This window comes from Stegostoma tigrinum, chromosome 13 (genome assembly GCF_030684315.1).
Source record: "Stegostoma tigrinum isolate sSteTig4 chromosome 13, sSteTig4.hap1, whole genome shotgun sequence".
Taxonomy (NCBI): Eukaryota; Metazoa; Chordata; class Chondrichthyes; order Orectolobiformes; family Stegostomatidae; genus Stegostoma; species Stegostoma tigrinum.
The window spans coordinates 30,186,413-30,302,166 of NC_081366.1; the positions used below are offsets into that span (position 1 = coordinate 30,186,413).

The window sequence follows — 115,754 nt, forward strand, 5'->3', positions numbered from 1 at the left end:
GGTTTCCGTTGGGGAATGTTCGGATTAACGTCTTCAGCATGTAGTCATCTATACACTAACTAATGATGTTTGTAATGATAGTGGCGTACTCGTTTCATATGGCTGCTGAGTTCTTCAATATGGACCAATCCACTGACTCTAAGCAGTCTCGTAGAAGCCCCTCTGTTTCCTCACACCAACGCTGCAACTTCCTGTACTGCATCTTCATGCTTCAATTTCTCCTTGTTAAATACATGCAATACCACAATATGGATGACATTAAAATGATGAAAGATAGTGTGCCTTCATGCAATCAATCATTCTACAACCTCTGGCCCGACTTCAGCTGAAAATACATCTTGCCTGCCACCCTCCACCTCCACTGCCAACCCTCCCCAATTGCAGTACCACAGGAAATCAACTAATGTTATTGTAAATTCTTAAGTGTAAGGATTATGCTGTAGTTGCATAGAGTATATTTCCTCTTTCAGTTAACCTGGCCAAGCTGAAACCTATACCTTATGACATTTTATTGGATAAACATTAAGGAGCCATCATGCAATCTGTAGTTAACACTGCACTTTGGCTGATATATTCTGTTGTTTTCATTAAAATTGGTTAATAATGCTGACATACAGAATCCTTCCTTCAGTAGAATGATGAGACATCAGTTGTTTATCACTGATACATGCAATGATCTCTCAGCACAATGAGGTCTTTAAACCCTATTGTTCTGATGAGCAGAGTGACATTTAATTTATCTCTGAGCTCTCCAGAAAAAAAAGATTGTAAAAACTGTGTGGGCTGATATGCTGTGTAACTGCAGCCCCGGATTCAATTCTGGACTCCTGTGCATAAGGAATACACTTTTCTTTCTATTGAAGATAATGTTTGACTATAGTTAAGAAATGAGCACATTCTTCAGAATTCAGCCTTAGTTTAAACTGCCCTCAGTCAGGGGTTACAATGTGAGTGGGCATTGCAAGTCAACAGGCTTCCTTCGCGACATGCTCCGATATTGTCTGGTCTTTCAAACAGATGACCAGGATGCTGCAAGGAGGAAGCCGACTCTCAGTTTAAATATGTGGCTCCATTACCTGAACCACTGTAGGGGTGGAGTGTGTGGATTTGTATCAGTTCAGGCAAAGACTTTCAGAGTTCGATTCATGCCAACAAGAGACTTAAAAGGTAAATTTTACATTTATTTTTGTACAGGGTGAAGGAGTACTCTTCTGAAATGCACAAGAAAGTCTTAGGCCTCCATTTTACTGGGCTCTCCCCTCCTCCCTATCATTGCAAGACATCCAATCCTCGCCCAGCCTCAGATTGTGCCATGTCCCTGAAGTAACTGTTTTGGGACCAGTCCTACAAGTCCGCCACTGGGGCCTTGAGCCACTTGTGCATGCTCCCACCAGTTATGCAGGCTGTTGAACCTAAGTGTTGCAAATGAAGCTAGGTTCATAAACGCAGGACAGGCAATAAGAGCCTGAAGTGAAGTGCCGTGATGAGGCCAGCCCAGTGACCTAAACCTAGAAGTGGAAAATATATCCAATGTAAAGACCAGTGGTGGTAGGAGGTTACTATCAATGGGATTGGAGGCACATGTAGGCACTGAACTGCAGAACAGTAAAGCCAACCAGAAGATGAAGAAAGCATAAGGGAAAGCCCACTGCTGAATGCACTATTAGCTATAGGAAAGAACCAATCAGCCAAGTCGGTAAAGTATGACAGAAATAAAAATTATTTACAGGGATAGGAAGAAATGAGCACTCAGAAGATACACCGATGGCAAGCATTCAAATGCACAAAGGCAGCGTCCACATCTTGGAGGAACTGCACCCACAGAAACACAACCTGGCCAATTTCATGTAGAGTCATGAACGTAAAGTGAGAGAACTGGGGAAGGCTGCAATTACTCCACAGAAAATTCAACATCGTTGAATAGGTTAGAAACAGGAAAGGAGAGGCCACCCTGTTTGGAGTGTCTCCGAGAAGTTCCAGAGATGTAGAGGAAAGGATTGCAAAGATGATTCCGGATGGGAGCGAAAGTAACAGGGTTGTTGTTATGGGGGGACTTTAGATTTCCAAATATTGACTGGAAAGGCTATAGTTCGAGTACTTTAGATGGGTCAGTTCTTGTCCAATGTGCGCAGGAGGGTTTCCTGACACAGTATGTAGATAGGCCAACAAGAGGCAAGGCCACATTAGATTTGGTACTGGGTAATGAACCAGGCCAAGTGTTAGATTTGGAGGTAGGTGAGCATTTCGGTGACAGTAATCACAATTCAGTCACATTTACTTTAGCGATGGAGAGGGATAGGTATATAACTGCAGGGCAGGAGTTATAGCTGGGGGAAAGGCAAATATGAGGCGATTAGGCAAGAGTTAGGATGCATAGGATGGGGAAGGAAACTGCAGGGCTGGCCACAATTGAAATGTGGAGCTTGTTCACGGAATAGCTACTGAGTGATCTTGATAGGTATGTACCTGTCAGGCAGGAAGGAAGTGGTCAAGCAAGGGAACCATGTCAACAGGAAGAAGGAGGCTTATGTAAAGATGAGGCGTGATGGCTCAGTTAGGGCGCTTGAGAGTTACAAGTTAGCCAGGAAGGATCTAAAGAGAGAGCTAAGAAGAGCCAGGACGGGACATGAGAAGTCTTTGGCAGGTAGAATCAAGAAAAACCCTAAAGCTTTCTATAGGTATGTCAGGAACAAAAAAATTACTAGAGTAAGAATAGGGCCAGTCAAGGACAGTAGTGGGAAGTTGTGCGTGGAGTCCGAAGAGATAGGAGAGGTGCTAAGTGAATACGTTTTCAAGGAGAATACTGAGATACAGGCTATTAGACTAGATGAGATTGAGGTTCATAAGGAGGAGGTGTTAGCAATTCTGGGAAGTGTGAAAATAGATAAGTCCCCTGGGCTGGATGGGATTTATCCTAGGATTCTCTGGGAAGCTAGGAGGAGATTGCAGAGCCTTTGACTTTGATCTTTATATTGTCATTGTCCACAGGAATAGTGCCAGAAGACTGAAGAATAGCAAATGTTGTCCCCTTGTTCAACAAGGGGAGTAGAGACAAGCCTGGTAACTATAGACCAGTGAGCCTTACTTCAGTTGTGGGTAAAGTGTTGGAAAGGATTGAAAGAGATAGGATTTATAATCATCTAGAAAGGAATAATTTGATTAGAGATAGTCAACACGATTTTGTGAAGGGTAGGTCGTGCCTCACAAACCTTATTGAGTTCTTTGAGAAGGTGACCAAACAGGTGGATGAAGGTAAAGCGGTTGATGTGATGTATATGGATTTCAGTCAAACGTTTGATAACGTTCCCCACAGTAGGCTATTGCAGAAAATACGGAGGCTGGAGATTGAGGGTGATTTAGCGGTTTGGATCAGAAATTGGCTAGCTGTAAGAAGACAGAGGGTGGTGGTCAATGGGAAATGTTCATCCCGGAGTTCAGTTACTACTAGTGTACCTCAAGGACCTATTTTGAGGTCCCTGCTGTTTGTCATTTCTATAAATGACCTGGATGAGGGCGTAGAAGGATGGGTTATTAAATTTGCGGATGACACTACAGTTGGTGGAGTTGTGGATAGAGCGAAAGGATGTTGCAGGTTACAGAGGGACATAGATAAGCTGCAGAGCTGGGCTGAGAGGTGGCAAATGGAGTTTAATGCGGAAAAGTGCGAAGTGATTCACTTTGGAAGGAGTAACAGGAATACAGAGTACTGGGTTAATGTTAAGATTCTTGGTAGTATGGATGAGCAGAGAGATCTCTGTGTCCGCGTGCATAGATCCCTGCACTTGCCACCCAGGTTGATAGGGTTGTTAAGAAGGCGTAAGGTGTGTTAGGTTTTATTGGTAGAGGGATTGAGTTTTGGAGCCATGAGGTCATGTTGCAGCTATACAAAACTCTGGTGCGGCTGCACATGGAGTATTGCGTACAGTTCTGGTTGCCACATTATAGGAAGGATGTGGAAGCATTGGAAAGGTTGCAGAGGAGATTTACCAGGATGTTGCCTGGTATGGAGAGAAGGTCTTATGAGGAAAGGCTGAGGGACTTGAGGCTGTTTTTGTTAGAGAAAAGAAGGTTAAGAGGCGACTTAATAGAGACATACAAGATGAACAGAGGATTAGATACGGTGGGCAGTGAGAGCCTTTTTCCTCGGATGATGATGGCTAGCATGAGGAGACATAGATTTAAATTGAGGGGTGATAGATATAGGACAGAAGTCAGAGGTAAGTTCTTTACTCAGAGAGTAGTCAGGGCGTGGAATGCCCTGCCTGCAACAGTAGTAGACTCACCAACTTTAAGGGCATTTAAATGATCATTGGACAAATATATGAATGATAATGGAATAGTGTAGGTTAAATGGGCTTTGGATTGGTTTCACAGGTTGGCTCAACACTGAGGGCCGAAGGGCCTGTACTGCGCTCCAATGTTTTATGTTCTATCGACCATAGCAATCCACAGGAATCTTAGCAGTTAAGTACCATAAAATAGCAGAATGAATATTTTCCACAGGATTTGACAGAATGATAGCAAGAATTTGATTTCCTTGTCAGAAGTGACTTGCAGGATGAAATTGGTATGCAGTGATCAAAGTAAACAGCAGAGAATTTAGTTGTAAATTAGGTGCTGAATCATACACGTTGATCTTTTTGAATGCTAGCTACAGTGAACCCAGGAATCCATAGATCATTGTGTATTAAAAATTGGGGCTTGAGAATCTGAGTAAGAAACCAAATGAGAGCTATGCTTCACTACAATGGGAAAGAGATTATTGGGACCTGGTATAAAAATCCTAATCATTATGATTCTTTGTTAAATGGAGCTACTTCTATACTTCTAGATGTCCTTTGGTTTGCGAACACCAGATTCTCGTCCAGCAGTGTAAGATGGTAGGTTAGAAAGTTAATTCGTCTTGAAACAGGAGATGGAAAAGAAGGTACTAAAAATGGTGATGGCCAAGAACCACAGAGCATTCAGATAGTGGTTTGTTTTTTTCAGAATACAGTTGCAGAGAAGGAAACCAGCATTCATTTACTTAATATTAAACTTTAGACCTTCCTGTACTTTCAAATTCAGGCGGCACTGTTTCTAAAATCCCAGCTGTTTGTTTTGAGGAGTATCAGTCCTTTCTTCAAGAAGTTAAAGATGTAAAATTGTTTACTTACTGCACAGAACCTGCCCAGGAAATGCAGCAAAAGCAAATATTGTCACAGTTGACTGAAGAAGTTCTTCCCAGAGTATGTAGCCAGATCACTGCTGGGAAGCAAAGAAGTTATCATGTGCTATATCGGTCACTTTAAAAACTCCTACAGCAAGGAGAAATGATACAGAATCTGAGATAGCCAGAATATGAAGTTAGAAAGTGTTATTTAATCAGATATGAAAAAGAAGTTTCAGATCTTCCACAAAGGCTTACAACAATGAGCAAAGAACAGCAAGATGAATTTGATACTGTCTACGAAAAACTTCAAACCTCACAAAAGGTAGTTTTGACAACTGCAAGCAACTGGTGAAAGAAACGAAAAGTGTGTGCGTATGCGTGTACATGTGTGTGTATGGCCTACTTGGGCATTTGCCAAGGTCCAACAGAAGGAACAGAAAGGGAAAATGGACAGTGTAGGTTTACACTTAATCACAAAGTATGTATTACAGCCAGGAGCTGCTAACCTGTGAATGGTATGAGTGAGTAATATAATCACATATATTCGCTTGAACATGATTGAATAACATAGTCATGTGCACTCCCTTGGACAGTCAGTTACACAACCAGGTTTGGGTAGAGAAAGAAGTTAAAAAGTTGGAAGCACTTTAATTATATTATTTGTAGAAATAGTTGGAAGCTTCCTTTCTACAAGAGTAGTATAAAGCCTTTGTTCTTGTGATGAAGATTTGATTTGTGTACTTTTTTTGGCGCATACATCTCCCATGCATGGAGAAACTTACAAAAAGGAAACTGAGCATCATCTCATCCAAAAGAGAATAAAGGCTAGAATTCACCTGCAACAGAAACATTATGAGAGGTAAGTACTAAATGACCTTAAATGTCATTATTAGGTGCTGTATGATATGGTGGATGTGTTTTACTGCAGTGATTGTTGGTAGGACTCTATCCTGCAAAGATAATTTGACCATTACATTTTCAGCATTGTGTAAGCATTGAAATGCATTACAACAGGTTTCTCTTTTGGAGTGTGTATAATAATGCATTCACAATTGATAAACAAAACAGTGCTTGAGAAGTGTAGTATCATGATCTGAAGTGATTTGTATGCCCATATCTTGAAGATGAAAGAAATTGTTTGATAGCTTTTACTGAATAAAAATAATGCCACTTGCTCATGGTCTGCTTGGGCAGACAGGATGTCTGGTATAGCTTAGAGAAAAAAAAACAGCCATCTGTTTCCAATATACTGACTTTTTTGGTGTTGTTCTGGCATCTGTGTCTAATATGAATGTTTGGCTGAATTTCACATACTTTACCCAGCCTTTTAGTGTTGTGTTGAAGAACATTAGAGCTTCTTTTCACCATGATGTGCTATTATTGTGCATTTTCCAAGTAACACTCGTGAAATTAAAATCAGTAGCTAGTCCAGCCAAAACAGAATGTTCTTTTAACAAGGGCAGTTTGGATTTCAGTCGCAAATTAACTTAATCTCATATTAGTGCCTGTCCATGAATTTGTATACCCTAGTGTGGGGACCTGCCTATTCATATCATCCTTAGTAGTAGCTGGATATTCAAGTCATTGTATTGTGTAGGAAGTGAAAAATTTGCACACTGCCAGTATCAAACAAAGAGAAGTAAATTAATCATGCAAAACAAACCTGTTGGTGTTTATACCCCTACACATGTTTCCTCCACTATCTTTTGGAACATTACATCCTAAAGAATTGCCTAATAAAAAGGAAGATCATTTTAATTTAAATCACTTAGCAATAAACTCTCAGGATTGAATGGAGTGTCAATTTTACACAACTCAATATTATTCTTCACTGGTTTCAATAGGTAGTAAAATCAGGTGTGGAATAAATCGAACAGTGCACCCAATCCTCTTTCCCAATGGGTGGGTTAGGTTAAGATTTCCACTAATTAGTCTAAATGTTACAATTATTTTTTCCCTGTATCTTAATCTCTGGCCTTGTTTTCCGATTTATTGGAAATCACCCCTCTCTTTGTTTGAAAGGCTATTGTGCTGTATTTTTGTCCAAATGTGAAAGGTGCAAGTAATGCTATCAATGATTATTGTACAAGGTGGCAAAGGTGATATCGGCTGCATCCTGTCATCCTCCCATATACGCACATCTTTCAGTATTGTCAGTTCGTGTGATTTGACCAGCTAGTTCTGAGATTCGACAGTTATTTATAATTTATAAGATGTGGAAATCGTTCTGTACCTTCCAGCCCCTTCACTTCCACTTGATGGCCAGTTGACATGAGCTCTGGAAAATGGAGATCTCCCTTTCCTGCCTTAATCATCTTTGCCTTCTTTTTATTTCCATTCAGTTCTTGCTCTATCTGCGCAGCTTGCTCGCCAACACCAGAGTCCTCATTTGGAGCCTAAAGCAAAGAAAAACACAAATCTGCATCGCTGTTGGTGAGATCTGCCACAAACTCCAAGTACCGCTACGATTTGATTATACTTCTTCCAGCTCTAACCAGAATTTTTGTCTCCATTGAAATAAAAAGTAGCTTTAAAACTGTCAAAACCGTCCTTTAATGGTGGCCATCCCACAATTTCATTTGTTTCTGTTGCTTTTTCCAACTGAATCTTCTAATCCCTTTTTATATTCAAGGCAGAAAGCTGGCAACCTGCTCCCAGACCTTTACTCATGAAGCTAAGAAACCAGGCACAAGCGAGCAGGATACTTTCTCTGTAGGAAGATAGTAGGTTTCAGCTTAGATTATTCATGCAATAATGGGACTGAGAATGGGAACTCACCAATATTGGTGATAAACAATATGAAATTATAACCCAGTATTCTGTCATATTCTTGGCACCACATTTACTATCTCAATAACAAAGTTTTTCTCACACAATTAGTGGATCAAACAAGTTTAAAAAGTTGAATTCTATCACCATCTCAGTAGATAAATGCAATTTGTGACATTGATTCCTAATCTTTGCTGAGTTAGCTGATTGCTACAACAGGATTGCAACAATTGAGCTCAAAGGACTGGAATAGAAAAGAAACAGACGTGGCTCTCTCTTCTATTTGCTGTCCAATGACTCATACTGGAACGAGTGTGTGGAAAACAGACAAAGACAGGGTGATCTCTAAGTTGGATGGCATACCAAGAATTTCTATCACTCTCACAAATGAAGAATAACCATTTTGACTGGATATCAGTGATGTCTTACATTTGTGGAATTGAACACAAGGTAAGTGATTACCTTCAGAAGAAAAGAATGAAATATGAAAAAAAAGTAGCCATAGGTGAAAACTGGAAGGAAAAGAATCTTGGTGTTTTGAGGTAACTAGTATTTATTGAATCTATTAAAATCCTAGGTCATACTGAGACCAGCTCCTGCCATGACAAAATAAACATGCTCTTGAAATAATTTATTTCTTCACCTTCCATGTATGCAACAGCATGTAGAAATCTGACTCCTTGCTCTTTGAGATTCTGTGTACAGTAATCTTTCTATTTAAGGATAAGAATTCATGTGTGATATTACTATGCAATTGCATGGTATAATAGATTAGTTATAAAGTAATTTTAATCTAGAGTCCAGTGGGAGGTACAGCTGAAGGTCATTCAGTGAAGAAAACTGATTTTGAGTTTTAGTCATAATTCAAGTACGAGAATAGATTCTAATTAGATTAGATTCCCTACAGTGTGGAAACAGGCCCTTCGGCCCAACAAGTCCACACTGCCTCTTGAAGCATCCCACCTGACCCACACACCCCTGAACACTACGGGCAATTTAGCATGGCCGATCCACCTAGCCTGCACATCTTTGGATTGTGGGAGGAAACCGGATCACGCGGAGGAAACCCACGTAGACACGGGGAGAATGTGCAAACTCCACACAGACAGTTACCCGAGGCTGGAATCGAACCCAGGTCCCTGGCACTGTGAGGCTGCAGTGCTAACCACTGAGCCACTAATGATCTTGAGTCCAATGTCTATTACTTCCATTGACTCATGAAGTTGCACTGTCTCAGTGAAGCTTCTTTGTGCTCTTGTTTCTTATTAAATTATTGAATGTTTTTGTATTACTGACCTGAAATTAATTATAGATGATTAATGCATGAAAAATTATGGTTCCTTGTCTTTGTAACATCAAAACTATAAATTGTCAGGGATAATTTCCTTCTTCTCCAGGCAGCATCTTTGATTACTTTGGGGCCATTGAACCACAGCTTGTGCTGTGACAGGAAGCAGGCCCTGAGACTATCTCTGCTGTTCATGGATGAAACCTGCGTTGTTGGGATTATTGTGAATCACATGCTAAGTACCTAGACAACTGAGTTAATTACTGTCTCAGCAATAGTTATTGTGGATTATAATGATAGGTCAGGAAGTTGAAAATTTCATTCAATTATCTTTGTAGGTCAAGGAAATAATTCAGAACTGATAGTTCTTCACCTTTATTTGGTACACAGATAAGTTGCATATTGTACAAAAGCAATTTCCTCATGTCCTTAGGTTCCTAAAAAAAGGAATTAGGAATATGGCCAAAGTAGTATATAAATGTCTAACTAGTAATTAATTTCAAATTAATTTCAATAGGCCTGATAAGCATCAGTCACATTTAAGTAATAAAAATTGCTTATTTTCATATAGTATCTAGTTTGAAAACATACCTACACTTATGAGGTATTTGTCATCCTTCCACAAGTACAATGAATGAGGTGCATATGGACTCAAACTTACCAAAAAGAAGTGACAACAGATGCCTTTGACTGCATGCAATACCAAGAAATGCTTGCAATACTAAGGTTAATGACTATGAAAGACAAAGCATAATAATAGTAGGAATCATGCTTTACATTGAGCAAGATAGTGAAGGCCAATCAGCAACATCCTGGGGTACTTCTGTAGAAGTTCTTTGGGAAAGCATCTTTAGCCGAACTCTTTTTTGCTCCTCCATCAATGGCCTTTCTTCCATCATTAGTTCAGGAGTCAGAAAGTTTGCTAATACTTGCACAAACATTCAGCACCATTCATGATTCTTCAGATCCTAAAGAAAGTTTGTATCTATATACAGCAACATTCAGTTCTAGGCTGATAATCACCAAGCAATATTTTTGCCAAATAAGTTTCAGGCAACAAGCATGTCCAGCAGGAAAAAATCTGACAATCTGCACTTGATGCTTAGTTGCATTACCATTGGTCGATTACTCTCCCCCCAATCATTCCCCTGGGTTTACCTTTGACCAAACTGAGATGGACCAACCATATAAATACTATAGCTTAAAGGACAGGTCAGAAGCTGAGAATTCTGTATGAGGAAATCACACCTATCAACAATCTACAAGACAAGACAGGAGCGTTATAGGATAATTTACACTTCCCTGGATGTGGACAGATCCAACAACACTCAGGAGTACATCATCATCCAGGATAACGTGGATGGCTTGTTTAGAACCCTATCAACAGCCTTAATATTCATACTCTTCATCCACAATGAAATACAGCAGAACTGAACCAACTACAAGATGTACTGCAACAACTTCCCAAGGCTCCTTGGACAACACTGTCCAACCCTGCAACTATATATAAGGACAAAGGCAACAGGTGCATGGGAACAATGTCACATCCAGATTTGTCTCCACACCACATGCCATCTTGTCTTGGAACTATATTATAATTCCCTTTCTGATGCTGGGTCAAAATCCTCTCTTTAACAGCACTCTGGATCCACCTATATTATGTGAATTGTGGCAATTCAAGGAGGCAGCTCACCACCACCTTCCCAAAGGCAGTCAGGAATACGCAATAAATACTGACTTAGCCAGCAACAGCCATATCCTATAAAAAAAACTAGGTTGGACTTAAACAATGTAAAAATGAATAATAATTCAAAAGATTTTTAAGCATGAAGGGAGATGGTAAATACTAAAGATATACCAATCATTAAAATGGTGAAAACAAGGATAAAAAACGAGATAGCAAGGTGTACAGCTGAATGAACACAGCAGGCCAAGCAGCATCAGAGGAGCAGGAAGGCTGATGATTTGGATCTGGAATTGTCTTCAGAAATGGGGGTGGAGAAGGGGACTGAGAGAGAGGGGAGGTGATAATGGAAGGTGGATAAAGGAGCAGATAGGTGGAGAGAAGACGGACAGGTCAAGGAGGCGGGGATGGAGCCAGTAAAGCTGAGTGTAGGAAGGGAGTTGGGATGGGTGTTGGTCAGTTGGGAGGGAGAGGCGGGTAGGTGGGAGGGAAGATGGACAGGTCAAGGAGGTGGGGATGAGGCTAGTAAGTAAGAAATGGGGATGTGGGTTGGTCAGTGAGGTGGGAGGAGCAGATAGGTGGGAGAAAAGATGGACAGGTCAAGGAGGCGGGAATGAGCTGGGCTGGTCTTGGGATGAGATCGGGGTGGAGAGATTTTGAAGCTTGTGAAGTCCATATTGAGACCAATGGGCTGCAGTGTTTCAAGAAACGAGATTCTGATTAACTCGCACTTGTCGCTTTCAATACTGGCAGCATGCACATTTCCTGGTGCTAGCCGTGTGTGAACTATGGTCATGCGCAGCCAACACAAAGGTTTGCAAAAGGTATTGGGGTAAGCGAATTTGTGGAGTTGTGATGTTAAAGCCACAATCAGATCAGTCATGATCTTGTTGAATGGCGGAGTAGGACAAGGGAACAAATGACCCACCCTTGCTTCCAGTTTGTACATTCATAACAATGATGTTAAGCAGCTCCACACCTCAGCAAGGGATCAAAAGTGTGAGGGGCTAACACCAGTTATTGAAGCAAGAGCTGAAAATCAATGTATAACTAATTCTGAAATGGGAAAGACAGAAGTATGGCACAGGAGAAAGCAGGCTCCAAGCTTTTCCAACATCGCACTGGAGCACATAATCAATGGCGTGCAGAGGAGGAGATCCTTTTGATCCAGACAGGTCCAAGTTGTCCTCCAGTGAAGGTCTTAGAAAGCAACAGAAACAGTTAACTGGGGGTCAGTGTCAGGAGTAAAGACCTGGATGTAGTGTCACAAAAAAATTTATAGCGTCACATGTGTGGTCAAGGGCATTTCAAATGCCATATTCTGCCAACTTGATGGCTAGCCTCAGACATTGCTGAATCTGCCACTGCATCACTGAATTTTCAACAATCTCTATCGATCACAGACACATATGTTCATATAATGACTCATAGCTCACATTAATAGTTTCACCTCACCCTCAGACACTTAGTATTTCTACCCACATCTCCCAGCATGTACACACTGCCAGCTATTCATGACAGCTATATTATCCAAGCAGATTGTATCACATGATACACTGGCAGATCTGCCAATCTTTGAAGGACAAGGTGTAGGTGCTGACTGATGAGAAACAGGAGCAGCTGTCTGTCCTCAGCTTCACAGGAGGTGGTGGATGAGATTACTGGAGCAGCCATTGCTGAGGCCATAGCCAGGAGCAGGGCTGAAAGCATTGAAGATTTTATTACTTCCTCACATACTTGGTTTGAATCTGCATCTCTTGCTTCCCTCTGCTCACCAAAACCCTCAGTGTGCATTTTTCCAGATACCCAACAACTGTAATCTGGCGTGTAGTGGTGCGAGAGTACCAGGTAGATAATGAAAGAAGACAGTGAAGATGAAGAAACACAGTCACTTGATTCAATACTCACAATCACCAACTCAGATGCTAACACTGCAAGTAATTTAGAGGCAGGCTTGGATGTGGTGTGTGTAAATAGTGAGTCCTTGACAAAAGTGGCTCACAGGGGACGAGAAGAGAAAGTACCTGCCTCCTATTCTGCCATTCCGTACACAAACTTTGCTGCAGAGGACACAGACAAGCACTTTGATGTGGCAGCCTAGAAAGGAAGGGGGATGGATATGTACAATTAAATGCCAGGTGCAATGGCAAACCTGCCAGAAAGCTTGAATACACTATCAGGGAGCTTATCCAACACCAATTTTGCACAGTATATATGTTGGGCTTGGAGCATTTCCCTCTCCCCATGGAAGTGGGAACCAGCTCAAATGCAACGTCAATCATGATGTAGCGTGTGTTCTGAGAAAGGGTCATGGACCTGAAATGTTAACTCTGTATTTTCCTTCACCGATGCTGCCAGACATGCTGAGCTTTTCCAGCAACTTTTGGTTTTGTTCCTGATTTACATCATCCACAGCTCTTTCAGTTTTTATTTGGTAAAAAAATCCACTGCCCTCTTTCAAGGAATGCCACTTCTCTCCCACCAGTGCCACACACCAGTGGCCTTGGTGTTTTCTATCAACGAGCCAGACTACTACAGCACATGCCAAGGCAGTGCAGTGTACAACTAAGCTTTCCAGGTCCAAATCTACTTGACTACGGGTGGCACAGTGACTAGCACTGCTGCCTCACAGCACAAGGGACCTGATTCGATTCCAGCCTTGGGCGACTGTCCAGGTGGAGTTTACATGTTCTCCCTCCCTGTGTCTGCGTGGATTTCTGTCAGAGCTCCAGTTTCCTCCCTCAATTCAAAGATGCACAGGCGAGGTGGGTTGACCATGCTAACTTGCCCAGTAGCGTCTAGGGATATGCAGGTGGGGGGTTAGCCACAGTAAAATGTAGCATTATGGGGATTGGGTGGGGGTACTGGGCCTCAATCTGGGTGGATCTTGTGCTCTTCAGATGATCAGTGTGGATTCGGTGGGCTGAATGGCCTCTTTCAACATCGTAGGGATTCTATCAGTACATCATCTGTTGAATTCTCCACTGAAAGTCAACAGACTCTTGTCATCCAAACTGTAAGAACACTAATACAGGCAAAAGCTCACAAAAGATGTGCTCTAAAGAAATGCACGAGAGATAAATCGATTTTTGCATGCTATATTAGATACTTAACACTTAAATTTGGTCTGGATTATACATTTTGCTGAGGTTTTAATTAGCAACCAATTTTCAACTACTCAAAGTAATCTAACCTCTCAAGTCCATCTAACTTCTCTTCTCCCCTGGCTCACTGTGAGCAATCCCTTCAGCCACACTTTCTTCACTATCTGGCTGGGCTCCATCCTCACCTATCTACTCAACACCACCAATCCCACCACCCCACCACCCCCACGGCAGCAGTCAGTATAAATACCACCGTTTTCTAGCTGCATCTATTTGTGAAGAATGGTCACTGGACTCGAAACATTAACTGCTTTCTCTCCACAGATGTTGCAAAATCTTCCGAGTTTTTCCAGCAATTTCTGTTTTTGTTTTAATTTTTGCATTGTAGCCAAGTGGATATGAAGATGGTCAGTGACAGACGGAGGGCAACATGTGGGTCTGTTGGTAGTTTGGGAATTAGAATTGTGTACGGTGGGATTGCCATTACATGAGAAAGAGGAACAGCTGTCTGCATTTGTTGCCTTTTCCTTTTCTGTCCCTCTCCTTCCTTTTCTTCCTGATCCTCTTTCTCCTGCTATTCCACTGCTCACCATGCAGCTTCTGCCAAGGACAATGCTTTCGTGACAGCCCAGTTAAACAGAATACAGCAGATCACCACGAATCTTGAAAGCAGCTTTGCTGATGGCTGCTGATTGCTGCTTCTGGCAGTGGAAGCATTGTCTCAGCATGTCTGCTCAGTTACATTTTATGCAGTTGCATGATTTTTTATCATGTGCTTACCACTCGCATTGCATGGCGAGCACACCCATGTCAAAGCCATGTTGTCAGGGCGCAGCATTTGTTGGACAGTTGCCATGGTGCCTTGAATGCAGCTGGCACAGTGAACTCCTGCAGAAGGAAGGTATTGTGTTTGCTGCCAGAATGCTGTAAACCAGTCATTGTGATGTACTGCGTGTAGTTGAGGGAGTGGAACCATTTGAGAAAGATCTCAGAGTTGACATTGGCATCCATAAAAGCAGTGTATCTGCTGCCAACGGCACAATGCAGCATGGGGAGACCAGCAATCCTCACAACGCCACATGCTTGCTTAGCCAGTGGCTCTCTGGTAAAAGAGAATGGTAAATAATCAGCTGTGTTTGCATACAGACGCTCAGTAACATTCACACAGCAAATTATAAGTTGGTCCAAATGTGTACTCAAATACCAAAACAGTTGGCAAGTTGTGTCGCAGGTGTGTAATACTTTAGTTAGGCCACGTTTGGAGTGCTATGTGCAGTACTGATCCCCACACTGTAGGAAGAATGTGGAGGCTTTAGAGAGGGTGCAAAAGGGGTTTACCAGGATGTTGCCTGGATTGGTGGATATTAGCTATAATGAGAATTTGGACAAGCTTTGATTCTTTTTGCTAGAGCATTGGAGGCTGAGGGGCTACCTGACAGAAGTATACAAAATTATGAGAGGCATGGATAGGATGGATAGTCAGAGTCTTTTCCCCAGGGTGTAAATGTCAAATACTAGGGGGAATGGGTTAAAGGTGAGAGGTGGAAAGTTTAAAGGAGACGTGTGAAGCAAGTTTTTTACACAAAGGGTGGTGGGTGCCGAGAACACACCACCAAGGTAGAAACAGATATAACTGCAATGTTTAAAAGACATTTGAACAGGTACATGAACTGGTGGACAACAGACAATTTGAAGCAAGTGCAGGTGGTGGGATTAGTTTAAAATGGCATCATTGCTGGCGCAGACATGATGGGCCAAAAGGCCTGTTCCTGTGCTGTTCTATGTTCAGTCCGTATCCGTATACAGCAAGACATGGACAAAATCCAGGCTGGGTTAATAAATGGCAACTGATATAAGCATCACACAAGTGCCAGTCAATGATTGCCTCAATAAGAGAGAATTTAACAATTGCCCCTTGAGATTCAATGGCTTTACCATTGCTGAATTCACTGTTACCAACATTGTGGGTGTTACCTTAACCAGAAAACAAACTGGAACAGCAACAAAAATATTGTGGCTACAGAGCCAAGGGATTCTGCAACAGCTAACTCACCTCTGAGTCCCCAATGTCTATCCACCATCCACAAAGCACAAATCACAAATCAGCAACGGTTTGGATTCATCTCCACTTCCCTTGTTAGGGGCAGCTCCATCAAAACTTGTTTGCAACTTATAATGTTTCTGATTTATTAGTTAAAAGCAATAGCCTACAGTAACTGGTGAGGGCAAATAAATTGGCTTTCTTCAGATTTTAGGTGGTTTTTTTACTTCAAAGACCTTCCTTTCTGGAGATCTGAAGGCTTATTGCTGTCTCATTTACACCCACAAACTGTTCATCTACCTGTGAATCAAGAACACTTGCTTCTACCCCTTCAACAGATCAATCTTAAAAAGAAAGGAGGCATGCCAACCACGCCATGCAGTCTTTTAAAAATGGAATTAGGTGTGAATCTGTCATCATGACCACATTTACACATCTACAATCTATACAGGGTCTAGTTGATTCATCCGGTTTAGGAACTAACACTGCCGATGAACTCCAGCTGCTTTGACTAGGTTCAATCATTGGTTTTCATTGTATTGATTCTCTGTTTCTATCTGAGCTTATTTTTCTGGGTTCAACTGATCAGAATGCTGTTTTATGGGTCTTGCTCTCCTTTATCCACATCATGCTTAGCTAATGTGGGACATGCAAGCATATCTCTACAGATTATTTTATTCTTCCTCAGTAATCATACAAAATCCTTCCATTGTCCTTCTTCAAAATATGAGAACACAGTGTCTAACAGTCTTGAGTATTTCTATGCTAACTGGTCAAATTGTAGGAGTTCACTTTGAGAACTATCTATGGCTCCTTTCAACTCTTATTTTCTGTGTCATTTCCCACCACTCCTACTTCCTCACATACTTGTCCCTCCTTATCCTCTTTCCTATGATACTTCACCTCCGACTTGAGATGTTCTAGTTACAGAATATTTATTACCTGATTTTTTGTTTGCATAAGTTTCAAAAGCTCTTCTGCCACTCTACATGCTCCTACGAGTGTGTCTTAAAAAACATGGACACATAATTCAACATTGAGGATTTGTCTTTGTCATTCAGAAACAACTCCTTAATCAATTTTAATGGATCTCCAATCTCAGGATCACAAATCAATTCAATTTGACTAAACCAGCAGGGGGATCTCGAGTAGAAACTACCATGAAATCCAACCCTTTGTCTGAATCCTGTGGGTAAACATGACTGTATATGTTAATCATGGTTTTGAGTGACTGATGGTATCTTCCCAAAGTTCCCTATGTTTGCAAATGAGATGCAGTTGACTTCGACTGTTTTATACTCAAACTGCTAATGATCTCCTGCAAAGCTTTAGAAGTGAAGTTAAAACCCTGATCAGATTGTATCTCAATTGACAGTCCATAAAATAAAATAAGTGCATTAACTTTCTCACTCCTACCTTAGATGTAATTGTCCTTAAAGCAATAATTTTTGGGAACAGGTTGTCATATCTATTATTGTAAGGATATCTGATGACCCGCTTTAATGTTTGGTAATATTCCTAGATAATTTACTAACACTCAACTAAGTGGTTCTTTGAAAGCTGGTGTAGGTAATCAGGGTGTTGGTTTCATTATGTGTTGAGGTTTTCATTCCACCTGACATGTATGACATGTTCTCCAGAACTGCATGACACCTTTATAAAGTCCTGGCCATGGCGTAGAACTGTTTACCAGTGCTTGTGTTTTCTATATTCCTACAGGCCTGCCATAGGTACAGTATGTGCTACTTGTAAAATCTCCTTGCATGTTTTGGACTGTACCATTATATTTTGAACAACCATCCATTCTTCATCTACAGGTCTGTGAGGATATGTCCATTTCTGTGAATATAGCCAACACTATGTAGCTTTCAACTTTGCTAAATCATTACCCAGAATTGACAGAACACCGGGTTAAAGTCCAAAAGGTTTATATGAAGCCACAAGCTATTGGAGCACTGCTCCTCTGTCAGATGAAATGGAGGGATGCACACAAGTACAGAATTTATAGGCGGAGAGATCAATTTATGTTACTGATCTTTGTCCAATGGAAGGGGGCATATTTTCTCTACTTATCCCCGATTAGCCCCTGAATCTCTTAGTGATGGGTTTGGATACTGCATTTGAGGAAAAAGGGTTATCTTCCCTTGACAGAAAAAAAATCTTTGTATCACTTGTCTACCCTATGTACTACTTTTGTATTCATAATTGTGTTTACCACCAGTTTCTCAGCTGTAGCTCAAGCAACACTTTAATTCATGGCTTTTTCTTTTGGAGTCTCATTGTAGAACTCATTCTGAGATCTATTAAATCTCATGGGTTTCCCTCATAACTTTTAGTATTCTGAACAAATGAGTCCCACCTCGTTACAATGGAGGCACTTCAGCTCTGATTTTCACCTCCACTGTACTGTCCCTTCTGACCTGAGGATGAGACCTTGGGAAGTTCCCAGCAATCTGTTCTTTACCTTGGCTACTTGCCTGCCTTTCTCTCTTCCATTTCCTATCTCTTCTGAAATTATGATGAGAGTGGCAGACAAAACGTTCAATTTTATGAACTGTCTCATAATTGTTGGCCATGTTTGCTGCCTGGTAGGGAACAGGTCTGTATACAGAGTGCCACCAAGATTTACAAATGACTACACCTACTAAACATGAAAACTGGTAGCTAATCTCTAGGTAATGCCACACAGTATCAGTCCAGAGTATTGCAGCTGAAGTGTTTTGGGGGGTCTCTTCCTCAGTCAATGTGATGGTTCCATTTGCAGTGAAATTTCTCTCAGTGGGACATATTCAGAGGTCAGCCAGCTGGAACTCATAGAATAAGAGTTGCCTCATCGGGGCTGTTAATCTGGTCTAATCAGAGAACTCTGTCTGATGTTTAAAAAATTGAGTGTCAAAAATACCACACTCTGATGCCTGACTCCAAATGAGGCAGTGCTAAAATCAAGGACTGTTCATGTATAAATAAAGGGTGACTTTGTGATGGGATATTGGCCTCCATGGAGTTATTTCACATACTACATGTAAATATAGCCCAAGGTTCTCTTCAAAATATTAGCGTAAACTAACAATGTTACTTGTATTTCATACTTAGTCATCTCAATTTATTTTACTGATCTTTCAAAAGATAAATTCCTGACTTGTGCTGCCGCGGACTTTCATGACAAATCAGTGTGAGTCACTACAGGTCATACTTGTCATCTGCTGGCATCTCCAAACTAATTAAAGTAGAGAGATCATGACAAGTTATCAAGGTAATGGTGTCAAAACAGAACAGCTACATGTAACCCCGCTATACTGTTTTATGTGTGTAAAATCTTCCTTACTGTTTTGTTTTGACATTATCACCTTGCTAATTTGTTGTGATCTCTCTACATTACTTTGTTTGCACAATTTTGGATTACTTGATACTTTGGCCAGACCCTCATCATGCAACTCTTATACTTATCATGTTGTTCCAGACATTTGGTTTGTCTCCAGCACCATCTTATATCTGATTTTCTGTAATTGTGTCTCAGTCTTAATTAATTGAATCATAGTTCATCGCTTCACTTGCTTTTCAGCTGTTGACACTTTACTCACACGGTTTGACACTTTTGATCACCTACAAAGATTTGTTATTTAACCTGTCAACACTCCACTCACACCATTTATACTCTCTTTTGACATTCTTAATCACCTAAATTATCCTCCAATGATCTCTCCACCTATAAATTCTGTACTTGTGTGCTTCGCTCCACTTCAACTGACAAAGGAACAGAGCTCAGAATGCTTGTGGTTGCATATAAACCTGTCAGACTATAACCTGGTGTCATGTGACTTCTGACTGTCCACCCCAGTCCAACACTGGCAGCTCCACATCATCATTTGGTATAGACACACTCTTCCGGCAGGAATCAGTAAAAAGCAATCAGGAGTGGGAATCTTAGTGAGCAGTATCCCAGAGAATTTGCCCTCTGAAATCAATTGTAGCACACTTGTCTTTATTGCAGCTGTGATTAACTAGGGTCATTCTATTTATGAGTGAAAAAAGTGGCCTGCTTCTGGTGCAGTGGTAATGTCCCTGGACGCAGGAGCCTCGGTTCAGGTCCCACCTGCTCCAGAGGTATGTAATAACATCTCTGAAAAGGTTGATTAGGAAAATAAGTTAAACGAAATGGAAATAAGCAAAAACAATGTTTGGAATTTTTAATCAATGCCTCCTTCCAAACTTCAAAGAGCAGTTTTTGGCTGAGTCTTTTGTATATATCTTTAATAACTCACTGGGGCCAAGGAAGAGGTCAACGTAAATCAAAATAATAAAAATTGGGATGTCAGTTCTGGATTAATTGGAGGCAAATGTAATTCCTCTCTTCAAGAAAGGAAATAGGGAAATGCCCGGCAATTACAGACCAGTAAGTCTCACGTCTGTTGTCTGCAAGGTGTTAGAAAGGATTCTGAGGGATAGGATTTATGACCATTTGGAAGAGCATGGCTTGATCAAATGCAGTCAACACGGCTTTGTGAGGGGCAGGTCATACCTCACAAACCTTATCGAGTTCTTTGAGGATGTGACTAGAAATGTTGATGAGGGTCGAGCTGTGGATGTGGTGTATATGGACTTCAGTAAGGCATTTGATAAAGTTTCCCATGGTAGGCTCATTCAGAAGGTCAGGAGAAATGGGATACAGGGGAACTTAGCTGTCTGGATTCAGAATTGGCTGGCCAACAGAAGACAGCGAGTGGTAGTAGAAGGAAAATATTCTGCCTGGAAGTCAGTGGTGAGTGGGGTTCCACAGGGCCCTGTCCTTGGGCCTCTAATGTTTGTAATTTTTATTAATGACTTGGATGAGGGGATTGAAGGATGGGTCAGCAAGTTTGCAGATGACACAAAGGTTGGAGGTGTCGTTGACAGTATAGAGGGCTGTTGTAGGCTGCAGCGGGACATTGACAGGATGCAGAGATGGGCTGAGAGGTGGCAGATGGAGTTCAACCTGGATAAATGCGAGGTGATGCATTTTGGAAGGTCGAATTTGAAAGCTGAGTACAGGATTAAGGATAGGATTCTTGGCAGTGTGGAGGAACAGAGGGATCTTAGTGTGCAGATACATAGATCCCTTAAAATGGCCACCCAAGTGGACAGGGTTGTTAAGAAAGCATATGGTGTTTTGGCTTTCATTAACAGGGGGATTGAGTTTAAGAGTCGTGAGATCTTGTTGCAGCTCTATAAAACTTTGGTTAGACCGCACTTGGAATACTGCGTCCAGTTCTGGTCGCCGTATTATAGGAAAGATGTGGATGCTTTGGAGAGGGTTCAGAGGAGGTTTACCAGGATGCTGCCTGGACTGGAGGGCTTATCTTATGAAGAGAGGTTGACTGAGCTCGGACTTTTTTCATTGGAGAAAAGGAGGAGGAGAGGGGACCTAATTGAGGTATACAAGATAATGAGAGGCATAGATAGAGTTGATAGCCAGAGACTATTTCCCAGGGCAAAAATGGCTAACACGAGGGGTCATAGTTTTAAGCTGCTTGGAGGAAAGTATAGAGGGGATGTCAGAGGCGGGTTCTTTACACAGAGAGTTGTGAGAGCATGGAATGCGTTGCCAGTAGCAGTTGTGGAAGCAAGGTCATTGGGGTCATTTAAGAGACTGCTGGTCATGCATATGGTCACAGTAATTTGAGGGTGCATACATGAGGTGCAATGGTCGGCATAACATCGTGGGCTGAAGGGCCTGTTGTGTGCTGTACTGTTCTATGTTCTATTCTCACTTTTGAGTTAAAATCCACTCAGTGCTTGAAACATAAATAAGTCCACATTAGCAACACTGAAAAAGGTTTGCAAAAGAGCTTCTCTTTCACCAGTTTTTTGAGAAATTCACCAGATACTTGATGATAGAAGAAAAATAAAGAAGGACATGTGTTACATTATATGTTTCATGACCACTAATTGTCTCAGAGAACTTTATGGCCAATAAAGAGGCAGCAAGAACTGCACATGGTGGAGTTAGAGTGAGTACATCGTAGAGCTGGAGGAACACAGCAGTTCAGGAAGCATCAAAGAAGCAGGCAAGTTGAAGTTTCGGGTTCACACCATTCATCAGGATGAAGAAGCTCTACAGTGTATTCATTATGGCCAGTAAAGTTTGACAAACATTTTAGAGTCTTTGAGAATGTAACAAGCAAGGTAATAATGGAGAACCAGTAGATGAGGCGCTACTATGAGAGGTAAGAGCTCATGGTGCTGGCGTAAAATATTAAAATTTGTAGAAGACCGGCTACCAAAAGGAAAGAGACAGTCAAGATAAAGGTATCATTTTCAGGTTGGAAAACTAACAAATAGGTGAGGACACTTTTTATTACTGAAGCTTCAGTTATTTTCAATCTGTATGAAAGGCTTGATGAATGGACCGAGAATGAGTGCAGTACAGTCAAACTTTCTGATGATATGAAGATGGGTTCAAAAGCATAGAACGAGGTGGATACAAAGTGCTTGCAGAAGAATGTGGATTGGTTTAGGGGGTGAGCTATAATTTGGAGAATGAAGTGTAATGTTGGAAAACATGAGGCTGTTCACTTTGATGGGAAAAATAGAAATGAAGAATATTGTCAAAGTGGAAAGAGATGGCAGAATGATACAGTAAAAAGGGAGCTGGGTGCTCTCATACATCAAGAGGTAGCATGTGGGTACAGCAAGTATATCAGAAAGCAAATGGAACGTGACCATTATTGCAAGGAGAATGGAGTATAAAAGTAAAGAAGTCTTGGTATATCATTGGGGGCATCAGCAATCCCTTTTAACAGGTATGATTGTCCACCTAGGAAATTCTATGGTCAAAGTATTGTTATAACTGCAAAAAGGATTGAAGAGTCTACACTAACAGTACTGCATACAGCTTTGGTCTCCTCATTTAAGGAAGGATATACATGCATTGGAGGCTAAAAAAAGGTTCACTTGTTTGATTCCTGGGATGAAGTGACCTTCTAATAGAATATATTGGGCCTGCATGTTTTGGAGTTTAGAGGAATGAGATATGATTTAATCAAGATAAGTAATATTTTGAAAAACCTGACAGTGAGGATGCTGAAAGGATATTTAATAAAGGAATATAAAACCAAGAGGCACTATTTCCAAATAAGAAGTCTCCCGTTTAAGATGGAGATGAGGACAAATTTCTTTCCCACCCCAGACAGCAGTTGTAGTAGAGAGATAATGGGAACTGCAGATGCTGGAGAATCTGAGATAACAAAGTGTAGAGCTGGATGAACACAGAAGCATCTCAGGAGCAGTTGTAGTAGGGTCACTGAATGTATTCAATCCTGAATGAGACAGATCTTCAAGGGAGTCAGGTGCTACGGTTGCAGGCAGGAAAGTAGAGTTGAAGGCACAATCAACTCAGCTGTGATTTTATTAATGATCTTATAAAATGGCTGAGCAATTAAACCCACAAGGGGCTTTCTCATGCTCTTATGTTCAGTGCCTTTGAAATGTAGCTACTGTTGTAATATAGAAAACACAGCACCCAGTTTGTATTCACAAACAATAATGTGATAATATGATGTTTTCCCAATGCTGATGAAGGCATTATTATTGCTCATAACGCCAGAGATAACATTTTGCTCTTCCTCGAAATCATATCATGGAATCTTTTACATTAATTTCTGTAGGCAGAATTGGTCGTAAAAACTCAGGTGGAAAAATAAGGAAGTCCCCATGGAAATACGCTCTCAAAGCGTTTCAAAGCCTAGTAACTCCAGAATCCTGACTGATATTTATCCTTCAACTAAAACCATTGAGGAGACTATTTCCTCATTTATCTTGGTGCTTCATAGCTGGAATCTTAATGTTTTCAAATTAGGTGTATTAGTAGATATTAGTAGATATCATCCAAACCTCTGCTATCCATGCTTTTGCACATAGCAAGGTTTAGTCACCTATCCATAGTTTATTGACCTAGCTTGGCTCCCAGTCAAGCAATGCCTTTATTTTAAAATTCTCATCCTTGTTTTCAACTATCTCCAATGCCTCACTCTTCCCCATGCTAATTTATGAATAAGGGAAAGAAATGGATGCAAATCCTGCACTCTGGATCCCTCGGGGTTGAGGATAAAGATCTCTGGGTTGAGAATAAATCTCGTAAGACCAAAGGCAGAAACCCAAGACTCTCAGTAGATGTAATCTTCAAACTGAATGGTAATAAACTAGTCAACCATGGGAACTGTTACAAAATAGGCATGGAACAAAAACATAATTGCTGGATAGGCTCGGCAGGACTGGCAGCATCTGTGGAGGAGAAAACAGAGTTAACATTTCGGGTCTGGTGACCCTTCCTCAGGAAGATACGATAGATATCTTCCTCAGAAAAATAATCATAGGCCTGCATAATGTGTGACTGTTTGACACGTACACAGCAGTTATACAGTATTGAAATGGAACTGTTTGTGATTGTGAAAGTGAGCATGTTGTGTGGAGTGGACACAGTAAACAGTCTGTCTAGATATCCATAAAGAAAGTGGATGATGGGTTTTCTCTAACAATTCAGATTTCTTTCTTCAAGGAAGCTGTGGTGTCACAATCTGGGACTGCAACCTAGACCATTCCCTGTAAGACACAACGCAAAACTATGTTTGCTGTTTCAGGCTTGCTGCCATTCCTGAAGTATAAAGTTCTTTTCATTGTCAGCATCAATTACATGATATTTATATTGAGAAACTCACCATTCCAGAAATTTAAGAAACCATTTTTAAATCATCAGAATGTCAGAGTTGGCTAATTTATGCACATTAAAAGAAAACAATTTAAGTCACATTTCTGAACAACAGAAGTTCAGAAATTGCTTGTTTAGCCCAACCTCTTAGCCTGACTAATGGTATTAAGTTGGATTTTTGAGGGCAGGAGGAGAGAGAACAAAAACATTTGAAGATGGGAAAAAGTCAAAAAAACTTCAATCTGGTGTTATGGTGATCATAATAGACACAATGCCAGAATAATACATGAAAGTAAAAGAAAGATTTTATATTGAACCCTGATCTTCACCTTGCAATCAAGTTGAAACAGTCAGTAGAGGAGAATCTATTCATGGAAAATTCCCCTCCTGGCCCACTCTGTTTGCTATCCCATGCCTTTGCTGGGCAAACCAAAGGTAGCATCAGCAAAGGTTGCAGGTGAGTATCCTGCCTAAATCTGTATGGTGAAAAGTTTCAAGATTCGCAGAATATTAACCCTTAAGAAGTACAAAGAAAATTACAATGATTACAGTGCGCTGTTATTATAAATATAAAACAAGGGGAAAGATAATATAGTTTTTATGATTCCAATGCCTTATTTAGAGTTATTGTCTCTTTTATATCAAGGACTATATTTACTTTGCTTATTTAGCAAACTAAAGCAGTAATGATTCTAAGGCAGGATACTGCATTATTTCAAAATATGTATTTCACCTAATTAGTTAATGGAGGAAATACGCTTTCACTTTTAAAACACATTCTTCATGAGTGAAAAGTTAACCATGCTTTCATAATGCGAGTGCACATTATCTAATCACTTACTGGAGCTACAAGTATTTCTGCTGCCTGGCTGCTACAAAAGCTTGCTTTCACCTTCGCCTTTTCTTGCATCCTAAAAACAAATTACAAATTTATATTCTCAGCAAAAAAGAAATATGTCTTTGACCTAATCCAGCCAAACAGGGGATAGGGTAACAGTGGCCTTTGTACATAGCAATGGGAGTCTAATTGTTATGATAAGTTAATACAAGCACATGAATTACGTGCAGTCATTTGGGCAACTTGGGACAGACAATAAAAGTTGGCCAGTGAAGCCCACATCCCACAAATGATTAAAACAAAAGACTATTCAGCCCCTTGAGCCTGCTAGACCATACAATAAAATCATGGCTGATCTGTTTGTGCTTTGAATTCCACATTTCCATCTACTTTCCAATAGCTTTTGATTCCTTTGCCTAACAAGTTTCTACTAACATCTGTCTTGAAAATATTCGATGCCTCTGTCTCCACAGCCTTCTGTGACAGAGTTCCAAAGTCACACAACCCTCAGAGTGAAAAGAAATTCTCCTCAGCTCTAACCTGCAAGGGTGACCTCTAATTTTAAAACTGTGGCCCCTGGTTCTGAACAGATCCACAAGAGGAAACATCTTTTCCATAACATTGTCATGACCATGGAGGATGTTGTATATTTAATCAAGTTACCTCTCAATCTTCTAACCTCCAGTGGATAAAAACCCTGTCTGACCAACATATCTCATAGGACAACCCATTCATTCCAGCTATCAACCTAGTAAACTTCCTCTGAACAACCTCCAATGCATTTTCATCCTTCCTTAAATAAGGAGACCAAGCCAACATAAATATTCAAGACTTGATCTCACCAATGCTTTGTATAATTCAATCATAACATCCTTACTCTTATGTTCAATTCCTTCTGCAATAAAAGACAGCAAACCATGTGTTGGACCTGCATACCAATGTTTTGAGAACCATGCACCAGAACAACTAAATCACTCTATACCCAGAATTCTGAAATCACTCATTTAAGTAATACTTTTTTTCATTCACCCTGTCAAAGTGAACAACTTCACATTTTTCCACATTATACTCCAACTGCCAGATTTTTACCCACTCATTCAAACTGCCCTTATCTGTCCGCAGGCTCCTTATGGCTCCTTCACAACATACTTTCCCACTCCCTTGGAACTCATCTGCAAATTTAGATACCTTGCCTTTGCTCCCCTCAGCCAAATCTTTGACGCAAATTGTAAGCATTTGGACCCCATGGGACTTCACTCATCACATCCTGTCAATCAGACAAGGACGCATTTATGTCTGTTTTGAGCCAGCCAGGCAGCCAATCTTCTATCCATACTATAGGGCACCTCTTACCTCATGAGCTTTTAATGCAATAACATTTGAGGTGGCAACTTACCAAATGCCTTCTGGAATTCCAAATATAGTATTTCTGCAGGTCCACCTTTATCCTGACTGTGTTACCCCTTCAAATAACTCATCCATATGTCAGCCAAATACTGGAGACTTGGGGGTTTATATCAATTTATGAGGTAAAAGTTTATTTAGAGGCCATTTTGAACAGAACTTGCAATCCCATTTCCACTGAGTAATTGCACAAAGTAGTCCATTTTTTGGAAGAGGCTGGGTTTAAACATCTAAATTCAAATGAAGGGATGATAATAAATGTCACAAAGAGAAATGTGACATTGATAAGTGGCTGTACTCACCAGTAGGTGAAACGGAAGTACATTTTCAGAATGTCTAAGCAATTATGTATCTATCATGGAGCCAAAGTGGAACAGTGATTTATTTTTCACCAATCCCCACAAACAAATATAAATTCAGACTCTAGACCTCTTTCTTAATTTTACAAATCTATGTTTTTAAAGTTGACACACAGACTGCTAGGTTTTACAAAGAATTATCTCGATGAACTCAATTGGATTGCAAACCATAAACAACTGAACTGTTTTTCAAAATGTTGTTGAGTTTGGTATCAGAAAATATTACAATGAGCAAGTGTGTTTTGTACAGCAATAAATATTACTTTAAACATTCCAGGGACTTTACGGGCGAATAGCTCTGTGGGGTGTTTGTGTTTTTTTTGCAAGGGAAATGGAATAGAAAATTGCAACTGTACAGAGTATTAGTGAGGCCACATTTAAAGTACTCTGTACGGTCTTGGCTACTTTGTTTGAAAAATGATATAGTTGGATTAGAGATAATGGGAACTGCAGATGCTGGAGAATCCAACATAATAAAGTGTGAAGCCGGATGAACACAGCAGGCCACGCAGCATCTCAGGAGCACAAAAGCTTGGCCTGCTGTGTTCATCCAGCTTCACACTTTAGTTGGATTAGAAACAGTTCAGAGAACATTCACTCCCAACGTGTACAGCTTATGAGACCATAATATATAGGAGCAGAAGTAAGCTATTCAGCCCGTCAAATCTGCTCCATCATTCAGTGAAACTATGGCTGATCCGATAGTTCTCAACTCCACTCTCCCTCCTTTATCCAATTATCCATGGTTCCTTTGCTAATTAAAAATCTGTCTAACTCAGCCTTGAATATACAAAGATACTAGATACTGCAAAGGCTACTGGCCCTGACAACGTTCGGGCAATAGTCATGAAGACCTGTGCTCCGGAACTTGCTTATCCCCTGGCCTAGCTGTTCCAGTACAGTTTAACACTGGTATCTACCTTGCAATGTGGAAAATTGCCCAAGTATGTCCTGTGCATAAAAAGCAGCACAAATCCAACCTGGCCGATTACCGCTCCATTAGTCTGCTCTCGATCGTCAGTAAAGTGATGAAAGGTGTCATCAACAGTGTAATCAAGCAGTGCCCTGCTCAACAATAACATGCTCAGTTAGGGCCAATTTGGATTCTGTCAGGGCCACTCAGTTTTTAACATAATTACAGCCTTAATTGAACAAGAACAAAATGCTGAATTCCAGGGGTGAAAGTGAGACTGACAGCCTTTGACATCAAGGCTGCATTCGGCTGAGTGTGGCATCAAGGAGCCCTAGCAAAACTGGAATCACTGAGTATCAGGGAACAAACTCTCCAGCCATTACAGTTATACCTGACACATAGGAAGATGGTCATGATTGTTGGCAGGCAGTCATCTCAGCTCCAGGATATGTCTGTAGGACTTCCTCGGAAACTGAATGAGGCTCAAACATCATCTGCTTCATATATATCCACCTTTCTAATATAAGGTCCAAACTGGAGATGTTTGCTGACGCTTGCACAATGCTAAACACTATTTGTGACTCCTCAGAAAGTGAAGCAGTCCATGTTCAAATGCAAGAAGATCTGGACAATATCCAGGCTTGGGCTGACAACTGGCAAGTATCATTCGCAACACATAAATGCTATGCTGTGATCATCACCAATAAGAGACAATCTAATCTCTGCCCCTTGATATTCAGTGGTGTTATCATCACTGAATGCTCCACTATCAACATTCTGGGGGCTACTGTTGACTAAAAGCTAAACTGGACTCATTACAGAAACACAGTCGATACGACAACAGGTCAGAGGCTAGGAATACTGAGGCACATAATCCACTTCCTGACTCCCAAAGCCTGTCCACTATCTACAAAGCACAAGTCGGGAGTGTGGTGGAATACTCCCCACTTGCCTTGGTGAATGCAGCTCCAACAACACTCAATGAGCTTGATGCCATCCAGGACAAAGCAGACTGCCTGATTGACCCTATATTCGTAAGCATGTACCATCTCCACCACCAACACTCAGTAGCAGCAGTGTGTACTATCTACAAGACGAACTGCAGAAATTCACCAAAGATCCTCGGACAGCACCTTCCAAACACACAACCACTTCTATCTAGAAGGACAAAGGCAGCAGACATATGGGACCACCACCACATTTAAGTTCTCCTCCAAGCTACTCACCATCCTGACTTGGAAATATATCGCTATTACTTCACTGTGATTGTGCCAATATCCTGGAATTCCCTCCGTAATGACAATGTGGGTCAACCCACGTCAGGTGGACTGCAGTGGTTCAAGAAGGCAGCTCACCATCACCCTCTCAAGGGCAATGAGGGACAGGCAATAAACGCTCGTCAGCCAACAACACCCATTTCCCACAAATGAATAAATAAAGATTAAAGAATAAAAATAATGGGCTAGCCACACCAGCTCTTTCTGGTGAAGAAGAATTCCATAGATTCACCTCAAAGAGCTGAAATTCCTTTCATCTCTGCCATAAATGTCTGACCCATTATTCTAAGGCTATCATCTCTGGCCCTGGACTCTCCCCATTGAGGTAACAGCTTCCCCACAATACATAATAGGGTTAAATTAAGACTTAGTTTATACTTAGATGACAGTGAAATGCTGACTAAACCAGTAAAAAAAGGGGCAAGCTCCAGGTAGTAATAAGAACAGTGATATGTTTCTGCAACATGTGCCTGCCATTGAAAAACAAATGGCAGAGTTTTATTTAAAAAAAACAACTGAAGATGTCAGAAATCTGAAATAAAAACAGAAATTGCTGGAGAAACTCAACAGGTCTGGCAGTATCTATGGAGACAAAGCACAGTGAACATTTTGGATCCAGTGACCCTTCTTCAGAACTGTTCTGTTTCTGGGCAGAATTTTATAGTCTGCCATTAGCAGATTTGCTGCTGGTGGTGATGGGGTGAGGGGGAAGGATTTAAAATTCCTTGTGTGGCCACCCTAATTGCCTCTCACCTACTCCAACCTCTCGACAGTTTTACAGTGGAATAGATGTGGCCTAGCCCATTCAGCTCCTCCTGCCCAGCCTTGTCCCAATAATGTCCTAATGTGGCAAATTATGGTTACTGAGAGGCTGTTTGCCACCCAGTCTTGGTTTTCAGCTTGGTGGGAGGGGCCCAGGGGCAAGGGGTAAACTTGGAAATTGATCTTGTTCAGGCCTCAGATGGAAGGTAGGCCAAAAAATGCTTCCTTTCAACACTGAGTGTTCTTCAACCAGACCTGCTAATGCTCCCTCTTTGACGTCACGTCCCCTAGCCTCGTCACCCACTTCCTCACTCCACCCTCTGCCCACTATTCTGTTACTCACCTCTGCTTCAGCTCTGAAAGGACCACACTTACTTTGTCCTGAATTCCCTGGAGTTAGATTCTGGGATTGCTTGCAAAGCCCAGCAAATCTACCCAAGCATCTGACACTTCAGGGAGTAGAAAGCTGTTGGCTAATCAGATTCCAGAAGGGGAACTCCATTGTCCTAAAACTCCTGGCCCCAGAAGCAAATGTTTTATTTATAGATATGGTAATAAAACATTATGCCACAAAGCATTGCCTAAGGATTTTGTCTGTCTGACTGTGAGTATGACTTTTTCTCAAACTATTAACTCAGTACTTCCTCTGTAAGGCACTCTCCATGGTCACAGTCAAAAAGGGACTATTTTATGTAGGTTTTATTGCACTTTGCTCCTTACCAGTATACTTAACGCGACCAAAGTAAAAACAACTGCAAGTCACTGGAAAACCTTGCCAAACTAACAGCTGTGGCTTCAACTAAGCAATGCAGAAAAGATTTTTAATATAGTCTCACAGAAGAATCTATCCATGGGCTAGTATATTATTAATGACCATACAAATATTTTAAATTATATTTCCTGAGTAATTACCTTGAGTTTGACATTGAAGTATCATTGGTGTCAGTACTGATATTTTTGCTGGAAACTGCTGAAGTAGTCATTCCACTATGCATGCCAATTGGAGGGATGCTGGCTGCTGTCGCAGAGTTTAGAGCTTCCTCACTATTGTTCAAATCCCTGACAGAAGTGACTGCTGAATTTGTTTTATTACAGTTAGTATTCTTCCCTTCCGTTCCTGTATGCTTCCCCTCAGTTCCTTCTGAAGAATTTCCCTGGATGGCTTCTTGAGGCATCAGAGAGGATTTCCATACAATTGGATTGTCCACTTTTTCGGCCTTTGTTGTTTCTGCTTTTACGCTCTTCCGTTGGTATTTCCTGCTTTTAGGCTCCTTGTCCTTTGTGACATCCTACATTAAAATAAATTTGTTCCGCATGTTTGTGAAATGTAAAATAATAAGCTAGGCACCACCAAATATTTTGGAGCTTTTTGAATTTATTTTATCCAGTTAAAAGCACAAGCCATTGGAACATATAAGTTTTTGCTTTCAAATATTGAAGCACTCAAGTGTCATAAAATAAATGGTGCCTATGTCATTTGTGAGTAAAAAAGTCTGACATCTTCTGTAAAGCAAAAGCAATTGACATTCTATTGCAGACACAAAGTAAAGGTTTAGATTGATACGAAGTGCATTCTTGTAGGAATGTATGTTATTTCTATTGCAATGAAGTACAAGGCCTTATTTTTCTGAAGCTGCCATGTTCCTGATCTGAGTTGTGGTGGGGCCGGATACTGAACAGAGATGCCACTTTGTGATGTTTCTTGATTTGACAGCTCAAATCCCATAATTGTTCTTAATTTAAGAATTCACAAAATGCCTATTAAAATATCAAGCCTACTCATTTAACTCGGTTTGAAATTACAAACTTTACGTGTAATGTTATGAAGTCACAGAGCACGGAAACAGACCCTTCAGTCCAAATCATCCGTGCCAACCAAACAATCCAATCTGAATGAGTCACATTTGCCAGCATTTAGCCAATATCCCTCTAAACCCGACCTATTCATATACCCACCCAGATGCCTTTTAAATGTCATAATTGTACTAGCTTCCACCACTTACTCTAGCAGCTCATTCCAGCCATGCACCATCCTCTGTGTGAAAAAAATTACCCCTCAGGTCCTTTTTAAATTTTTCACCTCTCACCTGAAACCAATGCTCCCACCCCAGGGAAAAGACCTTGGCTATTCACCCTCTTCCTGCCCCTTATGATTTTGTAAATCACCTTTCAGCTTTTAACACTCCAGTGAAAACAGCCCCAGCCCATTCAGCCTCTCCCGATAGCTCAAACCCTCCAGTCCCAGCAACAGCCTTGTAAATATTTTCCGCACCCTGCCAAGTTTAACAACATCCTTCCAATAGCATGGCAACCAGAATCGTATGTTGTATTCCAAAAGTGCCCTCAACAACGTCCTCTACAACTACAACATGACCTCCCAACTCCTACACTCAGTATCATGACCAATAAAGGCAAGCATGCTAAAGACCTTCCTCACCACCCTGTCTACATGAGACTCCTCTTTCAAGGAACTATACACCAGTGCCCCACGGTCTCTTTATCCAGCAACACTCCCCAGAGCCTTACCATTAAGGGTCTAAGTCCTGCCCTAGCTTGCCCTACCAAAATGCAACAGCTCACATCTATCTAAATTAAATTGCATTTGCCACTCCTTGGCCTATTGGCCCATCTGATCAAGGTCAACAGACAATAGGTGCTGGAGTAGGCCATTCGGCCCTTCAAGCCAGCACTACCATTCATTATGATCATGGCTGATCATCCACAATCAGTATCCTGTTCCTGCCTTATCCCCATAACCCTTGATTCCACTATCTTTAAGAGCTCTATCCATCTCTTTCTTGAAAGTATCCAGAGAGTTGGCTTCCACTGCCTTCTGGGGCAGAGCATTCCATATATCCACCATTCTCTGGGTGAAGAAGTTTTTCCTCAATTCTGTTCTAAATGGCCTATCCCTTATTTTTAAACTGTGTCCTCTGATTCTGGACACACCCATCAGCGGAAACATGCTTCCTGCCTCCAGAGTGTCCAATCCCTTAATAATCTTATACGTCTCAATCAGATCCCCTCTCATCCTTCTAAACTCAAGTGTATACAAGCCCAGTAGCTCCAATCTTTCAACATATGATAGTCCCGCCATTCTGGGAATTGACCTCGTGAACCTATGCTGCACTCCCTCAATAGCAAGTATGTCCTTCCTTAAATTGGGAGACCAAAACTGCACACAATACTCCAGGTGCGGTCTCAGCAAGACCCTGTACAGCTGCAGAAGGACCTCTTTGCTCCTATACTGGAGGTCCTGTTGTACCCTGAGACAACTATCTTCACTTCCCATGACACCATCTACTTTACTGTCTTCAGCAAACTTACTAATCATACCTGCTATATTCACTTCCAAATCATTTATGTAAATAACAAAATGCAGTGGACCCAGCACTGATCATTGTGGCACACCACCGGTCACAGGCTTCCAGTCCGAAAAGCACCCCTCCATGACCACTCTCTGTCTCCTTCCTTCAAGCCAATTTTGTATCCAATTAGCCAGCTCCCCTAGGTCCCATGTGATCTAACCATACTAGCCAGTCTACCGTGCAGAACTTTGTCGAACACTTTGCTGAGTCATATAGACAACGTCTACCACTCTGCCTTCATCAATCTTCTTTGTCAACTCCTCAAAAACACAATCAGGTTACTAAGACATGATTTCCCACAAAGACATGTTGACTGTCCCTAATCAGTCCTTGCCTTTCCACATGAATAAATCCTGTCCCTCAGAATCCCCTCCAACAACTTACCCATTATTGACAGTAAGACTCACTGATCTGTAGTACCCTTGTTTTTCCTTACAGCCTTACTTAAATAGGGGCGCCACATTAGCCAACCTCCAGTCTTCCAGCACCTCACCCATGGCTATCGATGATACAAGTATCTCAGCAAAGGGCCAAGGAATCTCTTTCCTAGCTTCCCACAAAGTTTTGAGAAGCACCTGATCAGGTCCTAGGATTTAGTGTCTCCTCTTCTGTAAAATAAACTCTTTCCAAGACGTCACTATTTATTTCCCCGCGCTTGCTAACTTCCATGTTCTGGTCCACAGTAAATACTGGTGCGAAATATTGCTTTCATGTCACAACTACTCCCTGCGGTTCTATACATAGACGGCCACACTGAACTTTAAGGGGCTTTATTTTCTCCCTAGTGACTCTTTTGCCTGAATGCATTTAGAATCACAGAATCCCCACAGTGTGGAAGAGCACCACTTGGCCCACTGAGTCCACACTGACCCTCCGAAGAGCATCCCACCCAGATCCACACCTCTACCTATCCCCATAATCTACTTCGCCTGCACATCCCTGCACACTACGGGCAATTAAGCATGGCCAATCCACCCAGCCTGCACATCTTTGGACTGTGAGAGGAAACCGAAAGACTTGGAAAAAACCTGCACAGTCACAGAGACAATGTGCAAACTGCACATAGACAGTCACCTGAAGGTGGGATTGAACCTGGATCCCTGACACTGTGAGACGGCAGTTGAGGCCAAAGCATTGGATGTTTTCAAGAACATGACAGTTCTTAGGACTAGAAAGATCAAAAGGTATCGGGAGAAAGTGGGAGTAGAGCTGGGTGATCAGCCACAATCATATTGAATAATCGAGCAGGCTCACAAGACTGAATAGCTGAGTCCTGCTCCTATTTTTCATGTTTCTATCTATATAATGTATATACCGTACTTTAAGATTTGAATTTCAGGAGCGTTGTGGGTTAGTTCTGTAAAAGTAATTTTTTTAAGATAGGTTGAGCAAATTTCCAATGACTTAATCAACAAAACTGTGGATGGATTAAGTAACCGCATTATCTATACAGATTACTTGGCTGTGTTCAGTCAAATCTAGGAAGAAAATCTTTGCTACTTGAATGAGCTGCTTGATCAGCTACAAAGAAGTAATTTTGAGAAAAATCTGCATAAAAGTGGATTGCCAAAGCAAAAGTCTTGGTGCACTGCAAGAGACAAGGTCAAAGAGCATGTAGAAAAGCAAAAAGAAGGACTGCTTTGGACTTTTGTGTGCCCAAGACAAAACTTGAAATTCTGTGATTATGTGGCTCGAGAGGATTTTATTGGAATCTTGGCACTTTATTGTTCCTTCAGTATCTTAGTTGAAGAGAGGCAAATATTTGAAGGATAAAAGAATTTCAAGGGTGTGTCGAAAATTTTAAAGCTGTGGTTAAAAACCACACTGGTTTTAGCACATCAAATTATGAAAAGTCATTCAAACTGCCCGTTGAGCAATATTGATACAGGTCAATGTATCTGTCAATGGGAATTGCCTCAAAAGGCTGGTTATTCTTCTCAACTTGTAAACGCAAGTCAATGCAAATTTTCAACTGTGAAGAATCAGACAATGAGTCTCATGTTAGCTGTATGGAAAATCAATGTTTGCATAAGTAACAGCTCTGCAGGAACTTACATAGATAATCTTTAGATTTTCTGGAGAGATTTTTGCCCAGAAACTGAAGACTATCTTATTAGAGAGTTTAATATTATAGCCATAAAAATTAGGATCATTTACATGGCTCCAAAGAACAATGTTTCAGTGGGCACTTTATCAAGATGGAAAGTAAGGGAAAATTATTTCCCTGGTCAAAATGGGTCTGCATGGAATAAAGTGATGAGCATCACTGTGCTTATTGTAATATGGTAATAGCGATAAGAGCAAACATTGATAGAAAATGAAAATACTTCAAGATAACCTTTTCATTGTTATCTTTGGGCGAGGTCCAACAAAACGTATATTATAATCAGGGATTTGAATTTCAAAATATAGGGGGAGAAGAACATGGTACAGGTCCTTTCTAAATCTTTCACCTCTCACCTTAAACAGTCACTGAGGACTTTGCTGGCAACAACTATGCAAGTCAATGCCTGCCAAGTTTGGGTTGTCTGAGCCGAAGCAGTAGGGAGTTTCTTTTTATATTCACATGTGGGCCATGGGTGCAGCTGGTCAGAATTTATTAGCCATCACTAGCTGCCTTGAAATTGTGGAGGCGAACTGTCTCTTGAACTGCTACAGTGCGTTTAGTGTAGGTATAACTATAATGCCATTAGGGAGCCAATTCCGGAAATTTGACTCAATGATACTGAAGAACAGTGAAATAAGCCAGATGGTGAGTAGTTTGGAGGAGATCTTGTAGGTGGTAATGTTCCCATGTATCTGCTGCTCTTATCCTTCTAGATAGAAGATTTCATGAATTTTGAAGGTGCTGTTTGAGGATCATTGGTGAATTTCTGCAGTGCATCTTTTAGGTGGTACACACTGCTGCTACAGAGTATCAGTGGTGAATGTTTGTCAATATGGTTCCAATCAAGCCAGCTGCTTTGTCCTGGATGGTGTCAAGCTTTGTGAGTGTTGTTGGAGCTGCAGCCATCTAGACAAATGAGATGTATTCCACTGCTCTCTGAATTCTACATGGTGGGCAGAATTTGGTGAACCAGGAGGTGAGTTATTCACTACTGTATTCCTAGCTTTTGAATCGTTCCATGAAATTACATTGCTAGAACAATTGAGTTTCTAGTCAATGATAGCCCCCCGGATAATGATAGTGTGGAATTAAGCGAGGTAGTGCCATTGAGTATCATGGGGTGATGGATAAATTATTTCTTATTGGAGACAATCATTATCTGGCATTTGTCACCAGTCACTTTGCAGGTCAATCAATGCTCTGTGTTACTAAGTTTTCTGGAGTTAGTTGGGCTTATTGCAGGCGTAATTCCATTGATATTTGGGAACTTCTAAGCTTGTATTATATTGCAGTTGAGCTTTTTGGACATAGGTAAATGGAATATAATCCTACATCCCAACAATGGGGTAGCAGTATCCAACTCTTCGCCCATTCAGTGCTTTTTAAAATAGTGTCAGTGAATATTCACCCTTTCAATGTGTTGGAATAATAATCTCATGAAGCAACCCCAAAATTCTCACCTTTCCATGCTTTTTAGCACCTTGTTTGACAGTTAACATTGCTTTTTCACATTCAATAATTTCTTTGCTGATGTTTTTACGTTTTCTGACTAAAAGTGGATTATCTTTCATATCCTTAAGAACTTGAGCTTGAATCTCTGGTATAAATCTGCAAAATACAACCAATTATTTCAAAGGATCCTGCAAACAAACCTCAGAGTTCTTGTGATTTATTATTACTATGATTGTCATTCAATCACAATAAACTTCCATAATGAACGCATCTATTTTTGGTGATTTCATTTCTTAAAAAATATTTATTGAGGAAACCAATAACCAGCCTCATTCACTGAAACAAAGTCACTGCTCTCCGCTAAACCTTTCCCTTGCCCCAACAGCTTTATTCTATAGTTTTGTGAAAGCAAACCCAACCTGTTCATTGTGAAGCATAACTACATCATTTTCAGTCACACACTAGTTACCGTATGCCCTATTCCTTCCTTTGTTATTTGTGCAATGCGGTCCACTTACTCAACAAAAGGACTGACTTTTCCTTGTAAAATTTCTTGTGGGATTTGAATTCAATAAATATCTGGAATTAAGAATCTAATGGTACCCATGAATCCATTGCCAATTGTCAGCAAAATCCCATCTGATTCTGTAATGTCCTCTAGAGAAGGAAACTGCCATCTTTTCCTGGTCTGGCCAACATGTGACTCCAGACCAACAGCAAAAGGATTGATTCTTAACTGCCGTCTGGGTAATTAGGGATAGGCAATAAATGTTGTTTAGTCAGCGACACCCTCATCCTGTGAATGAATAAAAAAGAAAAAATTGTTTTCATGCACTCTTTGCCTTTCTGATTTCCTCTTTAATGTCATCACTGTACTTTCCGTATTCCTCTAGGCTTCTAGGGTACTGGTCTTGAGTAACAGATGTAAGATTCCTTTTATTGTTTTATCTTACCTGCATGTCCTTCAACATCCAGGAAGCTTTGAATTTGGTAACTTTGCGCTTTTTTTGTCTAGGAACACATTTTCCTTGAACCTCCTCAATATGTTCTTTTTTAATCTTTCACTTAAACTAACTATTTACAGTCCACTTCTGATAAATGACATCTCAGCTTATTAAAATTGTCTTTGCCCCATTTGAGAACTTCTCCTCCTGGCCTACCTTTGTCATTTTTCTTCCATAACTACATATAATCTAAGCAAATTATGATATTTGTCACTTAAATGTTATCCCACTGAGAACCCTTACCCCATCCCACTTCATTCCATAAAACTAAATCCGAACTGTTACTTCTCTCGTTGCATTTTCCATAGGCCAACAAAAAGTAGTTTCCTGAAAACAATCTAGGAATTCTGCATTCACTATAATCTACACCGATTCTAGTCAATACTGGGGTCATTGCAGATCCACGACTATTGTTAATGGATTTGTTTTGTACTTATCAGAAATTTGCCTAATAATTTGTTTTACTATCACCTTCTGACTGTTTGGGAGTCTACAGTGTACTTTCACCAGCGTGACTGTCCTTTCTTTGTTTTTCATTTCAATCTACCTGGTATCATTTGATAATCCTTCTAACATATCATTCCTGCTCACAGCTGTGTGTCTGCAACTAATATTGTGATGCTCTTTTCTTTCTCACTCCTTTCTATCACATCTGAAAACCCTATAGCCAGGAATGCTGAACTGTATATCCTGTCCTCCTTTGAGCTAAGTTTCTGTAACAGCTGCAATATCACACTTTCAAGTGTTTTTCTACACATTCAGCACATTTGCCATTTCAACCAAACAATTTGCATTGTAATATATACCATTAATTAGCAATTCCTTTCTCACTTATTTTCTAGCTTTTATTTCCATTGTTTTCCACATGCTTTACTAATTTTCTGCGTTGAGTCTCAAACTTTTCTTCCCTCCCAACTGCATCTACACTCGGGTGCTTATCTCTTTGCAAAGTTAGTTTACATCCTCCTCAATAGCACAAGTGGACCCTGACATCCCTGCTGAAAGACAACTTTTTTGGTTTATACAGGTTCCATTTCTTCCAGAACCAGCCCCAACAGTCCTGAAATCCAAAACCCCCTGTGCAGACCCTGACATGAAGAAGCAACTTATATCACCATTTTAATAACACATAATATTAATCTGCAGCACAAACATACCAATACCAAGCTGAACAAATAAGCTACTGTCACATCTCTGTCATTTGACTTTGAGAAGTCATGTGAGAGAGTGAGCCTTTAGATAACTTACTCTTGGGATGATGCAGGCTAGGCCACACGTACTGAATCTTCAGACACTATGAGGAAGAACCAACGCTGATCAGATTGGTCAGCTGCTCACGAGGGTGGGACTTCCTCCCAAATGGGAGGCTTCTATTCTGGACCAATTCAAGCTGTTTCCAGCATGTTACCACAGTAGGGAATCCAACTTCTGAGCTGGCAGCTTAAGATCCACATTTATACTGAGTGGGTCAGTGGTTGAAGGAGAATAATCCGCCAGGTACAAATCAGCCTAACTGTGCATTATGTCTTACATGTCCATGAATGTATGAATCCTTATGCAATAAACTATGAGAAAAATAATCTGCAATGTTACAAATATCCAGTAAAAATCACTATTTCTCTGAATGAAAAAGTCCTCACTTCTCTGAGAATCCATCTGCTGTGAAATATTCAGCTTTCAGCAGCTCAGTGCATGACGATCTCTTGTCCGGGTCCATTTGTAAGCATTTCTGTGAAAGTATCATAAATCGATACATCTGTCAAGAAAAACCTGTAACTGTCTCTCAGTTACTGAGGGACCAAAAACCGAAATTGCAATAATCAAACCAGCCTAAGTAATTTAGTCTGGTACCCAAAATTAGTTGTAGTTAAATATCTAGGATTTCAAGTTTCTTAATCAGGAATCATCACAGAATTAATTTCAAAGATGATATCTTATTTCATATTGGAAGGAGAATCTCATTTTATGAGAGCTAAAAAAAGTGGATTTGCAAAGCTCCTCAATAGCTCCTGCAGTTATTCATTGGGTATAGCCCTAGCCTCCGTGTCTGAAGGTCATATATTCAAACCCACAAATTGGACACAACTACTTCAGCTACTCTAAAGGAATATTGAGGGAGTGCTGACCTGTCAGATGCGCCATCTTCTGGAGCTGTTATATGTTTTGAATGTCTTCGGGTTACAGGATATTTGAAATAATCACAATTTTGGCTCGGAAATCTAAGAGTTATTTGTCTTTCATTCAATTGTCATGCTGCAAGCTAGAAAAGAGTCCTTGGGCCAGTGTCACATTACGCACAACAGCTGATTCTCCAATGTAGATGGGAATGTTTTCCACTGGAACTGGTACACATACAACTGGTTCCTAGCTAATTAAATCCTTGCTCTTTAAAAACAGATGGGATGCTAACCTCATGTACACAAATAGGTAGGCATAAGAAATCATGTGACACTGTTTTGAAGAAGAATGGGTGGGTTATCCCTTGTGTCATGGCTAGTACCTATCCCTTAATCAACATCACAGAAATAAAGATGGTCTGATCATTGCCGTTTCACCATTTGTGGGTCCTTGCTGGACATAAATTGACAGCTGAATTTCTTACAATACAACAGTGACTACACTTAAAAAGTACTTCATTGGCTGTTGAGCCCATTTAGTACATTCTGAAGTTGTAGAAGATGTAATGCGTTAGTGTTTGATGATATTGCTATTGGAGGAGTAATCCAGAAACCCAGATAATGTTCTAGCAACCGGGGTTTGAATCCTACCATGGCAGATGATCGATTCAACAATAATCTGTAATTAAGTGCTTAATGATAACAGGAAATGGATTTTCATGGCATCAGGTCAAACATGGGCAAAGAAGCCTCCTATTGATAACCACATACCGCCTTCACTTGACTGATGACTCAGTATTCTTCTATGTTGAATGACACTTGAAGGAAACACTGAGGGTAACAAGATTGTGGAATACACTCTGGGTGAGGTACTTCAATGTCCATCACCAGGTTTGGCTTGACAGTATCAGTACTGATGAAGCTGGTCAAATCCTAACAGATATTGCTGATAGACTGGGGATACAGCAGATAGTGAGGGCATAAACAAGCGAGAAAATATATGTGACCTCATCCTCATCAATCTGCCTGAGGTGGATGCATCTGTCATGACAGCATTGGTAACAATAACCATTGCACTGTTCTTGTGGAGACAAACTCCCTTCCTCACATTGAGAAGACGTTACATTGTGTTGTGTGGCACTGTCACTGTGTTAAATAGGATAAGCTCCAAACAGAGTGCGTAACTCAAGATTTTGCGTGCATGAGATGCCATGGGCCAACATCAGCAGCAGAATCATACTCCAATACAATCTGCAACATAATAGCCCGGAATACTCCACTCTATCACTACCATCAAGCAGGGGTGTAAAGACTGCAGGAGGGCTAAGAACAGCATCAGGAATGCCTAAAAGTGAGCTATCACCTTGATGAAGCAACACAACAGCCGATGTGAATGTCAAACAGCATAAGTAGCAAGTGGCAGATAGAGTTAAACAATTTCACAATCAATGAATCAGATCAAAACTTCCCCCTAAAAACAGAAATTGCTGGAAAAGCTCAGCAGGATTCGCAGCACCTATGGACACACACTAGTTAACTTTCCGGTTGAGCTCTGAGGAAGGGTTTCTGGCCTTGAAATGTTACCTTGATTTCTCTCCATAGATGCTACCCGACCTGGTGAGCTTTTCTACTTTCAGTTCTGATTTACAGTACCTGCAGTTCTTTTAGTTTTTATACAGTTCAAAACAAATCAAAAAACTCTGTTGTTCTACCACATCCAATCATGAATGATGGTGAACAAATCAACAATTCATTGGAGAAGGAGGCTCCTGAAATAACATCACCCTCAATAATTGAAAAGCACAGCACATCAGCGCACAACAATATCTGACCAAAAAATACCAATAAAGCATACGGTAACCCTGCGACTAATGGGGTTCCACAGGGATTATTGATCAGACCGTAACTGTTTACAACATATATTACTGTCTTGGAGGAAGGAAGCAAATGTACTGTGGCCAAAGATTCAAATGGTACAAAAATAAATGGGACAGCGAGGATACAAACAGGTTACAGAGTGATATTGATTGGTTAAGTAAGTGGGCAAAAAGTTTGCAAATGGGTATAAAGTGGGAAAATGTTAAGTTTTCTCTTATTTATATATCCGGAAGTTCTATTACATATGGCCAAACATCTTTTCCCACGATTAAATCACCAATGATATTCTTCATTTGTTAAACACCATTAAAATACTCGTATCTCCAACTGTTCAACTTACACTCAGAGCTCATTAAGGGCAATGTAATAACACTAAAGGTGAAGAGGAGGTTCAAGAGAGAGGGGGAGGGTGCAACCAAAATGGACTTGGAAGGGGTTAAATTCCCTTTTTAAGAAAATCGAATAATCGCAGCGCACATGCCTCGAGTAACTGATAATAATTGACTCTCTCTCCATGTTACCTTTACCAGCACAGTCAACAAAGGATTACACCTTAACAGTCTTTTCTCTGGTGATTCAGGTCTTTGGACATCCGGTAGGCATACCCCAGCAAATGTAGGATTTTTGCTGAAAAGACTCTTGAGGCGTGGTGTTAAATTTCCTGAGTAAAATAAATAGCACAAATTGAATAACGCAGCTCAGACGTTAGTCAACTGCAACAAATGATACTGTACGACAGGGCACAAAAACAAAGTTGCTGGAAAAGCTCAGCAGGTCTGACAGCATCAGTAAAGGAAAGAACAGAGTTAGTGTTTTGGATCGTCAGGAATGTTCTGAGGAAGGGTCACCAGACCTGAAATGTTAACACTACTTTTTCCTCCACAGATGCTGCCAGACCTGGAGAGCTTTTCCAGCAACTTTGTTTTTGTTCCTGATTTGTAGCATCCACAGTTCTTTTGGTTTTTATTCTGTAAGAGAGAGCTTTGTATTTATCTGTATTGACATAGCACTTAAACATTATAATGCTATATTTTACTCCCTGTGGTTTGTAGCTCATGAACTAGGTTTTGCTGTAGAAATTACAGTCAGGTTAACAGTGCTCATTATTATTTAAAAGTCAGACATCCACTTCTGGTCATAGCACATACACAGCTAAAAATGGAAATCCAGACATTGCTGTCTGACATGTGATATTCCTCCAAAAGTATACCACAAATGTCACCTCTCCGTCAGATTCCCACCAAATATTTTAAATTGCGTGAAATTGCTGCATTTGCCTCATAGGGCTGAATCTTACACTCCTCTATTATATTTGAAAGTGGAGAGCATGTAAAATAAATTAGATCAGATAAGTTAAGGCAGCCCAACTGGCGTAAGGTCTTTGGAAGCTAATAGATCATTAACAGCCATTTAGAGGCACCAATCCACATCTACCACAAAAATTACAATCTGTAGAGAAATTGGGAAGTGGGACAGAGCAGCGGCTTTGACAGCACAATCTGCTTTGAGAAAGAAGGGATTTGCTTTCTTTAGGGGTACCCCTGTGCCCATCAGGGCCATGACTTATTTGCCCATTCCCACTATTTTCTTTCATCCAAACCGCATCCACCTCCCACCTTCCCACTACTCCCTTGCTGGCGTCTCCAACCATGCCCACACAAAATCCTCAAACTCAGCTGAACTCCAGGAGACAGCTTCGCTTTTTGATGAGGGCTGGTTGTAATCCCAACAGTGGGCACCTGTTGTTCCTGAGTATGGAAGGTCCCCTCTGCACTGATTAATGTCTCCCTGAGTGTTGTGCCTGTGGGTGGTGAGATTTCATGCCTGCAAGCTACTGATCAATCTTTAGGTAGGGGCTTGGATTACATATCCTCCAAAATCCATCCTACAAATACACTTGAAACCCAACAGACATAGTTGGGTCAGAGAAAGTAGGAGCTGCAGACGCTGGAGAATCTGAGATAACTAGGGGTAGAGCTGGATGAACACAGCAGGCCAAGCAGCATCAGAGGAGCAGGAAGGCTTCTGAAATAACTAGACATAGAGCTGGATGAACACAGCAGGCCAAGCAGCATTGTCATGCAAGCAGCATCAGATATAGTTGGGTATTGGCTACTCTACTGCAAGTATCTTTTAACAGTGCAGTAAGTCTTCTATCACTCCTGAACAACCTCACTGCCACTAGAAGTGAACACTTGAAAACTTCAAGTCTCATTTCTTCAGATTTTACTTAGACTACCCATCGTTAGATTAGAGATTTCAAAGATTTAAGAATGCAGATATTTAAGATAATGAAATTTAAATATATTTTAACATTTGCTTTCAATCTTTTTATCTTTCTAATCCTTTCTTTATTTTGCTTTCTTCACCTAATTTGACTTCACTTTGAATGCAAATTAACTGTTTCCACTTCTTGGTTCAGACTCTTGAGCTGATCATGAACAATTCTTTGATCTAATTGATTAAGGAACCACATCATTGTTTGCCTTACTGACATGGTGCACAATTGCTTTGAACAGGTCCCTGTGTTTGTTGGATTTCTAATTTACCATAATGCCATAAGTAAAAGTAACAGGATAGCCTACTCCATGATTCAATAGGATCATGTCCAATCAGACATTCCTCATATTCACTTACCTGTGTTTTCCCTGTGAACCTTGATTGCCCAAATAATCAAGAATTTTTCTATCTCAGCCTTAAATATACACAACGACTCTGTCCCAATAGGTGCCTGTGGTAATAGAAAATAAATTCCTCCCCATCTCAGTCTTAAATGTGCCTCCTTTTATTCTAAGACTTTGCCTTCTGGTCCTAGACTCTCCCATGACAGGAAATGTTCTCTCAGCATTTACTTTGTCAAGCCCCTAAAGAATCCGATATGTTTCAATGAGATCCCCTGTCATTCTTCTGAACTCCCAACTTGTTTAGCCTTTGTTCAGAAGATAATCCTTCTGTCCTAGGGATCATTCTCATGAGCCTTCTCTGAACTACCCCCAATGAAATTATATCTTTCCTTCAATAAACGGTTGAAAACTGCTCACAGTAGCCCAGACGTGGTCTCAACAGCACCTTGTTTCATTGCACTAAAATTTCCCTATTGTTATACTAAAATCCCCTTGAAACAAGGGCTGACATTTCATTAGCCTTCCTGAATACCTGCTGCATTTGTGTGCTAGCTTTCTGTGATGTGTATAAAGTGCCCCCCCACAACCGAGTTCCCTTGCATTATAGTTTTCTGCATTTTTCCTCCATTTTAATAATATTCTGTTCTTTTGTTCTCTCTTCCAAAATGAACAACTTCACACACTTTCTCACATTATAGTTCATTTGCCAAATTTTTGCCCACTTCCTTAACTTGTCAATATCCCTCTGTAAACCAAATAAAAACCGAAAGAACAGTGAATGCTGTAACTCAGAAACAGAAGCAGAAATTGCTGGAAAAGCTCAGCAGGTCTATCAGCATCAGTGAAAAGAAATCAGAATTTATATTTCAGGTTCAGTGACCTTTCCCCAGGACAGAGTTCCTGGACCTGAAACATTAACTCTGATTTCTCTTTACAGATGCTGCCAGACCTGCTGAGCTTTTTCAGCAACTTCTGTTTTCGTCTCTCTGTAAACTATTTACATCCTGCTTGGAACTTTTATAATGTGTACAAATTTGGCTACAGTACATTTGCTTCCTTCTTCCAAGTCACTAATATATTTGGTAAACAGTTGTGATCCCAGCACTGATCCTTGTGAAACACCACTGGTCACAGGTCACCAACCTGAAACTTTATCCCCACTCGTTGTTCCCTGCCTGTGAACCAATTCCCTATCCATACTGATACTCTATCATTGTCTCTTCACTTACAAATCAACCTTTGTGAGGTACCTTGTCAAAAGCCTTCTGAAAGCCCAAATAAAACACATTTATTGGTTCCCCTCTATCCACTTTAATTGAGGCTTCTTTAAAAAAACTAACAAATTAGTCAGACACGATTCCCTTTCTACGAAGTCATGCTGTTTTTGTTTTTGGTTAAGATTGTGATTTTGCTATTATTTCCTTAATAATTGATTCTAATATCTTTCCAACAATAGAAGTTAGGCCAATCAATTTGTCAGTACCTGCTTTTAACTTCCCACTCTTTGGAATAAGGTCCAGTTCCCCAATCCTCTGGCACTTCTTCAGAATCCAAAGATTTTTGGAAAATTACAACCAATGTATCCAGTCTTTGAAGTTACCTTCTTTTGAATCCTATGATGCAAATGATCAGGACCAGGGGACTTGTCCTTCTTTAGCCCATTAGTCTGTCTGTATCTACTTCTCCAGTGATGATGATGGTACTTAATTCATGTCTTGTACTCACCCCTTGTTCTCATTAAACATGAAAATAATAGGCTCAAGCAGCTGTTTAGAGTTTAAGAGAACTCTGTGCTGAATAGTTTTGATTGGCAGATTATTTGGTGTAGGTTAGAAATAAATACATTCCCATCTGTTTGTGTAGTTTTAATCAAGTAGTTTAATCTGCAATCAACCTGTTATCACATACTTCCATAGTCATTACACCCTAAGGTGAGACTTAAACCTGGAGCTTTCTGACTCAAGAGGTAGGGACACAAGACCCATCTTTTTCAATATTCGTCTTTGTTAACATTTCCCAAACACAACTACAATGTCACAAGTGCTTGACGAAATGGTGCTATTGAGGAAAATTCACTTAACAATTGAACTTTTTACAGGATGTTTGTAATATCAAGCATAACCATGCAAAGGAAAACTTTCTACATGGAAATGACCTTGCGGCCTGTAAAACATTACCTCCCCAAAAATCGAGAAACAGCCCAGAGAGGCTGAACAATTTGAACAACCTTAGCAAGGTTCTGCAAAGTTCATCTAGCTGATAAACAGTACAAGACCTAAAGGGGGCAGTACAAGCCATAAAAGTTGAAGTAGTGAAATAAAAACTAATAGAATGAAGGTACTGATTATTGCCCTTTCAAGCTAACAGACAATGAGGATGATGCCCAACTTAGTTGAAGAGCCTGAGGGAAATCACTTGGTTGTTGTAAGGAATTAACTTAAGCTATGTGAGTTGAAAGAAACAGAATTCCCAAAGCTAGTTTAGCCAAAGAAAAGATTAGGATTACAGAATGACCCTAAAGTGTTAACCATCGCTGACATACGGTTCAAACTAGTATCTGTGTTCACACAGTCCGGACGTTAACCACTGCTCTCAGTGTGGAAACACAGAAAACAGCTGTCAAAATAGGATCCCCTGAACTTGGGTTTAACCTTGACTTTATTAAAATAGTTCATGAGTTAAAAGCCAAAATTGAGGACTTGGAGGGAAAGGGGAATTCTCTGAACTGGGGGAATTATTGACCCCCACCCCAAAAAAAATCAAGAAACTGAGAACTAAGCAGTAACCATACTCGACAGGAATCCCAAAATTTCTTCCTGGAGCCTCAGCAGGATTATAACGATACCCTTGTAAAAGGGACTTTGACCCAGGCCCAGTGAGGGATCAAATTGCCGAGACAATCTAAAGGGTTTAAATCTGGCAAAAGAACAATAAATGTTTCTCAGTAAATAACAATGATTGACTTAATTTTGAACTTGCCTGGCACATTCTTTCCAAACCTGACTAAATAAAAATGCTGCAAATAGAGAGTTTAATAAAGTCCGAAGGCAAAAAGGAATGCAAAGTGTAATAAAAGCTGGGAAAAAGAGAAGGAAATACTTCCTGAAATAGCAGGTAACTAGAAGATACTCGGGAGCTACATTGCAACCACCATCTGCATGAGTGTAAAATAAAATTGTCTGCATTTCTCTATCTTTTGTTTCTACAAACAAATGAACATATATAGAGATAACACAGTGTAGAGCTGGAGGAACACAGCAGGCCAGGCAGCATCAGAGGAGCAGGAAAATTGACGTTTCGGTTCAGGATCCTTCTTCAGAAATGGGGAATGGGGGCTTAGAAATAAATAGAGGAAAGGTGTGGCTGGGAAAGGTAGGTGGAATGGTGATAAGTGAGTGCAGGTAGGCAGTGGTGGGGATTGGTTAGTGAGGGGGGAGGAGCTGATAGGTGGGAAAGAAGATAAGCAGGTTGTGTTAGGTCAAGGAGGCGGAGATGAGAGCGAGGGTTGGGCATGGGATGAGCCTCTGCTTGGTCTCACCACTTCGTAGAACACCTGCACTCTGTTCGCGACAAACGGCAACACCTTCCTGTCGCAAACCATTTCACCTCCTCCTCCCACTCCCTGAGTGACATGTCTATTCCAGGCCTCCTCCAGTGTCACAACGATGCCACCAGGAAACTGGAAGAGCAGCACCTCATTTTCCGTCTTGGGGGCCTGCTGCCCAATGGCCTAAATGTGGACTTTACCTGCTTCAAAATCTCCCAAACTCCAACCTCATCCCATGACCAGCACTTCCTCTCATCCCCACTTCCTTGACCTGACACAACCTGTCCATCTTCTCTCCCACCTATCCACTCACTGACCAATCCCCACCATTGCCTGCCTGCACATACCTATCACCAGGATAATAAAGTGAGAAGCTGGATGAACACAGCAGGCCAAGCAGCATCTCAGGAGCACAAAAGCTGACGTTTCGGGCCTAGACCCTGCTTGGTCTGCTGTGTTCATCCAGCTTCGCAATTTTGTGCTCCTGAGATGCTGCTTGGCCTGCTGTGTTCATCCAGCTTCACACTTTATTATCTTGGATTCTCCAGCATCTGCAGTTCCCATTATCTCTCACATACCTATCACCATCCCACTTACCTTCCGCAGCCCCACCCCTCCTCTTTCTATTTATTTCTGAGCTCGCTTCCCCCTCCCCCATTTCTGAAGAAGGGTCCCAACCCAAAACATCAGCTTTCCTGTTCCTCCGATGCCGCCAGGCCTGCTGTACTGCTCCAGCTCCACAATGTGTTATCTCTGACTCCAGCATCGGCAGTTCTTACTATCTTTGAGAACACATATAGATTTTATTTCTTTTCAGTAAAGCAGGGAGTACATGACCCAAGTAATTTAAAGAAGACCTGTGTCAAAGGCTACAATATTTTTCTTTCAAAAAACCTTGGAAAAGATCGTTCCAAAATATCTCCAGGCCAGACAGAATTGTAGTTGTCAGACTCAAACTCCACTCCAAAGATGGCAAAAGAGGATCCTCAAGATATGCGCAAATTAAAAGCAATCTTCACTCGGTGATATAGGGATTGTTTAAGGGATTGTTTGTCAAACAACAGAAATTTCTATGGGCAAGGCGCAAAGCAAGGGTTTTATAGTTATAGTACCTTGTTGCTCTTGTATTTGTGATTGACCTGGCTTGATTTAGGCAATCCTCGATGTAATAATGTTTCACTGTTTCCCAGGAGATAACAAAGCTTCACTGATGATTCATTGTGAGAATGAATATTAGGCACTGAATGTAACAAAAGCTAAGAACCGCAGGTGGGAAAAGGACTATCTTCAAACTGCAAATGCCTCAAACAAAACATGACTGAGCTTTTTGTGTAGGTCACATGGTAACATCAGATCTAGAATCATCTAGAAGACAGTTCTATCCAGTGGGTGAGGAGAGAAGGACATCTCAAAACAAGTGATGGTTTGTTGTAATTCGCCAGCTAAATTGCCATGCCTACACAACCAAAAGTCAGGAGTCTTCTCTCTCTCCTAAAATCTGTTGTTACATTGAGCTCATCTTACATGAAAACACCAACTATTCAACTACACAAGACATCGCAGCCGCTGGATCAGACTTGAAGGGTTAACCGTCATTTCAACAAGAGGAAACTCAAATGGCATTGCACGTCCCAATGGTATACTGTAGAGATTTACTGGAACTTTCTCGTTTGAGGTGTTCATCCTATCTATATTTGGTTTAGTCTTGGTATCTTGTTCGACATCAGGTGGAGCATTATGTGCAGCTTGGGGATCACATGATGTGAAGGATGTGAATGCATTGGAGAGAGTGTAGATGTGAGTTGTAAGAATGGTTGCAGGGATGAGAAACTTCAGTTACGAGCATTGAACAAGTTGAAACTGTCCTCCTTAGAAAGAGGAAGGGATCTGACAGAGGTTTTCAAAATCACGCTTGGGCTGGATAAAGTGGATACAGTGAAACTGTTTCTGCTTGTAAAAGGAATGAGGGTGAGGAAGCACAGATTTAAAGTGATTTGCAAAAGAAGCAAGGGTGATGTGAGAAAGAAAGTCCTTTTCACACAGCAGGTTAATTCGGGTTTGAAATGCACTGCCTGGAATTGTGGAGGAGGCAGGGCAAACTGAGACAATGGAGAGGGCATTGGATGATTATTTTGATAAAAATAATGCCCAAGGGTGTGGGGGAGAAAACTGGAGATTCCCAGAGATAATGATACTCATTTAAAGAGATGGAATGGGTACAATGGGACAATAGCCCGTTTCTGCACTGTTAAACTATATGATTCTGTAACTTTTAGTTAATAAATTTATCTCATTATTCTCCAGGGACCTTCAACAGAAGCATGTAATAAATTAGCCTTTAACTAGTTCAAACAAAAGTTTAACCGCTTGAATCATACAAATTAAAAAGAAGAACCCTATGAACATACACAGATGTTGACAACAACAAGTTCAGAGACTTGTGCTTGAACATGGCAGGGATTAACACAACAGTTGAAAAGTCCCTTCAGGAACAGGCTTTGTCAAATAAATTACACACAGTGATTGATAACAAGCTCTGCAACACCTCAAGTGTCCCTTCAGGAACAGGCTTTGTCAAATAAATTACACACAGTGATTGATAACAAGCTCTGCAACACCTCAAGTGTCCCTTCAGGAACAGGCTTTGTCAAATAAATTACACACAGTGATTGATAACATGCTCTGTAACACCTCAAGTGACCAGCCAAATTATAAGTCAACAACTGCCCCAGCATGGGCAGCCTATGTGGAAAATTAATCTCACTGGTTAGAGGCTATAGTCTGTATCAGCTGATCTTTGGAAGCAGTCCAAAAATACCAGTGATGTATGATCATTCCCCACTCTTGGAAGGGACTACAAATAGTTCCACCTTTTCTGCATACTTGGATGACCGAGATGCAGGGAGAAGAACATTCATCAAAGCTAGAATCATAGAGAAAATTTGGCATGCCTTATGATATTGTATTATGTTATGAGGGATAAAGTTTAATACTGGGCATTCTTTATGTTATAAAAGATAATAGCAGAAAGAATGTAAAGATTTACATTAATTGATAGGGAATGATAGTAATTCTCTAATGATGAGAGTTAAATTATTATAGTATTATCAACCTAGGTTATTCAGGATTGATTATTAACTTGCAGAATCTGAGCAACAACAGAAGATGAAGAAGCAAATGCAATTCACTTACTCATATGTTTGACAGTCATGAGGAACAGAGTACAGTGCATAATAGACTGGAGGAGGATAGACAAAGTGATAGATTGGGCTATTTCTCTCAAAGGATAATTACTCAGTGCCAGAGTGACAAATATTACTGCAGGGACTGTTACAGTTACAAATGCAGGTTTCGTTAAGGTTCAAACATATCAGCTTCATAGTTCTAAGACAGAATGATGTGTGGTTTGGAGGGGAAATTGCAGGTGGTGTTTTGATGCATACCCCATCAAAGGTGGTCGAGGTTGCAGGTTTGGAAGGAGTTATCAGAGAAGCTTTGGTGAGTTACTGCAGTGTACCTTTGGATGATATTGTGCATCAATGTCCTGAGTAGTATCGAACTTCTTGAGTATTATTGGAACTATAGCCAACTGGGCAAGTGCAGTATATTCCATTACATTTCTGACGTGTCTTGTACATGGTGGACAGGAACAAGGAGACAGGGGGTGTGTCATTTGCCACAGAATTCCTAGCCCCTCACCTACAATGTTCCCACAGTACTTATCTGATCACTGGTATACCCCAGGATGGTGATGATCAAGGATTCAGTGACGCCATTGAATATCAAGGGACGATGGTTAAATTCTCTTTTCTTGGAAATGGGTATATCCTGGTGCTTTTGAAGCGCAAATGTTACTTGCGAATTATTAGCTCGTATGGACACTGGCTGCTTAATTATCTGAGGTATTGCAAATGGTGTTGAATATAGTACAATCTTTACCACTGCTAAAACATCTAAAGATGGTTGGTCCCAGGACATTACTGTAAAGAATATTTGCCCTGATGTTTTGGGGCTGAGGAGGCTGACATGAAGCAATCACAAATATCTTCTTTTGTATTAGCTATGACACCATTCATTGGAGAGTTTTTAACCAAGATTCTCCTTGACTCTACTTCTATTTGGTCTTCTTGATGCCATCTTAAGTCAAGTGCTGCCTTATGTTAAGGATAGTCACTTTGGCCTCACCTTGGTCTTCAGTCCCTTTGTCCATGCTTGTGTCAAGGCTATAGTGAGGTCAGCAGCCAAATGTCCTTAGCAGAACTCAGACAGCGCCAGCAAGCAGAACTTTCCCTTGTAAGTGCTGCTTTTTAAACCTGTCAATAACCCCTTTGCTGACAATCAAGTGTCTATTCATCAGGCTGGAATTGGCTGGTTTCAATTTGCCACGCTTTTTATGTACAGGAAGTACAGGGGTAATCTTCCACAATGTTGGTTACATGCCAGCTTTGTAGGAATAACTTGGCTAGTGGTGGTTGATGGAGCAAGAGCAGAAATTCATAGAATCACAGAATGCCAATAGTGTGGAAGCAGGGCAGTCAGCCCATCAAGTCCACACAGACCCTCCAATGAGTATTCCACCCAACCACCTTATCTTTGTAACATTGCATTTCCCACAGCTAATCCATCTAGCCTGCACACCCCTGGACACAAAGGGCAATTCAGCATGGATAATCCACCTTTCCACCATGTGTTTGGACTGTGGACGAAATCCATGCAGACAACTGGAGAATGTACAGACTCAACATAGACAGTCGCCTGCGGTTGGAATTGAACCTGAGTCCCTGGCACCGTGAAACAGCAAAGCTAACCACTGTGCTACTGCGTCACTCAAGTCATCAGTACTATTGCTGGAATACACTCAGGGCCATCGCCTCTGCAATATCTAGCACCTCAGCTGTTCCATGATATCATGTGCAGTGAATTAAATTGGTCGAAGACTGGGACCTGTGATATTGGAGATCTCGGAAGGGAGCCTCAGGAGGACTTCCTGATAAGACATAGAAAGTCAGAGCAAGACCACTGACTTAGGATTTCAAAATTTTCGAGTTGATTCCTCCACCACAAGAAACATGACCTTGAAGATTTTCTTAACTCTTTTAGCCAGATATTCTCGGGAATGTAAGTCAATTGGTTTTGCAGAGTGAGAATTTGGGGAAAAAAATGGTTTTTGAAACCATTTACAGAAGAATTGAAACTCCACCCTTGTCTGCCTTTCAGAGAGACCACTCTCTCCGCGACTCCATTGTCCACTCCACACTCCCCTCCAACCCCACGACACCCGGCACTTTCCCCTGTAACCGCAGGAAGGCAAGCTACACTTACCCCCACACCTCCTCCCTCACCCCCATCCCAGGCCCCAAGATGACTTTCCACATCAAGCAGATGTTCACCTGCACATCCGCCAATGTGGTATACTGCATCCATTGTACCCGGTGTGGCTTCCTCTACATTGGGGAAACCAAGCGGAGGCTTGGGGACCGCTTTGCAGAACACCTCCGCTCGGTTCGCAATAAACAACTGCACCTCCCAGTTGCGAGCCATTTCAACTCCCCCTCCCATTCCTTAGGCGACATGTCCATCCTGGGCCTCCTACAGTGCCATAATGATGCCACCCGTAGGTTGCAGGAACAGCAACTCATATTCCGCTTGGGAACCCTGCAGCCCAATGGTATCAATGTGGATTTCACAAGCTTCAAAGTCTCCCCTCCCAGCACTGCATCCCAAAACCAGCCCAGCTCGACGCTGCCTCCCTAACCTGTTCGTCCTCTCACCTATCCCATCCTCCCACCTCAAGCTGCACCTCCACTTCCTACCTACTAACCTCATCAAAGGTGGTCGAGGTTGCAGGTTTGGAAGGAGTTATCAGAGAAGCTTTGGTGAGTTACTGCAGTGTACCTTTGGATGATATTGTGCATCAATGTCCTGAGTAGTATCGAACTTCTTGAAACTGGTGAAGTCCACATTGATATCCATATGGTATCCATATGGTATCAATGTGGACTTCACCAGTTTCAAAATCTCCCCTTCCCCTACTGCATCCCTAAACCAGCCCAGTTCATCCCCTCCCCCCACTGCACCACACAACCAGCCCAGCTCTTCCCCCCCACCCACTGCATTCCAAAACCAGTCCAACCTGTCTCTGCCTCCCTAACCGGTTCTTCCTCTCACCCATCCCTTCCTCCCACCCCAAGCCGCACCCCCAGCTACCTACTAACCTCATCCCACCTCCTTGACCTGTCCGTCTTCCCTGGACTGACCTATCCCCTCCCTACCTCCCCACTTACACCCTCTCCACCTATCTTCTTTACTCTCCATCTTCGGTCCGCCTCCCCCTCTCTCCCTATTTATTCCAGTTCCCTCCCCCCATCCCCCTCTCTGATGAAGGGTCTAGGCCCGAAACGTCAGCTTTTGTGCTCCTGAGATGCTGCTTGGCCTGCTGTGTTCATCCAGCCTCACATTTTATTACCATGTGAATGTGTTGTTGCTCTCCCTGCAGGGAAGGGATGTTCTTCTTTGAGTAAGAAAACCACAACCGAATGATAGTCCAGGTGTGGTCTCATTAACACCTTGTATAAACACAGTAAAATTTCTTTATTCTTCCATTTCAATCCATTACTTGTAGCTACTGTAGAGATACATTTTATTTCAATTACATCTCTGTACACTTCTATTTTAAAGCAGATTTGTTAAATTCATGCGAACAACTGGTACAATAGACCTTGAATAATGATTAAACCTTTGGACTTGTACTTACCCACTTGTGTTACTATCTTGTGGATCTGATCTAAGTCAGAGTTTCCTGGCAGGTACGGATTTCCTGTTGCCATTTCAATACTCATGCATCCAAATGCCCAAACATCTACAGGTCTTGTAAAGAAAATATGTATTAATGTTTTCAGAAATATTTATTGTTAGCGAGTTTTGAGAAGATTTGTAGCTCAGGTTGAGGTTCTGGATGTGAGTTTGCTCGCTGAGCTGGAAGGTTAGTTTTCAGACGTTTCGTCACCGTTCTAGGTAACATCATCAGTGAGCCTCCGACGAAGCGCTGGTGTTATGTCTCGCTTTCTATTTATCTGGGTAGGTTTCCTTGGGTTGGTGATGTCATTTCCTGTGTTGATGATGTCATTTCGGTTCTTTTTCTCAGGGGGTGGTAGATGGGCTCCAAATCAATGTGTTTGTTGTTGGAGTACCGGTTGGAATGCCATGCTTCTAGGAATTCTCGTGCGTGTCTCTGTTTGGCTTGTCCAAGGATGGATGTGTTGTCCCAATCAAAGTGGGGCATAACACCAGCGCTTTGTCGGAGGCTCACTGATGACGTTACCTAGAATGGTGCCGAAACGTCTGAAAACTAACCTTCCAGCTCAGTGAGCAAACTCACATCCAGAACCTCAACCTGAGCTACAAATCTTCTCAAAATGAACATCAACTAGCCACAAAACGACATGACCCACTATCACTCATATCCTTACATACAGATGAGGAAGGACACCACTTTGATTGGGACAACACATCCATCCTAGGACAAGCCAAACAGAGACACGCATGAGAGTTCCTAGAAGCATGGCATTCCAACCGGAACTCCATCAACAAACACACTGATTTTGAGCCAATCTACCATCCCCTGAGAAAAAAAACCAGAAATGACATCATCAACGCAGGAAATGACATCACCAACCCAAGGAAACCTAACCAGATAAATAGAAAGCGAGACATAACACCAGCGCTTCGTCGGAGGCTCACTGATGATGTTACCTAGAATGGTGATGAAACATCTGAAAACTAACCTTCCAGCTCAGCGAGCAAACTCACATCCATATTTATTGTGATTAGTTATCCCTTAGACATCATGCTTGAACATAAAGACTAAAGTGTCTAAGTGCTGTTTGTCAGGGGTAGCACATGTGCAAACTGTACTAAGGTGACAATTTCATAATGCTTTGATGCAGCTGTTCTTTTTTTGCAATTGTAATAATGCAGACTACAGTGATGCTTGGGAATGGTGATTAAACTGGTTAAGCAATCAGAAAAAGGTTTCTTCACAAAATCCTATGATCTTTAAAAAATGATGAGTGACCTCATGCATTTATCCATAACAGACCAAAAAAAATCTTAAAATAGAGTGCATTTCCTGCCAACAAGAATTTGTCTTCCAGTTGTCATGCTTTTGTAATGAGTTGTGTATCAGCTTATTTCCTTAAGTTCCTAGATAGTTCCCGAAGCAATCTTTTCGGACATATTATGACACACCTCTGGAGCAGATAGGACTTGAACCTGGGCCTCTTGGTCTTGGCGTATGGACACCACCATTGTGCAAAAAGTGCTCCTTTCCTTGGGTTCCCAGGTATTTGTTACTCAACCTGTCCAAGGACATTTTTACACAACTCTGGACCAGGTGGGGCTTGAGTCCATGCCTCCTAGCTCAGAAGTAGGGACAGTACCATTGCATCACACCCTTATGTTCACATTTATTTTACTAATTGTGATACAACATAAATATTTCCAATTAACTGGAAACAAAGCATGCTGGAAGTGACAGCAGGCTAGGCAGCATCCATGTAGAGAAAGCAAGCCAAAGTGTCAAGTCTAGATGACTCTTCATCAGAGCTGAAATGAAGTGTGGAGGGAGCAGCATTTATGCAATAGTTGGGAGATTGGTGATAGTGGAGTGCTGGGGGAATGTTGATAGTTCAGGTTAAGTGAATGGAATGTGAGAATGACAGGACAATGGTGCGTCCAAAATTTGATCATCTATTTTAAATTGACCTGTTCAGATGTGTTCTGACACACTTTGGGGGTATAGTGGGACTTGAACCCAAATCCTTTCAATGTCTGAAGTTCCCTTTTCTAAATATGTTTGATCCAAGCTGTTCAAAGATGTTATGACATGTCTCTGGTGTGAGTTGACCTCCTAGCTCAGAGGCAGGGGCACTACTACCATGCCACAACAACCATCTAAATTCCATTCAATTTTACCACAAACAGGAACAAATCGCTTGTGTTTTCCATTGATTAATTTATATGCAGAGCCAGTTAGGGGCACAGCAATTCCTTCAGCTCCCATTTTTCTAATCAATCTGTTCAGAGATGTTATTACACATTTCTGGAGCAGTTGGGACTTGAACTGGGGCTGCAAGAGGGCCCTTTCCTTCAGTTCCCATGTTCACACAACCAATTGTAAATACCTGTGTGAACTTGTCTAGCAGTGATTTCAAACTATCACCAGTGTTGACTCTTCAGAAGTTATTGTTTTGCTGTGATTGGTTTACTTGCCGAGCTGGGTCATTGTTCCGCGGACGTTTCATTACCCTGCTGGGTAACATCATTAGTGCAGCCTCCGGTGAAGCACTGTTGTGTTTTCCCACCTGGTATTTAAACTCTGGTGTCCACTGGGTTGGATTACCTCACTTCCGGTTTTCCTTTGTAGTGGAGTAGAAATAGGGTCTGGCTCTATATGTTTGTTGATGGCTTTCTGAGTGGAGAACCGGGCCCCTAAGAATTCCCATGCTTGTCTCTGCTCAGCCTGTCCTAGGATCCTGGTGTTGTGAGTATTGGTCATGTCTTTTTGTTGCTCGTTGGTGTTTGTGTATTCTTGTGGCTAATTTTCTTCCTGTCTATCCAATGTAATGCTTATCACAGTCTTTGCAAAGGAATTTTGTATCTAACGTTCGCTCTATCCATAGTGGGTAAGGGGTTTTTGGTTTCAGTTAGCAGTTGGCCTGGGGTTGATGTCAGTCTGTGTGCTACTCTGATTCCCAGTTGTTGTATAAGTCTTGTGGTCAGTTCAGATAAGCTCTTGATATATGGTAGCGTGATGAGTGTTTTGGGGCATGCAGTATCTTCCTGGTGTTGTTCGTGTAATAGACATTGTCTGGCCCAGTTTTTTTGGGTATCTGTTGTCCTTAAATACTTGGGAGAGGTACTCTTCTTCTTTTTGGTGTAGTTCTGTGTTGCTGCAGTGTGTTGTTGCTTGTTTAAATAGTGTTTTCAGGCAACTTTGTCTGTGGGTGTTAGAGTGGTTGCCGCTGAAATTCAGTGCTTGGTCATGTGTATGGCTTTCCTGTGTACCTTCATCAGGAATTCATCATTGGTAGAACACAGGACCAGCAGGCTAATTCCTGACACCTTAGAGTTATTGTTTTGCAGATACCAGCCCCTCAGCATCAGCATGTACTACAGATAAGATGGAGCTCCGAGCAAATCATCTCTAAAATACAAACAACGATGATCCACAGAAGTGGCAGTACATGTTATCAGGCTCAGGACTGAGATGACACACAGAAGATGTTGAAATCATTATGGAGTTTCTTTGGAGATTAATTACATTAAAGTTTATGAAGATAGGAAAATGTCACTGAGTAGATCCACCATATGTAGTTGAATGATAGGGTAGGTTCAATGAGCTGAATGTCTTAATACGGTTCCTATGTTCCTATAACCCATGTTTGCTTTTCCACTTTCCTGATATTAGCATGTGCAAGAAATTTGTGCAATTATCTTAGAAATTTCATTATTATGGTTAATAGCAGAATGTGAATACTGTTGCCTTTTATTAACCCCTGAAATGCAGCAACTGGCCTGCAAGTTTAGCCAACATAGAAATTTCAATAACTTTTACATGCAGAGGCATGTGAATGCTTTGATACGATTAACTGCATATTAGCATCCCTACCACCAGCATTGCTGTGAAATCCTGGCTGCCCTTTTTGTGAAAGGCTGTTGAATTATGGGATATGGCTTACAGGTCGACAGTTTCAGCTTTTACACAATACTGGCCTTCAGTTTGCAGTGAGTGTTGCCTTGGACCATAAGATGTAGGAGCAGAATTAGGCCATTCAGCCCATTAAGTGCAGTCTGCCATTCAATCATGGCTTATATGCTTCTCAACCCCATTCTCCTGTATTCTCCCCATAACCTTTGATCTCTTTGCTAATCAAGAACCCATCCAACTCTGTCTTAAGTACTCTCAATGACCTTGGCCCGCAATTCTTTGATGCAATGGACTCCACAGATCAATACACCCTCTGGCTGAAGAAATTCCTCCCCATCTCTCTTCCATTCCTTAAGTCTCAATGTGATTACCCTCTCATCCTTCTAAGCTCCATCAAGTACAGACCCCCAATCTTCAATCACCCCTCATATGACAAGTCCTTCATCCCCAGAATCATTCTTGTAAACCTTGTCTGGAAGCCCATCATTGCCAGCATGGGTGGCACAGTGGCTCAGTGGTTAGCTACTGCTGCCTCACAGCACCAAGGAACCAGGTTCAGTTCCAGTCTTAGGCGAATGTGTCTATGTGGAGTTTTCATGTTCTCCAAGTGTCTGTGTGGGTTTCCCCCCACAATCCAAAGATGTGCATGTTAGGTGAACTGGCCATGTGAAATTGCCCAACCTGTCTAGGGGTGTATAGGTTAGATGGATAGCCATGGGAATTGCAGAGTAACAGTGACGTGGTGTGTCTTGATGGGATAGTCTTCAGAGGGTCAGTGTGGACGTGATAGCCCAAATGGCCTGCTTCCGCACTGGAGGGATTCTATGAAATGATTCCTTCCTCAGGCACGGGGCCCAAAACGGCCCACAGTATTCCCAACGCAACATTTCAGTCAAAAGGCCTGAGTGAACTGTTTTACCATGTCTAAAACGATGCAAACATATCTGGACTCCTTTGTTTTTGTACTATACATTCACAGAATCCCTGATTTGGAGAAGAGGCTGCAGAAAATACTTTGTAAAGTCTGCATTTGATTCATTCCAGTTTGCTTTTGAGTACATTTTCACCCCATTATTTTTGAAATCTTTTCATTCATCTCTCTTCTCCTCCATCCTTCTCTAATCACTCTATTAATCTCAGCCCACCTCACTGAACATTCCTCCTGTTCTACCTGATCCAACTCCTATTCATATCCTGATGCCAATCTCATTCTTAGACTCTCCATTATTCCACTGTTGTTTCTCTCTTCTCATCTCAACATGTTATCCCATTGTGTTCCCCACATTTAATAAACAGATCCCAATCCTTATTGTTCTGATTGTCTCTTTGACTTTTAATCTTTTCAGAAGTGTTGAGATGAATACTTGAAATGCAATAGCATATAAGGTTATGGGCTAAGTGATGGAAAATGAGATTAAGGTGGATGGACGCTTGATGGACTCAAAGAGGCTGTAAATTTTCTATGGCTCTCTCCTCTTCATCACAGTTAGCTCCACCCCCTTCTCTGTGATGATGCCATTCAAGCTGAATTCCCTTCCTTTGCAACCAATTCAGCTTTGCGTCAACTCCTTCTGTTGATTCCTTTTTTATGTTCTACTCCAATATAATTTATTATCCATCTTTTCAGTTGATCTTGCCTTTGAGTACAGGCACACTGACCTGACCAGCTAAGATTTGCTTGATTGAGCCAGTGTCACTATCTCAATCTAGTCAGCTTTCATCCCTAACACTGTAAACTATTAAGTAGTAGAAGCTTGAGATCCTCTGACTGGAAACTTCGGTGAGCTGCTCAACATACATGAGCTTCACTCAAGACATTGTAAGCATTTGCATCAAAGTCTACCAGTACCCAGAGGAGCAAATTATTATACACACCAGAGCTCATACAAAACAGTCCACCTTCCCCAGTAACTGTTTGGTATTTTCAAGTTTGTGACCATTGTCATGGTTTGTCTTTTTTAAAATTGCCCACATTTTGCCATCAACAAATTCAGAAACTGTGCCTTCCAACCTTTCATTGAAGTCATGTACATAAGTTGTAAAGCGTTGAGGCCCCAAAGCTGATCCCTGTGGCTCATCACTCATTACATGTTCCCAACCAGAAGAGACCCATTTAAGTCTATGCTTTCACTCATTAGCATGCCAATGTTCTATTCATAACCCTTACAACATGAATTCTTGTTTTCCACAATAATCTTTGATGTGTCACTTTATCAAATGCCTCTGGAAATCCAAGTACAATACATCCACCCCTAAATCCACAGCACATGTCACTTCTTCAAAGTACTCAATTTGGCTAACCCCGATTTCCCTTGCACAAAGCCATGTTGATTCTGTCTCATGCCTTACATTTTTCTAGCCACCATCCCATAACAGCTTCAATAATAGTTCTAACATTTGACAGATATTAAGCTAACTATTCTGCAGTTTCCGACGTTCTGTTTCCCTCCCTTTTTGAGAGAAGGCATTACATGTCCAATCTAGTGCAACGTTCCCCGAATCTGGGAAATTTCGGAACATTAAAACCAATGATTCAGGTATTTCACTTGTCACTTTTTTAAAGACCTGCCATGAAGTACATCAGGACCCAATGACCTGTCAGCCTGCAGCTCGAAGTTTTCTCAATTTAACTTGTGATTGTAATTTTCCTGATTTCTTCCCTCCCTTCCATTTCTTGAATTCCTGAAATTTCTGTGATGCTACTTACATCCTCAATAGTTAAGACTGATGTAAAATATCCATTTATTTCATCTGCCAAATGCCCATTTTCCCTTATTTGTTTTCCTGTAACTTTCCAGAGGACAAATGATCAATTTATTACTTCTTTCCTCTTTAAAACATAAATAGAAACCCTTACTATCCATTTTTAAATTTCTAGCTAGCTTTCTCTCCGACTCAATGTTTTTCCTTCTTTCTAACCTTTTATTCATCCCTTTATGTTTATTAGATACTATCCAATCTGTTGACGCTCCAGCTCTCTTTGCATAATATGCTTATGAAAAAATTGACACATTTTGTCAAAGCCTTTCACCTTGTATGCCTCAGAACAATTTAAAAGTAGTACCGAAAAAGGAAAACTACATTTATACTGTGTTACTCGAACTGCTAGTCCATCCTTGCTCACTTTGAGAATATGAGGTGCTTGTGATCTTCTTTATTTCCAAAATCCTAAAATGTACATTTACTCAACCCTCTGCAGTTTCTTTCCCATGTTTTCAAGATTAGATTTTCCTGTAAATCCAGCAGACTGACGTGGAGTGTGTTCAAATCCCACTCCTAATTGTCTCACATCCCTTTTCCGAGCTCTGGGTTTGCCAACATTGCAAACCTTTACCTATCACTCAGTATTTGCTTTGAAAAACCTTCCTTGAAAAAAAAACTACTCTATATTATCAAACTAACCTGGTCTTCAAGGTTTTTGAAGATTACTGCTTAACCTTGCACTCATTCTCTCAAGACTCCCTGTCTGATTCCCTCTAATCCATTTTCTGACCAGTCCACATCAGCAAGGCCAAAGGCAGCAAGTTTCAAGAATGTCACAGGGTCTTTTTTTTCCTGATTTGTCTCTTTTTTTTGTCTTTGAATTCTTGTCCGAAAATGATTATTCTGTGCAGTGATTTGAGGAATTGACTATTAGCGAGCTATTCATCCTAAGGGGCATCACAGTGAGACAGAATTGTTTTCCTCCTGAGGTCCCACATAAGTGCCTGCACAACACTGAGTACAGGATAGGTACTGACCTGAGATTTTAGTTGAGTTTTCCTTTATCTAGCCTGTGGGCATTGAAATATATGCTTCACCTGACTTAAATCAGTTAGCTCTACACAAACTAAGGACTAAACAAAGGTCCTGCCTAATCCGCAAGTAAAACATGCAGTCCTGTTAGAGGGAATAACTGTGTGTTCTTCTGCTCGTAAAATAAAGAAAAGAATGTAATTTCTTACTATATATACCTACTTGCCGTATTTGGTGTCACCGACTACTAACTCTGGAGCTCTGTACCAGCGAGTGGCGACATATTCTGTGTAAGGCTCTCCTGGTGCAGCCAATGAACGGGCAAATCCAAAATCACATAGTTTGACAACACCAGACCCTGAGATCAGGACATTCTCAGGTTTGATATCACGATGAATTATCTGGAAGGGAAATAATTTGGGAAAAACAGAGTAAATAACTTACACATTTTGTCCAAGTGACAAAGGATTCATTTAACTGCACACAGCCAGTTCAAATAGTGTTAATCAAACAACATACAGTTCCATGGTACTAAAGTGTCTAAGGTATTGGACAGTAAAACATAAATGGACTTGGTCATGTGCTGGTCACCTGACATTCAATCAGAGATAATGGGAACTGCAGATGCTGGAGAATCCAAGATAATAAAATGTGAGGCTGGATGAACACAGCAGGCCAAGCAGCATCTCAGGAGCACAAAAGCTGACGTTTCGGGCCTAAACCCTTCATCAGAGAATCCCTGTGTGTAACCATCAGCACCCAGTTGGTAAAGCCCTCCCTCCTTAAGTAGTGAAAGGTTTGAATTATAAAGAAAGGCTGGATGGGCTGGGACTTTTTTCACAGGAGCACGGAAGGTTGAGAGGTGACATTATAGAAGTTTATAAAATAATGAGGGGTATAGATAGAGTTAATGGTAGTTGTCTTTTCCATAGGATGGAGGATTTCAATGCGAGGGAACACATTTTTAAGGTGAGAGGAGAGAGATTTAAAAAAGATATCGGGGCAATTTTTTTTTCCACAGAGCTTGGTCCATGTGTAGAATGAACTTCCTGACGAAGACATTTGGATGAGCACATGAATAGGAAAGGTTTGGAGGGATATGAGCCAGTAGCAGGCAGATGGGACTAGTTTATCTTGGGATTCTGTTTGGCATGGACTGGTTGGACCAAAGGGTCTGTTTCTGAGCTGTATGACTTTGTGACTCAATGTATGTTTCTGATTGAACATGAACAATTCTAAAGAGCTAGGAGGTTCACCCTAGGAAAATTTAAAGAAACACTGTAATACAGCTAATGCCATCCGTGGTTCAGATCATAGCTCTTGAACATGAATTAGAAGGTTGCGAAGTGAAATCCCACAACAGAGATATGAGCTCCAAATTTGGGTTGATACCCAAGTATTAAGGAATGCTGCACAGTCTTGTAGGTGTGATTTTAAATGCAATCTCACCTGACTCTTTAGATCATCATAAAAAGATGCCATGGAATTTTTTGGAAGATGAAAAGCAATGAAAGCAAATCATAATAAATCATAAAATAGCGATTTGACACCATACAAACAAATAGGAAATCTGAACCATCACAAGCCAACTCAAACCTAAACAACAACACATACTGTTAACAATAAAACAAAACCGGAATTCCAGTTATGTAAGTAGTGGTAATGAACTGATGAGCAGTAGGTACCAGCAATATCATAGGCAATAATGAACAAATGAATAAATTCATAAACCTGAAAGTAACTAACAGAATAATAAATTCATGACTGTGGCACAAGAACAAATAAATCATCAACTAATGGAAAGAAAACAGTGAATCTATTAATTAATGCAACAGCTGACATGGATAAACAAATGGATCATTAGATACATGGATGAATTGCATAATAGGAAAATGAGCACCTCTGAATTTATGAATTTATGGAGCTGTGAACATGGCAACAAATGAATAGATGGTGCATCAACAAATCAATAGATTAAATGAACAGTTGTCACCAGTGAATCGTTATTTCATGCAACAGCAATCACAGCAATAACTCAGCAAATTATGAATAAAATTTTGCAGCAACAGGTAGCAGCACGTCAAAGTCACCCTTCCAATCTTTCCTATCAATGCTTCCTGCCCACACAATTTCTAACTGTCTTTTGTTGGCTTCACTGTCACTTTACTTTCCAAAACACTGGAAGCCATGATGAGAATATTTAGTTTGCAAAACCCTATAAGCCTATGGATAAATATGCAGCATTTAAGTTTAAGATTCCTGCTTGAAAATTCAGTTGTGTTTGAGTGGAAGATGCCTAGAAAGGCTGAGTAAATAGAGGTACAGGTAGGTTTTTGAACATTCTAGCAAGCCTCTAGTGACCGAACAGCGGGTGTCTGCTTGGACACCTGAGCAAATTTGAGGGCAGCCTTAGTTAATCCACTGACAGATGCAATTTCTTGAGGATCCTGTACCTAGGGAGTTCTCAAATGACTCTTAAATACCCTGTAATTGTCATAGCAAACTAGTCAGTTGTATCAAACTGCAAAAGTCTTGAATGAATGAATGGAATGAAACTGCATGAACCACCTGACACAACTGAAGCACCAGATATGACAATGGCAAGCTCATGCCCATTGACCCTGCCAAGTCCTCCTTACTAACATCTGGAGCTTAGAGCCAAAGTTGAGAGAATTCTCTCATAGTCTAGTCAAGCAATAGTTTGATATAGTCATCTCGAGCCATAACTTACAAATATTATTCAAGACCTACCATCATCATCCCTTGGTATGTCCTGTCCCACCAGCAGGACAGAATCAGGACAGGTGGCACATTTGATCACTGTTTATCCACTTTGGCAGGAAGAATACAAGAGCTGGCTATTATTTAAATGGAGAAAGACTGCAGAACCATACAACAGACAGGGATTTGCGAACCCTTGTGCATCAATTACAGCAACCTAGCGTACAAATTCAACAGGCAATAGGGAAAGTAAATGGAATGCTGGCCTTTATTTCAAAGGGAATGGAGTACAAAAAAACAAGGAGATTTTGCTAAAAGCATGAGTCACACTATAGCTGGAATACTGTGAACAGTTTTGTGCTAAATATCTAAGGAAAGAAAAACTTGCATTGGAGGCAATCCGGAGAAGGTTTACTAGCTTTATCCTGGGTATGGAGAGATTTTCTTGTGAGGAGAGGTTGAGTTGGTTGGAACTTGTGTGCATTGGAGTTTAGAAGAATGAAAGGTGACCAGATTGAAATTATTCCCAGTTAAAAGTCTTGGCATTGATTAAAAATTCTTTTGATATTATCACTATCTCACAATCTCCCTGCATTGCTGAATTCCCACTTTGAAAAATGAAATACCATTTAAAACAAAATAAATTTAAAAATATAAGGCAAGTATGCTAATTCTTTCTACTTAGCTTGCCCTTGACGTCTCTGCGCTATCTTTTTCTCACTGTGCTTGTGGTAGGGATTCTGTAATTCTATGATTAAATAGCCTTCCACTTGATATACATTTTACTCCTTGATCTTCCCCCTCACTGAACCTCCTATTCCTCATCACTCCTCTTGCTGCTCCCTTTTATCAAACCCTATCAAACTGCAAACAAAGGCACCGGAAATAAGTAGTTACAGTTGCTTCAATCTTCAGGAGGCAAACTACAAGCCAGAGATGTGATGGGATGGATCATCTACAGAATCTGGGAGGGTGAGGAGAAGGATTAGGCCACAGGCCAGAGGATCAGCAGTGACCAGAAAGGTCAGGAGGGCTGGACAGTCAAAGAGCAGGAGAGACTGTGGGCCACAGGATCACTGAAAGGGAGCGCCAAGTGTCGGGAGATGCTGCAAGCCAGAGTGTCACTGAGGGACATAGTCGGGGGATGGGAGAGGTCAACCCCAATGGTTCCAATCAGGTCACATGACTTTACCTCAGATCCAATACGAAACAACTTTAGAGCAAAGATTTCCTCATGCTATATACCAATATATGCATCATTAACAGATTGATGTTAAAACAGGGCCTGAATGTACATAAACAATATATACAAAACAACGTATATTTATCAAATGCAGATGTGGGCAATGTCACAAGCATTTTGTGATTAATTTTAAATGTCCACGGTTGTTGTTACTCACGTTGTTCTTGTGTAGATACTCCGTGGCTCTTAATACCTGAATAAGACACTTTCTGAGCTTTTTACTCTCCAATCCATTTGGAAACCGTTCCAAATCATCCAGAACAGTGTGATCCACAAACTCAAACACTAAGAATAAACGTTTCTTTTGCTTGAACACTTCGATAAGGTTTACCAGATTTTCATGCCTAAATTGCTGTCAGATGTTAAGTAATAAGGATAGAAGAAAATTGTAATTATTCACAAATGAATCTTGCATTTTGCATTAAAAAGAACAATTAAAAGGACAGTATATCTTCATTCTAAGAGGCATTGATTTGGAATGTGAGAAAAGAGCATCAGAATTGGAGGAAAGAAAATTCAAGGGGACATATCACCTCTAGCTGATTTGTATGTTCCACAAGATCAAACAATCCAACTCATGGTTGGGTTAGTTCGCTGCACCAATCCATGTCACTAAGGCATGTTATCGTAAATCTCTAGCGCAGGTGCGGCATGAACCCAGAGCTTCCAATCCAAAGGTAAGGAGCTACTGAATGCTCCAGGAAGCAATTATTTACAATCAACTAGTTTGATATGTTATATCACACATCTGGGGTAGGTGGGATGTGATCACATATCTTCTGATCCAGAGGTAAGGACATTTCCTGTCAGTTTTTTTTAGACATTTCCAAATCAAGTTATTCAGAAATGTTGTTAAATACCTCAGGGGTAGGCCTTGAACCCAGGCCTCCTAACTCAGAGGTAGGGGCATACCACCGCGCCATTGAATCCCTATGACCTTCCCTTTCAGATATTTCCTAATCAATCTGTATAGAGTTGCTATTATACACCTGTGCAGCAGGTGGGATTTGAACCTAGGCCTTCAGGCCCAGAGGTAAGAACACTACCACTGTATCACATGAGCCCTAGATTCTTCCTTTTCCTCTGAAAATAGGGGCTATTTTATCAACGAAGGTCAATTTGCAATACTCGATGAGAAGTGGCAATTGTCTGAGCAAAATGTTGTTTATTGCATGAAAGCAATAAATAAGAATTACATTAGCCAGTTATGCATAATAACCATGACTATCAGGAGATGCTGACAATGTCTCCACCTCTGTTAGGGTCTCAAGCAAGACTCCTATTTTGCCAAACCAAGAGTGCGTGCTGAGCTTTTCTGTTAAATTGTTCTTTCAGGAAACATATTTGTTCTCAGATTGAAGCAATTACCAAAAACCAAAAGAAATTACTTATAGGTATTTGTGTCTAATGTTGTATTTTAGTAATTTTTAATACAATCAGCAATAAGTCACATTAAATACAATTGTGTGTTTACTTGTTCAGCGCGCAATTTTGTATTTAGTCTTGAAGCAATTTATGAAGAGCTGTTTTTCTGTTCCAAGATGTCCAAGCTTGTGTTGCATTTGGCTCATCTCGAATATTAAATCTTGCAAGTATGGTGAGGCTAAAGCTTTGCACCAATCTTCAGCCACAAATGGATGATTCATCTCAGCCTCCGCCCATGGTCACCAGTGTCACAAAAGCCAATCCTCAGCAAATTCGATTCACTCTCACATGATATCAAGAAATGGTTGGAGACACTAGATATTGCAAACGCTATGGGCCCTGACAACATTCTACCAATAATACGGAAGGCTTGAGCTCCAGAACTTGCATCTCCCCTGGCCAAACTGGCCCAGTACAGCTACAACACTGGTATCTACCCAACAATGTGGAAAATTGCCCAGGTATGTCTGTATACAAAGAGCAGGACAAATCCAACCTGGCCAAATACCACTCCATCAACATACTCTCAATCATCAATAACGTGATGGAAGGTGTCATCAACAATATTATCAAGCAGCACCTGTTCAGCAATAACCTGCTCAGTAACGCCCAGTTTGGGTTCTGCCAGGGCCACTTAGCTTCTGACCTCATTACAGCCTTGGTCAAACATGTACAAAAGTGCTTACCTTCAGAGGTGGTGAGAGTGACAGTCCTTGCCATCAAGACTGTATTCAACTGACAGTGGCATTAAGAGGCCCTGATAAAACTGTAATCAATGAGTTTCAGGGCCAAAATCTTCACTGATTAGAGGCATACCTGGCACATAGGAAAGTGGTTGTGGTTCTTTGAGGTCAGCCTTTTCAGTTCCAAAGCATCTCTGCAGGAGTTCAACCAGGATAGTGTCTGAGACCCAATGATCTTCAGCTGCTTCATCAACAATCTTCCCTCCATCATAAGATCAGAAGTGTGGATGTTTGCTGATGATTATACAATGTTCGGTACCATTCACGACTCAGATACTGAAGCAGACAATGTTCAAGCAACAAGATCTGGACAATATCCAGGCTTGGGCTGACCAGTTGAGCCTTACAAATGCCGAACAATGATCGTCTCTAACAAGACAGAATCTAACCACCAACCCTTGACATTCAATGGTGTTATTATCACTGACTCCCCCACTATCAACATCCTGGGGGTTACCATTGACCAGAGCTCAACTGGACTCACCGAAAAAGCATGGTGGCTACAAGAGCAGGTCAAAGGCTGGGATACTGCAGTGAGCAACCTACCTCTTGACTACCCAAAGCCTGTCTACCATCTACAAGTCAGCAGTGTGATGGAATACTCCCCACCTGACTGGATGGGTGCAACTCCAACAGTGCTCAAACAGATTGACGCCATCCAGGCAAAGCAGCCTATTTTATTAGCATCACATCCACAAGCATCCACTCCTTCCACCACTGTCACTCCGTAACAGCAGTGTGCTCTATCTACAAGATGCACTCCAGAAATGCAGAAGCTTCATATTGCATATTGTGGTAATGTGTTTATTTTCTTCTATTATATTTAAATTTTGTATTATGACAATGCTACATCTCTGTACTGTTTAATAGGGCTCATTCCACCTTTTTATGGCCAAAATGGAAGTTTTCCCATTCTCTACAGTCAAGATGAAAGTTTTTAATTTTTTCACAGGCAAAATAGATACACTCCCACCCTTACTGGCTTAAAATATAGCATATGTTCCTTTTCGCAATTTTACAAATAATTTTCTGTCCTGACTAAATCTTCCTGTTAAAACCATGGTTTAAGTTATTAATGTCTCATTCTTATCCAAGCCTTAAGTCTTTTAATCCTTTCTCCTGTTGGAATCTGTCTTCTCTATATTTTAAACTGCTCCTTTTATCACATTAATTTGCACTGCTGGATTTCAATGCTGCAGACTGAATATAAATTAAATCCTGCCCTATACATCGTGATTGTAGCCGAGATAATGGGAACTGCAGATGCTGGAGAATCCAAGACAATAAAGTGTGAAGCTGGGTGAACACAGCAGGGAGATGCTGCTTGGCCAGCTTTTGTGCTCCTGAAATGCTGCTTGGTCTGCTGTGTTCATCCAGCTTCACACTTTATTATCTGTGATTGTAGCCCTGCCTTGTGGTGTGCTTGCAATGGCAATGACGCTCATCATGAATGGTCAATTAACTTCTATCTTTCTTAGCATGATTCTTTGTACTTTTAATTTGAAGTTCTTCCCCTTGCTGCTCAGGGATTTTTAACTTTACAAGTGGAGGTCTGAAACGGTCACTTACCAGCTATGTCTCAAATTGGGACTATCCCTACAGATCTATCTTCTCATGGCTCTGTAACTGCTGAGTTTTACAAGAGTTTTATGCCCTTACTAGCTCACACTACTTCCCTGTGCTCCTCACCATGTCTGAAGTGAAGGTTTTAACCTGAAGGGCTGTTTCTGCCTCGTTTTTTCCAGAGTTACGATAACTATTCAAGCATTTGCAACTGCTAACTGTCTTAGTGTTCTTAAAGCAGCAAGGCATTTAAAGTGTAAATTCAATTTCCTTCAGAAGAGTTTTTTCACCTCAATCTGATGGATTTTCTCCACTGTTGTTACCTTGTGGATATTTAAACAATGATCCCAGTGATGATCAGCGTATTGTACATAGATCTGAGCCAACCACTGCCAGCTCACAGTTGGTATTGGTTGGTTATTATCACAAATCCTCCTTTTTAAGTATTTTTAATCAATCTGTTTTGACACTTACAGGACAGGTGGGACTTGTACCTGTACCTTCTGGACTAGAGGTAGGACTGTGCCACAACAGCCTTTGTTTATTTTAATCGCCTGGTCAGACATGGAAATGACATATCACTGGATTAGGTGGGACTAGTAACTCAGGCCTCCTGGCTCAGCAGTAGGGCCACTATCACTTTGCTACCATAGTCCTTCCTAATGTTATTTTTACTTATAACTGAACCTAAGGGCCCAATCCGTTAACAATGGTAAAGTATGAACAACTTGTGAGACTTAATGAAAAGAAGTACTTATCTTAACAAGGTATTGTTAACGTATGATAGCAATAGGTGTAAGTCACATTAGCTAGTCATTATAAGTAAGACTATCAAGACAGTGATGACACATCTGTTTCTATCGGATATCTGGCTCTATTCCTCTCTACCCAGTCAACACTGTATGACATCATCAGATTGGGTGAAGATCGCTACTGTCCCCAACATTAACCCTTTCAAAACCATTACCTTATACACGTAAAATCTATCTCATCGAGGTGCCTGCTCAGCATAAGATGCAACCACTATGCTCGTCGGTCTTCCAGCCAAGATGCTGAGACGTTCACCAGGACACAGTTTACATTTACCTGAAATGGAGTGTACACCCCTTCCCCTCATGGACAACTCCCTCTTTCTGAATTTCAGAGAGCTTAGATGCAGATTTGCAAGGGCCCAGTTTTAGGTTGACTGAGTTCTAATGCACCATTATCATCCAAGTCACTGCGGAGTGTACCCCAAGATGAACAGTCAATTGTTGATGATTATCAAAAGTCAAGGATATTTTGAAATCATGAACCCCTCACAAATCACATAGCCAAGCATATCAAGGTGATGAACAACTTTAAAATGTTGACATGATCTGTAAAGAGTTGGCCACTGAAAAAGCAACTTACAATTGAATAAGTATCTATAGCCAACTGCATCAATAATATTACCCTTTTTATTTCTTCGGACCTCGCAGCTTTTATGATTGATTGACCTCGGTTTCCACAGTTTACATTGTATTTCTCTGAAAATGAATACCTCATGACCTCAACTGATTTATTGGTGTATGAAAATTACAATAATAGTACAATAGAAGACGAGCTTAATAATTCTGATATTGCAGTAACACAATAATTGTTTCATTTATAAGGAATAACAGGATACAATGTGCACTTGTGGTGTTTTCCAGTTTTGCAAACTAATTCTGTGGTTTAGGCCAAACACTTTAAAGAGATCATAGAACTTTACACTTTCAAGAAGCTGTTTGACCCACCATATTTATGCTGAACAATCTAAACTTAATCACACTGTTCCATTCTTTTACAATTTCCTTTTGTTTTCTTGTTTCAAGTATTTGCACTGTTTATTTCCCCTTGAAACATGCAATTATCCATGTCTCAACAATGGTGTGTGAATAAATTCCTTCTAACTTCTCTCCTCAGTGACAATTTTATACTTTTGAAGCCTTGACCACCTCTTGGAAAACCAGACAAACTAATCCTTCCCAAGGGGAGGGTGAACAGCCAGAAATCGTGTTACATATTGGCACAAATGATATAGCCAGAAATAGGTTTGAGGATATAAAAAGTGATTTCAGGGAGTTAGGATGGAAGCTGCAGAGCAGGACGAACAGAGTAGTGTTCTCTGGTTTACTACCGGTGCCACGAGATAGCGAGGTGAGGAACAGGGAGCGGGCGCAGCTGAACACGTGGCTACGCAGCTGGTGTAGGAGGGAGGGTTTCAGATATGTTGATAATTGGGATGCCTTCTGGGGAAGGTGGGACCTGTACAAGAAGGACGGGTTGCATCTGAACTGGAAGGGGACCAATGTCCTGGGTGGAAGGTTTGCTCGAGTAGTTCGAGAGGGTTTAAACTAGTATGGCAGGGGGGTGGGAACCTGAGCTGTATACCAGAGGTGAGCGTTGATGCAGGTGAGGCAGTAGCAAGAGGTAGACCAGCTAGTGGGAAGGATTTTCCTGGGAAGGAACCAAGGGATCGGTTAAAGTGTGTTTGCTTTAATGCAAGGAGTATCAGGAATAAAAGTGATGAACTTAGAGCATGGATCAGTACCTGGTGCTATGATGTTGTGGCCATAACAGAGACATGGGTTTCTCATGGGCTGGAATGGTTGCTGGATATTCCAGGGTTTAGAACATTTAAAAAGAATAGGGAGGGGGGAAAAAGAGGAGGGGGTGTAGCACTACTAATCAGAGAGGGTATCACAGCTACAGAAGCTTCCATTGTCGAGGAAGATCTGCCTACTGAGTCAGTATGGGTGAAAATTAGGAACAGCAAGGGAGTAGTCACCTCGTTAGGGGTTTACTACAGGCCCCCCAATAGCAGCAGGGAGATTGTAGAAAGCATAGGTCGACAGATTTTGGAAAAGTGTGGACGCAGTAGGGTTGTTGTAATGGGTGACTTTAACTTTCCTAATATTGATTGGAACCTCCTTCGAGTAGAAGATTTGAATGGAGCTGTTTTTGTAAGGTGTGTTCAGGAGGGTTTCCTAACGCAGTACGTTGACAGGCCGACGAGGGGAGAGGCCATTCTAGACTTGGTGCTCGGAAACGAGCCGGGGCAGGTATCAGATCTTGTGGTGGGAGAGCATTTTGGTGATAGTGACCATAACACTCTCTCATTCTACATAGCTATGGAGAAGGAGAGGATTAGGCAGAATGGGAGGATATTTAATTGGGGAAGAGGAAACTATGATGCGATTAGACACGAGTTAGGAAGCATGGACTGGGAGCAGTTGTTCCATGGTAAGGGAACTATAGACATGTGGAGATGGTTTAAGGAACAGTTGTTGGGAGTGATGAGTAAATATGTCCCTCTGAGACAGGCAAGACGGGGTAAGATAAAGGAACCTTGGATGACGAGAGCGGTGGAGCTTCTAGTGAAAAGGAAGAAGGTAGCTTACATAAGGTGGAGGAAGCTAGGGTCAAGTTCAGCTAGAGAGGATTACATGCAGGCAAGGAAGGAGCTCAAAAATGGTCTGAGGAGAGCCAGGAGGGGGCACGAGAAAGGCTTGGCAGAAGGAATCCGGGAAAACACAAAGGCATTTTACACTTACGTGAGGAATAAGAGAATGGTCAAAGAAAGAGTAGGGCCGATCAGGGATAGCATAGGGAACTTGTGTGTGGAGCCTGAGGAGGTAGGGGAAGCCCTAAATGAGTTTTTTGCTTCTGTCTTTACGAAAGAAACGACCTGTGTAGTGAATGAAACCTTTGAAGAGCAGGTGTGCATGCTGGAATGGATAGAGATAGAGGAAGCTGATGTACTGAAAATTTTGTCAAACATTAAGATTGACAAGTCGCCAGGCCCGGATCAGATTTGTCCTCGGCTGCTTTGGGAAGCGAGAAATGCAATTGCTTCGCCACTTGCGAAGATCTTTGCATCCTCGCTCTCCACTGGAGTCGTACCTGAGGACTGGAGAGAGGCAAATGTAATTCCTCTCTTCAAGAAAGGAAATAGGGAAATCCCCGGCAATTATAGACCGGTAAGTCTCACGTCTGTTGTCTGCAAGGTGTTAGAAAGGATTCTGAGGGATAAGATTTATGACCATCTGGAAGAGCATGGCTTGATCAAATACAGTCAACACGGCTTTGTGAGGGGTAGGTCATGCCTTACAAACCTTATCGAGTTTTTTGAGGATGTGACTAGGAAGGTTGATGAGGGTCGAGCTGTGGATGTGGTGTATATGGACTTCAGTAAGGCATTTGATAAGGTTCCCCATGGAAGGCTCATTCAGAAGGTCAGGAGGAATGGGATACAGGGGAACTTAGCTGCTTGGATACAGAATTTGGCTGGCCAACAGAAGACAGCGAGTGGTAGTAGAAGGAAAATATTCTGCCTGGAAGTCAGTGGTGAGTGGGGTTCCACAGGGCTCTGTCCTTGGGCCTCTACTGTTTGTAATTTTTATTAATGACTTGGACGAGGGAATTGAAGGATGGGTCAGCAAGTTTGCAGACGACACAAAGGTCGGAGGTGTCGTTGACAGTGTAGAGGGCTGTTGTAGGCTGCAGCGGGACATTGACAGGATGCAGAGATGGGCTGAGAGGTGGCAGATGGAGTTCAACCTGGATAAATGCGAGGTGATGCATTTTGGAAGGTCGAATTTGAAAGCTGAGTACAGGATTAAGGATAGGATTCTTGGCAGCGTGGAGGAACAGAGGGATCTTGGTGTGCAGATACATAGATCCCTTAAAATGGCCACCCAAGTGGACAGGGTTGTTAAGAAAGCATATGGTGTTTTGGCTTTCATTAACAGGGGGTTTGAGTTTAAGAGTCGTGAGATCTTGTTGCAGCTCTATAAAACTTTGGTTAGACCGCACTTGGAATACTGCGTCCAGTTCTGGGCGCCCTATTATAGGAAAGATGTGGATGCTTTGGAGAGGGTTCAGAGGAGGTTTACCAGGATGCTGCCTGGACTGGAGGGCTTATCTTATGAAGAGAGGTTGACTGAGCTCGGTCTCTTTTCATTGGAGAAAAGGAGGAGGAGAGGGGACCTAATTGAGGTATACAAGATAATGAGAGGCATAGATAGAGTCGATAGCCAGAGACTATTTCCCAGGGCAGAAATGGCTAGCACGAGGGGTCATAGTTTTAAGCTGGTTGGTGGAAAGTATAGAGGGGATGTCAGAGGCAGGTTCTTTACGCAGAGAGTTGTGAGAGCATGGAATGCGTTGCCAGCAGCAGTTGTGGAAGCAAGGTCATTGGGGTCATTTAAGAGACTGCTGGACATGCATATGGTCACAGAAATTTGAGGGTGCATCCATGAGGATCAATGGTCGGCACAACATTGTGGGCTGAAGGGCCTGTTCTGTGCTGTACTGTTCTATGTTCTATGTTCTAACTCTGCTCTCTGACTCTGCAACTCATTCCAAATATTTTACACCAAAACAATATTTGAGTTATTGATATCAGAGGAATCTACGAGCACACAGAAACAACTTCCATGCCTTTCTGACATAAATTCATCTGAAAATATCCTCAGCTAAAATGCTGATTAATTATACCTGGAAGACAATACATAAGCCACCATTAAATATGAGGGCATTGTCACTGTCTTCAAGAAACTTTTGGACACATATAAACTGACCAACACTGGTTCCAACAGTAGAGATGCAAGGGCTCAGCATTAGCTGCCCACGGTTCAATTCTCATCTCCAACCTTCAGATAACACCTCTATCTCCAAGTGTCAGACTTACCTCCTCAGTTGTATGACTGACATCTCCCTTTAGTGTCGGAGATAGGCCAATAGAGAACAGTGTAATGGTCATCACATTGATCTTCATAATGCCCTTGTCTAATGCCAGATACCATACTTACGTTTCATCAGTTGTGTAACTGAATGTTTAAGAGGTTTTTACAAGAACACAAATCTATTGTGAAGCTGGTACATTTTCTACAATTCTTAAACAGGTGTCAGTGTGGATGTGTTGTAGGTTGAGATTTCAAGAAACCAAAATCTGTACTCAACAGCAGAGTTAATCTAAGAATTCATCCCAATTATTTCCTTCCCTAGTCCAAAGAAGTAATGAATATTGAAAAAGCCATGAATTAATCTCAGCAGAAATTTAGGAACATTGAACTAAAACTAAATCTAGGACATTCCTGGTGTAAATGACTTTATGTAAAGACAAAGGTAGATTTATCCACTAATCCATTTGGGAAATCTCATTTCCTTTTAAATAAATCCACCCCAACATCTTAAATGAAATTTCCCCCCTCAAATTAACAATAATTCATGCTCTTACCTTCAGAAATCGTATTTCTCTTACAGCAATTTTCTTTACCAGTCGGTCATCTTCTCGTTCTTGAAATCGTTTGATTGCAACTATTTGTCCTGTCTCTCTGTGCCTGCATTTCATTACTGATCCATAAGTGCCCTCTCCCACCAGTCCTAAATTCTCATACATCTCCATTCTGAGGTTTGTTTTTTAACCTGCATCAAAATGTATCACATTTTATTGTTAGTTAAGAGTTCTGGACTATATTCTGTTAAAAGGTATGGAAAATGCATTTCATTAATGATATGTTATTCCCAATTCTTTCAATTAAATCACATTATAATAAAGTGGATGTGAGGTGGAATTGGATCATGCTTGTGCACACTGTTGAAAACTTGGAGGTGACGTCTGCATCTACAATTCACTCCATGCTGAATTACTAAGCCCCGCTGTTGTCTAAGTTCAGCACTGAAGCAGAAGCAAATGTTTCTCCAGGAGGACAAAGTAAAATTGGTAGAAGCAGAAGAATATATCTTTCATTGCATTGTGGGCTGAGGAGTATTTAAAACAGCTTTAATTACTGATTTTCTTTTTCCATCGTTGAAGGACAAACACTGCTCAGGACGACAACTCACAGAAATTGATAGGTTTTCTTGGGTTTCTCACTGCTCTCGGGTGTGAATGCCTTTATTGAGGCTGGTGGCCAAAAATGAACAGAATATTCAGTGAAATCTGACCATACGGTGTATGATATCATGCGACTCTTGCATCTCTGCTTTTGTGATATAATTCAACATTTTATTTGTGATGTTAATTTTTGTACTGGAGCAATTAAACAAATGGAAAAACTCTTTGTACAGGTCCATGTTATAAAGCATTAATGACATTGGTGTGTGTTAACTGTTGCTACTTCAAGCTACAGTTACCATTTCGATCCAAAGGTTGGCTTGATAGCGTCTGACATCTTATTTTAGCAATCCATTGGGATTAGAATGCCAGTGAACTTGTTGGATTCTGAGAGTTACTATTACAGACGAAGCTATCCCAAAGATGTTAATGTACAACAAGCTATTTAAATACAGAATTTAAAATCTTTTATTTTTATTCCTTTAGCACAACTCTGGCACTTTCATCATATTATCATATGCAGAATCACAGCTTCAAAATTAATTCGTCATTCAGATTGAAATGATGATGAATTTATTATTCTGAGTCAAAGCATCAGTGTGATTCTCACTTTACAGAAGAGGAATAATGATTTTGGAACACGGCAAAGAAAAGATGAGACTAAGTTCAAAAGTGGACAACAAAAGTTAGGTGTGGTACAGAGAAGCAACAATTTGCTCTTGCAGACAAGGTTTAAATACTGAATATTTGAGTACTCCTTACATTGCATAGCAGTGTTTACAGTTCAAAAGTGCTCCTTTGCTCGTAATTTGAGATAGCTTTAGTTTGTGAAAGGTACCACAGAAATACAAGCCCTTCCTCCCTTCTACAAATGGGAACTTTAGATTTGTGGTTCTGAGGGTAGTAATGTTAATTGATAGATGACTATTGACAAAAATATTACAGGAAGAATAAAAACTTCCCTGCGTGCCTTCAAAACAGTACCGTGGAAATCTTTCCTACCAATGTCAGGTTAATGTCTTATCTGAATGATGAAGCTTCCAGTATTGCTGCACACTATTGGCCTATATTTTTGCACTAAAAGCTCTGGAATGCAACCCTCAGATTCACAATCAAGTGTGCTAATCCATGGCTGAAACTATTGGACATAACATATTACACAACACATTACAGGGGTTCCTGGGGGTCTGCTTCCTAGAATGATGCTGAAACCCAGAAACTATCTACTGCAAAAAACTGTAAAATGTAACAGGCTGGCCTGTGGGGAGAACAGTGGTGAATAGAATTTAATGCTGAAAAGTGTAAAGAGATGCATTTTGGGAGGACTAAAAAATCAAGGGAGTGCACGCTAAATGGTAGGACCTTGGAAACACAGAACATCAAAGGGGCTTTGGTCCTTGAAAGTAGCAGGACGGGCAGATAGTGGGTCTAATTCCTAGAATGATGCTGAAACTGAGAAAATGTCAGGGGCAGAAAAACTGTAAAATGCATGTTAGAAATAAATCACAGCAGCCTGATGTTTTGTAATGCAAATCTTAATAACAAGGCAATACTCAGGGTCTAACTGACCACAGCTGGTGAACATAAAATCACATATGTGAAAAAAAAACTCTCATCTACATGTGCCTCCTATGCATTTTTCAATTAAGATTCCTGTGTCCACATTTATAATGGAAACTTATATCAGCATTGCACACTGTAAATTAGTATCCAGCAATGGAGATGCTGTAGTTAACAGGGATGTATAGAAATAATGAAGCACATTTACAGAGTCAGGTCCATAATATATTTGGTTAAAGAGAGCTATAATGCAAATATAACAGTGACAAAACATATGACTAATATATATTTCAAATTATATTGCCCACCCTGTTCTGTCAGTTTGGTCCCTGATCAGCCCTGCTCTTTCCCTGGTTATTCTCTTGCTTCTAATATACTTACTAATTCCTTAATGATAAATACCAATGATTTTTAATGTCGCTGCTTCACTTTCAACATTTCTTTTCTAAGTAATCCCCCACCTACCCGTACTTTCTACTGTTAAAACTCATTGGGGTAATGTGCTTAAAACTGAGCCCCACTATGCCCAGAGTCATCACAAAAGCTACAGCTTTTATGAAGTACGCAAAGTTCCCCCAATTTACCTTTCAGTACCAGATTGATAGAAAGCAAGGACCCGGTTTGTATACAAATTATTTATTATGAACTATTTATTACAAGTAAGTAGACTATAGTCACAGATAAAGAGTTAAAAAAAAATTGGCACAGATCTCTACTAATTAGAATGTTAAAATCCATTTATGTATTCCCACTTACACACACAAACAGACAGGCAAAAATAGATTATGGCCATAGGGAAGGTCTGGAAAGACAGCTTGTTAGTCTTTATTCCCGATTCTGTGGCTGAGATGATCCATTGATTCTACCGCTGCCAGCACTTTGCTTCAGTCGTTTTTCTCCAGTTACTTCCACTGGTTGGTGAGAGACGTAAGGTTGCTCATTCATTCTTAACAAGTGTCTGACTTATCAGTTAAAATCCACAGCAGGAAGATAAACTGCTATTGTCAGGGTTTATTGCGAATTGTGACTCTGGAGAACAAAGAGCTCACTCCCAAGCTGGGAGTGAACACTTTCCAGCTCCAAACTGTTCAGTTACCTGAGAAATTGTTGGCAAGCAAAACAGTCTCCGTCATTGATAACTGTCACTAGTCCATAAACAGATCAATTTCTTGCTACTAGTTGCATTTGTACACCTTCACTGTAAACACGCTTGCAAATGCTGAGTTTTAAAATAACTCTTTCTCTTTCAGCCAATTTTTTTTAGTAAAAATAAAAAGACACCGTCCTGACATTATGCACCCCTAGGGCATCCACTGTTTTGAAACTTTAGCATCTACTGTAAGCTTCCTCTTTTTCATTATTCAATCTTCTGACATCTAACATTTTCTGCAATTGTTGGTCCCATTCTTTTTCGCCTTTTTGAGAATATGTTGGCTCTGCACTCTCTCTACTACCCTTTTAAATATTGCCTCGTGCACTGATATGGATTTTCCTGCAAATGGCTGCTCCCAGCCCACTTTGGCCAGATATCATTTTATCTTATTAAACCAGCCTTTTCTTAATTCAATACCTTTACTTCCAATCCATCTTTGTCCATAATCACCTTAAACTGATTATTGGTCATCATCACTGAAATACTCCCCCATCATTGCAGGCCTGGCTTCATTCTCTGAAATTAGGCCCAGCACTGCTCTCTCTTTTTTGCAGGCCTTTCCACTTGCTGGTCAAAAAAAGCTTTCCTGCACACTCCTGAAGAAATTTGCTTCCTCTCAGCCTTTCATATTTTGCCTATCCCAGTCAATATCAGGAAAGCTGAAGTCCCCTATTATTACCACGGGAAATGCGGGAGACGCGGTCAAGGGCGTTCTTGACCACTGTGGGGGGAAAGTTGTGCCACCACACCCGGCACCTTCCCCTGCAACCGCAGGAAGTGCTACACTTGCCCCCACACCTCCTCCCTCACCCCTATCCCAGCCCCCAAGATGACTTTCCATATTAAGCAGAGGTTCACCTAAACATCTGCCAATGTGGTATACTGTATCCATTGTACCCAGTGTGGCTTCCTCTACATTGGGGAAACCAAGTAGAGGCTTGGGGACCACTTTGCAGAACACCTCCGCTCGGTTTGCAATAAACAACTGCACCTCCCAGTCGCAAACCATTTCACCTCCCCCTCCCATTCTTCAGATGACATGTCCATCATGGGCCTCCTGCAGTGCCACAATGATGCCACCCGAAGGTTGCAGGAACAGCAACTCATTTTCCGCTTGGGAACCCTGCAGCCCAATGGTATCAATGTGGACTTCACCAGCTTCAAAATCTCCCCTTCCCCCACCGCATCCCAAAACCAGCCCAGTTCGTCCCCTCCCCCTACTGAACCACACAACCAACCCAGCTCTTCCCCGCCACCCACTGCATCCCAAAACCAGCCCAGCCTGCCTCTGCCTCCCTAACCTGTTCTTCCTCTCACCCATCCCTTCCTCCCACCCCAAGCCGCACCTCCATTTCCTATCTACTAACCTCATCCCACCTCCTTGACCTGTCCGTCTTCCCTGGACTGACCTATCCCCTCCCTACCTCCCCACCTCTCCTCTACTCTCCACCTATCTTCTTTTCTCTCCATCTTCGATCCACCTCCCCTCTCTCCCTATTTATTCCAGAACCCTCTCCCCATCCCCCTCTCTGATGAAGGGTCTAGGCCCGAAACGTCAGCTTTTGTGCTCTTGAGATGCTGCTTGGCCTTCTGTGTTCATCCAGCTTCACACTTTATTACCTTGGATTCTCCAGCATCTGCAGTTCCCATTATCACTGTCAGACATTAAATCGTGTTTTTCTCTGCACAAATGCTACCTTATCTCCTGAGCCCGTGCGGAATCGTTTAAATGAATACACTACATTCTTGCTAATTCCCTTAAATACGTATTATTATTTTCAGAGACCTTCCCACAAAACCTACCTATGTAAGAATGAGTACAATTATTGAAACTTGAGAGTGGGCTTAAGGTGTTCGGGCACATCCATCCTGCGTCGTTGAACTTGTTTTATTTTTGGCGTAATCACTCTTTTAGCAAAGAAAATCCATTCGGCTGATGGCCAGAGGGTGCAATATTGTGCTGCTTTCAATCTGACCGGAGGTCAACGTTACACTTATTCAAGAGGCACGTGTTGGTGCCGCAGCCATCGCTCCTGCTGTGAATGGTTTTGATCTCGTCGTTTCTGTTCTCAAAGTGTCAATAACAGGGCTGTCCACCGCTCCCATAGCAACTCACTCGGTTACTACAAACAATGGAACTTTGAGCTCTCAGCCTTGAGCATAGAACGCGGAACCGAGGAGGAAGGTACAAGGCGACGATTCATTTCAAATTGTCTTCACCCGGCGCCCTGCTTTCTCGACTTTACCTTCTTCAGAAAAGATGGAAGCTAGACAAATGTATTTCTCTAACAAATGGGGGATGCTGGAGAAGCTCGCCAGGCTGACAACAGCCGTGGAGAGAGAAACAGAGATAATGGGGACTGCAGATGCTGGAGATTCCAAGATAATAAAATGTGAGGCTGGATGAACACAGCAGGCCAAGCAGCATCTCAGGAGCACAAAAGCTGACGTTTCGGGCCTAGACCCTTCATCAAAGAGGGGGATGGGGAGAGGGAGCTGGAATAAATAGGGAGAGAGGGGGAGGCGGACCGAAGATGGAGATGTTCTTGTTCCTGATTTAATCATCCACCGCTCTTTCGGACCACATCTATCGCAGTTTGTTGCTCCTCAGAGATGTCAGCACAGACTTCACGAGCCCTCTTGTGCGGATTTATTTTTAAACTTACAGTCTGAATAAAACTAACCACGGATAAAGTGAGCCTACTTTGCTTGTCTTCTAAAATTAACAGATATTGTCGAGTTTGATTAAAGGGCAAGGACTACCTGATAGTTGCTGTTTGTTCATATTGGGCGTTCCCTCTGCACCTCTTATCTGCCTCCATCAAATGCAAATGACATGTCTTTGTCCTCCAATGCAATGTCTCAACAGCCTCGAACATTTTTCACTTTTACAATGCGGAAATCCCTGCACGTTTAGAGTCATAGACTTGTCCCACACAGAAACAGACCCTTTGGTCCAACTCATCCATGCTGGCCAGATATTTTAAATTAATCTAGTCTCATTTGCCAGCATTTGGTCCATATCCCTCTAAAACCTTCCTATTCACAGACCCAACCAGATGCCTTCAAATGTTGTAATTGTACCAGCCTCCGCCATTTTCTCTGGCAGCTCATTCCATATAGTTAACACCTATGTGAAAACATTGCCCCTTCTGTCCTTTTAAATCTTTCCCTTCTCACCTTAAATCTCTGCCGTCTAGTTTTGGACTTCCCACCCTTGAGAAAATACCTTGGCTATTCACTCTATCCATGCCCCTCATGATTTTAGAAACTTCTATATAAAGTTACTCTAACGCCCAGGGGAAATAGCCCAGCCTAATCAGCCTTTCCTTCTCGCTCAAACCCGCCAATGCCAGTAACATCCTTTCCAATAACAGGGAGACCAGAACTGAATGCAATATTCCAAATGTAGCCTAACAGATGTCCTGCACAGCTGCAACATGACCTCACAACTCCTATACTCAGTGCACTGACCAATAAAGGCAAGCATACCAACTGCCTTCTTCACTACCCTGCCTATGTGTGACTCCACTTTCAAAGAACTATGATCCTGCACTCTGAAGTTTCTTTGCCAGCAACACTTCCCAGGACCTTACCATTAAGCATATAGGTGTTGCCCTGATGTGCTTTTCCAAAATGCAGCACCTCATATTTATCTAAATTAAACTCCATCAGTCACTCTTCGGCCCATTGGCCCAACTGATCAAGGTCCCTTTTTACTCTGAGGTGTCCTTCTTCACTGCTCACTATGCTTCCTATTATGGTGTCATCTACAAACTTACTAACCATACCTTCTACGTTCACACCTAAGTCATTCATTTAATGACAAAAAGCAGTGGACCCAGCACCAATCCTTGTGGCATATCGCTGGTCATAGACCTCCAGTCTGAAAAGCAACCCTCCACTATCACCCTCTGTCTTTTATCTTCAAGCGAGTTCTGTATCCAACTGGCTAGTTCTCCCTGTATTGTATGTGATCTAACCTTGCTAACCAGTCTACCATGCAGAACCTTGTTGAACATCTAACTGAAGTCCATGCAGATCATATCCACTGCTTTGCCCTCATCAATTTTCTTTGTTATGTCTTCAAAACCTCAATCAAGTTAGTTAGACATGTTTCCTCAAGCTCAAGTTGATGATCCTTACTCAGTCTCGTTCAATTAGGTTGCTTCCACAATTCAAAGTGAATCTTATTTAATCTTCTACAGTATATCTATAGTACAGAATTTAATTTAAGTTTTATTAACTTCAATCTGGCTCTTTCAAACAAACAGTATTGTGTCCATCCTACAGATAAAATACTCCTTTAGTTGAAGAACCAACAGCTCCGACTATTGCAGGGAATAGTACTAACAACATAGCCCAGTTCCAAGTCAAATACAAACTGCGCAGGTGGACCTTAAAGATCTACAAGCCTCATGAAGAAAATAATCAGAGCAGCAAAATGTACAGACAGAATCTGGCTCCATTTCCAAAGTACTATTCTCAGCTCCCTCATGAAAGACCTCAATTGTATATCTCTGTAATATTCCCTATTATACGTCCTGTAAAATGTGGCACAATGACTCAATGGTGAGCACTGCTGCATCACAATGCCAGGAATCAGGTGTGATGCCAGCCTTGAGTGAGTGGCTGTGTGGAGTGAACATGCTCTTCCTGTGTCTGTGATAACATGGTGTGAAAACAAGGATGAACACAGCAGGCCAGGCAGCACCAGAGGAACAGGAAAGCTGATGTTTTGGGTCTGGACCCTTCTTCAGAAATGGGGGAGGGGAAGGGGACTCTGCAATAAATAGAGAGAGGAGGAGGCAATGATGGAAAGTGGATAGAGGAGCAGATAGGTGGAGAGAAGATGGACAGGTCAAGGGGGTAGGGATGGAGCCAGTAAAGGTGAGTGTAGGTAGGGAGTTGGGATGGGTGTTGGTCAGTGAGGTGGGAGGAGCGAATAAGTGGGAGAAAAGATGGACCGGTCAAGAAGGCGGGGACGAGCTGGGCTGGTCTTGGGATGAGGTTGGGGGACCTTCCAACATCGCCTCCCACTCTATTTATTTCAGAGTCCCCTTCCTCTCCCCCATTTCTGAAGAAGGGTCCAGGCCCGAAGCATCAGCTATCCTGCTCCTCTGATGTTGCCTGACCTGCTGTGTTCACCCAGCTCTACACCTTGCTATCTCGGAGTCCAGCATCAGCAATTCCTAATATCTCCTTTCTGTGTCTGTGTTGCCTTCCGTCAGGTGATCTGGTTTTCTCCCACAGTCCAATCATGCGCAGGATTGCCCATGCTAATTTGCTCTATAGTGTCCAGGAATGTGCAGGCTTGCTGGGTTGGCCAGGGTAAATACAGGGTTGGGAGCTGAATTTTGGTGGCATACAGTTTGAAGTGTCAGGGCAGATGATGGGCTGAATGGCCTCTTTTTACACTGTAGGGACTCTACGATACAGCAAAATTAGAAAAGTGACCAGAGTTTCTAATTCTTTCTCTGCACGTGGCATCTAGAAAAAAAGAAAAAAATCCTGTAACAAAAACAAAGTTGCTGGAAAAGCTCAGCAAGTCTGAGAGTGTCTGTGAAGGAAAGAACACAGTTAATGTTTCGGGTCCGGTGACGCTTTCTCAGAACGGTTCTGAGGAAAGGTCACAGGATCTGAAACATCAACTTTGTTTTTTCCTTCACAGATACTGCCAGACCTGCTGAGCTTTTCCAGCAACTTTGTTTTTATTCCCGATTTACAGCATCAGCGGTTTCTTCAGTTTTTAGAAAATCCTGTAATATTTGTGGCATTCATAAATGATGTATCTGAGAATGTTGGTTTGGACGCTAAATAAGTTTATGAATGATGCAAAGATTGGGTGGGGTGGTGAAAAGGTGGAGGGAAGTGTTAGAATAAAGCAAGATACAAATGGATTAGTCAAATGGGCAGATCAGTGGCTGATGGAATTTAACTCTGAAATATGTGAGGTGATGTACTTTGGAAGGAGTAACAGGAGAAAAGAGAACTCAAATTATGAAGAGAGGAAATATAAGCTTGGGTTTCTTGCTTCGGAGCTGATAAGGTTTAAGAAGAGTTGAGATAGCAAAGTGCGGAGCTGGATGAACACAGCAGGCCAAGCAGCACAAAAGCTGATGTTTCGGGCCTAGACCTTTCATCAGAAAAAAGGGAGGGGGAGAGGGTTCTGAAATAAATAGGGAGAGAAGGGGAGGCAGATTGAAGATGGAGAGAGGAGAAGATAGGTGGAGAGGAGACAGACAAGTTAAAGGGGCGGGGATGGAGCCAGTAGAGGTGAGTGTAGGTGGGAAGGTAGGGAGGGGATAGGTCAGTCTGGAGAGGATGACAGGTCAAGGTGGCTGGATGAGGTTAGTAGGTAGGAAATGGAGGTGCGGCTTGAGGTGGGAGGAGGGGATAGGTGAGAGGAAGAACAGGTTAGGCAGGCGGGGAAGAGCTAGTTTTGGGATGCAGTTGGTGGAGGGGAGAGTTTGAAGCTGGTGAAATCCACATTGATACGATTGAACTGCAGTGTTCCTGCAACTTTCGGGTGACATCGTTGTGGCACTACAGGAGGCCCAGGATGGGCATGTCATTTAAGGGATGGGAGGGGGAGTTGAAATGGTTTGCGACTGGGAGGTGCAGTTGTTTACTGCGAACCAAGCATAGGTGTTCTGCAAAGTGGTCCCCAAGCCTCCGCTTGGTCTCCCCAATATAGAGGAGGCCACACCGGGAACAGCGGACGCAGTATACCACACTGGCAGATGAACGTCTGCTTGATGTGGAAAGTCTTCTTGGGGCTTGGGATGGGGGTGAGGGAGGAGGTGTGGGGGCAGGTGTAGCACTTCCTGCGGTTGCAGGGGAAAGTGCCGATTGGGGGTTTGGGATGGTGGAGCGTGGAGCGGACAAGAGAGTCACGGAGACAGTGGTCCCTCCGGAAGGCAGATATGGGTGGGGAGGGAAAAATGTCTTTGGTGGTGGGGTCGGATTGTAGATGGCGGAAATGTCAGAGGATGATGCTTTGGATCCGGAGGTTGGTGGGGTGGTGTGTGAGGATGAGGGGATTCTGTCTTGGTTGTTATTGCGGGGAGGGGGTGTGAGGGATGTGTTGCGGGAAATGTGGGAGACACGGTCGAGGGCGTTCTCAACCACTGTGGGGGGTAGTTGCGGTCCTTGAAAAACGCGGACATGTGGGGTGAACGGGAATGGAATGCCTCATCCTGGGAGCAGATGCGGCGGAGGCAAAGGAATTAGGAATAGGGTTGCAACTGATAGGCTTGCAAACAGGGTTCTCACACTGCACAAGATCTCCCTGCCGCCTCCAACCGGAAGAACAGAGAGCTTCAACGCCAGCTTCTCAGCTGGGGCCCCGGACACGCCCACTCCCACCCTCCCATGACGATGCACCGCACCACTTCCGCACCCTCCCACAATTCCTCTAATACCCACCTCCTCAAGCTGAGGCTACGCGCCCACCCCGAGGCCCCGCCTCCCGTTGCCAGGTAACGTCCAATGTCCTCGACGTCTCAACTGCGTCAGAAGTTGGGAATCCTCCACGAAATGAGGGGGCGGGGCAAATGATACCTTCCTCACCAGAACACATGCTGCATTGAAATATAATCCGTGCAACGACTTCTGCAGACACGGGGACGAGCAAAGAGCTTATAATTGTCTCAGAATCAACGCTGCCCTCCACCCCCTGCAAAGGTCAAAGTGGGCTGTGCAGCAATATCCATATTCTCTTCGACTTGTGATGCGTCACACAGCGTTTGGGTTATGATTGGATATAGTTCTGCATAGACCAGTTCCGATTGGTGTATTGGGCGTAAGCTGTGATTGGTCGTGGCCGACGACATCCCGGAAAAATGATTGGCCAATTTTAACCGTACCGTGCCAGTAAATGGTCTCTTAATTGGACGACAGTGTCTGTGCCTGGGCGGTGACGGGGGGAAGCAGTGTCATTGCCGGATCGGTGATTGGTCAGCAGTTTCAGTACCGGTCTGGTGATTGGTTATTGTGGTCAGTACCGGCCTCATGATTGGTTGATGCGCGCCGGTCTGCGGTGGGGAGGGAGGTAGCTGTTTACCGGGAGCGGGCTGTCGGGGAGGGAGTGGAGGTGAGAGGAAAGAAAAAGAGGGGAAGACTCCGTGCGTCCTCCGCCGCCGCCAAGTGGAGCTCGCGTCCAAGCGTAGGACAGCCGCGTTTTTTTTTGTTGCTGTGAATCCGTAATTGTTGAGATCGGTAACTGCGAATTAAGTGACTTTGCTGCGGCTTGACTTGTCGTCGCTATGTCCACCCCGGCGAGGCGGCGGCTGATGAGAGACTTCAAAAGGTGAACACACCCACACAAATATCCCAAAGGAATGGGGGGGGGGTTGGGGTTGGGGTTGGGTGCGGTGAGTTTGTCTGGGTCTCCACCTCGTCGTTATTCAACCTGGGTGTTGTGTCTGACGGGCCTGCCGTGTCGACCAGGCCTCTGGTGTCAATAAAGCTCAGTCAGGTAGCTCGTCTGCAGAGGTCGGTCAAAGTAGATGTGAATAGACCTTCGGTGCTGCTAGGGCTTGGAGTGCAGCAACCGTGAGGTGGTGTTGTGTGTCCATCTGTATGCCTATGGCAGTTTCGAGTGCTGGCGAATTACTATGTGTGTCAGCCAACAATGATATTGTTTCCCCTCCCAACGTAAATCTTCCTCGAACACAAGGATAGATTCCTATAAGCAAGTGTGAGTTTTGTGTATTAGTTAGTACCTAGTATGGATTTAGCAAGTTATTCCTTAAAATTGGAGCAACATTTACAAATGCTGTTGTAGAGCTCCCTCTGATGTCACTGATGTTATTTTAGGGCAATATGTCTAACACGTGGGTACTCATCTGCTTCCCACCACAAATTTGCTCTCCCAGGTGAATCACTGGCCAGACGCTGCCAACTCTATTGCATTAAATAGGTGGACATCCCTCATGAGTGAGCATGAACAATATGTGCTGGCACAGTTCTGCCTTGTATGTTACAACAAGGGTTACTAGTAATTCTGTATTGTGGCTTTGGACATCCTGAGATCGTTAAGAATGCTGTATAAATCCAGGTTGTCCCAAATCTCTAAGTGTAAATGCTTTTTCAGTGCAGCTCGTTGAACCTTGCTGATCAGACTGGATAATGTATTCTGTGATTCACACCAGAATTACACTTTGTTAGTCATTGCTTTATTACTTCAATTGTCCACCTATCCAACAGCTTATAACCAAAAGTACTTCACCTTGGTATCACTTAATTTGCCCATGTTTGGAAATAAAACATTTGAATTGAATTACTGCATGTTTTCACAGCTTGCAGACACAGTGCACCAAGCAGAGGTATATAGGAACAGTGAGTTGGAGGGTCCATTAGCAAGTAGGTTCAAGATGCTGAATGTTCTATCTTGAGTGGAATAGAGGAAGGGGGATATACGAGGAAATCAAATTCTACATGCAAGAGTGAATGTGAAGTCAGGGATTGTTCAGAGATAATGAGATTTACTGAGTGCTTTGTAGATGACTCAGGATATTACATTATAAGCACTGCTGTGTTAGTTTAAGCACCATCCTGAATGATTTGAACCAATTTTTTTCAGCCCTCTGGGCCTTGGATCATCATTATTACAAAGATGCCATAAAATGTTAATGTATTTCATTGTCTTGGCTGAGGTGCATGTACAAGAACTATTCACAAACTTTCATCAGGTTTTGTGTCTGTCCTATATTAAAGGTGCTGTCGAACCAGGAATTACATTGTATTTTAAAAATCCTGTCTAACATTTTTAAGTTTTCTCATCAACTTATCCAAGGACTTTTAAATCTAAAACACACATGGTGACTTTTTAAGATGCATATTCATTTATGATGCATGTCCACAAGCTATTTGACAGTGTAAGGTATTGACCATGTAATCTTTCCTTTGTCCAGTATCCAGATCTGTGCTTCCATCAGATTTAACACTGGAGTCACCAAGTGTTGACATGACCCATTTTTTATTCTTTAAAACTTGTATGGTTGTTACTCTTTTTCCGTTTATCGATCACTTCTTCAACTGAGTGCAAACTTGGAGATTGAATCTATGACTTTTCTTTATGCTGCTGCCCTGTCTTCAGCCATCAGATGAGCCTGTATACTGACTTGTTAATAGGAGCAATTATCTGTAAATTAGTTATGTATTAGTTATTAATTCTGTATTCTTAGAACTATTAAAAGGGCTGTCATCCAGAGAAGTACGCTTAAGGTGGTACAGCTTTGTAGGGCAGTAAGGTATTGGTTTTTGTCCAAACAACTGTTTTGGGCTTCTTGCATCTCTTGTCCTATACAATGTTTGGGAAGGAAATAATGAGGGAATAGTCTTCAAGCAGTCCCTGGTAGCCAGTGGCTCATGCGGACCTCTATATTCTGCCCAAGACCCCACCTGACTACAGTTTCAACATGCCCCAGGAAGAGTAATCATACAAGAAGGAAGTTGGAGGATAGCATGTATCTTCAGGGGAAGTTTCTGTTGGAGATACACTGAGTGATGTTGTTGGAACAGAGGCGTATCAGAGTTGGAAATGTTAGACAATCTAAATATGAGGTCTAGCATTGCAAGAAACGGTTTGCAGTTTCTGGCGGGGCAACAGCATAGCTAAAAACTTAATTTGCTCATCCACCGCACAAATAATACTGAATAATGTTTTATGTACATTTTTATACAGGTTTTTTTCATCCTAACATACACCATGAAACTGGATAAAAGCAATTCAGAAATGTGACATTTGCAGATAACACAATTTTAAGCACATGGTACCAAGCGTCTATGATCTTGTTTCTCTCATTTTAAAAAGAGGGCACTATCTCTTAACTCACTTAATCCTATGAGCCATCAAGTTCTGCCTCTATTTATACTGTCAATTTTCTAAAAATAACTTGTTTTAGAATCTATTTTAGAACTGTTATGAACATGGATGTTCCAGTAATTCCTGTCACGATGAACTGGTTTCCATTTCTCTCTAGGTCTGAGAACTATTTTAGAAACTACCTCAACTTTCACCACTTCAGTTAAATGATTTTTATTCACGTGACATATTTTTGGCTTTAATAGTGCAATCTATTAAAATCTGGGATAGTTGTATGGCATATTAACAGTACTAGTTATCTAGTTGTGCTGTCCTTCAAGATTAGGTAAGAGCAAGGCAAATCTGTAACTTTTGGCAATTTGCTGCTCTTGGGGACTGAAAACATGAATGGCATTCACCCATGCGGCTGCCTAGAGCGTAATTCTTTGACTGGAAGTAAGAATTTTTTTTCTGCTTTCCGGAGTTTGTTACAGAGCATCATACTCAAATTAACAGCAATTATGATCTGAAAATCACAAATAGAGGTTGATTTTAAATACAGGACTCAAATTGAGTGAAACTGGTCATGAAGCAGTGTACATATCCCCTTCCCCTGGGAAATCTGTGATATCTCAGATTAGAAGTTCCACTGAGTGGAATAATTTTATTTTTATTATTCTGATTAACCTTATGACAAGTTTATTATTGATGAATCAGAAATGTAAAGTTTGAGTTTTAAAGTGTATTGTCTAACTAGGCTACAAGAGGATCCTCCAGCTGGTGTTAGCGGAGCTCCTTCTGATAATAATATTATGTCCTGGAATGCAGTTATATTCGGGTGAGTAATTGAATTAGACTGGATGATGGGGATATATGTTGCTTTGCTCTTGGTGCTAATTAAATGATGCAGTTTAACAAAAACTTCCAGCATTTCTCGCATTAATAAAATGGAACAGAACTCAAGCTCCCATCTTTTTCACTCTTAACTGCTAGAGAGGGAGAAAGTTTAATTAAATTCTTTGTGGTAAACATTCATCAATTTACCCACTGACTTCTTTTCACCTGTTATTGTATGTTCCCTCTGAATTAAAACTTAGCTGATTATTGTAGTGTGGGGGTGGTAGGAGTAAGCCAACAACAAAATAATTCCCTCATTCAATCAAGCACTTTATATGCGTATTACAGACCTTGCACACAACAAGACAGACTTGAAGATTACATCTCTGAATGCACAAGAATGAATAATCGTACACCAAAACACTTCAAGCTCGTAAAATACATCTTGAGGGAGTGTGTTGCCTTGGGTCATTGGTATTTCATTGTCCTGCGCATATCGGATTCAGATTTACCTCCTACTAATACAATGAGACTCTGCTGCCCTGTAATAAAATGTAGAGCAATCACAGATGACTTTGTAGAAGCAAGTCCAGAGTGCACAACTACTCATAATTTACTATCCAGAAGCATCTGGTAGTTGATGTATGAAATAGCATCACCATACCGTGCTCAGCTTTAAAGTCATTATCTTCCTGATCTAGGAAAGAAGATGCGCTAATGAAATTTTAATACATCAAAGCCAAAACAATTGTCACATTTACAGTGAATCCTTTCAGAATGAAAATAAAGAATCGTGAATTTGAACCCAAGCCTTTTGCATCCATGGAAAAATTTCTTCATGTTTTATTTTAGTTGTAAGCTTGTGCTGTGATCTGCCAACTTCTCAGACGTGTGCACAGTCCTGTTTGAATACTTTGGTTAGTGAGGAAGATCGCAAACCTTGGCTGACATTTTTTAATCCCTTCTCTCTAGCAAAAGAGTCAGTGCTCTTGGTATTTACTTGTCCAAGCAGAATAAATTGTAGTCATTAGGGGTGTAATCCAGGCATGATTATGGTCCCAATTTTGTTTCCAGTGACAAAAGTACGGTTCATGTCCCTCTCAGCTGCCCACAAATCTTGCTAGAGATTTTCTCTAGTCTTGTGTATTATCCAAGTGGTCACTCCTACAAGAGATGTGGTGTCTGGGACAAATAACACCGATGCTTTATTGAAGAATTGTAACAGCAGTTTCTTTTTCAAAATTTCAAACACTGAATGACTTCAGAAGTGAAATGTGACACTTGTAACATTTAATTTGTCAAGTCCAGGGAAGTTTTCCAATATTGATCACAAGCACCCAGTTCAGTCTCATTCTTGAATGCAATAGCCATAATGTTTTCTTCAAATTTGTGGTATGGAGGCAAATTATAAGAAATAGTCTGAATGGCCTTTACCTACACCTATCAGTCATGCTTTTCCCCATCTCATAAGATCATGGCAGATCCTGTTGTGGCCTTAACTTCACTTTCCTCCCTGGCCTGATAACCTTCAAATTCCCTGGAGATCAAAAATCTATCAACTCAACCCTGAACACATTATGATTTGGCCCAGCTCCCTATGGATGAGAGTTCCAAAGAGTAATAATGCTCTGAGAAAAGAAATCCCTTCCATCCCATAGATGGGAGAATCCATTGTTTTTCAACTGTGTCTCCTAGCTTTAGAATCCCTCACAAAGGGTGACTTGCTTTGGATATTCACCCTCTCAAACCCCTTCAAAATTACATTTCTTCAATAAGATTGCCTCTCTCTTTTTCTGAACTACAATGACTAAGCTCAGCTAGCCCAACCATTCTCATAAGCCACCCTCTCACCCTCAGAATCAGCCCAGTGAAACAACCTTTGACCCGCTTCCAGTACTAGTATACTTCTTCATTAAGGAGACAAAAACTACATTACTTTAATTGTGGTCGTCTCAAAAGCTGTTTGGCTGACTAATTCCTATTTTGTGCTCCATCTTCCTTATTCTGAAGGCCAGCATTCGATTTGCCTTTTTAATTACTTGATATACTTGCATGCTAACCTTTTGTGATTCCTGCCCAAGGATACCCAGATCTCCCTCGCCTGCAGTCAGTCTCCATTTTTAAATAATATCCTAATAGTGGACACGTCGCAATTTTTCACATCATACTCCCTTTGGGGTTATGTTTTGCACACACTTAGTAAATCTATCTATTATCTCTTCATATCTTACACTCTTCAACTTGTCTAAGGACTTTTGAAGAATCTAAGACACACATGTGGTGACGTTTTATGATGCATGTCCACTAGCTATTTGACAGTGTAAGGTATTGACCATGTAATCCTTCCTTTGTCCAAAATCCAGATCTGTGCTTCCATCAGATTTAACACTGGAGTCACCAAGTGTTGACATGACCCATTTATTATTTTTTTTAAACTTGTATGCTTGTCACCCTTTTTCCTTTTATCAATCACTTTTTCAACTGAGTGCAAACTGGGAGATTGTATCTCTGGTTGTCTTTATGCTGCTGCCCTGTCTTCAGCCATCCGATGAGCCTGTATACTAACTTTTTAATAGGGGCAATTGCTTTCCTACTTTGTGTGTCAGCAAATTTGGCTACAGTACATTCTGATCCCCCTTTAAATCACTAATCTAGATTATAACTATTTGAGTCTCAGTAATAGTACCCCAGTAACAAGAGTTTGTTTTGCCAACCCAAAAGTGAACTATTTGCCCTGAATTTCTGTTATCCGGTCATCTATCCATGCTGACGTATCATCTGAAAAACCATTAAATAAATTCCTGTCTAGAAACTTTTTATGTGGCACCTTACAGCATGCCGTTTGGAAATCCAAATGCACTACATTTGATGGTTCTCCTTTATCCACCTTACTGAGTATATCTTCAAAGAGCTCTTTGCAATTTATCAAACCCTATTTCCTTTTCACAAAACTGTGTTGATGCTATGCAATTGTATTCTGTTCTTACTACATGTTTAATAATAAATTCTAACATTTTCTTAGTGACAGATGTATAAACAGCCGGCCTTTATTTTCCTGCTTTATGTTTCCCTCCTTGAATAGTATATGTTGCATTTGTGGTTCTCTAATCCATTGTGATTATTTTGGAATCAAGTCTATGCCAAAGACCCCAGTACCACATCCGATGGCTGAGCAGGGTACCTCCTAAGGGCAACTATTAGATTACAGCATCTAACTGTGTACACACCCTGAAAGTTGAGCTGAAAACTTTACTCTCACCTTTGTCACAAATTATAAGAAAATTTTTGTTCTCTATTGCAATGCATGATGTATTTATTCACAAATTATGAGAGAGCTCTAATATTTTAGAACTTGTACGGATCCTGATGGTTATTCACAAATTACAGCAGACATTTTAAAAGGTGATTTTCAAAGCTTGCTAATGAATAACATGGTCAGCATATTTGAACAGCAAAGGGCAATAGTATAATTATTAACAAAAACAAAGTTGCTGCAAAAGCTCAGCAGGTCTGGCAGCATCTGTGGAGGAGAAAACAGTTAACGTTTCGGGTCCGGTGACCCTTCCTCAGAACTGGTGGTGGCTGGGAAAATGTAAGTTTATATGCAGAAAATGGGGAGGTGGGTAGGATAGGGAGTAACTGATAGGATAGAGCCCAAAGAGAGAGAAAGACAGACAAAGGAGTTGCTAACTGTCAGGCTGGGCGGGTGAATAGTTGTTAACGGAGACTGTTAGTCACTAACATCCGGGGGGTGGTGTGTGTGGTTGTAGTGGCAGGCTATGTGGTAACGAGGCCTGGTGTGTGGGGTGGGAGGCTGGGACATGGAGTTTAGGCCCTAAAATTATTGAACTCAATATTGAGCCCAGAGGGCTGTAGGATCTCCAGGGGCCACTAATATCCATTACAAACCGACTGACTCCCACAGCTACCTGGGCAATACATCCTCACACCCCACTTCCTGTAAAGACTCCATCCCACTCTCCCAGTTCCTCTGTCTCCGTCGCATACGTTCAGATGAGGCCAGTTTCGACAAGGGAGCCTCCAAAAAATGTCCACATTTTTCCTCAACTGAGGATTCCCCAGCTCGGTTGTTGATGGGGTTCGACCCATCTCCCACACTTCTGCCCTCACCCCTTCTCTTCCCTCCCGCAACAGCGATAGGCCCCCCCCCCCCCCCCGCTTGTCCTCACCTACCATCTCACCAGCATCCACATCCAGATCATCATCAGATGCCATATACACCACCTCCAGCAAGATGCCACCACCAGACGCACATTCCCCTCCCCTCCCTTGTCCACCTTCCGCAGGGACCATTCCCTCTGGGTCACCCTGGTCCATACTTCCTTCACCCCCAACACCTTCCCCTGTAACTGACGAATGTGCAACACCTGCCCATTTACCTCCTCCCTCCCCGGTATCCAACGGCCCAAACATACTTTCCAGGTGAAGCAACACTTCAACTGCACTTCCACGAATCTAGCCTACTGCATTCGCTGCTCACAATGTGGTCCCCTCTACATTGGGGAAACGAAGAGTAGACTTGGTGACCGCTTCGCAGAACATCTACAGTCTGCTCGCCAAAAAAAAAGACCCTGAACTACCTGTTGCCTGCCACTTCAATGCACCACCTTGCTCCCTGGCCAATATCTCTGACTCCGGCCTGCTGAAGCCCAGCACAAGCTGGAGGAACAACACCTCATTTTCCGCTTGGGGACCCTACAGCCCTCCGGACTCCGTATCGAGTTCAATAATTTTAGGGCCTAAACTCTCCCATGTCCCAGCCTCCCACCCTACACACCAGGCCTTTTTACCACATAGCCTGCTGTTACACACCCACTGTTGTTAGTCACTAACAGTCCCCATTAACAACTATTCACCCTCCCAGTCTGATAGTTAGCAACTCCTTTATCTGTCCAACTGTCTCTCTCTTTGTGCTCTATCCTATTGTTTACTCCCACCCCCCCACCCGCCTCCCTATTTTCTGCATATAAACTGATGTTTTCCCAGCCACCATCACTTCTGAGGAAGGGTCACCGGACCTGAAACGTTAACTCTGTTTTCTCTTCCACAGATGCTGCCAGACCTACTAAGCTTTTCCAGCAACTTTGTTTTTGTTCCTGATTTACAGCATTGGGAGTTCTTTTGGTTTTTATTTAGTATAATTACTAAGTTGTCCCAATTAGTGTGAATTAACTTCTAAAGAATTGGAGAATATCTAAACAATAGCAAATATTAGTAAAAATGGAAGAAGAGACCCAGAAAAGAGGAAGAATATTTACAAACCTATTCCAGTAAAGCACTAACTGTAATCATTCCTGGTAGACAGTACTTGACAGCCAATTAAGAATAATTCTTGTGGCCTCTGCAGTCAAAATAATCTCCGGGTGGCGTGGTCAGTCTGTCACAGCATGCAACAGCCAGTCTTGAATTGTATAAGTCTATCATAATTTACGTACCAAATGTTAATGCACTGGTTTTAAAATTGGTACATAAAACATATATCAGTTTCTTTAATGCTGCTGTTTTAGAATGTAAGTGGCATTTGTTGATCCCAAATATGTTTCAATACTTAATGTTTTTAATTATTTCTTGACTTTATCTGCTTCTAGACCAGAAGGAACACCTTTTGAAGATGGTAAGCCAGCATTGCTGAACAAAATCAACTGAATCAATCCTTTTTCATTAATTTACTTCAGCAAAACTATTGGGAAAGCGAGACAGAAGGTTAATTTGCTCAGTTCAGCATGTTATTGTCCTGTGACTTTTGCTGCTGAAATTGAAAACTAAATGTGTTAACATTTACCAGCGTGGACTTGTGATTTGCTGTATGTCATATTGGTTTGTTCACATGTTGGGTCACCTTGAGTGATTTAACACTCTTGAAAAGATACTTGGCTCCTTATGTTGCTTAATATGTAGCTAGAAGAAGACTATAGCTTGACGCGCTATAATGCACACATTTCTGATGGTGCATGAAAAGTATAGTGATCCTGCTAATTTCTCGAGTAGCAACGTCAAGGACCAAATAGAATGAAGTTGTGATTGACATGGCTAATATTTATTGTCCATCTCCAGGGCAGGGTTTTTATTTCTTGAATCACATCAGCCTGTATGATGCTGGTATATCTAAAGTTCTATTCGGGAGGCATTCCAGACTTTTTTGATCCATTGATATTAAAAGGGACAGTATATCTCACAGCCAAGTTATTGTGTGTTTTCAAGAGGAAGTTGCAGGTTCTGGAATTGCCATTGGGCATATTTTCTTTGTTATTGTATCCAAAATGTAAAATACATACTAGTTGCAGGTCTAGGTGACGCTGTCGAAGAAGCTATGTAGATTATACATGCTGTGACCACTGTGTCGCTAAAGATGGGGATTAATGTTTAAGTTGGCGAGTGAGGCTCTGTCAAGCTAGCTGCTTTGACCTGGACAGCAGTAGCCAAAAGAATGGTAATGATGGTTCAGGTGGGTGTCATATTTGGCACTGACTATCCCATTGCATATCAAAAGGGAAGTGGTTAAACTCTTCTTGGATTTGTATTTAGGAATTTTTATTTCCCCAAAATAAAAATGCTTGCCCATCAAGCTGCATCACACTTCAAGTCCCACCATGCAATACTAAGACAGAGCAGCAGGAATTAAAAAGGAACAGAGCCTGCAATCTGATTCCTGCTGCCTCAAGAGGCATCTTGCCCCACAAAGATCTGTAGATCAAAATCAGTCTGTTAATTTACATGGAGACCCTGAGTAGATGTCATTCTTGAATCAAGGGGCAGCTGAAGACATCAGTCTCTACTTGTTGCAGTAATCAATTACATCTTGTAAAATGATTTTTCAGGGGAGAGTCGAACATAAAACAAAAGTTTTGGGAAAGAGTAGAAAAATGTATATTTGAAGAGAGTCTTTAAGAAGTTTCTAGGAATTAATGCTTAATGTTTGTATCACTACATAGTGCTTTCATTCTACAGAAGTACTCCCTTTGTCTAGTAGTTAGAAGGAATATTTACCAAGGGTTTTGTAATGTACTGCCAACTGTAAGAGGGTTTCTTTCCTTGTGTGAATATACGGAGGAGAATGATGGCTCTAATTCATGTGTAATATTTCACTTGACAATTAAGTGGTTTTTGTTTTGTTGTATGCAGGTATATGCAAGAATCATTTGTTTTTCTGTTCATAGGCACTTTCAAACTGGTTATAGAATTCACAGAGGAATATCCTAACAAACCTCCAACTGTTAGATTTGTATCAAAAATGTTCCACCCAAATGGTAAGTGTTATTACGTATTGTACAATAGATATCTTTTCAGTTTATTCTTTGTAATGTAATTGACTCAATGGGATATGATGCCCTGACACATGTCTGGTTTCTTGGCCATTCCCATTTGACATTCTTCACGTGTGAACCTAGATAATCATCTAATTGAGACTAACTTAGAAACCATTTTTGCAGATCTGAACCTGTAAGTTTAGGCACTTTTCTAAAAAGGGATTTTTTTTCCCACAATAATTAGGAGCATGAACTTTTCTGTGGTAAGAGCTTAAGCACATTAGGCAGAATACACAACAGGAAAGGTAGTAAATGTTTATGGAACACAGTTTGTTCCCCTTCCTGAATCTGACCCACCTTCAAATGTGGCGATAAAGAAACACGTTGTCTAAAAAATCCTTGCAGACTTTGAATAAGTGTACACACCACTGAGATCAAACCCAAGGGTAGGCTTTTACAGTTCATTACCACAGCATTGTTATGCTACAGAAGGAGACCATTTGGTCTAACATTAGGTTCTCCAAATGAAATGTCAATTAATACCATTTTCCTATTGTCTTCCCATAACCCTATATGTTATTTCTTTGCAAATAATCTCTCAATTCCCATTTTGATATATTCACTGATCTTGCCTCCTCCACACTGTCAGGCAATGAATTCCAGACTACAAGCATTCACTGAGAGAAGAAGCTTTCCCTTGCATTGCTTTTACTTATGCCAATTTCTTCAAATCTGTACTCTCTCCTTAATCTTTTTTTGAAGTGGGAACAGATTCTCCCTTTCCGTCATGCTGTTTCATGATTTTCAATACCTCTTTTCAGGTGCCTTCTCTCCAAAGAAAACCTGTTATTTCTCCAATCTATCTTCATATTTGAAATTTCTCAAACCTGGAATCATTCGCATAATCTTTACTGCACTCTCTGCATTCTTTCTAAACAGAGGTGCCCAGAACTAGATGCAGTATTTCATCTAACACTGTACTAGTGTTTTAGACCAGCTCAACGTGACCTCTCTGCTCTCGTACTCTTTATCCCTCATTGTGAAGCTTAGGATACTATCCTTTGTTAACTGCTCTTGTCCTGCTACATCTAATGATTTATGCATAAACACGCTTGAGTCCCATTGATCCTGCACCCCTTTATTTGTACCATTTAGCTTACATTGTTTCTCCATCTGTCTCATAAAGTGAGTGACCTTAGTTTCTCCGCATTGAACTTTGTGTCAATGTCTGCACATTCCACCAACCTGTCAGGATCCTTTTTTGAAGTTTTGTACTGGCCTGACAGCTTACAACATTTCCAAGTTTCATATCATCTGTAGGTTTTGAAATTGTGCTAAATTCAAGGTATCAGTCATTAATACATATCAGAGAAAAGCAAGGGTCCCAGCACTGACCCCTGGAAATTCCTCCACAGATATTCCTCTAGCTCCTTTCCTCCTTTTTCATTCCATGAGCTATAAAATTTGCTCACAATTCTGTGTTACATGATATCAAATGTCTTTTGCAATCCTATACCTCAATAGCACTGCTGTCTTGAACCTTCTCTGTTACTTCCTCAAAAGAAAAACTTCAGTGGAGCATGAGTTTCTCACAAAAAATCCATACTGGTTTTTGTTATTCAGTCCTCCTCTATCCATGGGTCAACTTGTCCCAGATTTTTTTTTCCAGCCACTGAACTAAACTGGCTGGCCTATCATTGTATCCTCACACCCTTTTTGAATAATGTTTTCAAATCTTCAGTCATCTGGCATCACCCTAATTCCAAGGAAACCTGGAAAATTATGGTCAGCCTCAGCAATTTCCAGTCTCACTTCCCTCCGTATCCTTGGGTGCGCTGGTCCTAATTCCTTGTCAACTTTAAATACCTGACAGCCTATCAAATACCACTAACTCATCAATTTTAAAACCTTCTAATTATTTCTTTCACCAAGACCTGGGTAGCATCATGGTAAAGACATGTGCAAAGTATTCATCTAATACCTTAGCTCTGCCCCTACATCCATGTATAAATACCCTTTCTGGGTCCCTAATTAACCTTATTCCTCCTTTTACCATTCTTTTACTATTTCTATCCCTTTAGAAGATAAACAGATTCCCTTTTATTTTAGCTAGATAGTCTCAGTCTCAATTAGATGATTAACTTAGAGCCCATCATTGCAGATCTGAACCTGTAACGTGAGGCACTTTGTCAAAAGGGATTTTTTTTTAAACACACATTTCTCTGTTTGCTTTCTCACCCCTCTGGACTTTCTGCATCTAGCTTGGTTCTCAGATGTATTTTTCTTCTGACATCAAGAGCAAACTGTTTTGTCTCGATCATCATTTCTATCTCTTTTGTCATCCATGGAGCTCCTGGCTTTGCTTGCCTTACCTTTCCATTCCAAGGGAAAGTATCTTAACTGTGCCTGAACTATCTTTTTTTTTGGTGACGAATTGCTGAATTACTGTTTTTCTTGATGACCCCTAAGTACAATTTATTCAGGTCCTTGCTATCGCCGAGTGATTTATTCAGTTTAGACTACATTTACAGTGAAGTTGGCTTTTCCCCAGTTAATTGATCAACCTAAGCCATATAATGTAAATACTAATGTACCCCAAATGTCCTTTCACTGCAACTTGATCCACTGGGGCCAGCCTCATTTCTGAGAACCAGGTTTGGCAGCAACTCCTTTTCCATTGAACAGTAGTTAAAAGGAAAAAAGAATTTAAACCAACCCCTGCCCTCAAGGAAACTGTTGTTAATAATCAGCATATATCCCTTGTGAAAATAAACACTGAAATTTCAAAGACCTTTACGTGTTTGGGTATATCTGTTTGTAATCCACTGGGAATTTGGCATCGTTACGATTGTTAAAGGGCAGGTGACTTCCAGCACTCTTTCTGTCCACTTAAAGGAGAATTAACTTCTTACAGCATCTAAAATGCCCGGTATGATCTCCCTTCATTCATGTGATGTTGCCATATTATGTTGGTTATTGTTGCTCCCTGGTCAATACCAAATTTTATTGTTGAACATATTCTGAAAACAATGTAGTAGCTGCAGTTTTCGTATAATCTCATTTGTTTTACTGTTAGAAACAAAACTTTTTGCCGTGTTTTCTTACTTCAGTTTATGCAGATGGCAGTATATGTTTAGACATATTGCAGAATCGATGGAGCCCAACCTATGATGTCTCATCAATTTTAACGTCTATTCAGGTAATTTTTTCTTTCGTTTATGTTACCTGTTCTATCCAGTCTATGAAATTTCTGAAGGCACTTCCAGTTTTGTTCATGGTTAATTTGGTTCTCTGTGTCTACCATCTGCAAATTGATAGTTTGTCCTCCTCAATAATCCACATTAAATGATTTTAGTCCTATAACTTTGTCTGTACAGAGCAGTGATCCCAAAACTGATCTTTATAGAATACCAGTGTTTATTTTCCTCCTGGTGAAAACCATCCTTTACTCACTAATTTGTTTTCTATTCTTTTATGATATTCTGTCCACCATATGTCAGCTAACTTCATTAACAGAATAACCTCTTAGCAATCCACATATTGATGAAGAGAATATAATGAGTATTAGAAATATTTGAGTCACAGTCGTGGAAATGTGCAGCACGGAAAAACAAAATAATATAACATTAGAGGGATATGGGCAAAATGCTGGCAAATGGGACTGGATTTATTTAGGATATCTGGTTGGCAAGGATAAGTTGAACCAGAGGGTCTGTTTTTCCATGCCATACATTTCCATGACACTGTTAAACTGGCAACCTTCATATCCAAGTGTAGTTAAAAATATAATTAAGTTATTCTCTGTTATCATCTTGTATTCTTCCATTCCATTCTCTTTCATAAAAACAGAGCCCCGTAACTCATTGATGTTTGTTAGTTTGTGCTACATGTTATCCTTCATTACAACAACCCCTACTCTTTCTTTAACTGGTTTTGCTCCAAAATTATTTAACATTTTCTTGACTTAATATATCTCTTTATATCTAATTACACTTTTACATTTATTTTTATACTGTACTTGATTTTTCTTTTTTGTTTTGGACTTAGTTTTGTCATAAACACAGCTCTGTCTTCAATTTCTGTTGTTCATCTCCAAAATTTTAACTATTGCACTTTGTTTGCAACCAAGGAATGCTAGTTTCAATAGATGTGAAGCTGGAAAAGCAGACAGTCAAACAGCATCCAAGGAGCAGGAAAGTCAACATTTTGGGCCGAAACCCTTCGTCAGGAATGAGGAGAGGGAGGGAAGCCCTGGCATGAATAGAAGTATGGTAGGGCCTGGGCAAGGGTAGGTGGGATGGTGGTAGGTGGATGCAGGTCTGATGAAGGGTTCTCGCCCAAAATGTTGATTTTTCCTGCTCTTTAGATGCTGTCCAATTCATGCTTTTCCAGCCTCACATCTATTGACTCCGACTTCCAATATCTGCAGTCTGTACTGTCTCCAAGGAATGCTAGTTTGTATAGTTCTAATTGGTTTGGAAGTTTCCTATTATCAGTGCAGATTTTTAGTTTATTATCCAATTTTTGACTCCTTTGTGTCCGCCACAAACCTGTACAGTGGGCAGCTGCTCTCCAGTTCTGTCTTAATTAGATCCCTAAACTTGAGTAGTAGAAGGAGATATCAATAGTAATGACGATGAAATATCAAATGATTTTAACAACTCATCTCATATCCTTGAGAGGAAATCTGGCTGCCTTTCTTAATATGATCTATGCATTCCTTAAGATCCTTGAGCAGCTCTTTAATAGCTTTTTAACCTACGAATTCAGTTAAACCACCACAGAAGAGTTGTAAAGCAATAAAATAGATGGATCATGTGACATTTATGCAGGCTTTGAAATGAGAAAGGTACAGTCATCTCAGTCGATCCTTAGTCTCTAATATATGAGCATCTAATGCTAGAATTGCAAGAGATAGACATGGTTATATTTGCAGAATAGCGTTTTAAGCAGTATCCCTATTTCCTTTATCACCATCCCTGGATATGCCCTTTAGTTGACAAGGCATGAGAGTTTCCAGAGGTGTGGTCAGGATGGAGTGACCATGATTACCTCCAACATTGATCCCAGATCCCATGAAATCTCACGGTACCAAGGGTCAAAGAAAATCTTGTGGATTGTCATATACGTCTTCCCTCAATGGATAAATCCTTACTCCTTCATGTTGAACACTATTTGAAAGTAGCAAGGATATAGATGTGCTCTAGCCAGGGCACTTCAGTTTTCATCACCTAACAGTGGATCAGTAGCACTGCACTGGCGGAGTTTTGAAGAGCTATCTGTCGGACTGGGTTCGAGGTAGGTTTCTCACCAACTAATGCGAGAAAAGTCTTCATGGTCCTATTCTCACCAAACAGCCTTTTGCAGATCCATTTATCCTTTCCAGTATTAATGAAAGTGATCACTACAGAATCTCTATTGAGTAAAAATCCTGTCCTCACAGAGTTCCTACCATCAACATGGCACTGGAGTTTTAAGCAGAAAATTGCTCCACGAGGAGCTCTGATGCAGCAGTAATTGACATGGAGCTCTGACTAAGTTACAACAGCTTCATTCCTGCTGTAGCAGACAGGCCCATCTTACCTCACAATTCTCTTTAGGGTGTATCAAATGTTTACGAGCCTCCAATGGGCATTCTAGTTGGGAAAAACATTGTGAAGTGCTATTCTAAAGAACAGCTAGGGATAGGAAATAACTGCTGGTCTGGCCAGTGACACACGAATCCCATGAACAAATTTAAAACTTAAAAAGATGACAGTATGTTCTGTTATATTATGTTATGTTAGCACTGTGTTGAATGAGAGAGGTTCAGAACAGTTGTGGTTTGAAATTATGCATTACTGAGGCACTGTGAGCCACCACCTGCAATTGTCTTTCATCACAATCTGTAAACTTAATTGCCCAACATATCCCTCGCTGCACTATTACCATTAAACTGGGCAGCTCACCCTGGTTCTGTGAGGAATCTGGGAGACCATGCCAGGAACAACTACAAACGAAAATAAAATGAGGAGTCAACATGGGGAAGCTATTATGCAGGACTGCACACGTGCTAAACAGCAGAGGCTGCCTGCTTTAGTCAGAGCTAAGCTGTCCAGGTCAATACTCTGCAGTCCTCCAGCATCGTGTTGTGAATGGTGAGCAATTAAACAGCAAAGGAAGTGGAGAAAAAACATTCCATGCTCATCCCCATCTGTGATGGTAGAGCCCAGCAAAGGTCCTGACCAGTGATTTTACTAATTTTATTTTCTTCTGTGCAGACCTCCTAGGGTCTTTGTGTGGCAGAGACTTCAGGAATCAGAAGTTGTCACACGCAGCTTGAAGGGAACATTGCTCCTGACCTCAATACACCCACACGTGGACAAAACTGTTGGTTGGAGTGACTTCTCCTTGTAATCAAGACAGCACTTGATAGAGTGTGCCTTCATAGAATCCTAAAAATTGTAATTAGGAGTTGGAGGGAAACTGCCAGCTGTCATATCTAGAACAAATGAAGATAGTTATGATTGTAAGAGGCAAAATATTTAAGTCCCAAGGCACCATTGCAGGAGTCACTCAGGGAAATAACCTAGACTTCATTGTCTTTGACTTCTCTAATGACCTCCCCATTAGAAGGTTAATAGTTGGGATCACTGAGAACAATAGTACAGCATGGCAGGAGGCCATTCAGCCTGTTTAATATGTTTGCTCCTTTGAGGAGCTATCCAGTTATTCCATTCTCCCTGCGCATTTTTTTTTAATGAAGTATTTATCCCATTCCACTTTGAAGGTCTCCATTTAATCTCTGTCCACCACCCTGTCAGGTGCTGTATTTCAAATCCTAATCATCCTTTATTTGGGGAAAATAATATTCTTTTCTCAATTTCTCTCTCACTTCTGTCATTCTTAAATCTGTATTCTCAGTTAGGGATACTTCAACCATTGAAGACTTTATCCAGACACTTCATGATTTTGAGCATTGCTACCAGTTCTGCAGTTAGTCTTTTCTGCTCTTAAAGACATAACATGCACTTCTACAGTCTATCTATAATAAACTGTAAGCCGTTATCCCTGGAAAATTGAATGATTAAATGCTTTGTGGTTTGTACCTTTGCAGATTTTATTGAAGGCAGTACTGTATGCTGTATTTCTATTTCCATGGCAAGCATGACTTCTTAATTCCAGTTTGATGCAATCTTAACTGGATTTACTAGTCATTATTAGAAGTTATTTTATTTTGAGTGCACAATTACAGAGCCAAGCAGTAGCTTTGTCAATGGCTAGGAAGAATTCTTTAAGCCTATATTCTATTTTAGTTGGTAGACCCCGCTCAACAATGACTCATTATTGAGCACTCTATCATACTTGCATCCTGGATATTCTTGGCTACCCCGTTGGTGGCTTTGTAGAGGCTGATCCACAAATTATTTAGAATGGACCATTGTTTCAAAGGGCAATCAAAGCAGGTGGATGAACAGTGGGTTTATAATACAAGAGTTCTTACTTGTGGACTTTTTAATTTGCTCTTATTTCTCCTGTGATAGGTCCTCAGCTCATTACTTGCATGTGAATTTAATTATAAACTGTATCTGCTGACACTCAACACATTTTTTAAAAAAAGATTGAAAATCTAGCATGCACATAAATTAAAAGAATTGAATGAAAGTATAGATGTAACAATAAAAGTGTCAAACAAATTTGATTTTTATTACGCGTGATGTGGCATGAGAAAGGATGCTGTTAGTGAGCTAAGGCCATTGCAGAACAGTAGGCTTAGTTTGGAGCACCCCCTCCAGTTGTGTGCCTATTGCATTTAGCCTTTTGAAATGGAGGGGTGCCAATGTTGCTCAGAACTGGGTGCGGTAAGGTCAGTTGGTCAGAAAGCCTATAATGATGCATATTATTGTGTTGAGCATTGATAGGCTTGGTGTAAGCAGATCGATGCCATTCTTGGTCATAGAATGCAGTTAAGTACAAAGTGATAAGACCAGAGATCTTTAGGGATCACAAGGCAAGACACTGAAGGGCTGGCCAATTTACTGAGGAGGTTGTTGCAGATTTTAATGTTTTCTTCTGCAACCCTGATGAGATGTTGCCACCATGAAAAGCTTTTTATTAAGAATGATACCTAGATAAACAGGGTGGGGATTATGCTTATTAGTAGTGACATGTATATTTGGAGAATGTTGCAATAATCTCAACTAATTTGATGTTATGGTAGTTTGGAATTTCTGTCACTTAATTTGTCTTTGGGTCTTATTTTGTATTAGGGATGGTAAGAATATGCTTATTCTATCACTTACAATTAAGTGATTGCAGTGTGAATGTTTCTATGGTTACAGCTTACCCGAACTGGTGCAGACTAACCATGCCTTATGGTGAAAGCAGTTTTTGTTTGGTTGTTATTTCTCATACCAGAATAAATTTTGACAGGGTTTTTATGCTATGAGATACTGATTAAGAGCCATCTCAGAATACCATCATATATGTTGAAAGATTCAACAGTCATATGATTTAACAAAAGAAGAAAGCAATTTGTGATTGATCTAAACAAATATGTTAGCTAGAAAAGGGAATGATAAAGTCTGAATATGATCTAATTGATTAGAAGAGAAGATTCACATTCAGCCAAGACTAGCTAACTTTTTAATTACCCCCCCCCCCCCCCCAAAAAAAAAACTCATCCATCAACTATGTCTAACCGGTTTAGGGTTAGGAGTTTGTGGCAGGTTTAGCCTCGTTCCCAGTGCACCATTCAGAGTCAAATTCTCATTTTCGGTTCACGACTACGCTGATTCAGTGGTGCGGTAGAGATTGTTGGTCAGTGTTTAGTGTTCATAGATTGTTAAAGCAGGCATGTTTAAACTTAATGTGCATTTAGTTCATACAACGTTTTCATCTGGTGACATTCAACGTTTGATAGTTTCCTTCTGGTGAAGGAAGAACACGTTTGATTTTAATTCTAACTTTTTATAATTTTTAAAATATTAATATACATGTATTTTAGGGAGGCAGTAACATTGTGGCAGTGCCATTGGACTCGTAAACCAGAACTCTGAGTCAATGTTTTGTGGTCATAGGTTCAAATTCTACATGCCGGATGTTGAAGTTTGAATTTAGTTAACAAAATCTGGAATTAACAGCAAGCCATTGGCCCTATAAGCTCTAGTGATTTTTTAATGAAAAAAATGCTTCTCTGATGTCCATTGGAAATTTTCCTGATTTGACCTGTGCATGGCTTCAGACCTGATGTAATTGCTCTCTAGGCAATTAGGGATGGGAAATAAATGTTTGCATAGTCAGAGATACCTACATCCAAAGAATAAATTAATAAAAAGTGATCCCTTCTCATCATGCCCAATAAGACCATGTAAAGTGAGCTAATGTAACTCAAATTAATTTATTTAGACTAATTTGAATATTTCAATTTGCTGAATGATTCTGCAAAAGTAAGTAGAAATGATTCTTTACCTGACACTGCCATTCTCACTTCTTTTTTCAAGTAAAAATTAACTCCCCAATTTATCTGCCAACCATGCTGCTGTGTCCAAAGTTAAACATGCGATTAATTCTAATCTCAACTTTGCCTTAGATTTAATGTTAAATGGCAGTTGCAGAGTGGATATGAGGAAGAATCACTTGTGATGTTGTCAGGGATCTGATAGCGACTGGGCCCAAATTGCTATTGGCAAAGGTCTGGGGAAAGCACTGCCAACTGCTTCACATGCGGTGTGGCACAATGCACCTAATGTTCTGAGTGGGAGGAGACTTTCTGAGAGTTCTGTCTTTTAAGCTTTCCTAACAGTAAACAATCAGAATGAGTGATTTGATGTGAAATGTCCAAATTTAATCCTGATTTTTTTCTTTTCTTTGCTCCTCTTCTCTAGTCCCTACTTGATGAACCAAATCCCAACAGTCCAGCAAATAGCCAAGCTGCACAGCTTTATCAAGAAAACAAACGTGAATACGAGAAGAGGGTATCTGCTATTGTAGAGCAAAGCTGGAGTGACTGCTAACCTACTGCAACAAGAATCCTCTGCTGACTGCCCAGTGCATTATTTTACCTGAGTAAATGCAAACAGTGTCATAAGACTGGCAAAAAAAGTCTGCATACATTCTTTGCTGACATTCTTAAGGAATTTTAGCCCTTTATTGTTTGTGCTGTTAGAGGGTTCTTTTGTTGCATGATGTGAATTTTTAAGCAGTATTTGATAAATTCGTACACTCTATGATCTCCCTTGTTTTGGCATCACCACTGTCCCATCTTTACATCAACCAACTAGTGTATTAGCACCTTATTGATACGAGTGAGTGTGAACTCTTGAATTGTGAACAACAAAGTCTGATCTGCATCAGAGGAATTCTGGTTTTGGGATCCATTAAACAAAATTTCTGATTTTATTTTATACAGGTGGCGTGAAAACCAGCCGTAACACCTGAAGTACGTTGAGGTAGAAGACAATTTAAATGTAATCTGCTCAGCAACAGGGAACAACCTGTTGTGGCATTCTCTCAGCAGAGCTCAGACTCTGTATTGGTTATGAACTGATATTGTCTGTTCATAGTTTTTTTTGCAATACAACTAACATTGACCCCATAGGAGAATACATTTCCACATTATCTTGCAATTTATTTTGAGGGTTGTCCTAAGGAATGCATCTATTTTATCATGTGGAAAAACTGTACCATCTGCCAAATCTGATTGGTGCAGTGTTACTGAAAGCATCTGTTTACAACAAGCACTTTGTCATGTCGATAAATCAGAGAAGGCTTAAATGTGTACCCCAGGCATAAAGCAGGTGCTTCTGCTATTTGGGTGCCCACAAATCTGTAATGTCCAGTGCTTCTATAATTTGGATATGCACAGAACTGTAAGTTGTCGTTTGTGCCTGCTATGATGACTGATGGCTGTCTGCACTTTGAAAAATCTCTCATTTTGTAACTGCTGTGTGAAACATGTCAGCTTCTAAAAATCAATTACGATGTGTTTGGGGAAGTACTTCAAATCTTGTTTCATACCAGACAATCTCTTTCAGCTAAGAAGAATCTCTTCCCCTGTCAAATTTATTGACTGTCTCCCCTCAAACTATTTTGAGAGGTGAGATCTTACAGCTGCTGTAAAAGCAAGTGTGCATTTTTTCATGCAAGTTTGGATAAGCGGAGGGGTGTGTGTGTGTGTGTGTGTGTGTTTGATGTTTCACGGCCGAATTTGATCTTGTCTGATCCCCATTTCATTGCATCCTAATTTAAATGCTCCATTTTCTAATCAATTGTAATTAGGCATCCCTTTACTACAAAAAGCAGAAAAAATTCATATCTGTTGTTTAAAAGGACAATAGTCATAACTTACTATAGTGTGTCCAATATCCTCTTGATAACGTCATGAGGTGATTAGTTGCTACTGTAGGTGGGGAAAACTTTATAAATCATTCCTCTGCTGAACAAAAATAACTTTCTGCTTGATGTTCTGTGTATGTATAAAATGGTGATTTTTCATATTTAGATGCTTTGTTTCAGCTCTGTTAAGCAACCTAGAATGGCAAAAAAAAGCCACAAACCTCTAACTTTGAATGAAATGCCATCAAATGAGGAAACACAGCTTTGTTTTGCAATTTTGAGCAAAAGTTCAGTCGAGTAGCTTCTAAATGTCTTCATGAATACCTCTTGTGCCATGATGGAGCAGAGTCTTTACCCCACAAAAAGTAATGCTTTCCTGACAGGGAGCCCCATTTCGAGGAAAGCCAACTACCAAATCTCTTTCTCTCCCAGAAGATTGCGAATCTCCATCACTATTGGTAGATGCTTAGCTGGAAACACCCAGAAATTTGTTTATTTATTTTCCAACAAATAATAGTTGCAGCCTTCACCACTCTTCAGGATCACAGTGAGTGTTTCATAGCCCAAACAAGGATCACTCCCTTTGAGGAGCTTTGATTTAGTAATGCACGTCAGTGTGAAAATTTTTTTTCTTTTGCAGTAATTAACTTGATTGTAATTGCCCGTTGTTTCTATCGGAATGTTGTCATGTTTTTGAAATGGTTAGATTTTCTGCTGTGGTTTGTGGAAATTAACTACTTCTGTTCATGCTGTACAAAGTATTCATTTTATTTCTTTTGTAAAGATTTTTTTTCAAACCTTAGCCCCCTTTTAAGATGTATCAAACATTTTTGTACCCTATTCGCTAGTGCTTTTTTTTAAATAAGGAGGTCAGTGAGAGAAATGTATTTATGATTCTGTTTCAGTAATTAAAAACGAGTACTTGGTTGCCATCTATTTTGCTGAAGAAAAATGATTAATTCACTCAGTGTAGCAGGTGTTTTGTACAGAAAGTCATTGATGATATTAACTATGTAATGATGTTTGCTGAAGTCGTTTCTCTTCATTTAACCGTGCCCCCCCCCCCCCCAAAAAAAAGTTTCTACTCTGTACTTGGAGGCTTGGAAAACAATTGAGTGACTGATGGACTTTGTGTTCTAATTTTATAGGTAACACTGGCGAGAATGTTCATAGCCCCCTGGGCTCTGCAGTTTCATGATGCTTGTATGTTGTACAATATGTATTGAAGCAAACACTTCTTTTTTTTTCCAGTTTTTTTTAAATAAAACAACTTTGAGAGTACAAGTGCTTTAAAAATGTATAGTGAGGAACTTTTGTATTTGCCGCTCACTATCATAGAATGCAGAACCAAATACAGAAGGCAATTTTGCTATCTTGATTCATCCATCAACTGAGAGTCTAGCATCAGTCTGGTGTGACATCCAGTTGTTTCTTCAGTGATTTCAGGGTTTAGTCTGCTGCAGGATCTACACATTCATTGATCGCCCTGAAAAGAGAAGATTTCCTGCCACCACTGATAAAACTATCCTGTTGTTTGAACATCTGAAATTCTGCTGAAGCAGGTTAAAGTAAATTTTGGGGTAAGCTTTTTCTAAATCCACCCATCTTTGACACAAGTTCACCTGTTGAATGCCTTGGGTCCAAGGTGAAACACCAAAGTTTCTACATTCTTTTCTCAGAAGAATGGAGATAAACCTTATGATTCTGTACTTGAATGTCTTTCTTGTTTCTTAGTGACAAGATGACAATATATTAGTTAAAATACAGTTTGACCACATCTCAATGTTGATCATTTCCTTGTTTATATTATGCCATTTGATATCTTGTTTACTTTAGGAGCATAGAAGGCATACAGCAAGTCTGAAGTCATTTATTGTATTATGACTATGCCAGCTGTCTGTAATGGCCTTCTCCATGTGTCCTTCCAAATCTTTTCACTTCAAATAACTATCTATTTCTGTCTGACAGCCATGATTGAATCTGCCATTACAATTTTTTCAGCATTGGCTAAATTTTAACACATTTTAAATACAATTTTAACATTGTATTCCTGGATGTCCTAACTAGTTCCAAGACTATTCTTGGAGTAAGCTGCCCTTTCTATATAACATAACATGAACCCAGGTTATGTGAATGATTAAATTGTTTTTCGATAGTTAATTTTGACTTGATCAAGCAAGTGAGGAAATGAAATAGATTGTGTTGAATTGTGTGGAACACTTCCATAAGGAAGAACATCATATAGCCCAGGTTATTGATTGAATCATGTCTGGGTTCATTGCTCATTTATGGCTGAGGCTAGATTAAATTTTAGGCTGACCAAAGTGGAAATGCTTTTGAAGTGGTCACAGGTTTACTCCAAGTCTTTGTGTTTTAAGTGGTCTAAGTTTTACTGAAGTATGTAAAAGCCTATGAATATGTCATGTTTCTTAGTTTCTGTAGTCAGTTTTGTAATCTTGTACGTACTTCAGTCTCTACTAGTTGTGAAATTTGGTATATGATAATTAATCACGAGATGGCAACACTATGTACTCTTAAGGATTTTCATATCTATTTACTAGTGCTGCCTTATCTTGGTAAGAAATCTATGCAGTTGGTGAGCTACGAGTCAAACTGTTGTAATCGGGATGATCTTAAAAAGCGATTAGCATATTAAGGAATGAATTAGAAGGCAATAGGAAATGGTGCCATTAAGATGACAATTACATTTAAAGAAACAAATTGGGAATTTGGCAAGAGTACTGTCCAACCCAAGAGTGACCATGGGTTAATGAGTTAATTGGAATTCAGAACGTCTCTAATCATACACAGGATATAGTGGCTTGGAAGTGTCGGTGTGGCCTAAGGGATTTCATGCAGAAGAAGGGGAGGCAAAGATGACAAGAGAACCTCAGACAACAGTAAATAAATGTGATCCGAGATAATGGGAACTGGGTGCTGGAGAATCCAAGATAACAAAATGTGAGGCGGGATGAACACAGCAGGCCAAGCAGCATATAAATAAATATGCCCAGTCAACCAGTGTTATGAACTAGTATGTTAAAGTGGATAGATTGCAAGCAGCTGCTTTTAAGTATTACTTTTGTGCTTGAGATAAATGTAATGAAAACATTTGTACCTGGAATGAGTCTTGTATCTAAAACAGGAGAAGTAAACTTTTAGATTAGTTTTTCTCCAAAATCAGCCCATAATTATACTTGATATCAGTCTTCGAAATTGACCTTAGAAAAACATCAAAATTGGTGGTGTTGTGGACGGTTACCCTGGTTACCCCAGAGTACAATGGGACCTTGACCAGATGGGATGAGAAGTGGTAGATAGAGTTCAACTTAGATAAATGTGAGGTGCATTTTGGAAAGGTAAATCATGGCAGGACTTAATGGTAAGGTCCTGGGGGATATTGCTGAACATAAAGACCCTCTGTTGCAACTTCATAGTTCCTTGAAAGTGGAGTCGCAGATATTCAGGAAAGTGGATGTGTTTAGTATGCTTGCCTTTATTGGTCAGTGCATTGAGTATAGGAGTTGGGCAGTCATTTTACGGCAGTCCAGGACTGGTTCAGCCACTGTTGGAAAACTACATTTAATTTTGGTCTCCCTGCTCGAGGAAGGATACTGTAAAACTTGATAGGGTTCAGAATAGGTTTACAAAGATGTTGCCAGGCGTGGAGGGATTTTGCGCTATAGGGAGCAGCTGAAAATTTTTTCCCCTGCAATGTCAGAAGCTGAGGGGATGATCTAATAGAAGTTATAAGGTGATGAGAGGCATGGATTGGGTGAATAGTCAGGTATCTTACCTGGGATGAGGAGCTCAAAACTAGAAGGGATAGTTTGAGGGTGAGGGGAAAAGATTTAAAAGGAACCTGAGGGGCCACTTTTTCATACAGAGAGCAGTAGGTGTATGGAATAAGCTGCCGGAAGCACAGGAGGCTGGTGCAACTATAGCATATTAAGGAAATCTGGACAAGCATATGAATAGGAAAGGTTTAGAGGGATATTGACCAGATGCTGACAAGTGAGACTAGATTAATTTTAAGATATCTGGTCAGCATGGACGAGTTGGACTGAAGGGTCTGTTTCCATGTCGTACAGCTTTGACTCTAAATAAAAGTTTCAACAGATCATTAGTTTAATTTTTGGGTATCATGATTAGTCAGTAAACACATTTACTCAAAGTTGCTGATATTCTTGAAGAAAACATTCTATTCTTTTTGTACGCTTATTGTACGTAAAACCACAACTATCTGTATTACTCCACCCTAGAGAAGTATTACTCCTGTCTTAGTTTGCTAATTTTGGAACTAACCATACAGTTCTCCATGGACTGGTTACATGTGATTTCAGTTCAGGTGTTACAACCTGTACATTATGACAGCTTGAGAACACTTATACAGACTGGATGGCACTGCTGCCTCCCAGTATCAGGAACCTAGGTTCGATTCCAGCCTTGGTTGACCATGCAAACTCCACACAGACGACATCCCTTTGGCCAGTGAATTTCTTTGTGGTGCTTCATTCCTCCCACAGTCCAAAGATGTGCAGTTTGGTTGGATTAGCTGTAGGAAATGCAGGGTTATAGGGATAGGGTATGGGGTGAGTCTGAGTGGGATGCTCTTTGGAGGGGTGGTGTGAACTCAATGGGCTTTATGGCCTGCTTCCATGCTATGTAAGGATTCCATTCTGTGGAACTCATAAAATTGCAGAAATTGGGAGCTGAGATAAGCAATTTCAAACTGTCTTGTCATTCACTGTGATCATGCTTAATACTCTATCTCAATAATGTGTATTCCTGCTTTCTCCCTATAAGTTCTGATGCCTTAAATTGTTTTTTAAAAAAAGTAATCAAACCCTTTCTTGAATATATTCAGCACTGACCTCCATAGACTTTTATAATAGTTCCACAAGTTCACTACCCTTTTTAATCTCACCCCTAAATGGCCTGGACCACATCCTGAAACTCTGTCCCCTAGGTCCTAGACTCCCCACTGAGGACAAAACATCCTCTTGCATTTAATCTGGCCAACCCTATTAGAATGTTTCAATATTCAATTGAAATATTGAATATTTCAATTATTCTCCTTCAAGTACAGTGAATACAGGCCCAGTCGATCCAATCTCTCCTCAGAGCCCAGTCGTGCCAACTCCAGTATCGGCTTAGGGAACATCTACTCCACGCCAATTATTGTAAGTGTGTCCTTTCTTAGGCAGGTGTGGTCTCATCAAGGCTCTGAATAACTGCAGTAAGACACCCCTCCTTTTTGAACCATCATCTTCTCAAATTAAATGCCAATATACCATTTGCCTTAATTGTTTGCTGCACCTGCCTTTATGCTTTCAGTAACTGGTGTACAAGGCTACCATGGTCTTTTTGTATATACATTTAAATGATTGTTCGGTATGAAAAGTATAACAGTTAGCCCAGTTTTATATCTTTAGCAAAGTTGAAGGTTTCGCATTT

General features: G+C 41.0%; 2 protein-coding genes across 3 annotated transcripts; one reads left to right on the forward strand and one right to left on the reverse strand.

The window, feature by feature from the left end:
* Window positions 1-15,055: 15,055 nt before the first annotated feature.
* LOC125458433 (cyclin-dependent kinase-like 4) lies at window positions 15,056-82,526 on the reverse strand. The gene is made up of 11 exons (XM_059650638.1): window positions 81,870-82,526; window positions 76,754-76,941; window positions 66,936-67,130; window positions 63,037-63,215; window positions 55,126-55,238; window positions 42,722-42,861; window positions 39,846-39,934; window positions 37,210-37,357; window positions 31,187-31,563; window positions 25,563-25,632; window positions 15,056-15,099 (listed from the first exon to the last, which is right to left on the reverse strand). The coding sequence occupies exons 2-11, from the start codon at window positions 76,919-76,921 to the stop codon at window positions 15,085-15,087; spliced, it is 1,494 nt and encodes a 497-aa protein (XP_059506621.1). The 5' UTR covers window positions 76,922-76,941; window positions 81,870-82,526; the 3' UTR covers window positions 15,056-15,084.
* A 5,591-nt stretch (window positions 82,527-88,117) lies between these two features.
* Window positions 88,118-111,595, forward strand: LOC125458187 (ubiquitin-conjugating enzyme E2 A-like). Of its 2 annotated transcripts, XM_048543182.2 has the most exons (6): window positions 88,118-88,377; window positions 91,634-91,714; window positions 97,323-97,348; window positions 98,892-98,981; window positions 102,092-102,180; window positions 108,848-111,595. In XM_048543182.2, exons 1-6 carry the CDS (start codon window positions 88,334-88,336, stop codon window positions 108,974-108,976), a joined length of 459 nt encoding a protein of 152 aa, XP_048399139.1. In that variant the 5' UTR covers window positions 88,118-88,333; the 3' UTR covers window positions 108,977-111,595. The 2 variants fall into 2 exon arrangements, with proteins under 2 accessions (XP_048399139.1, XP_048399141.1); XM_048543184.2 differs by lacking the exon at window positions 91,634-91,714.
* The last annotated feature ends 4,159 nt before the right edge of the window (window positions 111,596-115,754 follow it).

Bases quoted from the DNA above. Each gene is read 5' to 3' on its own strand.
- LOC125458433 (XM_059650638.1), bottom strand. From the start codon at position 76,921: ATGGAGATGTATGAGAATTTAGGACTGGTGGGAGAGGGCACTTATGGA. The intron at 63,216-66,935 runs GTGAGTAACAAC...TTTCCCTTCCAG, and splicing joins AGTATCTACACAAGAACAAC to ATAATTCATCGTGATATCAA. The intron at 55,239-63,036 runs GTAGGTATATAT...TTTCTTTACAAG, and splicing joins GGTGACACCAAATACGGCAA to ACCTGTAGATGTTTGGGCAT.
- LOC125458187 (XM_048543182.2), top strand. From the start codon at position 88,334: ATGTCCACCCCGGCGAGGCGGCGGCTGATGAGAGACTTCAAAAG. The intron at 98,982-102,091 runs GTAAGTGTTATT...TTCTTACTTCAG, and splicing joins AAAAATGTTCCACCCAAATG to TTTATGCAGATGGCAGTATA. The intron at 102,181-108,847 runs GTAATTTTTTCT...CCTCTTCTCTAG, and splicing joins CAATTTTAACGTCTATTCAG to TCCCTACTTGATGAACCAAA.